Source organism: Amblyomma americanum, chromosome 1, assembly GCF_052857255.1.
Source record: "Amblyomma americanum isolate KBUSLIRL-KWMA chromosome 1, ASM5285725v1, whole genome shotgun sequence".
In the NCBI taxonomy this organism is placed as follows: Eukaryota; Metazoa; Arthropoda; class Arachnida; order Ixodida; family Ixodidae; genus Amblyomma; species Amblyomma americanum.
This window is the reverse complement of record NC_135497.1, coordinates 313,853,131-313,997,309: the sequence shown is the minus strand read 5'-3', so window position 1 is coordinate 313,997,309 and position 144,179 is coordinate 313,853,131. Positions and strand designations below refer to the sequence as shown.

General features: G+C 46.3%; 1 protein-coding gene across 1 annotated transcript; it reads left to right on the top strand.

The window, feature by feature from the left end:
- Window positions 1-64,040: 64,040 nt before the first annotated feature.
- Window positions 64,041-116,069, top strand: LOC144120251 (superkiller complex protein 2-like). The gene is made up of 7 exons (XM_077652653.1): window positions 64,041-64,288; window positions 65,647-65,864; window positions 70,267-70,556; window positions 87,726-87,927; window positions 98,310-98,639; window positions 115,678-115,812; window positions 116,019-116,069. Exons 4-7 carry the CDS (start codon window positions 87,835-87,837, stop codon window positions 116,067-116,069), a joined length of 609 nt encoding a protein of 202 aa, XP_077508779.1. The 5' UTR covers window positions 64,041-64,288; window positions 65,647-65,864; window positions 70,267-70,556; window positions 87,726-87,834.
- The last annotated feature ends 28,110 nt before the right edge of the window (window positions 116,070-144,179 follow it).

The window sequence follows — 144,179 nt, the reverse complement described above, 5'->3', positions numbered from 1 at the left end:
GATTGTAAAGCATTATGAAGTGCGTTATATTTTCGTCTGTTGTCGTAGTGATTTTGGCCTTTTATAGTAAGTTCAGTCTCCAGCATAGCTAGTGGTTTGCACTAGCTTATAGCAATTCATGCGGAATTAATTGCATCGCCTGACCACCTTCACTCTATTTCCTAACAGGTAGCTTCCTAGATGAAACATTGTTTTTATAGTGCCGTTTAGAGCTATTTTCTCCGAAATCACAGTGGCCTCCTTAGAATCATTTAGGGAATAACAGCTGGGGCTTGCTGGCCATGTGAGCTGATTTTATTCTCTCTAAGCGTTAGCATGCATAATATCGCATATCATTATTGAGATGTATGTTGACATTTTAAAGAGATCATTGAGCAATGTAAACTGATATGGAATGTACTGTTTTTGTGTAAAATGCAGACTCGGACCATACATGCCGTTCTGCGAAGGAAATCCTGCGGTGGCTGAGAACCTGTTCGTCGAGGGAGGATGACAACTCAGCAGGCTCACCACTGCGGTTAGCTCTACAACTGCCCTACTCTCAAGATTATGGATGTTCAGCATAAGCTACCTTATGCTTGCGTACAAACTATTCCTGGGAGTTAGTATCACGGTCTAAGCCTTCCTCAAGATGGTCTATAATGATGCACAGGCATGAAAGTTTGATTGTTTTCTCTGAAAAAAAAATTAGGCGGTAGATGTAACTGCATTTGAATCTCAGTTTTGCAGCACCATAACCAATAAATCAGGGATGGTGCAGTCGTTCCTTGGATGGCAGTATGGAATTCATTGCCGAAGGTTCTTGTGCTTTGTCTGTGGATATCTTTGTTCTGACAATAAAAATTTTCCACATTTCTACAGTATTGTGATCTGCGAGGCAATGAATGTTTTTTTTTTTTGCGCACAGCCTGTCTACTGCTGTAAACAGCTCCAGTATTACAGGTATATTACATTATGTAAGTATTATAATGCTAAAAGTAAAACACTTAAGAAAAGCAAATAAAGTAGAAACAAATTATGAACACATTGTATGCATTTTTCCTGAAGGGTGTAGGGGTGTAAGAAGCGCTAACATGCCAAACGCTCGGCGGTAATAGCGTGTGAGTCGCCCCAACACATTTAAGTCACTTTTTTCATATTTGAGCTGGTTCTTTTGCGAAATATCCGGCGTGAACGGTGTATGAAAACACCAAGACTCCTTTCTGGGCCGGGTACGTGCGAGTGTAAGCACCTGAAAACTCCTTTAAAGGTGTTTTATTTTTTGCAGTGTACCTTTAGCACGTGGCAGTGTTGGCGGCAACCTGAACAGCATCACTCAAAGGCTGCTTTTTGCTACCACACTGTAGATTTTTATGCATTCTTGGTGCAATTGTAAATCCTCTTAGCGAAAGAAAAGGGTTGATCTCTTGTGGCTGCCAAGTGTGTCTTATGTTTTTCCCTTCTTTCGCCGCTAGCTGTATGATGGATTGTGTAACGACTTTGTATTTGTACGTATATACACATTTGTTTAGTTTATACCTTCGTTGGTTAAGAAGGTTTAAACTTTATCTTTGAATGCAAAAGCCATCATGTGAAATGGAAACAGTTTGTTTTGATGCCTGCATTTAGTTTCACTTGATATGTTTTGCATGTATCCCAACCAGCTTTTAGATAGGAATCCAGATGCTGTTTCAAATACGCTTTGTATAAATGTTCCGAAATAAACATCAATTAAGTTCAACCATGCCCAGTGAACTCTAAAAGTTGAATGAACAATTGTGAAAATAATTCAGGAAAGAAATTGCGGGCAGCGCGAAGAAGCGCCTTTTAAGGCGATCTGAGGAAGCTGCTCCGAGAAGTGTCACAAAGTACAGACTGCTGTAGCAAGCACTACGGTGACATGGTCATCGAATGTGCTGCCCTAAATGAGGAAAACAAATCATTGAAGTCGGATTACGTCGCGTTGCCTTTTCACCTAGATGCACAGAGATCCTGGCCTCTGATTATTACCTAAGGCTGAATGGCTTCAAGCAGTAGTCTAGAAACCAATACCTAGAAATAACTGGCCTGCTAGAATTCTGGGTGGAAAATCTTAAGGGCATTATTGATAAGATTGAGGAGGCGCTTGATTTGCCTTAAGACTTCACGGCATTGAAGTGTGGCCCCTGTTCCCACTAAAAATTCCGCATGCAAAAACATAGTCTTACAGTTTCAGAAATGATCACAAAAGAATCACAACAAGGGACCTGGGTCGCTTTGTAACACATCTTGTGTATATAAATGAACACTGGTGTCCGTCACTGAAGAAGGTGATGGACATGACAATGGCTTGAAAAGAACACAAGCAGTAGATGGTTTATGTTTTATAGGGGTGTAACGTCCCAAGGCGACTCAAGCTGTCAGGGACGCCGTAGTGAAGGGCTCCAGAAATGCCGAAGACCTGGGGTCCTTTAACGTGCACAGCTATCGCACAGTACACGGACCTCTGCAATTAAGCCTCCATCGCAGTTCGACCGCCGCAGCCGCCGACCACCATAGCGATCTGAGCCACCGCGGCGACAGAAGCAGTCCAAGTTTGCCACGACCAGGAATGGCCTCATCAAGAAGGATGAAACTTCATCAAGGGATGAAACTTGAAGGATGAAACTTCATCCCTGCCATCATTGACCTTGGAAAGATTTTATGAGCACCATGGGTTTAGTGATAATCCCCTAGAGATTACTGATCAGGCAAGCCTAGCAGGGGACGGCAGTAGGTGGGAGGATGAAATTAAGAAGTTTGCGTGGATACGGTGGCTGCAGCTGGCAAAGATCAGTGTTAATTGGAGAGACATGGGAGAGACCTTTGCCCTGCAATGGGCATAGTCAGCCTGATGATGATTAATATTAGTCATGGCTTCCCTGTTGTTTGCGCCTGCTGAAGTCCATAGTTATTGTTGCTACCCTCAAACAATGGCACGTGATGTCCATAGGCTGTTTGCAAAAAAACGCCATTCTTTTATCCCTTTGCTAGGGGTGTGCGAAAAGCCCTTTTTACAAACTGAATCGAATAGGAATAGTGCAGCTTTGTTGCCCAATCGAATACGAATTGCTTAGGTAAAAAACCGAGTCACATTTGAATCCATTAGTGAGAGAACCAAATCGAATACGAGTCGATGATTCGATCAGCAATCGTGCGCAACCGCGAAGCGCTGCTGTCGAAGTTATTGCTGTGTCTTTTAATATACGCAACTGTGACCTCTATTAGTGGGTCACAACACGAAGCCAATGTAGTAACTTTATAATTATTAAGCTATGCGCATAGGAAAAGTACCTCTGGCTCTTGATAACTGAAGAGAATCAACTTGCTTTACATCTCGGTACATGAGACGGGCGAGAGCTAACGTGTGAGGCATGGGCTTCGAGATCAGCCTTGAAGACCAGGTTTGCTGAACCTGCCTGGGCTCTGCCGCGTCATCCAATGTGAGACCCATCTGTGAGGATTATGAACACCGCCGTATGAATGGACCGCACCGTGGCGCTTAATCTTCTATCCAGAAAATACTGATGGCGCATCATGGCACAGGAGGTGTATGGTGCATCTTTTTGAAATATCACAGATAGAATGTATGGGCAGGCGTATTTCAAACATCGCGCCACTTATTCTAAAAGTATACGAAATCTTGAGTACGAACTCCATTCGTTCCGAAAAGCTTTAAGCATATATTTGATTCGCTGAGTAATCGAATAGGGGAATACTAGTTCTGGTATTCGAAATTTCTGGACAATCGCACGTCCGTACACTTTGCTTCGCAATCTCTGGCAAACAAAACGAATGCTTTCCTCTTGATTTGGACACTTGATGATTATGTCCCTTATAATGCTGCGAAAATGTGTAAAGTTCAATACATGTTTTTTTTTCTCTTATAAGCATGTTGCCAGGCATATGATATAGTGGCGCGGCGCCGTTGTGCAATTTTAGGTCCTGTTCTCATTGATGCTGCGGTAGGTGGCTGGGACCGTACACCCAGGCTTTTACCAACATTTTTCACATCTTCGATGTGAACTAAACCTCATTTATATATTTATTGATTGATTCTCATCGAACTACTTAAAATTTGTCCGGAAACCGCGGAGAACTTGAAGCATAACATTATAGGGAAAAAGGCGAATATGAAGAAGATTTAATCCGCAAGATTATAAAAAAAAATTTCTTTCGTATCCTCAAAAAAAGATATGATGTGACGCGACAAGTCTCCGTTAGAAGTATAGGTTCTACTTAAATTTCGCTTTTACACTTATCTCCTCCCAGTTTGTCTTCCATTTCGATTTTGCCCTAGCCCCCCCCCCCCCACACACACACGCACGCACACGCACACGCACACACACGCACACACACACACACACAAACACACACACACACGCACACACACACACACACACGGCCCAAGGTGCTTTCTTGTGACGCCTGCTGTACACCATGCGTCACCCTTGTGTAGAGCACTCGAGCAGTGCATAATGGGCAACAAAGATGAAATTACACAGCAGCCCCTGATTTCTGGGAAAAGTGCTCATGTCTACTTTGTTCGCGTGCCTATCTGGCACTACTTCCGCGCAAGTGTTTCGCTTGGAACCCAGCGGCTGCGACAAGATGTGGATTTGTTTGCAGGGAAGTAAACCGGCCAAGCACTCCACACAAGGGTGACGCGGACTACACCTCGTTATGTACCCAAAGCGACCGTAACCTCACGAAAGAAGAATGGCTTAGCATGCTCTATCCTCCCAAGGTTTGTATAGCTAGATATGCTAGGGAACCCCGCTAAAGAGCTTAGAAGCAAACGCTTTGGGCTGCATACTTTTGACAGGGGTACCTGCCGCGCTAATAAGCACTGTTCTCGGAACAGTGACGCATCATCACGACGCGACAAAAAGCATCGTTCAACTCATTCTCGTTCCTCGCACTGGCAGCAATTCAGTGAAGCGGCACAAACGTCGCCTTGGCGCGAAGGCACTTTTAACGCGTAAGATCCACGCGTGGAGTTTAAAAATGTTTTTCAGGCTGCTTGAATATGCATCCGCTGAACTGGCTTTCAAGCACTGCTGTCAAGAAAGGCTATAGATGAGTCTGCATGTATATGGGCAGATGACACCCTCGTCATCTGCCTTCTGGACAGCCCGTACAGCTGTACTAAGCGGAATTGAATAGGGCGCAAACCGAATATATCAGCACAAAACTCTCACGAGCCTGACCAGAAAAGACAGCTGAGGGCTTAGCCGCCCATTAAGTACAGTTGCCAGGAATGCGTAACTCGTGTTTTTGAAAAATGCACACTGAAAAGCTTCGCGGGGAAAAACTACACGATAGAACGCGCGTGCGTTCAATTTTCAATATGATGGACCTTTCTGAGTGCATTCAGAATTAAATTTCATGTATGATTTTCAGTGTGATTGCTTTGGGCAGGGTTTCAATCTCATGTACGTCGCTCCATGTTAATTGCTCTTAGTTGGTCTTCCTTGTATGGGTCGCACAATGGAAGAAGTGTATGTTGCATTGTCGGTTTTAGGCCGGTTTCAGTTTGTGGTGTCTTGTCTTTTTAGATCTGTGCTTTGTAATTGGCTATTAGGTGTCACGAGACTAAACATTATATACATCGGTACCTTATAAAATAAAGGATGTTCATCGTTACCACTCGACCAGTGAGTCTCGTCTCACTTCCTCGTAGTCCGGGCCCCAGGTCTCAACTCCACCGTGAGCCGCCGCGGTGGCTCAGTGGTTATGGCGCTCGGCTGCTGACCTAAAAGACGCGGGTTCGATCCCGGCCGCGGCAGTTGAATTTCGATGAAGGCGAAATTCTAGAGGCCCGTGTACTGTGCGATGTCAGTGCAATGTAAAGAACCCCAGGTGGTCGAAATTTCCGGAGCCCTCCACTACGGCGTCCCTTATAGCCCGAGTCGCTTTGGGACGTTAAAACCCCATAAACCAATCAACTCTACCGTGGTTCTTCTTCCGCCTGCTTCCCGCTCGTTTTTTGCGTGTCCATTAAAACGTCGCCAATACTTCGAAGGCACCTGAACACGCAATTAATTTTAATACACTAATGCATTTTCCGTTTGCAATCGCAGAACCTTAGCGTCCGTAACGTCCGCGGGCTTCTGTCCGGGCACAGTCGAAGATGGAGAAGATAGACTGTCATTAATGTGGGGCTTCCAGAAAGACGAAGACGGAGACGAAGAAGAAGAAAAATCACGAATGAAACAGGGGGCTTCAGATGGAACGCCGGTAAGGAGCAGCAGAAAAGCAGCGGAAATGCGGGATGTTCAGCTCCTCGATTACCATTGCGATGAGCTGCGCGGATATTTGTCCAAGCAGAAAATTCTGGTCGTTTACGCAGACTTTGAGCGAGATCAAGAAAAGGAAGAAGCAGTAGGAAACTAAGGCGAATACGGTAAAAATGACAGAGACAAGGAAAGATCTTTATTTACAAAGGAAGGCAGGAAGGCGCTCTAAGGATTTTCTGGCCGGCTTCTCAACCCTGGGCCACAATGGTTGAGAACGGGGGAAAATCAGAATTGCGACTGTACCTGTTGGAAGACCAAGCTGCTGGAAGGGGTAGTAGGATTGGGGGCCTTTATTGGTCCTGCGTGGTGCTACTGCAGGTTGATTGCATATACCTATAACCGTGTTGTTAAAGATGTATGGACTGCGAGAGGAGACGGACCGGACAGATCTAGAGATTATCGAAACTGCTGTCCTCGTAGCCCTCCCCGCGCTGGCTTCCCAGAATATCTGAAGCGAGACGGGTGCCTAACATCATCACAGCTGCATCAGCACGAAGGAAATGAGCAGGTGACGGCACTGCGCGAAACACGATATCTTGCAGAAACTTACGCATTCCCGCGACATTTAAAGATAGTCATCCCTCAGACTGACGTCGTACCTGACTGTCAGCTGCTAGATATCTAATACATAGAATACATGCTACACAGGTGTCAATACGTTCTGCAGAAACTTAATCGTGGAGCTGGTTCCAAAAAAAGGCCTGAACACTAAACTTTACATTCCCCACCAACGCTGTTCGCAGTGGATAGCAGCTAGCCAATTCTGAGCTACTGCTCGTGCAAACAGCACGGCGCCGGGCTCAGCCTCTTTCGACACGCGTAATTAATCGAAAAAAGTAAACGATACCACCACTGTTCCCAGTAACGAGAGTTGAAGTGCTGAAACTAGTGCCGTCAGAATCCCAAAAACGAAAAGCAATGTGCGCGGAGGAGGCCGGAGCGGTGACGACAATCATGCGGAGAGCCACCCGTTGCCCAAATCCGCGTTTTTTCTATCCTGTAGATCCCATTTTACCGCAGCCTAGCGCACCCTAGCGCATCTGAATAATTTCGGCAAGCAGCCATGACACCCAGTACCAGGACGCGTGGCGTTTTGCGTTGCTGCATTTTAGCACAGGCCCAGCAATACGCGCAGCCTTTTATTAATAGGCAGTTTTGTTTTACTTCCCAAAGCACGCGTACGTAAGAAGATTAAAATACAGCATTCGAACAATAACTGAAATAGCGAACTATTTGGGGAGCATGGACAGCATCCTAAACGAAAATTGGCGTCCGCGTCGAGAGCTCACCACCTGTGGTTGGGTGGTCTACGGCTGGGTATTGTAGATGATCTGTGTCAGTAATCATTCTACTTCATAATTAACAAAACCTCCATTCACTGAATACTTTTTCGACCATGTGTGGTATGTATGCACTCAGCCTTTCTTGCAGCATCTAGAAGCCCTTTTAATGCAGTTGTACCTAGAGCTTTAACCGCTTCTTAGAAGTGAACAATCCCCCATAGAATAACGGAAAATGCTATCGGGAGTCAAGAGGAAATCAGCATAAAAATGCTGTGAGAGGCAAGAGGGGGCCGGGGAATGGCAACTTTCGGAGCCATCACTCCCTCAGGGAATGATCTTGGAAGTTCTCGTCGCTCTGGCGCACGACATCTTTGAGTTGGAAGTAGGAGAGTTTATGCCATGGGATACTCTCCGTATCAAAGACAATCTGGTACAATTTAGCCCTCCTATACACCTCAGCTGCTCTGACCAGCGGAGGCTGCCTTAAGTCGCCGCATAGAACGACATCGAATCCGCCAAAGGGTTCCGTGTACTTGAGGGAGATTGTACGAAGTCTCCGATCAATCAGCACGAGCGTGTCCGCTGACATCATACTGATTTCGTCGATTATGATAAACTTCACGTCTTTGAATATGCAGCGAAAGGAATTAGCGTCGCTCGAGCTGAGACCCCTGTCCGGATTCTTGCCAGATACGACGAGTTTGAAGGCGGCATTCAATGTAGCCCCACCGATTGCCACGGCTGCTATGCCGGTGGTCGCACAGGCAACGAAAGAGTTGATGCTCACATCCCGATTTCCACTTCTGAAATAGCGGTTGTTAACGTCCATGATGGTGCGTAGCACGAACGTCTTGCCACAACCGGCTGCTCAGGTAAATAAGACTTGCAAGGGCTCCGAGTCGGGCGTGGTCAGGCGATGAATGACTTCGCGCACGATCTCAAATTGGCCCGCATTCATCATCCTGATTCGATGCAAGTAGACGTCGGTGGGCACGATGATGTCGGTGCCCATCTGGACGGCTTGACATCTCGCGGCTTCCACTTGAGCACTCTCACGCTGAGCCTGTTGCACGGCCGTTCCTTCGCCGACCTCACCGATGATGTCGGAGTCGTCATTTACATCCACGAGTTGATTGCTCATCCTGCGCCCCACCTCTGTCTGTCTCTCGAAAGCTCCTCGCTGAGCAACTTCTTCGTTGATTATGTTTTTACAAAGCTCTTCCAATCCTGCAAGATCTATGTGAGGACTTATGAAGCGAGCTTTGACAGCCAGGATTTCCGACACGCAGTTGTAAATTTCGACGAACTTGCTCTTGTCTAGGATATCCACCTCGCACCAAAACGGGTGGAAGAGAAGCACGTGCTCGCGCTTGAAGTTGAGCACGTCGGACACTGAATAGGCGTGGTAGCGAAGAACCGCCTGGTGTGCTCTCGGTCGACCGTTGTCGTTGAACGACGTCAGGTGTTGGGCGTAAGTGAGTGCAGCTTAATCTTCCGGGCGGTCCGCATACTTCTGTGTGGTCGTCTTGCACCACTCGTCCGTGCTGCTCTCATCCAAGCCATTACGATCCATCAACTCCCGACTCTTGCGGATGCGAACTCGTTCCTGCGGCCACGAGGTGTTGGCTGTGACCACGACGCGACTTGCGTGCGACATGCCGAGGCCGAGCAGATATCAGGGCACCTCTGGCGCCGACATCTCGACTGCTTTCAGCGTCTTCACGCTGAGTTGTCGGAGGGCTTGGCTGCAGGTAACGCTCGAGTGTGGAGATTCGTCCACGACTCCATGGAGGTCTTCGATATGCAGGTTCGACATGCCTCGGTTTGCCTTGTTCACGTACTGGACCACGTATGCCGCGCACGCGTACACATCTAGGACAATCTGTAGGTCCATATTAGAGTTCAATACAGACGCTTTCCACGGGTTGAAGAAATTGAAGTTCACTTGATCACAATTCCGTTCCAACATCAGAGTCAGGCGGGAAACGCCGGCACGTACGATTGCAATGTACTCTTTGGCATCTGCGACGTTATTGTGGTGGCGCACATCCTCGATCGATTCGTAGACTGTCGTTTCAAGAGCGTCTTGGATTTTGTTGTACCCATCCTTTAAATGTTTGTGAGACTTCTTTTCTTCTTCAGTATGGGCAGGAGGCAGTGGGATGATCACTCGGGTTTCTTCCATGGGCCAGAAAGGCGCATTAAGCCGACATTTTGTTCTGCCGTTCTTGTAACACGTCTGTGTGTGTGCGCTGGTGCGTCAGACAGCGACCTCTATGGAGGCTTTCGGCATCCATAGAGATTAAATGTTCAGCCATACGGAGTGTTTCGAGCATTTCCAGGCCAAGCTCCTCGTTGGGCGCATTCTCGAGCCAGAGCAACAGATGAGCGTGAGCACTGCCCCGATGTTGGAACTCAGTGCGTTCGAAGTACTCCTTGACTACATAGGGGGCGAACGGAGAAACTGTCTTCTGTTGCAGAATCTGCATTATCACCCGTACTATGCGATCGAAGTACACTGAGCACACCACAGGGTCAACGCTCACGAGCATGGACTTCTCAGATAGGCGGAGCTGTTCGAATGTCACTTGCTGATGGTTTAGATCTATGTGAAGGCGTTGTAGGAGCCTCATAAATTCGTCCCAGCGTATTTCAGAGGCAGACAGAGTAAGGAACGGAGTTGGCTTACCGAGCTGGCGGATTATGGCGAACACGTCCTACTTGCGTCGCGGTGCCAGTACTACACTATCCCCGCAGGGGGGGGGCGCCTGCAGCTTACAGGCGTCGGTGAGTGGCGACACCGCGGGTTCCCGAGCATCCGCAGGGACATCCACACAAGGGGATGATGGTGAGCCGTGCATCACAACGGACACGAGCCCCCGCGCCTAGCCGTGCGTGGCATCGCCGTCTCCGGGGAAAGGGGGATCCTGGTGGTTGAGCCGATGCCGGGTGTTTGAACCTTTAACGCCCCTCGGCGGAGGCAACACACCACTTTGGCCCCAGCTTCTTGTAGACGGCACCTCCAGCCTGACCCGACCGGAGGAAATCGGCAGTCGCCTTTTCCTATCCTCCTCTAAATCTTTAACTTTCCTACCCCTTTCTCACAACTCTGCTGTCTCCTACTCACTTCTAGTTCCTTTTTTCCCTGGCGGCGGGGGTTAACCTTGTATGGCCAACCACCCTGAGTTGCGTCATATTGGGTTATAGTTGAGGTGTACAGCTGGCGTGGGCAGGACTTCTTGCAAGTTCCTGTCCCGTCCCCTTGTTGGACTCCATGGTGGGTGGCTGGCACCACGGCTGAACAACATACTTAATCTATGGCAAACCTTCTCTCAGCATCTGATCGGCCCGATAAAAGGAGGCGGACCGAAGCCAGAGCAGAGTTCCTGCAGAGAACCAAAAATAATTTTGCTAAATATCATGTGATCCATTCTCAAATCCAAGAAAAACCAGCTCGAATATTGTCCCCATTCCTCGTGTCAAAATGCTTGACAGAATCCTTAGGCATAAAATACAAAGTAAGCAAAATAGCCAGTGGAGACCTTCTACTCCAACTTGACAACGAAGCACAACATGCAAAGCTCCCAACCATTCAACCTGTTGCGGATGTTCCCGTGACCGTCAGTGCACATCGAACCCTGAATACCGTCCTTGGCGTAATCTCCGACCCGGACTTCCTCCACATCACCGAGAAGGAAATGCTAGATGGTCTTTCTGAACAAAACGTCGTCAATGTCCAGAGAATCACCATACATAAAGATGATAAAGAAATTCCTACAGAGCACTCGATCCTAACATTCTATGCAAGCACACTACCTGAGACAATAGAAGTGGGATACTTGAAAGTACAAGTCAGACCATACATGCCTAACCCTCGCAGATGCTTTAACTGTCAAAGATAAGGCCATGGGTCAACCAGCTGCCGCGGTTATAAAACCTGCGCGAAATGTGCCTCGAAAGAACATGCAACTTAGAACTGCGATGCAGTGGCCTGCCTCTGTGCCAACTGCGAAGGCGATCATCCTACTTACTCGAGGTCTTGTCCAAGCTAGAAAAATGAAAAAGAGATCATAACTCTGAAAACAAAAGGAAACATATCATTCAAAGAAGCTAGAAAAAGGTTGGCACTTACAAACCCGTTTCTATTCACTGCAAAGACAAACTTCGCGGATGTGGTGCGCAAGGGCGGAGCACCAAACCCGGCTCTGGCCACTGCCCAGGCAAAGCCTCTGGCATGGTCATTCCCGCCCCCGGCAGACGCAGCTAAGGCTGCCCTGTCAGCCGGAAAAAAGGGCACGCCGGCATTTCAGCCGGCCGCCCTCAAGGCTTCCCCAGTCGGGAGAGGCCTCTAAACCGCACACCCGCGGGTTCTCCGCAGCCGTCCAGGGCCTCTAGTGAGGCAATGGACAAAACTCAAAACTCGCCCACGCTACAACGGCGGAACAGGTCTCTTGAGCGTAAAAGAAAAGACAGGGCCCCCCTTACATGACCCTTCAAAACTTGAACAAGTTTTTTAACTCCCTCAAAACTTATCCAACATGACATTCCTAATTAGTTGGAACTGCTGAGGACTTTTTAAAAAATTACAGTGATGTAACAGATCTTTTAAACTCTTTTTCCCCTGTGGCGTTATGCCTACAGGAAACGAACTTAGGTTCTAAACATACAAACATTTAAAAAATATCAAGTCTTTCGGTGCGACCGAGAGCAAGAGAGTAGGCTCTCTGGAGGTGTTGCGATTATCATCCAGTCTGGTTTTGCAGCCCGTGAAATCAAGTTGAAAACCAAATTTGGAGCGGTTGCAGTCACTGTTATCTGTTTTAAAACTATCACACCTTTTCAATTGACGTTGAAAACCTGTTCTTTTCAATACCCCACGATGCCCTGTTTTGCTCCGTCAGGTCTTGTATTGAAGATAGGGGTGTAATAGCTTTTCAGAATGCCTGCGGTATAACGCTGAACAATTTTATGTCTTTACTTGAGTTTTATCTTGGTTCTACCTTTGTATCTTTTAACGATGAGGTCCTTGTTCAGCGCAAAGGAATTTGCATTGGTTCCTGTGTGGCACCTGTACTGGCTGACATCTTCTTGTCCAGCATTGACTGTGATCTGGTGCGCTATTTTGACGATGAGACAACTCTGAAAATATTTAGGTACGTTGATGACTATTTAGTGTTTCTTAAAGATCGACCTGGCGCGACGCACACTGTGATTGTGGAAGAATTTTTGTCGATTTTCAGACGACATGGGAAGGGTCTGACCTTTACTCACGAGTTACCGGAACATAACAAGCTACAGTTTTTAGATATTAACCTGACTTTAACACCAGATCACGTTTGCTGGATGTACTTACCACGTGCACGGAAAGACCTGTTGCCTTTCAGGTCAGCACATTCCAAGACTGTTAAACGGGCTATCGGAACGTATTGCTTACAGGGCGCCTTGTCTAAGTCTTGCGCTCACCTGATGCACGAGAGCCTCAATAATCAGGTAATTAGGATGACGAAGGCTGGTTTTCCTGCCTCAATCATTGTTGCAGTGGCAGAGAAGCTTCTGCGCAAACTGAAAGATAGTAAGTGCCGGGATATTGGCCGTTCTAAGGAAATGAGGCCAGTGGTTCTACCGTATATCCACAGAATATCCCACAACTTGAAGAACGTGGCGAAACGCTACGGAGTGCCGGTAGTTTTTACCGCCCCATGCAAGTTGGCCTCATTGTGCCCTCAGGTCATGTCCGGTGGGAAGAGGAAAGCGGACTGCGAGAAGCGTCATGCCACTCGTTTTGTCAGGTGCCAGACGGGTGTCGTATACCAGATTCCCCTCACCTGTGGCAGGATATATATCGGTCAGACAGGCCGATGTCTGAATGAGCGCTTAAGGGAACACCAGCGTTCCATGAAATCAGGGACAGGGTCGAATTTACCCCTGCATTGTGGCGCATGCCCGGATGCTACGCGCAATAACCCTTGCCTGCCTTTGCTGACAGATACAAAAGTTTTGAAGAGGAGCCGTGACCAGGTGGCGCGTGAGTTGGCGGAGGCGTTTTTTATCAAACAGAAGGATAAAGATTGCGTAAGTGACCCTTCTATCAAACTGTATCAGAATGAAGTCAAGTTTTTGGTTTCCACTTGTGTGTGATGTGACAGTTTGAAACTATTATCAGAATGAAACTGTATCAGAATGAAACTGTATCAGAATGAAGACAAGTTTTTGGTTTCCACATGTGTGTGATGTGACAGTTTGAAACTATTTAAGGAGTGTCGTGTTGTCAATAAAGTTAGTCGCGAGTCTGCGCCTGTTGTGTTATCTTCTTGTCCTTGTCTTTTTGTGCGCAGTACCCCCCTTCTTGTATTTACTATCACAATATGTTCCATATATCTCGAGCCACACCAAACAGTTACACTTCAAGACATGGAAACACTTCTAGAACAGCTACCAGAGCCATATCTTTTAGCCAGGGATTTTAATTCGCATTCCTCTTTCTGGGGAAGTGAAAAACCTGACACTAGAGGCCGCGTTTTGGAAGATTTTATTCCATACAATAATGTCTGTCTGCTAAATTCGGGAAAACACACATATTGTACGCCAAGCACCGGAAAAATGAGCTGTTTAGACTTATAGTTTAGTTCACCATCTGCTTTTACTTATTTTAAATTTGATGTTCTTGATGGTCCACGGGGAAGTGATAATTTACCAATTAATATTAGCCTGTCATCCTCTCCCTCAATCATTCCGAGCAAACCTCGTCGTTGGAAATTACACTTGGCTGACTGGGCACTGTTTCGGGAAAATACTAGTCTGAAGAAACTATTTTCGGATGATCTAAGTGTTGAGGAACTAAATAAGATTTTAACAACCTGTATAATTGCTGCTGCACGCATATGTATTCCTCGGTCGTAGTGAGACAATATCAGATACCGTGGTACTCACAAGAATGTAAAGAAGCGAAACGGAAACAAAATAAAGCATGGGGAATTTTTCGTAGGTACCCTACTAATCAAAAACTTGTAAATTTCAAAAAAGCAAGAGCCAAAGCGAGGTATATTCGTCGAAGCGCCGAGAAAACATCATGGCAGAAATATATACCATCTATAAACAGTTCAATAACATCGAAGAAAATGTGGGAGCAAGTTCACAAAATAAATGGCAGCTACTCTCCCTTCACAATCCCTTTTCTCACAGGCCCAGGCACACAAACAAGTATTAAACAACAGGCGGACGTTCTAGCGAAACATTTTTCTACAATTTCTAGTTCCGCACGTTATACAGAGTCATTTCTAAGGCACAAAAACATGGCTCAGAAACGAAGACTTCCAACAAGTGGCGGTTCGAACGAGCCGTATAACAGCCTAATTACACTCGAGGAAATACATAAAGTACTGTCGGCTGGCAAACAGACAGCACCCGGCCCTGATGAAATACATTATGAGATGCTGGCACACCTTTCCGAAGCATCAGTAGAAGCACTTCTAAAATTTTTTAACAAAATATGGAAACTAGGAAAAATACCAGAGATTGGAAAAAAGCAGTTATTGTGTCATTACTGAAGCCTGGAAAGCCACCCACTTCCGCTGCTAGCTACAGACCCATAGCACTCACAAGTTTCCTCGCCAAATCTTTTGAAAGTCTGTTGAATATCAGGTTAATTTTTACCCTCGAAAACCATGAACTTCTCGATATCCACCAATGCGGGTTTAAAAAATGATGCTCGACCACTGACCATCTCGTGCGCCTTGAAAACACTGTGCGAGAAGCGTTCATACACAGGCAACACTTTCTAGCAGTATTTTTTGACATGGAAAAGGCTTACGACACTACCTGGAGGTTTGGCATTCTCCGCGACCTAGCAGACCTAGGTATCCGCGGAAGGATGCTGAACTGCCTGAAAGATTTCCTGTCGGAACGTTCATTTCATGTACGCCTGGGTTCAACACTCTCCGAAGAATTCGTTCAAGAAAACGGAGTACCACAGGGGTACATTCTGAGTACCACGCTCTTTGTTATAAAAATGAATTTCATATCGAAAATAATTCCAAAGTCCATCATATATTCTGTATATGTTTATGACCTTCAGATTGCATACACATCATCCAACTTATCAACCTGTGAGAGACAGATACAACTCACACTAAACAGACTAGCGGTTTGGGCAGACAAAAACGGGTTTAAGTTCTACCCACAAAAAGCAGTTGCAGTTCTTTTCTCGCTCAAAAGAGGCTTGCACAACGACCCCACCCTACATCTAAATGAAACTATGCTACCAATAAAACAAAACATAAATTTTTAGGCATAACATTCGAGAAAAAAACTAACATTTCTACCCCACATAAACACACTGCAAAAGAAAGCCTCCCAATCTTTAAACATACTGAAAGTGCTTTCAAGGAAACATTGGGGTTCTGATAGAACATGCCTTCTGCGCATATACCGCTCTTTGGTACGTTCGTTGTTAGATTATGAGTGCATTGTGTACGGTTCAACAAGACCGTCATATCTAAAAAAGTTGGATCCAGTACACAACTGAGGCCTACGCCTCTCTTGTGGCGCGTACAGAACATCTCCCATAGTTAGCCTTTATGTAGAAACGAATGAACCTCCTCTTGAAGATACAAGAACCACTCTGACTTGTTCATATATCCTTAAAATAAGGCCGCCACCAAAACACATATGCTATCCACTTGTAACGAGTTGCCCTTCCAGAATAATATTCAACAACAAACCACAAGCACCAAGCCTCTACTCTTGCGATTTGAAGATATGTGCCACAATCTCGACGTACTGGACATATTACCCGGTGTTGCACAAAGGCGAGATCCGCTACCTCCGTGGTACAATTTTCCTACAGTCTGCGATTTTACTCTTGCACAGTTCCACAAAAAACAGACTCCACAACAACATATCATGCAAGAATTTCTTGCACTTGAAGAAAAATACGGCGAATTCACAGATTTTTATATTGATGGTTCGAAAACTAATGTTCACGTAGGAAGCGCAGTGGTACGAGGGAATTCGGAGGACACAATATGACTTCCACAGTGTGCATCCATCTTCACAGCAGAATGTTACGCAGTCTGCATAGCCACAGAAAAAATAGTAAACGAAAGCCTCATAAACAGTATAATTTACACAGACTCCTTAAGTGTACTTACAGCTCTTCACCATAGAAATGCAATCATTCCGCTACTTGGTGAAATCATACACAACATAGCAACAGCCACAGCTCGAGGACAAAACATAAAACTCTGCTGGGTCCCGAGTCATGTCGGAATAAAAGGCAATGAGAGAGCAGATTTGTGCGCTGCACAAGCTCGTGGCAAGGAAATAAAAAAAGTTAATATACATTTTAGGGATTGCATGAACTCAGTACAGCATAAATTAAGAGAACAATGGCAGTCGTCTTGAAACAGCAAAGTCAATAACAAATTACACTTGATTAAGCCGGTTTTAGGCGAAAGGAAGTCATGTCTGCACCAGAAACGTTTAAAGGAAGTGATTCTCTGCCGTCTTAGTATAGGAGGCCACACATACCTTACACACAACTTCCTGCTAACAAAACAAGACAAACCTCTTTGCGAAAAATGCGGAGATGAGCTTACGGTTAACCATATCTTATTTTCTTGCATGAAACTCGAAAAACACATGAAAAAGTACTTTAAAAATTTTATAACAAACACATTCCTTTCCATCCTACACTACTTTTAGGAGATAATGGAATCGTAGACACGTCTTGCGTTTTTAGCTTTTTAAAAGAAACGGGATTTCTCGGAAAACTCTAAATCTTTTTCCCACTGATCTATTCAAATTTTAATACACCTCAGCCACATTCTCAGCCCTGAGAAAAAGGCTGAGGTCTTTATTTGTTTTACTGGGAGCCTCAAGATCCTTGCCCAGCCAAGGATAACTGCTGGGGTTACCCAACCCTCTTGAAAGCTTTTAGTAGTAGCCATTTCTAAAAAAACTTCCCTATCTGTTCACTAGATAGCACTAACATTTGAGGCCCTCTACACCAAGGATGTTTTTCTTATTTCTATCAAATTCAGCAAAAAACTTCTCGTATACCTTGTGCTTGGCGCATGATGGCCTTAGTTGCCTATGTGCCATAAAACACAACACAACACAGTACTACACCGTGTTTGGCACACCGCGTTCATAAGAACGCCATGTCATAATCCACCGCGTTCTCGACAGTCTCGGTAGTCCAGCCGCGCCTTGGTTAAAACAGCCATGCCAGATGTGTTCCTGAATAAGACGTTTACCGACGATGCAACGCGTACGCATCACTTTGGCTGCCATATAGAGCACGTGGTAAGCTGTCGCACCACTGCGGTGACTTCTCCGACATTCGCTCGATGCCGTGGTGTAGACAGTAGGCTTGCTGTCTGGGCTGATATTTCGAGGCTCACCGAGGTAGATTTGTGGAAACGACCGCTCCTCCGCGTGGTGATCATACACAATGCTGACGGGTGTTATTCCTTCCCCTGGCGCCATAACCAGAATGTTGCTGTCGTCGATGACGAGTGTCTGTTGACCGAGTGACATGGCCAACGCTGTCTTCATTGGGTTATGGTGGTGTACAGGATCGTCTATACGTTCGGAATTCTCGTCGCTTGGCTCTGCCAGGTTGTCGCACAATTTGTCTCTCTTCTCTCGACTGATTTGGATGCCATAGTAGCGATACAACGTAGACTTCTCCAGGAACACAAGCCAGGGAAGAAACTCAGCCTTCTTGATCATGCAACGAATGTACACACTCTTGTATATCATCCGGCGCTTGATGTGACCACGCAACACTTGATCGTCTTGTACATCTGGAGGCAGCATTTCGACCGCTGTGTCGACGTTGATTGACACGTTCAAAATCGGCCCTCTGATGGCGAACTGGCCGCTGTCGCTGTACAGCAACCTCCGGATCTCCATAAAAGGGATCCGCGCTGACACAAGTCGCTCACTCACGAGACCAATGTTTGGTAAATGCGCCGGCTTTGGTGGGTACGCATTGCCATTCCTAGTGGAGAAGTTAGGAGTGCGATTTCGCCTGATGGCCTGCATGCAAGTGCGACACACCTGGAGCTCAGAAACATCGGTTCGAAATGCGTCGGCAAACACTGTGGCATGCGCTTCTGGAAGAGGCTTCAGGTCGTTCTTGCGCCAAAGTCGATCGCACACAGAGCAAGAGTAGCGAAATGTATTCTGTATGAAACGTTTGTGAAACATGTTTGTCGCCCTCACATGCTGGCTTAACCTTTCCCGCTCTCATTGTTCTGCCTCGGCTCGTCGCCTTAGTCGCTTGGCTTCGGCTTCCCTGGCTCAAATTTCTGGATAGTCTTGCCGTTGTTGTCGTCTGGCTTCGGCCTCTCTCGTCCGCAACTCCGAGTTTTCCTGCCGTTGTTGCAGTCTGGCCTCGGCTTTACGCGCTCGTATTTGGGGATTCATGTCACGGCGCTGGGGTTTGATATCAGCCTCCCTGGCTCTCAGCATGGCGTTTGATTGTCTTTACTGCCGTTTGGCTTCGGCTTCCCTTGCCGTTCGGTATGCATCTTCGTCCCATTTAAGCCGCATTGCCTCGGCCTCCCTTGCCCTGAATGCCGGGTCCACCGTCCGCCGTTGCCGTTTCACTTGAACCTCTCGTTCCCGCACTTCTGCGTTCCCGCGCCGCTTTCGTCGCATAGCCTAAGCATGGCGAGCTTTGGTCTCCGCCTTCTGTGCCTCCGTTTTGCGTGGTCCTCCTCGTGGTGGAACACCAGTTTACGGATGGTCCATCAGTACTCACCTGCGAGGAAGACACTGATGAGCAAGACACTGTAATGCGCCCGGCACTGGTAGACGGCACCGCTTCCATCACACTCGTCTCTAGATCGAGTGCGTAAACCCCTGCAATACAATGCCCGTCGATCCGCCAAGGGCTCTAAGACAATCCGCTACGGCGCAGCGATAACTTGCGAGGCGCCACGCAACGGACTTTGCACCCACCAATCTCGCGGTGAGCGGCGAGCAACGCAGCGTTCGGCGCGGCAAGGAAACGTGCGCCTGAGCAAGCGGATCGAACCAAAGAACTCGGTGCCTCGGAGGGAGAAACGATATACACGAGCCAAACGTCGTGATCGGCACGGACAGCTGGGCCACGACGCGCCATGAAGGCGGACGCGGTCACGGGACTGACGCCCCAATGGGATCGTCCTCTATCTCTCTTGTATGTGCTTACAATGGCGGCCGGGTTTTCTCGTGCGCGCCGCTTTCTTGGGGCAAAGCGATCCCCGAGCATTTGCTGGGGAAGGTGACGAGAGCGCGCGTTTGCTGCGCTCGTTTCGCTGCCTGGAACCAGAAGTCCAGCGGCAAGGCACGACGGATCTCCATGCGCCTGCCGCGGAATGTGACGAGAGCGTGCGGCTGCAACCACTCGTGACGCTGGCCGGATCCCGAAGAGACTCTCTCTGGTCCCGCAGATTTCCGCGTAACCTCCGAGGAGGCGCTCCCGAAATACTTGCACTTAATAGGACAAGCGGACACCCCGGACTGTACCACATGTGGCGTGCTAGAGACTATTGAACATGTTCTAGTGGCGTGTCCAGCATATGCCCGTGAAAGACTCATGCTCGCATCTGCTTTGAAGTCTATAGACACAAGGCCGCTCATCTGAACTGCATAAAAGCACTTGCACTAGAGCTCAATAAAGTTTTCCTATCCTATCAAGCCTCGGCGCTTGTCCAGGTAGTTTGAAAACTGTACAGGCAACGCGAGAGCTCTCATGCTTTTTAAGCGACACGGACCTTACCTCACGTTTGTGATGTTAGGAACTGTGTCTTGGTTTTTTATGTATTCTTTCATCTGCCTCCTCCCATCATCATCATCCCCCATCGTGGCCCTCTTTTTTCTCCTCTTCCCGTTCCCCAGTGCAGAGTAGCAGGCCAGATATTTATTTTTCAGGCCAACCTATCTGCCTTTCCAGTCAATAAACCCTCTCTCTTACGCGTGTTAGGCGCTGCAGTTTAATCCTACGTAGGTTTTATTTTTATGGAAGCGCTTTTTGTCCTCGTGGTCGTCTTCAGCATTCTTCGGAAATTAAGTTATAAAGAATGTCTGGTCTGGGGACTAGGACAGAAATGACAAGTGAAAGCGCCCAAAGCGGCACGGGTCCAGTTCAGTTGACGAGAATGACGTTAGGAGGAAAGGAAAGGCGTATTAGAGAAGAGAAATAAGTGCGGGCGCCTAACACGCGTAAGAGAGAGTGTTTATTGACTGGAAAGGCAGATAGGTTGGCCTGAAAAATAAATATCTGGCCTGCTACTCTGCACTGGGGAACGGGAAGAGGAGAAAAAAAAGGGTGTGATCATCCCAGCAAACACCTTGGGTCCAAGCTTCACCGATTCACCACGGACACACAAGCGCTTGCGCAGCAGTGTGACTCGCACACACCTGCAGGTAGGTGAGGCGAAGCTGGCCTCCTAAAACAGACCCCCTAGTTCACAGAAATTATGCGGGCACCTGAGCAATTCTTATGATGCGTAAATGCGAGAGTACTGCTTGTCTCTCAGTTTTTGTCGGGGACTTGGGCGGTGAGCGTGGTTTCGCTGCAGCAGCTCACTTCGCACGTTTCGCTGCGTTGGTCGCGTACTTAATCGGCAATGAACTGCTAACTCTGGGGCCTCCGGCCACGCTTTGCTGTCCCACCTGATGGTGTAGACACACGAGCGATTCAACTGAAGGCCAAATCACCGCGGCGGTGAGTACTTTCCCTTTTGTGCCATCTCTAGCCATGTTTACATGAATACGACAGGAGCGCATCGTATTTCCTAGTGTATCTCGCGGAGGCGACACGCCACTGTTTACATGTACATAAAGCCATGCGGGGCAGTGGTATTTCGTCCATGGAGCGGAGGGGGTCAGCCGCTCCCATCTTGAGCCAACACCCTCTGGCAAACTTTGCTTGGTCTGTTTTGTTATCTGAGTGAGGGAGTATTGTACCCCAGGCAGGAGGAGGGGCGCCTCCAGACCTGTTTTCGTTCATCGCGGAAGTCGTGTTGCCCTTCTTGTAAGGAGAAAGTCGGAAAAATGGAGATGACGTCACTCGCGTGCGGCGTCTCTGCCAGGAATTTCAGCCACGCGTGCCTACCACGGCTTTCTGGCTACGGCCCGGTTTTCGCACAAGCCAAGTAATGCTCCAGCTTCGAAAGGCACGTTTATTGCAGACTTCGTATAGCGAAACAGTCAAGCACCCTGTTCCGAGGACGCGTAGCAAGCAAGGCGCCACGACGCGCTCAGGGTGACATGGACAGCGACACCGCCAGCACGCTGCTGCGTTTGGAGCGCTCCAAGCGAAAATGCTGTGATCTCTCGCAAGGCGTCGTACGTGTGTTGAATATCACTGGATCCCGCAGAATGATATTCACTGTAAAGCCTTCTGGGTTTCTCGCATGTGTACTTTCAACAACTCCCCTTTTGAACAGCTAAAGAGGCACCTCCCCACTTTCTTTTCGAACAAGACTGTGAACATTTCGTCTGCGAACGTGGGTTTTCATTGGAGCGCGCTCAATGTTCTCCAACGTGTCCATGCGGCAACACAAAAACCATGCTCGCGGCTTCCCAAGTGAGCACAATCGGACAGCCGAACGCTCCGAGGACTCACACCATGGAATGAACTTTGACGAAAGTATCATCCTCAAGACCAAAGCAAATTAACAAAAAAGGCTCTTACTCGAATCCTGGCACATTGAAACGATCCCTAACCAGAAGAGAATAAAACCTGCCATCGACCGTCCGCACCTTTCACATCATCGCTTTCCTTCTTCGGGCCACTTTGTGCCCTACCATGTAAATTTAAAAAATGCCAGTCACTGAGGAACAGGAGAAGTGAGCTAATAAATGAGTCGCCAGAAATATTTTCTCCTGCTTGTCTTCATGTCGTCTTTCTCCATTTGGTTCAGCGCTTGGCCGATCTCGTGCCGCGCTGTAAATGTAAGGCTAATTTTCGCGTTTCCACTTCTACGGTATGGTGCGGAATAATTAAACAAAAAAGAAATCCGCATTTAGTTTCGACATTCCCATGTACATATTTCTTTCTTCTAGATAAGGCCTAGCCTTGTGACCGTGCCTCCGGACGGAGTATATCTTGAGACATTTTATGCATAAAAAAGAAAAAAAAAGGTTAAAAATATGGGGCTATAAGTAACAAAACTGTGTAAAGTTCAGACCTAATGACTTACATAAGGTTAAAATGCAAAAAATTTTAACACTGCGATTCGATGAGCTCTTAACTGCAGCTAGCCTGCAGGGAAGCCTGCCTGAGAGGCCTAGAGGCCTGTAGCTTCCCCTCAGGGAACGAAAAGATCTGAAGCCGCTGCATGCGTTTTGCAACTAATTAATAAACTGCAAAAGAAGAACTACAGCAATCGCGTTACAGCCAGACAGGTCCACCGAGACTAAGCGCGGCGGCCAAAAAACATTTCTCGTGTTTCAATAACCTAGAGTGCAAGAGCCACAGAAATTACACAACAGGAAACTATGAAATTGCTTTGCATCATCATCTGGATTAGAAGCTTGAGTATTACGAGTGCACAGGAAACTCGACAGGACTGACCACGACTGATAATGGTCTGAATGTGACCCCGTACTCATGACTCAGATTGCGATTTGAACATGTGTCCGGACTCACGACTCAGATCATGATCTGAGCGTCAGTCCGGGCTCACTCACGACTCAGATCATGATCAGAATGTGAGTCCGGGCCCACTTACGACTCAGATCATGATCTGAACGGGAGTGCGGACTCAACGACTCAGATCATGATCTGAATGGAAATCCGGACTCACTCACGACTCAGATCATGATCTGAAATGAGCGTGAGTGAGCCCAGGTGAGTCCACTCATGGGTGAGTTCGCCTACCTATGGTGCAAACAAAACAAAATTTAACAGCACGTTAACGAATTTAACTAATTAGGCTTCACTTATTTTCTTATGATATATGGCAACCGTTTGTGATATACTTGGAACAACTATATTTTTGGAAACAGGAACAACAAACGCATTCATGCATCTGATTTATTTACAAAATCTTTCGCCGCACATCGCTTCAGCGCTCCAAAAAATCTGCTCAAGACGTATGCTGCATACAAGAACGTTGCTTAGCGAATGAAGCGATGGCCTCACTTAAATGCTACTGTACTTCAGTTGTCTTAATTGAAACCCAAGCACATGACGGCCGTAAGCTAAACCATCGCAAACCATTTTAGTTTTCATCGTTATGCAATGAATACGCAAAACCTTCCTTACCTGTAAAAACAAAGCAGTAAACTCGACTCACACTTAACTTTAAACTCTTAAAGCCATCTGCCTAGCTGCCATTAGACATTTGTTGCGTCGGATTAGTCAGACCCATATCAGCTTTTAGAGTTTCAAAGACGCGATTACCTCAAGTTCTCCGGCTCAAACAAATCTAGACCCTCTCTAGCACCATTCGAAAAGCGCGCGTCTGTGTAGCGCGCTCAGCGATAATAATAATTGGTTTTGGGGGAAAGGAAATTGCGCAGTATCTGTCTCATATATCGTTGGACACCTGAACCGCGCCATAAATAAAGGGATAAAGGAGGGAGTGAAAGAAGAAAGGAAGAGAGAGGGGCCGTAGTGGAGGGCTCCGGAGTAATTTCGACCACTTGGGGATCTTTAACGGGCACTGACATCGCACAGCACACGGGCGCCTTAGCGTTTCGCCTCCATAAAAACGCAGCCGCCGCGGTCGGGTACGAACCCGGGAACTCCGGATCAGTAGCCGTGTGCCCTAACCACTAAGCCACCGCGGCGGGTCGCGCTAAGCGACAATCAGTTTTGCATGTCGCTGCGTGGCACACGTGCCTCGTGACGTCCTCCATCCCGCCTGTGGTGGTGGTAGTGGTTTTATTAAAAAAAATAATAGTAAAAAGGAAGGAAAAGATTTTTGCTAGCCCCGGCATCTGCCATCGATTGTAGCAGCCCCTGATTGTAGCAGCCCAACATCTAAATATTTGAACTAAGTAGAGCAGTTTACTAATTAGCATGATTAAATTTCTTCTTATCACACAAACGTCGTCTTTATGCCTCAAAACGACTACTTTCAAAAGTTAGTGGCGCTTTTGCTCACATGCCTGGTATAAAGGCGATTAACGGTGTTGTGCGCGGGAACTGAAGCTCAGCCTCTAGAATAATAAACAGCAACCGCGAAGATCTTCGGCGGTAGAAAAGGAATTGCGGCCTGATAATAAAAACATTATGTGGGTTAGCTCTGCTAATCCAAGATACACAAAGCGAAAGAAGTCGTCGTTCATTGTGTTCTTTGGCGTTGACATTGTTGTAGACGGCGCTGGCTTTGAGCAAAGGAAAGGCGCATAGCTGGATATGCTATGCCTCATTCGCCTCATTCGTGCTTTGATGCATGTCGCGGTGGTGAGAGAGGAAAGTGGCCTGAATGCATTATCGCTGACAGCGTTTTGGCTGACACGCGGCATTGCAGCAATAGCTAGGCCGCAGCGTTCATTTGGTGATCAATCTCTCGCGATCAACCTTTAACTGCATGCCGCTTCCCAGGGTGGCAGGGAGGGCACGCTGCCAATTCAGTGTGCGGAACGCAATCAAAGCAGTCTTTTGCAGCTGGACACCAACGCCACGTACATGAACGCGAGATTGAGGTCTCCACTGACCGAAGGAACCGGTTGTGCGCCTTTCCTTTCGTGAAAATGAACCGCCTTTGGAAAGTTGTCAACGGCAGTGAACTCTATGAACGCCGTTGGCTCACTTGTTTTCTTTGGTTTTTGAGGAAAGGAAATGGCACAGTAACCGTCTCACAAATCCATGTGGACACCCGAACCTCGCCGTAAAGGAAGGGATGAAGGAGGGAGGGAAAGAAGAAAGAGAAAAGTGAAAATAGAAAGTTGGATTTTGAGGAAATGCGTCGTGCTGCGCAGCGGCGCAGCACCTGACTAGGGAGCGAGAGAGAGAGAAATATCTGCGGCGAGGCGCGCGTTATGACGTCTTGTGCCTCCTCGGAGCACCGCCACGGCGAAATTGCAAGTTCGCTGCAAATACGGCTTTCGCTTTAAAAAAAGGTGTAATACCGGATTCCGAGATAACTTGCGCAAGTGCGTCTTTATATGTAGGATGAGCGCATACGGCAGCCATGCGGCCCGTTGGTCTGGGGGTATGATTCTCGCTTTGGGTGCGAGAGGTCTCGGGTTAAAATTCCCGACGGTCCCTTTAGTTTCAAAGGTCATTCTTTTCATGCCATCGTCGGCCTCATAAAACCGAACGAAGAAATATTTTCGCACCCAAAAACAGCTTTTGCGTCCATGGATTCGGACCACTAATATATTATTAGAGCGAACGCAGTCCCGTTTGTATAAGAAATTCTCCGTTCCAGGCAAATATTAATGATGTCTCGCAATATTTTCGTAATTACACTTTCATCGTTTTGACCGATTGAAACGCGGATTCAAATATATAATTCGGAAAACAAGAAAAACCTCGGCAAAAATAAATTCGTAGGAAGAGGTATTACAGTGAAACTACTGAGAAATCTCTGATAATCAAATGTGGAAAGGGTATTCACAGTCGGCAATAGAAGAGATGCTAAACTATATGAGGGAATAAGCTAAAGATAACTTTACATGCTGCATACGAGGACCATTATTTTGAAGAGTTAAAAACGTTGCAGAGACTCCAAGTAGAATCGTGCAAAAACAAAATATGCATAGTTTCTTAAATCACTAAAGGAATGCATGTTTTGCCTACTATCGGCGCCTGAAGGTCCACTCTGCTTTCCTACAGTGTGAACAGAAATGAGTATTTCTTCATAATTATGAACAATCAGAGGCCTCCTTGTCGAAAGGAGACGGTAATCAACATAAAGCTGGTGTAATGCGAAGTACGGCGGTAACGCTGAGAAAATTAAAAGTGGTTTTTGGCGAAATGAAATGGCGCAGTATCTGTCTCACATATCGGCGTACACCTGTATCGTACTGTAAAAGAAGGGATAAAGGAGGGGCTAACAGAAGAAAGGAAGAAAGTGGTGCAGTAGTGGAGGGCTCTGGAATAATTTCGACCACCTGGGGATCTTTAACGTGCACTGACATCGCACAGCACTCGGACGCCTTAGCTTTTCGCCTCCATCGAAACGCGACCGCTACGGTCGGGTTGGAAACTGGGCACTCCGGATCAGCAGCCTAGCGCTCTAACCACTGAGCCACCGCAGCGGCTAAAAATGCTGAGAAATATATTCGGTTTTAAAGCGAAAGCTTTACTGGCCGCGTACTTGCGATTTCGCCGTGGCGGTGCTCCGAGGAGGCACATGATGTCACAACGCGCACCTCGCCGCAGATATTTCTCTCTATCTTGCTGCTTAGTCACTACTGCGCATGCGCCACTGTAGCACCGAGCTACAGGTGTGCAGCGCCGCGCCTTTCCTCAAAATCCAGCTTGCGAATTGCAGTTTTATTTTTCTTCTTTCCCTTCCTCCTTTATCTCTTCCTTTACGGCACCATTCGGGTATCCATCGAGACATGCGAGACAGTTATTGTGCCATTTCCTTTCCTCAAAAACCAAGCAAAACAAGTGAGCAGACTGCCTGCACATATTTCATTGGCGTTGACAACTTTGCAAAGGTCCTTCGTTTTCACGAAAGGAAAGGCGCACAACCGGCTCCGTGGGTCATCATCATCATCATCATCATCAGCCTTATTACACCCACTCCAGGGCAAAGGCCTCTCCTATGTCTCTCCAATTAACCCTATTCTTTGCCAGCTGCATCCACCCTTTGCCTGCAAACTTCTTAATGTCATCCGCCCACCTGACCTTCTGCCGCCCCCTGCTACGCTTACTTTCTCTTGGAATCCACTCCGTTACCCTTAAGGACCAGCGGTTATCTTGCCTTCGCATTACGTGACCTGGCCAAGCCCATTTCTTTCTCTTGATATCGACTAGGATGTCATTAACCCGTGTTTGTTCCCTCACCCACTCTGCCCGCTTCCGGTCTCTTAACGTTACACCTATCATTTTTCTTTCCATGGCTCGCTGCGTTGTCCTTAACTTAAGCTGAACTCTTTTCGTTAGCCTCCACGTTTCTGCACCGTAGGTGAGTACCGGTAAGATAAAGCTGTTGTACAATTTCCTATTGAGGGAAATTGGTAAACTGCCACTCATGATCTGCGAGAATTTGCCATATGCGCTCCACCCCATTCTTATCCTTCTAGTTATCTCCCTCTCATGATCCGGATCAGCTGTCACTACCTGCCCTAAGTAGACGTATTCCGTCACAACTTCTAGGCTCTCGCTGCCAATTGTGAACTGTTGTTCCCTTGCTAGGCTGTTGAACATTACCTTGGTTTTCTGCATGCTAATTTTTAGACCCATCGATCTGCTCTGCCTGTCTAACTCATTGATCATGATTTGCAGTTCACCTCCTGAGTGACTCAGCAAGGCAATGTCATCAGCGAATCGCAGATTATTTAGGTATTCTCCATTCATTCTTATTTCCAACTGTTCCCAATCCAGGCCTCGAAATACCTCCTGTAAACATGCGGTGAACAGCATTGTCGAGATCGTGTCTCCTTGCCGGACGCCCTTCTTTATTGGAATTTTATTGCTGACTTTATATATATCTATATATATCTTCCAGTATTTTGAGATAAGGCTCTTCTACCCCATGATTACGCAAGGCCTGTATGACTTCTGAGGTTTCCACTGAGTCGAATGCTTTCTCATAATCAATGAAAGCTATATATAGAGGTTGGTTATATTCTGCGCATTTTTCTATCACCTGATTGATAGTGTGAATATGATCAATTGGGGAATATCCTTTACGAAAGCCTGCCTGATCATTTGGTTGACTAAAGTCTAACGTTGCCCTGACTCTATTAGCGATTACCTTAGTAAATACGTTGTAGGCAGCGGATAGTAAGCTGATCGGCCTGTAATTTTTGAAGTCCTTGGCGTCTCCCTTCTTATGAATTAAGATAATGTTTGCATTCTTCCAAGCTTCTGGTACAGTCGAGGTCATAAGGCATTACGTATACAGGGTGGCTAGTTTTTCTAGCACGATGTCCTCTCCATCCTTCAACAGATCTGCTGTTACCTGATCCTCCCCAGCTGCTTTTCCCCTTTTCATTGCTTCTAAGGCTTTCTTTACTTTCGTTACTGGCGGGATGACGTATTGCTGTGCACTGCTGTCTCTCATTAACGCTCTGATTACATTGGCTACTGTACAGGTCACTGTAGAACTCTTCGGCTACGTTAACTATCTTATCCATATTGCTAATGGCATTGCCCTGATTGTCTCTTAATGCATACATCTGGTTTTTACCTATGCCTAGTTTCCTCTTCACTCCTATTAGGCTATCTCCGTTCTTTAGAGCATGCTCGATTCTCTCCATATTAAACTTCCTTATGTCGGCTACCTTGCGCTTATTTATTAACTTTAATAGCTCTGTTAGTTCTATTCTGTCGGTAGGGTTAGACGCCCCCATGCTTTGGCGTTTCTTAATCAGATCTTTCGTCACCTGAGATAGCTTCACGGTATCCTGCCGAACTGTCCTAGCGCCTACTTCTACTGCGCACTCCGTAATTATTGATGTCAGATTATCGTGCATTGTATGAACATCAAATCGTCTTCCTCAGTTAAAGCCGAATATCTGTTTTGCAGCGCTATCCTAAACTCCTGTGCTTTCCCTCTTACGGCTACCTCGTTAATGGTCTTCTTCTTCATTAGCTTCTTCCGTTCCCTCTTCATGTGTAAGCTAATTCTAGACCTTACCATTCTGTGGTCGCTACAACACACCTTTCCGAGGACGGCCACATCCTGAATGATGCCAGGTTTAGCGCATAGTATGAAGTCGATTTCATTTTTAGTTTCACCATTAGGGCTCTTCCAGGTCCACTTCCTGTTTTCTCGTTTCCGGAAGAAGGTATTCATGATCCGTAAATTATTTCTATCCGCGAATTCGACTAATAACTCTCCCCTGCTATTTCTAGAATCTATCCCATAGTCACCTACCGCGTGGTCGTCAGCCTGCTTCTTGCCCACCTTCGCATTGATGTCCCCATCAGTACAGTGTACTGCGATTTTACTTTATTCATTGCCGATTCTACGTCCTCATAGAAACTTTCAACGGTTTTGTCATCATGGCTGTATGTGGGTGCGTAGGCCTGCACCACTTTCAGCTTGTATCTCTTATTCAGCCTAATTACTATAGCTGCTAACCTCTCGTTAATACTAGAGAACTCCTCTACGTTGCCAGCTATATCCTTATTAATGAGGAATCCCACACCTAGTTCTCGTCTATCCTCTAATCCGCGATAGCACAGTATGTGTCCGTCATTTAGTACTGTATACGCCTAACCTGTCCTCCTAACTTCGCTAAGCCCTATCACATCCCATTTAATTCCCGCTAGTTCCTCGAACAGCACTGCTAGGCTAGCCTCACTAGATTAAGTTCTAGCGTTAAACGTTGCCACATACGCTCTTCCTTTCCTCAAAGTCATCGACGTCTCGAACATTGTAAACGCCAACGCCAACGACAATGAACACAGTGAACGCCGACATCTTCCGCTTTGTATATCCTGGATTGGCTGAGCTAATACACATTAATTTTTTTTTTAGGTAAAGAAACTGCAGCCGTGGCTCAGTGGTTAGGGCGCTCGGCTACTGATCCGGATTTCCCGGTTTCGAAACCGACTGCGGCTGCTGCGTTTTTATTGAGGCAAAACGCTAAGGCGCCTGTGGGCTGCGCGATGTCAGTGCACGTTAACGATCCCCAGGTGGGCGAAATTATTCCGGAGCCCTCCACTACGGCACCTCTTTCTTGCTTTCTACTTTCACTCTTTCCTTTATCCCTTCCCTTACGGCGCGGACACGTGTCCGCCGATATGTGAGACGGATACTGCGCCATTTCCTTTCCCCAAAAACCAATTATTATTATTATTATTATTATTATTATTATTATTATTATTATTATTATTATTATTATTATTATTATTATTATTATTATTATTATTATTATGAGGTAAGAAGGCGGCGCAGTAACACTATCGCATGGTGGTAGACGCCATAACCGCGCAGTAAGGGAAGGGATAGAGGAGAGTGTAAATGAATAATGAGCGAAAGAGCTGGGATAATGTAATGCTCCGGAAAAATTGCGACCACTTGGGCATCGTTAACGTCCACAGAATCCCACACCACTCGGGTGCCTTTTTGCTTTTTTCGAAACACGGCCACTGCAACCGGGTTCGAATCCGGATACTCCGGCTCAATAGCTGTGTGCCCTCAGGCTGAGAGAAGTCGAATTTTACAAGGAAGAGAAGTGCTTGCGGCTAAGGGATTTTTTTTCTTTTAAATATACCATAAAATCTGTAAGCGCGACATAAACACAAACCGATTTATAACGAAACAATCCGGCGCTTGACGCTTAAGTATCCGAGGTGAAAGAAAACACCACAAATTTTTGCGAACTTGCGATGAACAGCCGTGCCCTTGACATACTTTGCTGGACATCTCGATCTCCACAAAACTACTGAGGAGTAGTGGAGCGCGCAAATAGACACTGTCATAAAGAAAACACAAGGTTGGCACAGTCACAATCTCTCCATGTTTGTCCGGGAAACGGTCTGTTTTGTGTTTATAGTGGCTAAATCGTGGTGTAATTTGGAATGCTCATTTAAAGAGCACACAAACATGCGCACCAGGGTTCGTTTAGGGTGCAAAGTGGCAACGGACTAGGCGCTCAAATTTGTTTCATGCAGTTGGCAACTGCGCATTAGGCCTCCTTCACCTTATTGTTAAACAAATAATGTCGTAAGCTCGCTGAAAAAGGTCTCTGACCGACAGGAGCGTCTGCGCTGTGGAGGCTGTAGATGCGGCCCCTAGGTCCTGAGAACAAAGGGAGTGTACCACCGGCGCTTAACTTTTGCCGTGCTGCGGAAGCCCATGAGCATGAGCGTCAGCTAGGAACCTAATCCGGCTATTAATTACAGAGAAATTATTCAGATGCATCAAATACAGCATAGCCGCTTTCATCCCCCTTCGAAAGGGCTAACCAAAATCGAGGAGCGTTGGCTCCTTCCCTTTAATACGAGCACGGCACTGTGCCCGGCACCGTTGCAATATTTTAATACGGCTTTTGACGGGGAGTGCCGGCATTGTAGGTGCGCGTTCTGGGACGTGTAGCACACGGTGTGGGCATGGCCCTCTAACCCTGCTTACCACCCTTTCCCTTTACCTACCGGTGAGAGCTGGCAGGCCGCCCTGCTCAGCTGCTCTACGTTAGAGATCCACCGGACACCGACAAGCCAGTTGTGGCTGGCGCTCGCTTTTCCCACTTGACTCTTCTTCTTCTTCTTCTCCTCAAGTAATGTGGCACACACTACGCCAGTGCCTTCTTTTTTTTTCTCCCGCGTGGAAAAAAAAAAAGAAAGAAACAGCGGTGGCGGCGGCGCGGTCCGAAGGAGATGCCGAAGGTGCGCTGAAAGTTGTCTGTCGTCTGCTTGCGTTGCTTTGCTTGACTATTATCGCAGAAAAAACAATACGATCTCGCAAGCGGTGGCAAAAGTTTGAAGTTAGTTTAATAACTTTGCGCAACTCCACAGTTTTTACAGCGAAACACCGCGCGTACAGCACCAAAACATATTTACACGAATATCCACAAAAGAAGACTGGATTTCAAAGCGGAATGAATGCGAAGATGACATTCGATTTTTTGATAACTTGAATGCTTCCAGCAAGAATTTACTCTGGCTTGCCAAAATGAAGGCTAAGGAATTGAAATACGCCTTCGTCTGGTCTAAGGAAGGGAAGATTTATGTTCGAGAGCAACCAGGGCCCGAGCATAAGAATCGATTGCGACGAAGACATTGATAAGATTGTTTAAGTGCTGCAGCTGTGATGCTGCGCAGTACACCTGCTCAACAATGGAGTATTTTACTTCCGAGACTTTCACTGACTTTCTAAAAAATGGTTCTTATAATCCTCGCAAAACACTGTCTCTTTACCACTTGAACTGTCAGAGCCTAAAAAATAAATCGGAGCAAGTAGAAGCTGAATTACTTACACTTAACTTTAATTTTGACTTTATTGCTTTCACTGAAACTTGGTTTAGCTCATGTGCAGATGTTACAGAGTTTGCTGGTTACAAACCTATTTCAGTATTCCGAGACGGAAAGCGTGGTGGTGGTGTAACCTTATATGTCAAAAATTGTTTGTCCTTTGATATATTGTCGAATTATTCACTAGTTCGTACTGACTTTGAAACTGTCTGCATTGCTTCTCCAAGAGTCACTATAATGGTTGTGTATCGCCCCCCTCAACGTAATTCAGTCAACTTTTTTCAGTTCATTGATTCGTTTCTGAAATTTGCAAACATAAACAAGCTGCGTGTCATTGTGTTAGGTGACTTCAATGTTATTTTTGGTTGACAACCCTTTGAAGATCAGTTTAAATGAAATAATGTTGTCTCATGGTTGTGACAATGTTATTGAATTGCCTACCCGTATATCATTACACACTGAGACATTAATTGATTTGTGTTTTACTAATTTCCGACCCGACAGCTGCATATCAGGTGTTTTTTCTTCTGGGATTAGTGATCACTTGCCTTTCTTCTCACTATTTTCCTGAGACGGCGCAATCGAATGCTCCTGTACGTGCGCGAAGAATTTATGATGAAAAGAACATCTCCAGATTTTGTCACTTCACGTCTACAATTAATTGGCTAGATGTATATCGTGAAGATGACTCGTCCCGTGCCTATGATATATTCATTCAGAAACTGCTTGAATGTTTCGACGCTGCGTACCCAACCCAAACTATAAAAAAACACAGAAAGGCTAGAAAAGAGTGGATGACAGGCGCGCTTTTGAAACAAATAAAACAAAAGAATAAAATGTTCTCTCATTTTTGGAAACACGATGCCCGGATGATTTGATTTAACTAAGTTTAAGAAGTTTCGTAACAATTTAAATTGAGATTTAAAGAAGGCTAAATCTTTTTTCTATATTAATAAGTTCTCGTCTATTTTGCAGAACCCTAACTTACTTTGGCAAGGTATTAACGCCATCATAGGGAACAAGAAAAGTGATCTTCCATCTGAGCTAAAAATTAATGGGGTAAATTATGCCGGTATGTCACTTGCAAATAAACTCAACGAACAATTTTTAGCTGCCCGAGCATACCAGCCTTCAGTTAGCTGCCATTTAACTCGGGCTGTAGACACTTATTTTCCCTCCTGCAGCACTGATTCTATATTTCTGTCCCCCACTTCAGCGGATGAAGTTGTTTCTATTATTAATGCCTTTATAAACACGTGCTCACCTGGAGACGACTAAGTAGCTGTTTATCCTATCATATTTGTAGTTAATATTATCGCTGGTCCCCTTACGCATATTTGTAATAGAATGCTGCTCTCTGGTGTATTCCCTAGCAAATTAAAAGCCACACGTGTTGCCGTGATATTCAAAGGTGGCAACAATACTGACCCGAACAATTATCGTCCCATTTCGTTATTGCCTCTTCTTTCAAAATTAGCTGAGCGTGTTCTCTTCAGGCGAATAAATAACTTCTTACAAACTAAGCATCTAATCTGTCCCCAACAGTAAGGTTTTCAGGACGGTAAATCAACTCAATCAGCTCTGTTAGATATTAAAAACTCTATAATTAACAATTTTGAGAATAGGATTTTTTCTGTTGGAATTTTTCTTGATTTGTGCAAAGCCTTCGATTCTGTGAAGCATTCAATACTACTTCATAAATTAGAGACTTATGGGATCCGTGGAGTTGCAAATGCATTTTTGGATAGTTATCTATCTGCACGTATCCAGTACACTCAGATTCATGATGCAAAGTCTACTTTTGCCACGATAAATGTCGGTGTCCCTCAGGGTTCAATTTTAGGACCACTTTTATTTATTTTATACATTAATGACATTGTCAACATTCCATTAACTCCTAATATTATTATATATGCCGATGATACTAATGTCTTTTTTTCTGGCTCCAATCTTCAAGTACTTGAACGGCAATCTAATGCCTGGCTTAACGAGTTAGCGGTTTGGCTCTCTGTTAATCAACTTCAGTTAAACGTCAGCAAAACAAAGTTTATGCTCTTTCATCCTAAAAACAAACCTTGAGATCATCGCGTCAAACTAGCTTTTAATGACTTGAACATCGAGCAAGATTATAGTTGCCGCTTTCTAGGTGTGTATTTTCGCAGTGTTATGGGGTGGACAGATCATGTAAACTGTATTAGACTAAAAATGGCCAGGTTTATGTGTGTTATCTATCGTATTAGGCATCTACTTCCACTACAGGTTAGAAGACAATTATACTTTGCCCTTGTTCATTCCCATCTTGTGTACTGCAACCTGGTGTGGGGAACTTGCAACAAAACCGATTCGTATAAATTGCTTTCTCTTCAGAAAAGAGCTCTACGCTCATAATGTTCAAGCCCAGTTGTCGAACATAACCTTTTCGAAACATTTCATGTTCGCAATTTCTTTCATTCCTACAATTTGAGTATAGCTGTTCACATTTTTTATAAAGTAAAACATAATTTCAGGTCTTTCCAAAATGCTTATAATTCAAGAAACGTTACGTATGGTTTACGTGCGGGCGCCTTATCCTCTGGAAGACCTAGAACAAACTATGGAAAACAAACTATAGATAACCAAATTGTAACATTGTGTAATGCTTATCAGTCTGTAATAAATATCTCCGCAGAAAGCCATAGTGTATCTGCTTTTAAGAAAAAACTGAAGATTCTTTTTCCTGTTTAAATTCAGCTATGTATATTTTGTCTTTTGCGTTGCTTCCTTTACTGCCGAGTGTGCATATCGTGTTTTCTGCCAATTGCTGTTTATTATCTTTGCATCGTTTTTCAGTGTTTGCTATTTCTATCGTATAACTTTTGTTGCTTGTTTTGAAAGTGTGTTTTTTTGCCATGCGGCCACTGTTGGATGTATTATTCGGGGTGTAGGCCTCGTCAGGAGGTTTGCCTCGTCTTCCTCCTTTTGTATCACCTCGAGGGCACATTGTATTATATGGCCAAATAAAAATACTACTACTACTACTACTACTACTACTATAAAGCGCTGCGCGCAGTGCAGTCACATTATTCTGGCCAATATGAAAGAAATCGAACGTATGTATGGGGTAATGAACTCTGTTATCAATACAGGAATGGTTTGCCAGGACTTGCTAGATTGGCCTTTATGCCAACGTTCGAGAAATTAGGCTAGCAAAACAGTTCGGAGAATATTTTACCCGTATCGGCTAATACACACGCAAATTTTCAGATTTTTCTCGATAGCAGAACTCAAGGAGTGTCTGAAAGAGATAAATCCGTGATAATCCGTGATAAATTTGTGATAAAACCGAGATAATTTTTTCCCTACATTTCTCTCTCTCTCTCTCCACGTAAATTGAATAGGTGTCCAGCTAAATGTAATCACGTTTTTAACAATTGAAGGAGTTTGCTTAGCGCGTAAAATCGGTTCGTACTGCTGGGGGTCGTGTGGCCTACTCTGCAGTATCTATTGCAAAACTTGAGTTTCAGTCCGGTGTGCGTATATTACATTGAAGTGACCATCGCACTTGGCGATCTCATAGCAACAGCTTTAAGTCAGATGCCAAGTATATTTTGACTATGGCCAATGCGATAGTGTCTCCAAATTAGACCCGGGTCGCTTCCGAAACGTTGCCCATCCCACCACCGGAATTTTATTTTCATTGATTTGGACCAAAATCTGTTTTCAGACTAATTTCAATCTGCTCGATGCAATGGCAGTCTCTAAATTTGACCTCGGCCGATTTGGACCAACCATAACTGAGCGTCCAATCATAACTGAGCGTGCCCGACACGATGACAACCTCCAAATCTGGTCCGGGCCATTAACAAAATGCTTTCGCTCGACCTTTGGTATAACCATGATTAAACATTGCCTAACTTTCTTTTTGCACTGCACAGTTGATTAATAAGTTTAGACTGACTAGCTAGCTTTTTAAATATTAACTTCTTGCTCGCCGCAAGGTGCCATCCGAGTTATTTTTGCATCAAGCATTTCTCCAGAGGGGGCAGCGCCCCCCCTCCCCCAAGTCTCCAACTTCTTGCACTCAGATCAGATTTCTGAAAAACACTTCAATTTCAGGACGTTATAAATGTAAATCAGAGTGAGGCTGAGCTCGTTCGCTTCATATCCAGCCTTAAAACGTTTAATATCAGTAACCTAAATCAATCATGTCCCAGAAGAAATGGTTAATTGAGTGAACTCTGTTCATGAGCATGATTATACTAGCATTGAAAAAGTATGAACAAACTTTTTTAATGCAGTCGATCACTCCTCATCTGTACATTTTTGTATATATGTACGTAAAGTTGCCCATTTCAATTCAGGTTTTATATGCATTACAAATATACTTTTTAACAGCGAAATATAGTAATATTAACAAAAACGAAATAAAATAATTAAACATTTAAATAAAAGATGGAATAAACAGACAAACAACTAAAAAATACGAAGACCTGCCCACCACTCTAAAAAAACAACTTCCGGAATCCCAGCAGAACAGCATGTCTCTGTGATAAAGGCAACATAACCAAAAAAACTTCCAGCTGAGGCAACTACCGAGTTGGACCTTGGGGGCCTTTTACATTCGTCAGTCTCATTTTACGATCTTGTCAACGTCCTGGAAAACAAACCTGCGTATAGCCGAACGCTCTTGCATGCCGAAGCTGCGGCAGAGATTCTACAGTCAATTGGTGATGTGACAAAAATTGGTTGTTCTGAGCATTCTGTTGCACTGACAGCATCAGGTGTACGTTTTTATTGCCTCAGAAGGATTCAGTTCTTGCTTAAGGGTATGAGGATAGTGAGAAGAAACGGAAAACCCTGTCACCTTGTGTGTTGTAGATCAAATTCTGCAAAAAGTCCCCCCCCCCCTCCCCAGGTGAAAATTTGTTAATAGGATTCTGCTTTCTAATGGTTTCATCTGGTCCCAGAAGGAAGCCGTTATAGATCGTTTGCTGCTGGTTGAAATGGTCCCTGTAGGGCACCCAATGGTGTTTTGCTTGGATCTACTGGTCTCAGAAGGAAGCCTTCTAGTTTTGAGCTGGGGTCTGCTGGTCCCAGAATGGAGCCAATTCTGGTTTGCTGCGTGTTGAAGTGGGGCCTTAAGCTGTAAATAAACGATTTCATGGCCAGATGTGTTGCTTCACTGTCTAGAATCGTCGGAGATTGCTTACAGCTTACATGAGCGTCAAGATGGCACACATGCTACAGGCTCGCAAGCGGCGACAAAAACTGGTTTGTGTGTTGGGGCGGCGCTCGGCTACTGATCCGGAGTTCCCGGGTTCGAACCCAACCGCGGCGGCTGCGTTTTTATGGAGGCAAAACGCTAAGGCGCCCGCGTGCTGTGCGATGTCAGTGCACGTTAAAGATCCCCAGGTGGTTGAAATTATTGCGGAGCCCTCCACTACGGCACCTCTTTCTTCCTTTCTTCTTTCACTCCCTCCTTTATCCCTTCCCTTAAGGCTCGGGTGTACAACGATATATGAGACATACTGCGCCATATCGTTTCCGCAAAAACCAATTATTATTATTATTATTATTATTATTATTATTATTATTATTATTATTATTATTATTATTATTATTGGGGCGCTTTCAGCCTATGCGACTGCTGTTGCGATCGGTCCTACGGCACGCGTTACAACGTGCTCTTCTCGCCGTAGTGGCTGCGTTTCGATAGCGGCGCAACGCACAGAGTCAGTGCACGTTAAAGAAACCCAGGTGGTTGAAATCATTTCGAAACTTTCCACTACGGCGTCGCTCACATCCTGGGCATCGTCTCGAAATGAGCACGCACAATACGCGCTTCAGTCCAGCTGCCCAATGCAAACTGCGCTTGTGAAGCAGCATATTTCACGGGAATAAGGATGCGAGTTGACGAAACATTATTTTATGGTAGAGATTCATTCTTTGACACTCGCAGAAAACTCGCGGTAAGCGAAACAGGCTCATTTTCGCCTCAGTGGTAAAAATTTACCCTACGCGATGCGCTCATTTCGGCTGCGCGCCTTACCGCGCCTCTGCCGTCAGCGGGCCATGCTTCCCCGGCCGGTTTACACACCTGCCCACTCTAGCCATCTTAGTTAGGGTGCAGCGATGCCCGCTCGCCTCCGCTTTCAGGGTGAGGACACTGCCCGCGACGGCAACATGTTGGGTCACACTCTCCTGTTCGGCTGCATAGAGCGCAATGCGGCGGCGGGCCGTTCGGAAGACAAAACTGCCACTACCGCGTGAAAATCCGCTAACCTGGGGTTCTGACAAAAAAGGGTGGTACCAGAGATGTTTCAAACAGTGAATCTGAGTTAGTTAAGCTAAAATGTGTCATGTTTCGCAGCTCATCTGCTGAGAAATTCGACGCCTTGCGAACATTCGTTACATTCTCACAGCGGTTGCAACATTTCCAGCGCTATCTGTACACCCGTGTACTCTACATCTCGATTGCTTTACCGACAGTCAGAATTGCTTAATTAGAGCTGGAGTTTCATAATCGCCAAACACTACCACTCGGGCAGTTCTAATGAGAATATCAAGCTTTCCTGTCAACGACAGTTTCGAGGATGTTTGGGCATTAACTTGCTCCTCTGTTGCTATTGCGACAAAGCAGTGGCAGTATATAAGAGATAAATATATGAAAGCATAACAACTTTCAGAAGATTTTGACATACACTGCTCACCTCGTGTTTGGGTGCAGTTGAAACAGACCAGTGAACTGTGTAGGAGTCTCACTGTTTTATGGTAGCACAAAATTGACTCACATTATTTTATAATTTGTCTTGCTTTCAAGAAATGTGTGAAACGGTCACCTTTATTGAATCTCCTACTGCGTGGTTTTCTTTCGTAGTCTACAATTAAGTTGTGCGTTTGTATGATTCACTTTGCTGAAGAGCGTGATAGCCATACCCACTGCTTATTCGCCGTTTAATTTTGACTTCAGTTTTGGGAAGGTTCAAGGCAATGCCAGCTCGTAATGACCAGCCTGTCCCGTTCAACAAAGCCAAATTAAAAGATATATTTTGTATGTCGCTACTCCATGCCTCCGCACTTTCCGCCATCGGAATACGGCGGACATCAAATACACTGATCATTGGAGTCGGTGTTGCTGAGTGAAACACAGCACATAAATATCAGAACAGCAAAGAACAATCCATTTATTTACAATATACATGATATTGAATGTACACATTCCGCACTGCGTTTAAAAACAAAAGGCAACTTGTATTCACTGAAGGCCTGCGCCTGCTACTGTTTTGCTTCCATAGAATCGATCAGGAAGCTAGGTGTGTTCAGCCATCGTGCGAAAATGCGAAGCCTAAGGGACACAAAACGGTCAACAAGTTTCTGGAAAATTTCTGAGTGCTGTGTGCACGAAACTTGTGGGAGGGCCACACTACTGATAATCATTTGTCTTACTGTCTTCATTGGCTTTTTGACACGACTAATATCCCTTGTTTCAGAAAAAAATTTAAATGTCCTTTCACACTGCTCAACAATTTTCAGAACTTCTTGGCTTGCGTAAGTTAAATTTTTCCCACCTTGTACAAACTCTTTCAGCTGAACGAGTTTATGCTGTTCTCCGGGCTCTTCCGCGGCCAGCATGCGCATGCAGACCAATCAGTGTTCCACAGTAGACCAAATTGGCCTAACTAAGAATCCTGCTAAATGAGAAAGTATGTCGCCCTCGATATAAGACACTGTGTGCAGATCGACCAATGACTTCCTCATTTTCGTCAGATTCGCACTGCCTCGCAAGCTGTATTTCTGGAGAGAGAAAATCAACTAGATAATCACTGTCGTCAATTTCGTAGCCAGATTTTTTTGGAACCTTTAGAAACTGGATTAGTGACACAATTTTAAAGGCATTTTTTTAGATCATATGAGCTTTGCACAGACGCCCGCATTCGGATTACAGAAAATAAATTCTCCAAGCAGTCTTGGACAAGCCTGCCAGTCAGGACAAATTTTTACCCGCAGTCTTTCAGGGGGTAAAAGTGTAGCTTCAGCACAACATCTGTCGACATGACTACGCCTGACTGGCAGGGCTCCCAGATTTTTCGCACGCCAATGCTGAGTTCCGAGACAACTTCTGACGCAAGGTTCAAAATTGAAACTGCTCGCTCATACTTTTTTTCAGTCATGCTTAAGGCGACCAACGGATGGCGAGCTGTCATTATCGTGTACCACTTGCATAAAAGTTCAAAAACCAAGCAGTGGTTTCAGCTTCCGATGGTAACGCTCCTTGATCTACAAGGTACCTAATTCTTGCAGGTGCTTCTCTGTATAGCTTCACAGCGATTCCGACCTTCATTTTTGTGAACTGACCATCTGAAAAATGAATTTCACCGAGGTTTGAAGCAACCTTGAGCTGTTCGTCGTGCTGATGCTCAAATTCTCAACATGCCCTATCAAAATTTCAGTGCTCGGCAAATTAAATCTTGACAGAATCTTTTCACTAAGATGCATGACATCCTTCCTCACAAGATGTCCTCTAATATTCCTAAGTACATGAGCAGGGTCGGGCAGAAAGTGAAGCTCTCTTGCATCACAAGGGTGGGGAACACTGCACACAGTCACCGAGTTACGTGAGCTCGACAGACTTAAAGGCCTCCACATGGTTCGGTTGGAGGCACCCATGTCACAGGTAACACAGAGTACGCGATGAGAGATCTCCGAGCAGAGTCGTATGAGGCGAAACACAAAATCTCTCAACGTGTCACCAGAAACGTAAGCACCTGTAAAATGATAAGCTACCACTTGCTTCCAATGGCTGTTCATGCCTCCAACCATGAACACAAGAGCATGATTAGCTGGTTGATCAGACTCCGACAGAGTCGTCGCTCCAAGAAAAACATCAGAACTGCGATCTAGCTCTAGCCCTATTCTGATCTCCATTTCGTCCAGGAACAATATGCAGTCTTTTTCAATATCGGCCATCATAGATACCTTGGTCTTCATTGTTTCAAATATTTAGTGAGCACGCCTGGGTGAAATGGAAGATGTTCTGCAGAGTGTTCTCCTTTACGGCAGCAGATTGCTTTGCTCCAGCAGAACATCGTATCCTGTAGAGCCACAAGCAAACTTCAGCTGCAAAGCCTTCTTTACTGTCGCTGGACTCCATGAACAGCCCTTTCTGTTGTGCTTCTGCAGGGCGAATTTTTGATCTTCGTTCAGGAAGCTGAGATTTGAGGTCAAAGTAGACATAGCTCTTTCTGAAGGAGTTTTGTAGTTATAATTTTTCTTTCCAGCTTTTTTTTAAGTCAGGCAGCATCGTTCCCTCAAAATCGAGTTCTTATTCTGAAGGTCCTGTACTTGTTTCACGAGCTCAGTTGCGGACATAACATCTGCTGCTCGTGCTCCACTCTCCCTTGCATCTTGATGCTATTCGCTCACATCACTGTCGGCGCTCTCAGAACAGCATTCTTCTGCGGCTGATGAGCTCTGGTCACTATCACTGACAATGGTAGCTGGGAACGTTCGTTGACGAGGCGGCTTTCTGTATTTAGGTCGAGCTGAAAATGTTAAAAAAAACACGCAAACTACATTGAGGACACGAAGCACTGAACTTGTCTTGAATTTCGCATATGGTTTTAAATGGTTCCCTTCATCGGATTTCGAACGACATGCATAAGCTAGCAAACACAGACCCGTTATCACGACTCGACATGCTTAATTCCGCCATCTGAACTGCAGGAAATATTGGGCAGATCAGCGAGAAAATGACACTATTATTTCTTCCGACTTTTCTATGCCATCAGCATTTCGTAATAAATCCTCTCGCAGTACATAAAGACACTGCTTGGAGAGTATTTAAATAGCATCAGCATAAGTAGGGGTCAGTGACCCGACGTTTCTGAGTCGAAATGTTTTCTTTCGAGAAAGTATATATTTCCTTACGCCTGAATTCAAAAATCGTCGGCACAGCTGTGGATTTAAGCAGGCGCCGTCCATCCTGCCGATTGGCTTCATTTTGGTCTTGGTCAAAATGAAGCTGAAATAAAGTAATGCATGGTAATACGAGGAACTGGAGCCTTTCATCAGTCAGATGTAAGGCTCGTGGCGTCATCAGCTCGACAAAAAGCAGTGATACCCAGGAGCAGTTGCGATAAATATAATCTTAGGGTATCGCGGCAAAACGCATGCAATAGTAAATTCATAAACAGTACGTTCACTATTAACACAGATATATGCACCACCTTGACATGCTCGCAAATATATTGTTACGAGCAATTCGAAGGATAACCTCCGGAGACGAGACGTAAAACTGTGGCGGTCCCTAAGTGGTCCGAGCGCGCGAGCGGGAGAGAAACAACTTCTTTCTCCACGGATGCAGGCGCTTTTTTTTTTCTTCTTCCACAGTGGCACTTATCCCTGCCCCCTCTTCTGCAGCATCGCCACGATGCGGCAAGAGGTAAATATCAGCAAAATACAGCTGCAGTGAACCGCTGTTCAGTCAGGGAGTCTGCCGTGGTAAGGCTTCATGCGAACAATGTGCACGACTTCAGTACGGTGCGACCGCCGCGATGAGCAAGCCGCTTGGGCGGGAGTAACTGCATACGTCACATCACTGATGCGGCGCACTACTTCGTAAGGGCCGAAGTATCTGCGCAGCAACTTTTCAGAAAGGCCGCGGCGACGAACAGGTGTCCACACCCACACCAAGTCGCCAGGCGTGTAACTGACGAAGCGGCGTCTGAAGTTGTACCTAGCGGCGTCAGTGTCCTGTTGGCGGTTAATTCGCAGGCGTGCCAATTGCCGCACTTCTTCAGCACGCTGAACGAAGGTGTCTGCGTCGAGGTCAGCGTCAGAGTCGCAATAGGGGTCAACGGGCTACATAGCATCCAATGGAATGGTCACTTGCCGACCGAAGACAAGCTGAAATGGGGACAGTCGGGTTGTCTCATGCAGGGCGGTGTTGTAGGCAAACGTTACGTATGGAAGAATGGTATCCCAAGTTCGATGCTCGACGTCAACATACATAGAAAGCATGTCGGCTAGAGTGCAGTTGAGTCGCTCTACCAATCCGTTTGTCTGTGGGTGATAGGCCGTAGCACGTCGATGGCTGGTGTGCGTCAGAGTCATCGCGGACTCGGTTAAGCGGGCAGTGAAAGCAGTTCCCCGGTAAGTAACAACAACGGCGGGGGCTCCATGACGCACGACAATGTTGTGTACGAAGAACTGCGCCACTTCAGCAGCAGTGCCTTTGACAAGAGACGTGGACTCAGCGTACCGTGTGAGGTAGTCGGTGGCAACGACGATCCAACGCTTTCCATATGAAGACTTCGGAAAAGGGCCAAGGAGGAACGTGCCCACTTCGTGAAAAGGGGTCTTCGGTGGTTCGACGGGGTGAAGAAATCCGGCTGGTTTCAACGGAGGAGACTTACGACGTTGGCAGTCGCGGCATGTCTTTACGTACGCCCGCACTGATGGGAGTAACCTAGGCCAATAATACTTCTGCTTAATGCGCGCGAGTGTACGACTTACTCCGAGATGGCCGGCGGAGGGTGCATCATGACAGGCACTCAAAATCTCTGGCCGAAGCTGTGATGGTACGACAAGCAGGAACGCTTCTCTGTTGCTGGAAAAGTTGCGCTTGTAGAGAACACCAGATTGTAAAGTGAAGGTGTGGAGCCCGCGACGAAAAACATGCGGGATGCGAGCGTCGACGCCTTCGAGGTAATCGATGAGCGGCGCGAACTCCGAGTCCGCCCGCTGAAGCTGTGCCATTTGGGTGGTACTAATAGCGCCCAGGAAAGGAAAATCATCGGCGGGTTCCTCGGGACCGATTGTGATAGGCGCACGCGACAAACAATCCGCATCCTGATGCTTACGGCCCGACTTGTACACGACTGTTAAGTCGTATTCGTGCAAGCGTAAGCTCCATCTAGCCAAGCGTCCTGAGGGGTCTTTGAGGCTCGCCAGCCAGCATAAGGAGTGGTGGTCGCTTACCACACGGAAGGGTCGCCCGTAGAGGTACGGCCGGAACTTGCTGATGGCCCATATCACTGCAAGGCACTCTTTCTCCGTCGTAGAATAATTGGTCTCGGCGCGCGTAAGTATTCGGCTGGCATAACTGATGACCCGTTTTGCACCGTCTTGCCACTGGATCAGTATCGCACCATGGCCGACATTGCTGGCATCAGTGTGGATGTCCGTGGCAGCGTGTTCATCGAAATGGGCGAGTATCGGAGTACGTTGTAGACGGTTGCGAAGCTCGACAAATGCAGCCTCTTGGTCGCTTCCCCACACGAAGGGCGTGTCGTCTCGAGTCAGTGAGTTTAACGGTTCGGCGATTCTCGAAAATCTTGAACAAAGCGCCGATAATACGAGCACAGACCAAAAACCGGCGAACGGCCTTCTTGTCACTTGGGCGTGGAAAACCTGAGACGGCAGCGGTCTTGTCAGGGTCCGGGCGAACACCTTGTGCGCTGACAACGTGACCAAGAAAGCGAAGTCCTTCAAAGCCAAAATTGCATTTCTCGGCTTTGATGGTGAGTTGTGCGGATTTGAGTGCTTGTAGCACAATGCGCAACCGCTCCAAGTGTTGGTCAAACGTGGTCGAAAATATAACGACATCGTCCAGGTACACCAGGCAGGACTGCCACTTCAAGCCGGAGAGAACGGTGTCCATCATGCGTTGGAACGTGGCCGGTGCTGAGCAGAGACCAAATGGGAGCACCTTAAACTCATAGAGGCCGTCGGGCGTCACGAAAGCTGTCTTATTCCGGTCTCTCGTCCACTTCGATCTGCCAGTACCCACTTTTAAGATCTAAGGACGACAAGTATCGGGCGTCCCGCCATCGTTCGAGCACGTCGCCTATCCTGGGCAGTGGGTAAACGTCCTTTTTGGTCACGTTATTAAGTTTTCGATAGTCAACAACGAAACGCAGAGTGTTGTCCTTTTTTTACAATAACCACAGGCGATGCCCATGGGCTGGTGGACGGCTGAATGACATCGTCCACAAGCATTTCAGCAACTTGATTTGGAATGGCTTCTCGCTCCATCGGCGAAACATGGTAGGGGCGCTGGCAGACGGGTCGCGTAGTCGCATCAGTGATGATACGGTGCTTAGCGAGTGGAGTGCGGCCGACCTTCGAACACGTAGCGAAACAGTCCGCAAAGTCTGCCAAGAGGTCCGAAAGAAGATCCTTCTGATCAGGTGGCTAGGACGGATTTATTTTGACTGACTGAAGATCGTGGTGTGGGCCAGCATTCTCTGGAGTGGATCCTCCCACGGTGCACAAACCTGGGACCTCAGCAACGTCGTGAAGGAAGACAATAGCCGTGCCTCTGACGAGGTGCTGATATTCGTTGGAAAAGTTGGTCAGGGGGACGTTGGTACGGCTGTCGCGTAGTTGGACGAGACCTCGGGCAACAACAAGGCCCCGCTCAAGCAGCAGTGGAGTATGGCCATCTGTCAGGCCCTCGTAGTCGTGGAATAGGTCGTTCTGTACGAGCACCAGGACACTGCACCGCGGCGGCACCGTGACGTCATTCTGGGCAATGCGCAGAGCGTTGCTGCAAGGATCTCGGGAGTCAAAGCGGGCCACGGCCTGTTTGGTCGAGAACGTGACACGTGCGTCCGTAAAGTCAATCACAGCAGCGTTAGCCTGCAGAAAGTCGATCCCCAGAATCAAGTCTCTGGAACACTCAGAGAGCACGACAAATTCACAAACGTACGTGAAACCACAAATTCCAACTCTAACCGCGCAGTTGCCAACAGGGGAAATTAAGTGGCCACCAGCGGTGCGCGTGGGGGTCCCCGTCCACGGTGTCAGAACCTTTTTAAGGTCTCCAGCAAAGGCACGGTTCATAACGGAATAATCAGCACCGGTATCGAGCAGCGCGATAACCTCAGTGCCATCGCCATCTATTGTGACCCGCAAATCGGATGCAGCGTATCGGGTACTGTCGCTGCCTCTCTCTGTCCAGGTATCGTCGGCTCGATGGTTCCGCGATGCAGAATCTTGACACATCTCGATGTCAGCGGCCTTGCCTGCAGAGGTCGCCGGTGTTAGTTTTCCCGACGAGGACTGGGCGAGCGACGGCCAGCGGAACTACTCTGGCGGCCGGGGCTGGACGCACGATAGCGGAGAGGCGAAGGCGAACGGGACTCGCGCCTTCCAGAGTAAACACGGTTCTGGCGCGCCCAGAGATGCTCCGCAATCTCAGGCGGTCGTTCACCGCTCTGAGGACAAGGTGCGTCAGGACGAAAACCGGTAGAGATGACCGGGCTCCCCACAGTGGTAGCACGGAGGCCTAGGGTCCGGTGTAGGCCACAAATCTGACTTCCGAGGACGTGGTTGAGCTGTAGCAGGGGCAGTTGCATAATATGGGGTGGTGCTACAGACAGCAGACGTCGAGGGAACAGCGGAGCCAGGTGCGGTTGCATGACATGTGCCAATGCTGCTCATGTCAGGTGTCGGAGTAGCGGGACCGTAGCCAGCCGAGCGGCGTACAACGGATGCATATGTGGGTCGGGAATCGAACTGGGGCGGCGCTTCGGGAACAGGAGGCGCCTGCGCAACCTGCCGCACTTCGTCCCTGACGACTTCTGTCAGCGCTGCCAGGGGCCCAGGCGCAACCTGGGGCCGACGGAACCGTTGGAGTTCCTCCCGGACAACTGACCGAATCAGTTCGCGCAATGTGTCTGTACTGCCGCCTAGGAACGACGAAAAGGTTTCGGGCACAATGCTGTTGATGTCCCGATTGTACTGGCGGGCCTGTTGTTGGAGCGTCGTCTCCATGGTGGTCGCCTCGGTGAGAAATTCCGCTACAGTGCGGGGTGGGCTGCGTACGAGGCCTGGTAAGAGCTCCTGCTTAACCCCTCGCATCAGATGGCGAAGCTTCTCCTCAGTCATGTTGGGATCGGCACGCTTGAATAGACGGGCCATGTCCTCGATGTACATGCGCACACTTTCATTCGTGCGCTGGTTTCGGGAGTGCAGAGCAGGTTCAGCCTTCTCCCAGCGGTCGGCGTTGGGGAATGTAGCCAGGAGATTCTGGCAAAACGTCTCCCAGGTGGGAAGGGTAGTCTCGTGGTTTTCAAACCACGTCCGGGCAGATTCTTCCAGAGCAAAATATACGTTGTGGAGCTTGCGCTCGCCGCTCCAGCCGTTGTAGCGGGTGACCCGCTCGAAGGTCTCCAGCCAATCCTCAGCGTCTTCGAAAACGTCACCGTGAAAAGATGGCGGTGTTCGCGGTGGGCGGCAAAGGATCGGCGCCAGGAGCCGGGGTCAGTGGCCATGGCAGTTGGACTCACCGGGCAAGGCTGGGTCGGCGCCGGGCACCCGGTGCCAGTGGCCATGTTAGTCTCGGTGACCGAGGCTGCGTCGTTCTTTTAGGCGGGGGAAGGGGCCCAAATTCGGGCGACTCTCCGCGGATACGGCGGCTGGGTCGCTGGTGGACAGGTGTGAGGTCCGTTGTGATGCTGTGCGGAGTGCGGTAGTCGGAATACCCCGCACCTCCATCAAATGTTACGAAGCAATTCGAAGGAGAACCTCCGGAGACGAGACGTAAAACTGTGGCGGTCCCTAAGTGGTCCGAGCGCGCGAGCGGGAGAGAAACTTCTTTCTCCACGGATGCAGGCGCTTTTTCTTGTTCTTCCACAGTGACACGTATCAATATAGATAGATAGATAGATAGATAGATAGATAGATAGATAGATAGATAGATAGATAGATAGATAGATAGATAGATAGATAGATAGATAGATAGATAGATAGACAGACAGACAGACAGACAGACAGACAGACAGACAGACAGACAGACAGACAGACAGACAGACAGACAGATAGATAGATAGATAGATAGATAGATAGATAGATAGATAGATAGATAGATAGATAGATAGATAGATAGATAGATAGATAGATAGATAGATAGATAGATAGATAGATAGATAGATAGATAGATAGATAGATAGATAGATAGATAGATAGATAGATAGACAGATAGACAGACAGACAGACAGACAGACAGATAGATAGATAGATAGATAGATAGATAGATAGATAGATAGATAGATAGATAGATAGATAGATAGATAGATAGATAGATAGATAGATAGATAGATAGATAGATAGATAGATAGATAGATAGATAGATAGATAGATAGATAGATAGATAGATAGATAGATAGATAGATAGACAGATAGACAGACAGACAGACAGACAGACAGACAGACAGACAGACAGACAGACAGATAGATAGATAGATAGATAGATAGATAGATAGATAGATAGATAGATAGATAGATAGATAGATAGATAGATAGATAGATAGATAGATAGATAGATAGATAGATAGATAGATAGATAGATAGATAGATAGATAGATAGATAGATAGATAGATAGATAGATAGATAGATAGATAGATAGATAGATAGATAGATAGATAGATAGATAGATAGATAGATAGATAGATAGATAGATAGATAGATAGATAGATAGATAGATAGATAGATAGATAGATAGATAGATAGATAGATAGATAGATAGATAGATAGATAGATAGATAGATAGATAGATAGATAGATAGATAGATAGATAGATAGATAGATAGATAGATAGATAGATAGATAGATAGATAGATAGATAGATAGATAGATAGATAGATAGATAGATAGATAGATAGATAGATAGATAGATAGATAGATAGATAGATAGATAGATAGATAGATAGATAGATAGATAGATAGATAGATAGATAGATAGATAGATAGATAGATAGATAGATAGATAGATAGATAGATAGATAGATAGATAGATAGATAGATAGATAGATAGATAGATAGATAGATAGATAGATAGATAGATAGATAGATAGATAGATAGATAGATAGATAGATAGATAGATAGATAGATAGATAGATAGATAGATAGATAGATAGATAGATAGATAGATAGATAGATAGATAGATAGATAGATAGATAGATAGATAGATAGATAGATAGATAGATAGATAGATAGATAGATAGATAGATAGATAGATAGATAGATAGATAGATAGATAGATAGATAGATAGATAGATAGATAGATAGATAGATAGATAGATAGATAGATAGATAGATAGATAGATAGATAGATAGATAGATAGATAGATAGATAGATAGATAGATAGATAGATAGATAGATAGATAGATAGATAGATAGATAGATAGATAGATAGATAGATAGATAGATAGATATGAGGACTCCATCCCCTGTTATTTTGCTTCGCTCGCCAAGAACGACAAGTCGCCTTTGACGACTGCTAATTTCGGTAATTATGAAAATGCAACTTTTCAGTTGTGCATTATGCCTCCGCCCCAGCAAATATTGTTCTGAAATGGAAGCGTTTCGCATGCCTTACCTCGCATACTTTGTAGTAGTCTGTTGGCTTCCAGCCGTCTCGTTGGACCTCCGTTTCCCACTTTTTTCTGCGCGCACTGTCTCGAGGAAAGCGAAATAGCCGCTGTCATTTTCTAGTGCTGGGGACACAACAGCCCGTCATAGCTTGATAAGCGACTGCTTCATCACACACACAACACGAGCTCACTTCAAGCAGCCGGATCGGTAGTGCCACGAACAGAGCAAGACCCAAGCGCAAACTCTTAAATAGACTTCTCCCGATTGTAAATAATGTGGCGCCAAAGGGGCGCGACATGACGCGCAAATTTTTCACTACCGCCTTGGCTTAGCATGTTTCCAGCATTTCCCGCTGCCTTTATCCTCCCGATTAGAGACGCCTCGGTACAAAATGCACCTTCTACCCCACTTTTCCGGAACTCACTTTTTCGGAACCCCCTCCCCCCTCTCGTCCCATCTACTTCTTGGCGCCAGTTCACCTCGAATATCCCGGCGCCGTACCTACCTTAAGCGCGTCAGTACACTGTCGTCAAGAAGAGGCCCCTTATTTTTGGTATCGCTTTTCAGTAAATCCCTACTGGGGAAAATATGCTGTTTTGGTTGCCGTCACGTATAGCCAGAAGATAAGCAGAATTCGTCACGCGTGCTTCTGGGCAGGCATTCCTGGAGCTTACTTTCTTTTCTCTTTCTCGATGACAGCAGCGGGGATGAGAGCTTGCCTGCCGCGCGCTTTTCTCCTCAACATGAGTCAAATCCTCTCCTCCTGTCCCTTCACCTCTTTCATTTCATTTCTCCAGTCTTTCTGCTATTCTTTATTTCCGCTGCCCAGCTCAGGTGCTTCCGTATCGATGGCAGATGCCGGGGCTAGCACAAATCTTTTCCTTTCTTTTTATTATTTTAATAAAACCACTTACTACAACTAGCCCTGACCAGTACCTAATGAGAGGTCTACAGCCTTGGCCAGCGACTATGGAGTAAGGCACAAGCCAGCGTCTTTTGGCAACTGGAGCAGACAATTCCGCTGAAGCGAGAAAGGCGGCCTGTGTTGCTCCGACTCCCCTTAGTTGAGTTGGGCTTTAATAGTGGCATTGAAATGAAGCCGTAATCTACAGTTGAAATTTTCAGGTTTCTTTGTGAATCGGTCGCTTTTATTGCTTTTCCTTCATGCTTTGAACGGAAGGAAAAACTAAGGTTTTTGTATACTTAGCAACTGAAATTTGTTGTTGCTATGTTGCCTTATTCAATTATAAATTTCACTGTACCGTTTTTTTATTTTTTCCAAGAAAAACCAATAAAAACGACTGATGTCTTGCTGAATAATCAGCAAGGTGTCGCATCGTACTATCAATCAACGTCCATTCCAAACTTTTCAGGGGGAAACTCTGACCATGTGCATAATTTTTTTGCGGAACAAGCCTTTAGCAAACGAGAAAATATGAACGTATTGTTTCAGACATGTCCTCAGTTGTCCGCCCCAGAAGAGTGTGGCGACGGATCGTTTGAAAAAAAATGTCCTATTACTGCTTGCACTGTGGAATTAAATTCATGAGTGTGAACTGGGAAAGGTTTTACATTGACTTTGTTGTTTTGAATGCGATATCATTGGTAGGAGCTGCTTTATGTCTTTATGTAGAGTGAAGGAATGCGCTCAGTCAGTCACAGGAAATGGTCTACGGAGAAGTTCTTGGAGCTGGCATCTGAAGTTTAATTCTTCGTTTGTTATGCTCATCTGTGGTGCAAAGTTTCAATTTTGTTTCCAGCTTTTTTTCGTGCGTGTGTGTATGCAGTGGGAGCGACGTCGTACTTCTGAGAGTGCTTATGTCGTTTTTCACATTGTTTCACCTAAGCTTTTGCGTATTAATTCATCATTTTATTTCCTTCAGTGCTTTAAAATTTTGTATCTTTATTTGTTGCATTTATGAGATCTCAGACCCTGTTCTGGACGAATAAAAAGAAAAATAGAGAGTGGTTCAAATTTCTCTATATATATTTCTTGGATTTCACAACATCACTAAACCCTTAATTCCGGGAATTAATCTTTTGATTTTAATTGGGTTTATCGTCCCAATGCAACGCAGACTATAAGGGGCGCCATAGTAGGAGGTTCCAGATTATTGCAACCACTGGGGGTTCTTTAACGTGCACTGACATCGCAGAGTACGCGGGCTTCTAGAATTTTGCCTTCACCGAAATGCGACCGCCGCAACCAGGATCGAACACGAGTCATTTGGGTCAGCAGCTGAGCACCATAACCACTGAGCCACCACGGCGGCCTTTTTATAGTTAAGTTTTTACCAAAATAGAAATACAGCCAAATTAATTCATGTAATTGGTGTATTCATGAAATTCCTGAAATGAAAGTCCTGTGGCAGATACTTAGGAAGAAACCCATCGTCTTCTTGTATGCTTAGAGCTATGCTTCTCTGAGAGGAATACACAAAGTAAAGCATTGTCGACCCTGCAGGATATAGAGCCCTATCATTTGATATATATGTGCTGTAACTTTGCATTTTTCGCAATTCTAGCCGACCATTCACATAGTCGATGTCACAGTGGATGTAAATTACATAGCTGAATTCATTATTTGGGTCAGAGGCTTGTTTCTCAAACTGTAAAGGTACATAATTAATCTCAATAAGCTCAACTGCGCTCCCGGATATTGCAGAGCCGTCAGGAATGCAACACAATCATGGTTGCTTGGAATGAGTGATCGGCCCAACCTGAAAGCAATTGAAACGAAATGCAGAAGTGGTGGCGTCAAGGCTTTCAATGCGTTGAAATCCGCAGAGAAGCAGGCGTTGACTTAGAATGGCATCGCAGTCAGTGCGCGTCTGCTATACGGCCAGGCTGGCGCGAACGCATCGGGCATGGAGGAAGGCTCAGGGCCGCCAGGGCCAGTCTCGAGGAGGGCGCGCGCGCTCTCCCTACGAGAGACCGGCCGTGACTGAGCGTCCGGTTAAGGCGGCGAGTGCCACGAGGCGGCGCTGGCGACGTGGTCGCTGCTGGCGCCACCATACCAGCGCACGGAGCCTTCGTGTATATGCTCCCGCGGGGAGCAGAGTTGCGCGTCTGTTTTTCCTTGCCGCTCCGAACGCCATTCGCCGAGAGGCGATTACATGATTTTCGTGACGTCAAGTGTTCAACTTTCCGCGGGGAAACTTACTTCACAGGCATAGCGTTGCTGTATATGCTCCCACAGGAATACTACACAGGGGGACAGCCCCTCCTATCTTGAGCACAGTCTGCTTTGTTATCCGACGGGGGGGTATTGTGAAGGCCTTACCTGGACGAGGATGAGGCCAGGGGCTCCCCATCTTGAGTGCTGTCTGCTTTGTTATCCGACTGAGGGGGTATTGTGAAGCCCCCACAGGGACGAGGAGGGGTGCCTCTAAACAGCCTTCTCGTGTGGCAGAGCATCTTTCCCGCAGAGCTTGGAACAAAATGGCGGACCTTCGCGCAACTCTGCTCCCTACGGGAGCTATTGAGGGTTAGGGAGCCTACATGTCGCGCCCCCTCCAGGCGGCAGGCGGCATGTATGTAGGCTCCCTATTGAGGGTCATCTTTTAGCGCCGCCTAGCGGCCAGTCTGCGCAAAGTGGGGGCGATCTCGGGGCCCATTGAAATAGAGCAGACGCTTCAGGCATGTTCTTCAGGAGGCATTGCCTGAAGCGTCAAGGGTTTTTCTGCCTGCTGTAGAGCGCGCGTCAGCCGTATGGCGGCGCTGTCAGATGACCCTTCACACATAGAAGACCTGGATGGGTACGCGGATTCGACAGGAAGCATGCTGCAGGACATGTGTGACAGGCATGATTTAGTTGTATGCAACAGCACCGAGAAGTGTGAAGGGCTCATAACATGGGAGGCGGGGAGTCTGCACTCGACGATAGATTATGCACTAATGTCACAGAGGATGTATAATAGATTAGGGGTAATGAACATAGATGAAGATGGTTCCAGAAGTCTAGGTAATGACCACAAGCGTATCAAGTTGAGCTTCAGAAGAAAAAGCAATGTAGGACTGAATCAAGATAAACAAACAGGGGGAAATTTTTACTCAGAAAAGCAATTGGAAGTAGCAGCCAAACAAATCGAGAAAGTAATTTTTGAGGATAGTGAAACAAAATGGACTTATACCAAATTAACTCGATTACTGGAGCTGGAGCTAGCTAAGGTGCGAGTAAGGCAAAAAGGGAAAAGATGCAAACCCAAGAGTTGGTGGGATGAGGAGGTCAAGAGGGCAATAAAAAAGCGCCAGGAAGCGTCCAGGGAACACAGATATTCCAAGAAGAAGGGGGAACCAAAGCCCGAAGTAGACAGAAAATGGGATACCTTCATAAAGTGTAGAAGGGGCGCATCGTATTTGATTAATGAGAAAATTAGAAGAAAGGGTGCCCAATGGATGTCAAAAGTAAATAAAAAGGATAGAAAAGCAGCCCAAAAATTCTGGAAACATCTAAATGCAATGAGTAATAAGACTAGGCTAGAACAAAGGTTTATTGTTACAGATGAGGGTATTCGACTAGAAGGGGATGAAGCAATAAAACACATAGGAACAAGGACGACGGAAAAATTTACAGCAAAGCACGTAGTACATAATTTATCGAAGGAGGATAAACCGGTTACAACAATAGCTTCACTTGAGCAAGGAGAGTGGGAAAGAGCAGAGAAGAAGGTTCCTAGTGGCACATCAACAGGACCAGATGGTATCCCGATTATGTTGATAAAGAAGTTAGGACCAAAATCCAAGCAAACATTAATACAGGTAGTGAACAAAATGATAGTGGATGAGAAAGACCGCGATGAATGGCGATGAAGTAGAATGAACATGATATATAAGGGAAAGGGGGACAAAGCAGACGTAAGTAACTATCGTCCCATAACAGTGACATCTGTGGTTTACAGGGTGGTGATGCAAATTATAAAGGATAGACAGCAGGCTTGGGTGGAGAACGAGGGGGTGTTAGGGGAACTACAGAATGGGTTCCGGAAACAAAGGAGGTTGGAGGACAATCTATTTTCATTGACACAGTGTATAGAAATTGCGGAAAAGGAACATAGGCCCTTATTGCTAGCATTTCTGGATATTAGGGGAGCCTATGACAACGTCAGGAGCATTTGTGGGACATACTGGGCACATTGGATGTGGGAAATGGAGTAATTAATCTTTTAAAAGATATATATAGAGGTAACAGAGTGCTCATAAAATGGGGAAAAAATGTATCAGGGCCTGTAGAGATACAGCGGGGGCTTAGACAAGGATGTCCTCTGTCCCCTTTGTTGTTCATGTTGTACCTGCAAGGGTTGGAGACCAAACTAGAGGGGAGCGGACTAGGCTTCAACCTATCTTTTTTCAAGCAAGGGGAATTGATTAAACAGACATTACCGGGACTAATATACGCGGACGATATAGTGATAATGGCTGACAACAAGGAAGACCTGCAGAAGTTGTTAGACATATGCAGTACAGAGGGAGATAGATTAGGCTTCAAGTATAGTAAGGAAAAATCTGCAGTCATGATATTTAATGAAGAGGGCGGCGAGCATAGAATACAGGAGTTCGTGCTAAAAGTAGTGAATGAGTACAAGTATCTTGGGGTGTGGATAAATAACAGTGTTGAGTATCTGACAGAGCATGAAAAATATGTAATGAATAAAGCTAGTAGGAATGCAGCTGTCATGAAAAATAGGGCACTGTGGAATTACAATAGGTATGAGGTGGTAAGAGGGATCTGGAAAGGGGTGATGGTCCCTAGCCTGACCTTCGGTAATGCGGTCCTGTGTATGATGCCAGATGTTCAAGCAAGGCTGGAAATTAGGCAACGGGGAGTAGGGAGGTTAGCTTTGGGAGCACATGGCAATACACCAAATCAGGGGGTACAGGGTGATATGGAATGGGCGTCTTTCGAGAGCAGAGAGGCTAGCAGTAAGATAGCATTTGAGGAACGATTGAGAAAGATGGAGGAAAAGCGATGGGCTAGGAAAGTTTTCAGATACCTGTATATACAGAACGTTGACACGAAATGGAGAAAGCGAACTAGAAAATTGACAAGCAAATATCTGGACAACAGTAAGGAGGCAAATCAGCAATTATCGGTTAAGAAAAATGTTAAAGAAACAGAGAGAGCTCTGTGGAAAACAGGGATGCTGACGAAATCGGCACTGGGAACATAACGGACCTTTAAACAGGAAAATGTCAAAGAAAATATCTATGATAATTGTAGGGGAAGTTCTTTGTTGTTTGAGGCCAGGACTTGAGTTTTGCGGACTAAGACGTATAGAGTCAGGTACCAGGAGATAGACACTTGGTGCATTGCGTGCGGAGAGGAGGAGGAAACGGCTGAACACTTCATACTTTTCTGTAAAGGGCTTCACCCTACAGTAGAAAGCAGCGGGGCTGACTTACCCAAGGCATTGGGGTTTAGGGATAGTGAAGGGAAAGTGGATTTTAAGAGGTTAGAAGTAACCAAGTGAAGGTTATCTGATTGGCGGCTAAAAACAAGACAGGAGTAAAATTTCACAAGACATGGCTAGGTGGCTTGAGCCACCGCCCGATGCAAAGGGTTCAGCCGTATCCATCCATCCATCCATTTATGAGGAACGCCTGAGGAAGTTGGACGATAACAGGTGGGCAGCTAAGGTATTTAAATACCTGTACAGAAAGAGCGTTGACACACAGTGGCTAAAAACTAACTAGAAAGCTGGCCAGTAAGTTTGCCAGAGACGAGGAAGGAGAAAGAAAGAGAATTAAACGACAGGTTAAAAACGTCGAAGGTAAAATTAAATAGAGTCAATGAAAAAGAAGCATAGTGTAGAACTATATCGATGCTGCAAAAGGCAGATCAGGAAGGAACCGTTTTATGATATTTCAAGAGGCAGTGCCCTCCTCTTTCAAGCTAGGTCAGGGTGTCTTAGAACGCCCAGCTACAAAATAAATTTAACGAAGATGACACATGTGCTGTGTGTGGTAAATCGGTAGAAACAATAGAACACCACATTCTAAAATGTGATGGTATCCATCCCGATGTCGATGCAGGCACAGTCACTCTTCCTGAGGCATTAGGGTTTAGAGATGACAATAGTCATGCAAATAAATCTCCGGTGGAAATTAGCAAAAAGCGATTGGAGGATTGGTGGATCAAAAGCAGAGAGGTGACATAAGTTTTAAAGTGTAGGAAGACGTATTTTAAAGAAAATGGCGAATTTTATTACCGACTTACATAAGAGTTAAACAAAAATAAAGGAAAAAACTGAGCATGGTGGCAACTGCCATCAGCCCGTTTCAAAGGGGACGCTCCTACCTTCCATCCATCTATCCTATCAGACGACACGCAGGCGGCACAGAATTTTCTTGTGACTGCCGTTGCAGCAAAAAGTATGCCTTCTGGTGCACTGTTTCTTATATTATTTGTGTGCTGTGTTTAGTGTTACCGTTTGACAAGTGACGCGTCGATGACAGCAGTTGCTGGAGGGAGTAGCGAGTGAACTGCATTGCTGTTGCGTTCCGTTTTGAATGTCCAGTCAGCGAAACAAGAAGCCTGGCGTTTCGTTCCATGAGATTCCTGCCAACATAGAACTCCGGGAAAGACGACTCAAGGTAATTCGAAGAAAAAACTGCCAGGAAAACGCAACATCAAATTATTCTGCAGTTCGTAGATTGCATTTCCAACCAAGGAAATGCTACTGTACGTAGACAGTTTGACTGCCCACCAAGAGAGGGGTGGACTCTTTTAACTGACCTCAGCGCTCCTAAGAGTGTTTCAGGGCCTCAAGAGGCTCGTCGATATCATGCTCAAAGACCGAACGCATCTTCAAAGGTCACTGCGCACATGCTTATTAATTCCTCTACAGTGTGAACAAAATCGCGGGTTTGCCTGTCCTGTCCTGTGAGAACAAAGATAGCGGCATATTATATGCACGAAGTTCATCAAACCGTTGCTAACAAACCATACACTTGACATAACAGACAAGAACGCAGTTGCGAAGATGTACAAGAAATCTCTTTCCCGAAAATTCATGAAACTGCAGTAAGAAACGATTTCCGCCGCCTTCATTGAACCGATGCATGACATTTTTTCTTGCAAGTGCGCACGTGCCCGTGCCTTCAAGCGCAGTTTTTTTTTTAATATTCACACGTTGCTCGCCATGTCTGATACTCCCCTTGTTCCAGTTGTCATTTCATCAACGCACGTATGTGCTTGTCATTTGCAATTGTAGAAATCCGGTCAGTCAGGCCTGCTATGTTACTCCCGACGTCACTGTGCGCGTGTACAGGAGCCTAGTGAGCTGTGCTTCTAGCGAAAAGAATAGCGATGAGGGGCTTGAGTCTATTTGAAATTTGTCAACGTTATTCAAGGCGGTACCGTTCGGCGAAAGCTCGTCGGAAAAATGACTAGAAACAACGCAGCTAGGCTGCCCTCCAAGATCTGCTTCACCCGATCGAAACATCTCTCGCAATGCTCCGCAGCAAAATTGCGAACAGACGCGCGCTTCACAAAGTTCCAAGAACATTAGATATGAGGATCGTGCCCCCTGCGGGCCAGCGACTCCCCAGGCAAGTTACCGCGACGTCTCAGCTTCCATCCATAGAGCGCCATATGCAGTCCTCCTTTGTCACGGGTCACCTAGCTACAGTTGAGAGCTCAAGCAATTCCGGACTTCCTCCTGTCCTTATTCTATCTCATTGATTATTTTCCCTTTTTGCTTGCCCGAAGTAGTCTATTTCTTGCCATTGGCAACAGTACAATGTATACGATCATGCAGCGTAAATACTAATTTTGCGGCATTTCCAGCTGCTTCAAGCACTTGCGGCAATATGGATGTTTCGAACACGTTCCTTTTGTTGTAAACCGTCCAAAAGTTACTGGTTATGCAGCAGACAAAATGTCCTAACGGCATGATAGAAAGGGGGGGGGGGGGGCACAGCAGGCTTTTAGATTTCGAAATCGAAACTGATGATCCTCTTTCAGTAATACGTGGAAGTCAGCTTAGACTTTTTAGGCATTTGCTGCACGCTGAGACATCCCAAAACATGTTTTTTTTTTGTAGTTAAAGAACTAAAAGTTGTTGCTAAAAGCCCGAAAAAAGGATGAAACAGCATTATTGGGCACCCTGAATCACAGTCTCCCAGCCATTGAAACCGAAATTGAGGGTCATCTTTCAGTGCCCCCAGCGGCCAGTCTGCGCCGTGTCGAGGCAATCTCGGGGCCCATTGAAATCGAGGAGACGCTCCAGGCATGTTCGTCAGGAGGCATTGAAGGTAACTAGGGAAGGATAACGTTCGCAGCACTGATCTCCACTAAGGGGCTGGATGCCGCATCGGGCGGCCAAAAGTGAAGCCACCGCAAGCTGGGCAGCATGTCCCGGAAGTCAGCCTTTGGCAGTGCATGAATTCGGACCTCAGCACGGTTTTTCTGTTTTAGTTTTCGTTTTCCACTTAGCACCTTGTCTTTTCGACGTTCTCGTCTTTTTTCATGACAATGCCTACCTGTTGCGCCGTCAACTGCATGAGGAGAGCAGCAAAGTCCTCGAGAAAGACGTTTCAAAAATAAGGGTCCATTGCATCGCTATGGGACGACACTAGCAGACGACTGAACGTCGCTACACACAGTACGTACGGAGCCTCGTCTGCTCAGCTCTGTGTTGTCCCGTTGCGCTAGCGTCGCTAGCTCTGCTCTTTGTTGTGATGCACGTCGTCGCGCTCAAAGGCCAAGTTATACCGTCAATGGGGGATAAATGTAAGAAAGAATGGGTACAAACCTTCATTAGGCAGCGGACTTTGCATTGACCATTTTACCGAATTATGTTTAGACCGAACCTGAGCGAGGGCGAGGCCGCAATCTGGTGAGGTACCGCCGGCGTTCTGCTGGTTCGCATTAACGCGTCCAAAAGGTGTATGGTACTACTGTTTCGACGGAGCGTATCAAGTACTGTTTTGTACTGTAGCAAATTATGCCTGAATGGGCTTTTATTCGGGATGCTTGGTGCAGTTGACTTCTAACAGCACTTGTCACATGCGCTGCTGCATTCGTCTTCCTCGTCAGTCGTTTCTCTCGCGCTGTGTAGACAAAACGTGGCTATTGAGTTAGATTAAAAGAACGTCTGGAAGGTAAATGACACCCTAAAGCAATAAACATCAGCTGCCGTCGATGAGAAGAGACATCGTCCGCCACCAAACCGAAACTGAGACAGCGGCAGTTCGAGTGTCAGGATTTCCGCGCCATTGCCTTTTCTTTGCAACACGAAAATTTGTTTTTAAGATGACCTAGACTCATCATCTACCCCTTTACTGCGGCATGGTGAGACCTGCATGCCTGTTTTCTTCGGTTTCTCTGAAATTACAGGGTTCCCCAAACAATGCACACATTTCTCGCGTTGAGCTTGCTTATTCCTTTGATATTACAGTAGACGTTACACGAAAACAACGCGAAAAACTAAGAACGGAAGGGCGAAAAAGGCGACTTTTTGCATTGAAATACACAACAGACACCGAACTTCCGGGACATCCAACCGAACTTCGGATGGCTTCACTTGCGCCTACTTCGGAAAGCGGGAATGCGGCATCCAGCCACCTAGTCGAGATCAGTGATTCGCAGCGATCCCAGCGGAAATTACCCTTCAATGGGGGAAAAACTTGCATATATGCAGTGGAAGCTTGCATGCAGTTCTCGCCTGGCCAGGGCAGCCCACAACTGCGCATTCTGACAGTGCCGTGCTTGCATATGGGGGAATTGCAATGGGGGAAAACTCACGATAATTCGAACAAGTCAGCATCCGCTACGGTTAATTCGAACCAGGAGCCACTGGCTGACACCGCTCTTCGTAGATAGAAGTTGACCCATAACAAGTAAAGCACGCTCCAAATTTAATAGAGATGTAAAACAATGGAAAAAAAAATCCGGGGGCACGAGGCTCACGGAGCCTGCGATCCGGTGCATGCCGTAGCACGTTTTTGCTGCCGGTGTACTCGCCCGCGCCGATGATGCAGTAGTAGCCAATGCCTCTTGAAGAACATGCCTGTGAAGCGTCTCCTCGATTTCAATGGGCCCCAAGATCGCCTCAACATTGCGCAGACTGGCCGCTAGGCGGCGCTAAAAGATGACCCTCAATTTCGGTTTCAATGGCTGGGAGACTGTGATGTGCGGCGCCCGATCATTCTGTTTCATTCTCTTTTCGGGTTTTGAGCAACAACTTTTATTTTTTAATGGCGAAAACATGTTTTTGAATTTCTCACAGTGCAGCAAATGCTTAAAAAGTCTGAGATAACTTCCACATATTACTGAAAAAGTAACATCAGTTTCGATTTCGAAATCTAAAAGCGTGCGGTCCACACCGTTCTATCTTGCCGTTAGAACATTTTGTCTGCTGCATAACCAGTAACCTTTGGACGGTTTGCAACATTAGTGAGAGGATCATCAGTTTCGATTTCGAAACCTAGCAGCGTGCTGTGCCCCCGTTCTATCATGCCGTTAGGACCTTTTGTCTGGTGCATAACCAGTAACGTTTGGACGGTTTACAACAAATGGAACGTGTTCGAAACATCCATATTGCAGCAAGTGCTTGAAGTGGCTATAAATGCCGCAAAATAAGTATTTACACTGCATGATGCATGGTCGTATACATTGTACTGTTGCCAATGGCAAGAAATAGACTACTTCGGACAAGCAAAAATGGAAAATAATCAATGAGATAGAATAAGGACAGGAGGAAGTCCGGAATTGCTTGAGCTCTCAATTGTAGCCAGGTGACCCGTGACATAGGAGGACTACATATGGCGCTCAATGGATGGAAGCTGAGACGTCGCGGTAACTTGCCTTGGGAGTCGCTGGCCCGCAGGGGGCACGATCCTCATATCTAATGTTCTTGGAACTTTGTGAAGCGCGCGTCTGTTCGCAATCTTGCTGCGGAGCATTGCGAGAGATGTTTCGATCGGGTGAAGCAGAACTTGGACGGCAGCCTAGCTGCGTTGTTTCTAGTCATTTTTCCGACGAGCTTTCGCCGAACGGTACCGCCTTGAATAACGTTGACAAATTTCAAATAGACTCAAGCCCCTCATCGCTATTCTTTTCGCTAGAAGCACAGCTCACTAGGCTCCTGTACACGCGCACAGTGACGTCGGGAGTAACACAGCAGGCCTGACTGACCGGATTTCTACAATTGCAAATGACAAGCACATACGTGCGTTGATGAAATGACAACTGGAACAAGGGGAGTATCAGACATGGCGAGCGACGTGTGAATATTAAAAAAACTGCGCTTGGAGGCACAGACACGTCCGCACTTACAAAGAAAAATGACATGCGTCGGTGCGATGAAGGCGGCGGAATTCGTTTCTTTCTGCTCAGTGGTTAGGGCGCAGCTAGAGTCACTAAATAAAGACTTTATTTAGTGACTCTAGGCGCAGCTATCGATCTGAAGTTCTCGGGTTGGAACCCGTCCGCGGCGGCTGAGTTTTTATCGAGGCAAAACGTAAGGCGCCCGTGTGCTGTGCGATGTCAGTGCACGTTAAAGATCCCCAGGTGGTCGAAATTATTCCGGAGCCCTCCACTATGGCACCTCTTTCTTCCTTTCTTCTTTCACTTCCTCCTTTATCCCTTCCCTTACGGCGCGGTTCAGGTGTCCAACGATAGATGAGGCAGATAATTCGCCATTTCCTTTCCCCAAAACCAATTATTATTATTATTATTATTATTATTATTATTATTATTATTATTGCAGTTTCAAGAATTTTCGGGAAAGAGGTTTCTTGTTGCACATGTACATCTTCGCAACTGCGCTCTTGTCTGTTATGTCAAGTGCATGGTTTGTTAGCAACGGTTTGATGAACTTGCATATAATATGACGCTATCCTTGTTCCCACATATCAGGACAGGGATACCCGTGATTTTATTCACACTGTAGAGCAAGCATGTGTCCAGTGGTCTTGTGAAGATGCTTTCGGTCTTTGAGCATGATATCGACGAACTTCTTGAGGCCCTGTAACACTCTTAGGAGCGCTGAAGTCGGTTAAAAGAGTCCGCCCTTGTCTTGATGGGCAGTAAAACTGCCTACAGTAGCATTTCCTTGGCTGGAAATGCAAGCTACAATCTGCAGAATAATTTGATGTTGTGTTTGGCTGCCAGTTCTTTCTTCTAATTACCTTGAGCACTCTTTCCCGGAGTTCTAAGTCGGCAGAAATTTCATGAAACGAAACGCCAGGGTTCTTGTTCCGCTGACTGGACATTCAAAACGGAACGCAACAGCAATGCAGTTTCCTTGCTACTCCCTCTAGCAACTGCAGTCATCGACGCGTCACTTGTCAAACGGTAACACTAAATACACCACACAAACAATATAAGAAACAGCGCACCAGAAGGCATACTTTTTGCTTCAACAGCAGTCACAAGAAAATTCTGTGCTTCCTGTGTGTCGTCTGCTAGAGGGCACGGAGGAAGACTATATAGGAGTGGAAACTCTGCTGTCTGTCATTATCATGCTGGCGGCGCCTGGCCGCCTGGAAAGAAACTACTGCCGTTCCGGTTGCCAAGGCAACCGGTCGAGCGTGTTGCTCCCGCTCGGCCCCGCAACACTTGTAACCGCTTTGTCAATTTCGAACAAAACACCTGCGTCTCATCTTAGTCTAGCAAATTCCGAAGGAGGCCGCACTGCACGTAGCAGCGCTGTTAGTATTACGGCCCTCGGACAGACACCGACAAGAACTGTTGCTGTTTGACTAAAGGGCGCAGAAATACAACGTCACGGATGCCCGCTGAAGCAAACCCCCGTGTCGTCTGCTTTGAGCGCACGCCGCCGAACCGCCTGCCCGGCGCTGCATTTTTTTTTTTTTTCGCTGCGGGTTCTACGAGGCGCCGCATGGCGCCGCCACTGCATACGGCCCCGTCGGCGCATACAATTGTGGCTTTATCAGGTCGCCTGCGCTCCAAGGCGGTACATCCTTGGTACATCTACCTTGCATGTTCTTCAGGAGTAGGCGCGAGCCGTTCCACGTTTTCGTTGTGCTGCGGTCGCTGGGTCGCAATCACGTGATGTAAACAACGTAGTATGGCGCTGCGGGTGAAGACAGCTTTTGTTGGTGCCGCGAACGCGAGTTACGTGGACAGCAGCATGGAGATGTTGGAGCCCTTGAGTGACGCCGATATAATTGGGGCTGCATGTTGCCAGCAGATGTCACAGGGCTCGCATGCAGTGAGAACAGCCGACAGTGATAAGCCCGACGCCGGCGACGAGACTGTGCCACCGTCAAGTGCACATAAAGTAGTGTCATGCGCTCGATGTTGCAGCACTCCACTGCTCTGTCGGTGAGTACTCTCACGTTGCACTAGAGCTTTGGGCAAGCTGCAGATGATGCTGATCGAGTCTCTGCAGAAAAAAGGCAAGTAAATGCACTTCGCCGATTACTTTCAATTTTGACGCCCCTTCCCCTCCAATAAACATGTTTTGGAGCATAAATAGCATCTTATAATCCAGCACTAAAGCTAGCTGCTCACGCGAATGCATTCCAGTACGTTTTTCTGGCGCATAACTGTCCAGTCAGTTTGTTTCAGTTGCCACTAGGACCGGATGAATTTAATTCTCAGAATATGCCCGCCACAAATGTGTAGTAGCGCCTAGCTCGCGATAACTAGTCTAGATGCGACTGCTTCGGGTTCTGCCCGCGCGGTAGAATGCTATAACCGCTCATTCTAGCGCCCATTCGATAATTCGAACAATTGTCCAGTACCCTTCGAGTTCGAATTCACGAGCTTTTACTGTATTATTTATGATGCACCAGCGTATCATGGAGGTGGGTCATATGCCTTTTTATTTACTATATAGTGCTTGCCAGCTCCGTGTTTTCTACCGCAGCGGTGGCCGAGTGGTTGAGCATCTGCCTTGCATGCGGGGTTCGATCCCCAGTGCCGCCGGGTACCCACCGTTGGTACAATGGGTACAAGCTTTCCCCTGGCCTTGTGCTCGGCTAGTAAGGGGTGAAATGCTTGGAAAATGCCATGGCGCTCTTTGGCCATAGACGCCCTTGCGCCATAAAAATCCATAATCATCAGCTCCATGTTTTCTGTGCACACTGATTTTTGAACAAGCGCACTATGTGCACTGTTGATTGCATGTTTGCATTGCAGTGCTTATTATATGTCAGCAAAGTAGCAGTTAAGATTTCAGCTCTGTGGGTAAATTTTATGGACAATTTTTACTCACTATGGTAATGATACATCATTGCTAATGAGTCCAGTGGTTGCAGCTAATGAAAGTGCACTTTTGGTAACGTCGTCTATCGGCTTCCTCCTCTGTTGATTTACACGAAGTGTGGTGTTGTAATTTAATCAGTCATGTTGATTAGGTTTCAGTTATTATGTTAGGGTGTGTGGAAAATGAAATTCAAAAGCTTTGTATTCACTGTGCTGGGCCATTGTGATGCCTACAGGGTGGAAAGTGCGACACGAATGGCATGGTTATACTGGTCAATAGAGATAGTAGCTGCCCCAAATGTTACATTAGAAGCCTGTTCTAGTGGCCATAGAAATGAAGGTAAAAACACAGTGCCTGTTTGCACTTCTGTGTGAAAACCTATCGTACCAGCAATTTTTGGTGGCAAAAAAAAAAGAAGCATTGCCTGTTTTTAAACTGGAAACCTCAGTTCATGTGCAAAGTATCTCTGCAGGGCTGGGCGTCGTGGCAAGGATGAGACGGGCACAGTGTTGCTGTTATGCAAAGGGGATGTGCCGGAGTCAACGCAGCTGCAGACCATGTGGCTGGGTCGGCCAACAGAACTAGTTGCGGTTCCATGTTACCTATTCCATGATCCTTAATCTCAAGGCCCAAGCAAACAAGCGTGTGGAGGACATGGTGAAAGACTCAATCCGTGCGAACTCCAACCAGGTTTGTTTTGGATGGCAGAGGCTTTTAAAACTGCTCATTTCATTGCTTTTTTATTCTGACCAAACCTAGGAAGTTTTGCTTTAAAGGCACTCATGATGGGTGGAACATGTATGCCGCAACTTAAACTGCAATCTGCAAGAAAATGGAATACTTCGCTGACAGGATAAGCATGCCATACTTAATAGAATTAAGGTTGTATATTGGAAAATAAGCTGACAAAAGGTCATCTGACCATTTGATCATGGTTGAGAGCTTTTAATTGTTTATTGTTTATAAAGAAAAATTTTGCCACTGCATTTGGCACTACTTGCATGCACTGGTACGTTAATAATTGATTTCATGTTGTTTTCATAGTCCTTGATTGAGTATTGTGTCTTGAGTATGCTGGATGTCCAGCAGTGCACTCCATGCCCAAGTTGAGCCAAACACCCTGTCTTAAAGTAGTAGACACACCAAATTTTTGTTGTGGATCGTGACGTGGAGTTCGCCTAAGCCCAGGAAATAAGTTAAAATAAAGTTTTCTTTCTCATGTTGTTTTGGTTTAAACATCTGAATAGTGGCTATGGCGTCGCAGGTGTGTTGAGACAATGTTCAGGTTATGTAAAGGACGCAAAAATTGCTATCTACAGCGACTCCCATTAAGACGAACTCTGTTAAGATGAATTCTTGGATAAGGTGAACAAGTGAGAGAATTTGGTTGGTTTCCCATAGGACTCAATGTAAAAAAAAATCCACTTAAGACGTACTGTTTCACGTGTACTTTGGTTACGATGACCTTTCGCAGCGACTGCGTGTAACGGCACTCACGGGGCGTCCACACAGCATTGAGCAAAGAAAAAAAATATATATAAAATGCTTCTCTATAAGAGCATCCCCACTAGATGCTTTCTGCGCTTCAAACAAAACTGTGGGGAAGCCGTCTTACAGGAACACGCTTTCTTGGGGGAACGTTCTCTTGCTGGTGTGGAATTGACATGGCACCATCATGTCTGCGCTTGCATGTCACATCTCGGCATCGCACGCTTGTCATGTGCCGCTCATTGTCTCCCATAGAATAAAATGAGCATATTCGCAAAGTGCACCTGCTCGTCGACCTGGGGCTTAATTAAACCTTTAAGGTTTAATTAATTAAACCTTTAAGGTTTAATTAAGCTCCAGAAAGGGTTAAAAACTTTGGGGCCGCATTTTCAACAGGCTCGGTGTTGCAACACGCATGATTCCAGCACCGAGATAGCCAGATATTAGTGCTGCTCACATTGCCTGCGGAGTACAGAAAGGCACGAGATGTGCCTGCTCGTGGAGTTATTAACAGCTATGTTGCAGAAGGAGAGAGATTAGAGAGAGGTGCACGGCTACACTGCTGCGCACCTTCGAAACACTTGGAGTAAGGTTTATGCAGCCAAATAACACAAACACACACAAATAGCAGCCGCATTTAGTGAGAAAAAAGAAGTGGTGAAAAAAGAAAACTATACCAATGCCATTTCAAGTATGATAGCGTAAGCTTGCTTCATGCTCTGTCTTCAGCTCACTTCATGCATATTACGATAAATGCTCCATTTGCTATTATCCTCTCTCTCAAAGGCTATTTTATTCATTGTTTTCATATAACATATATATGGCCACACCTAGCACATTCACATATTTTTATTAGGGGCTCTTCTGTTAAGACAAACTACTGACAAGGTGAATAAATTTCCTGGTCCCTTCCAGTTTTTCTTAGAGGGATTCTATTGTAATAGTTGTTTGTTCATTTGTTGTCATTATGGCTGTTGAAGAGGGCTGGAGTGATAGGCGGACTGAATTAAAACAACAAAGCAATTTTATTGCAGTTTTTCTATGTCTCATGTGACCTTAATGTTGTCTCGGCTCATGCATGACATCATGGCCACTGTTTGGCAGTAAACCGAAACAACTTCATGGAAAAAATTTATAAATTAATTAGCAGGTGCAGGTAAATTCCACAGGTAATTGGTACACAGCAATATCTCATGCACCATTTCAAATAAAAGTACTTCCGATGAGAACTTTGATGTCCCTGTTTCTTTAATCATAGTAAATACCATCCTAAGCTGCTTATCAAGGTTTCTATGGTGATGTCACCAGTTGTGCTGAGAGTGTGGAAAATGAAAATGCTGCCAAACACTGCAGTGATTTCAGAGACAACTGCCAGGTGTACTAGTCTAAGAAAACAACACGTGAAAAGAGTGCTTTGCATTTACTTCCGTGCTAATAAACAGTGTTGTTTAACTCTTTCGTTACCGCACCACTATGCATCAATCACCGGTGGTCAACACATATGAAGTACGATTCCAATGCTACCCTCGAGGACTTGTTGATAGTGCCCCGGAACCAGTGACATGGTTGGTTGTCGTAGCTTTCCAGCAGCCATCCTCTGCTCATGTCGACTGCCATGGAGCAGAGGTGGCGTAAACGGCAATAGCTTTTGTCTAGGCATTCGATTTTTTACGCGACAGCGCTGTAGTGCAAGGAAGCCACCCTAGCTGACATTTGACTTGTTGCCATTATGTGCTGCGTTGCTTTGCAGGAAAGCCAACTTAACTGCCGTCTGTCACTGTTTTTTGCGGCCTCCGCACTCGCCGCAAGCGGCTTCGAAACAGTGCCTAAGCTATGCAAAAGGTCTCTCCCAGTTGCCTTGCTTTCATTGATTAAATTCTGCACCTCGAGCTCGAGTTTTTGGTGGAGTTTTGTATTGCAAATTTTGACTGTACTGAACTATTTTACGATTCTTTACTTATTTGCTATAACGAGGTTTCACAACTACCTTATTTATTTTCATATGTGTACATCATCATAAATGGTACTACACAATCACTGCCGTTCTCGGCCTTGCTCAGTTTAAAGCTGACGAACCTTTGAGATAAGGCATGGTAATTACCTTCAGCTTTCTCGAACAACGTAGAACGAATTGCGCACAGCTACAAACATTTCCTATAAATCTCGTTGCATCCCTCACCAGAAGTAAAGTTACAAAGCTGCGTGCCGGTGGCTTTGCGCATGAACAAAGGACATTAAAAAGCTATGTGACAGTATGGTCAAGACTTTTCTAACCGGTTAAAGTGAATAAGTTAGATTATGGCTATTTAACCCTATAATTCTCAGGCAATGAAAATGGAATATAGAAATTTTGTAGCATTAATCTTTTTGTTGTGTAAATAAAAGTGGTGTAAATAAAAGCTAGCACGTTGGGCTAGTTTTTGAATGGATTTATTGACAAAACTATACACGCATGTGCAAGCCCTTGCAGTAAGTAAGCAGTGAAATTATAGCCATTCCATCTCCTCTTCTTGTAGCAGTATATCCATTGAAATTTTAGGTTGATTTGCCAGGAGAGTGCTTTTGGTGTGAGCAATCTTACAGCAGGTCTTATCTAGGGCAGCCGACAATTTGAGTTTGTTTGGAGAAATGCGTTAAGAAATATAATACTGTAGTGGTGTGATATTTTCCTAGTTGTAGAAGTCAAAAGTATTGGCATTAGTACAGTCCATATTGAATGTGGTGTGCAGGGCATCACAGTGTTAAGATAACACTTGGAACGCATGTAAGTGGCTACTAAAGGGCCTAACCATTGTGTCAGTATACTGTGTGGTAGTTTGACTTGCCATCTAATGATTTATATGCAAGTGCGGCAAACATTAATGTTTATTTTGTTTCTTCAGCTGTTAAAACAACCTGGCACTATTGCAGTAGCTTCTCATTTGTCTGTTTATAGTAAACGGATTCTATTCTGATAGGTGTGAGTATATTTGCCTGAAGATATGAAAAAAAAAAAGAACCATGACGTTTGCCAGTTTTAGATGAGTGTAGGTAGGTTTTGCAAAAATTTGAAGCAGCTGACGTTGCCAATTCGGGCTTCTGTGTGAATGTGCGAGTTGATGAGTTTTCATGAATTTGTAGCTTTTGGTGCTGGAAGTAGAATGGTTAGTGCTCAGGAGAGCTGAGTAAACTTGTTTTGCACAAAAATGTGGCACAACAGCAGCTTGTGAGAAGAGTGCCGGCTCTTACCAAGCTGTGGTTGAAACAGCGTTCTTATCTTTTGTCATAGCACTGCAGTAGCCTGTCAGTTTCCAGTAATGGCATGGCATGAACATGTTGGGCTTTCAATTCCTTTCCTTTCTGAGTTGTCATTGTGTCCCACACCACACACTGCCTTGTGACGGGATATTTGAGTTTGCGCAGTTGTCCACCATTTGGTTTGGGTACATGATGCATCGCTAGGCCAGCTGAGTCATTAGCAAGCGGTGTGCTAATGTGGTTTTTGCTAATTCCAGGCAGCTGTGATGAGTCTGTACTAGCGGCTGTGTGTAACTGCATTTGTGGAACCGGGACTGTTGTCACATGACTTCTGCAGCTGTGCTCTGTGGTGGGCTTATGTGTGCAGAGTCAAAGCGTGAGCATAGCTGAGCGATGCGCATCCCTGGAGGCAGAACTAAGCTCTTTGGCACCTGTTGAGTGCCTCTCGTGTCAGGACCTGCGCCTAGAGCTTCTAGAGGAAGAAGCTGCTGCACGTGTCGCGACCTGGGAGCATGTGCTGGCACAACCTCAGGCCATGCGCTGCCTCTCTCCAGGGCGCTTGTGCGGTTCCCAGAGGAGCACAACCTGCTTGGGGCACTGGGCTCCCTGGCACCTCGTGAGAAGAGGCTGACGTTATGGGTGCTAGCTGATCCCAAGGTATGTATCTGGAGATGGTATCTGTTCTTCTGATTTTAGTTTAACTCTTTCCTTACGATGATTAGAATAGGCTTTTTTTTTGCAGGCTGATTTTGTTGTTTTTTATTGAAAATGGCATGTTAAACTGACATGCAGCACGTAGAAATGCTGATAAATGGATGTACTGCAATGAAGAAGACGACAGTGTGCCAACACTAACGACGAAGAGGTATGGCCGGCCTCGGCGACCGGCTGCCGCGCGCATTTGACAGTTCGAGCTTGCTCTGGAAGTCCGTACTGGTGCCGCCACTGCTGGGTCAGTTCGTGCCACGGTTACGCCACCAGTCCTTTCAGCGTTACAATAAACAACTCTTCAGTACTAATATATTATGATATGCACTTCAAATAGAAATACAATAGAATTTCAGTGGTGCTATCGTGGCTAATATGAAGTTCATTATGATATGAATGCATAAAATAGTTAGACTTAATTCATGTAATGCACACAATGTGTAGAATTTCAGGTCTTTCAAACATGCTTCCACGCCAATATGGATGATACAAACACAGAAGCTGCAACCTCCAGCTGTTTCATGGTAAGGAGCTCTGACAGAGCAATGGTGTGGCTGAGAAAAGGGAATGATAGAGAGAGTGGTGTTTCATTGAGATGTCACATGCTTACACACTAACGCAACTGACGGTTGCTCATCTTAAGTAGGGCAAGCACTGTCAAGTATGTGCTGTCTGTGGTGGTATTATGTATGTGGACCTGGCCCATTTGGGTCTTGCAGTTGGTGCAGGAATGGCAGAGGGGTGGTTGTGGCACAGCTGTCCTTGTTCCGTTCCTTCCCTGCTATGAGTCATTCCTCTTTCTCTTGGTCCTGTTTCCGAACTTGCTGTAAAAAGTAAATGCAGTTGTAGACTTGTCATGGGTTGTTAGATTCCTAAAAGAAGGGCATGTCATAAACAGACTGTAACATTTTAAAAACTAGTTGTCCGTAGCATAACAGTCACATATATTTCTAAACTCGTGTTTGACGTGCAGTAGCCATACGCCACTTATACGCCATAAAACCCAACAAAACTACAAAGCATCAACATGTGGCATCTTTGGGCGTGGACGTGAAGCGGCAGATTTGCCATTGGATGCATCCTTGGGAATTGCTTGGGTGTGCAGTTTTCATCTAACTCCTTTGCACTTGACTACACAAAACAAAGCAAAGTGAACAAGTGCTCAGGGGTGGTGGTGGTGGTGGTGGAAGCATTTATTTCAAAATTGCAGAGAGCTTGCATGGGGAGCAATCCCTAGTGGGCCGCTCCCCTTACAGCACTAGGTGGAGTCCCTTATTCAGGAGCCCCATTGGTCTGGGCCGCCACTCGAGCTCGCTGAACTAGGGCTTGTTTGGCCGGTAGGTCCAGGCAGCTGAGCAGGGCCGCCTCCTAGTCCTCTCGGATAGGGGAAGGGGTTAGGGGCGGAAGAGGATTGTGTTGACATGCCCAGACCATGTGGAACTTGTCAGCCACCTCCCCACAGAAAGAGCAGAGGCCAGAGAAAGAAGTGTCAAAATATTTGAGCACTGCCGGGCACAGTAGAGCGTTAGTAAAAAGTCTAAGCAGTATTCTCTCGTTCGCTTTCCCTAGACCCTTGAGAGGAGCCGGGTACTGACGGTGCGAGTCCCGGTAATAAGTGGATATATCTTTGAAAGTTAACAGAGGATAGGAGTCCTGGTCCAGATCGCTAGGGTCTACGTCGGGGGCCCGGTTAGTGAGTGCACGGGCGACCGAGTTGGCGGCCTCATTTCCTGGTAGGCCCTGGTGGCCTTCAGTCCAAATGAGAAATCGGGTCGTGGGGTCCTGATCCCGAGCTGCTCTCCGAAGTATTCGTTGCGCTGTTGTCGTTATCCAGTTCAGTTCATAATTCTGGCAAGCCCCTCGCGAGTCGGATATGATGAATTTAGATTGAGCGTGGGAGGCGGCTAGGGCGATTGCTACCTCCTCCGCGTGGGTTGTGCTAAGTGCCTTAAAAGTGAGGCCGTTCACCTGTCTTCCCTCGTGAACGACTGCGGCCGTGTACCATCCTCCCCTGGAATGATGTGGGCCCGCAACATCTGCATAGAAAACGCTGTGTTTGGAGCCATAATGGCGGTGCAGGGCATTCGCTCGTGCCTGACGCCGTCCATTGTGATTCTCTCTGTCCATTTTGGTAGGAAGGAGTTGAACACGGAGGGCACCTCTCCATAGTTCTGGCACTCGTACCCTTTCCTCAATGTGATGGTCATGTTGTATATGTAGCCGGCCCAGGAGGTGACGACCAGACACGGTCTGGGCAAGACGCATGTATTGATTAGTGAGGTGCGCCTCGCGCAGCTCCCGATAGGTGCTCGCATTGGAGGTAGAGATCGGGAGGTCGAGCGCCCTTTTGATCATCTTGCGGAGAGTAGCCTCCAAGATGTCTTCATCATGCTTGTGCAAGTGCAGGTATGGAGTCGAATACAGAATTCGACTCGTCACAAAAGCATGTGCGAGTCGCATCGCATCCCTACTTCTGAGGCCCCCATGCTTGTTGGAGACGCGGCGGACCATGCAGCTCACTTGATCGCCAACCTTGCGAAGCTTGGCTATGGTTGTGTCAGCGCGACGGTTCTGGTGAATAAATAGTCCGAGGACTCTTAATCTCAGTGGCTTTTTGTATGGGTCTGCTAGCCAGAGAGAGAAGTATGGGGTATTGCATCTCTGCGAGGGGCGGAGATGTACGAATTTTGATTTTTGAGGAGAGCACTGGAGACCACAGTACATAGCATAGCGTTCCACTATGCCCGCCGCTGTTTGCAGGCGGTCCTCTAGTTGACCAATGTTGCCTTCTGTTGCCCAAATTGTGATGTCGTTGGCACACAGCGCATGCTGTACACCTTCACCTTCAGCCAGTTGGGCAGGGAGATGGAGCATTGCGAGGTTAAAGAGTAGTGGGGACAGCACTGCGCCTTGTGGTGTGCCCCGTGTGCCCATAGTGTAAGGACCGTGCTCCTTGTCCTGAATGCGGATAATGACTTCGCGGTCCGTTAGGAAATGTTTAATGTGATTAAAAGTGTTGGGTCCGCAGTGTGTCTCGCTGAGGTGAGAATGACGCTGTGTTCCACGTTGTCGAAGGCACACTTGAAATCCAAGGCGAGAACCACCTTGTCATTGTGAGGGTGCTCGATAGGCGTGAGTACCTCGTGGCTGATTTGAAGCAAAATGTCTTGTGCCGGCTTGTGAGGCCGGAATCCTAACATCGTGTCTGCGAAAGTGTTACGGGCCTTCAGATATTGAGAGAGGCGATCTCGAACCATGGCCTCCATCAGCTTGCCCACACAAGAGGTTAAAGAGATAGGTCGGATATGATCGGTATTGATGGGCTTGCCTGCCCTTGGGATGAAGGTGACAAGAGCCGTTTTCCATTCTAAGGGGGGTGTATCGTTTTTCCAGATTGCGTTGATGTATTCTAGCAGGGCCTCATACGCCGGCTCAGGAAGGTTGGCCAAAAGCTTGATTGTAACCTTGTCCCTGCCCGGCGCGGTACCCGGTCTGATTTTAGGAAGAGCCGCCCACAGATCGTGGAGCTGGAACGGACGATCCAGATCCGGATTATCTCTGCCTGCATAGAGATATTCCTGTCCACAGGGGTCTTGGACTTGACACAGATACTGATACCGTAAAGTCTGTGCAAGTTGGTCCGTATTACCTTTGAAATTATGAATCGCTCGTTGCAGATGTTTCTGTGTTTCTGTGCCGGTCTGAGTTGGACCTGTGAAGCTGCGGAATAGCTTCCAAGTGTTGTGACTAGACATTTGTCTAGCAACAGAGTTACAGCGATCCACCCAGTTGGAATAGGCGAGCTGGGCAGCATACTCAGCCGCCTTCTGGATGAGGTCGTGAATCCGCAAGCGGAGTTTCCTGTTATGTTTTTGACGGCGCCACCTCTTAGTGAGGCTGCGCCGCGCTTCCCAAAGATGAAGGAGATGGTTGTCCACATCCGTCACCTTATCTGTGAGTTGTATTTGCTTTTCGTGTTTGTGTAGCGTTCGGAGGAGGGTGTGGGCCCAGGAAGAATAGTCGTTTTGGAGCAGACTGTACGGGGGCAGGGATTGCCGGAAAGTCGTCCAGCCTGGCAGGTGGACCTGCGCTATGGAGCGGTGTAAGGGGCGAGTGTAAATCATAGTGTTGATAATGCAGTGGTCACTGCCAAGGGTGTCCTCAGTGTTGAACCAGTCTGCGTGTCTTATGTTGCACGGGAGGGTGAGGTCGGGACAGGTGTCTCGAGTTACAGAGTTACCCACACGTGTTGGATAGACATGGTCACCACATGTGTTGTATAGACAGGGTCAGTATGGAGAGTAATGCTCAGCGTGGAGATTAGTTCCGCAGGCTTTCTGCCACGCGACTCTTCCTTGCGATAGCCCCACAGCCGACTGGGGGCGTTGAAATCACCCACAATTAGAAGGAGGTCGCGACCTGCTATCTTTAGTGCTTTACAAAAGATGTCCGAGAACTTAATGTACTTAAGTTTAGGGGGGCAGTATATATTTAAGATGTGGACAGGTGGGTCAATATGATGCAGGGGGAGGACTGTCACCATCACGTACGAATAGGATAGATTTAGTTGGAGATCGACCTCCTGCAAGGTAAAGCCTTTGTGGACAAAAACAGGTGGACGGGTCCTGTTGGAAAGTGTTGTAACCTGACAGCTTCACCGCCGCCCAGGTTCCTGGAGTGCGACTAATGCTGATGCTGACGTATGCTCAAAAGTGTCTAGATATAATCTCAAGTGGGCTCATTTTTTATGGTTTTTGAAACCGCGGCAGTTCTATTGCACGACGGAGAAAGCCTGATGTTTTGGGGGGCGGGTGGGCCTAGTTCCCACTGCCATGTTGAATTTGGGGTTGAGCTGGGCTAGACTCCGCAGTTACGCCTCCCAGGCCCTGAACTAGGAGGGACTGCACGGAATCTTCGGCAATTTCGCTCAGGTCAATACTCCCGGTAAATTTTGGTGGACGGCTAACGTCCTTGAGTGGGCTAGGCCTGCGGCCAAGGCGCGGGCCAGTCTCATTCTTCCATGTTTTAATGTTACTGGTGACCGCAATGGTCACCTTCTGAGTGATGTCTTCCCCTAGCTTACGAAACTTAGTAAGCTGGCCTACCAACTCGGCTAGGGGGTTTTCTACAGCCGTTAAACGGCTGTTCATCACCTTTTCCTGAGGGCTCTCACATAGGCTCAGATTCCTCAGGTCGCACCGACGGCGGGTATGGTAATTCTGCCAGCGCAGAGTGTAAAATTTTGTTTTCTGCAGCTAGCTGAGCTACCTGCACGCGAAGTGCCGCCATTTCGCGGCGCATCTCAACGATTTCAGGGGGAAGGGAAGTTGGAGGATAAGAGGCGGAAGAGGACGCGACCCCAGCCCAGCTGCCTGTCTTGTTCGATGACTTCTTTGAAGCCGCAGCCGTTGACGGGCCGCTGCCTCCGAGATCTGGGAAATCCCCGGCCTGGAAAGCCGTAGCACCTTGGTCATGTGACGTTTTTGGTGTTGCCCTTGTTGATGGCTTCTTGGGGGATAAATGTGGCGTCTTCGGGTTGGCCGGCGCGCGTTCGGTGCGTGGCGGCGCGTCGTTGGTCGCCGTGCTGCCAGCCTTGCTGCCGGAAGCACCTCCTTGCACGATGCCCGGTGATTCGGAATGCTGTGTAGCTGGAGGCCCCTTGAGGCTCCGCGCGGCGGGGGTTCCCGGAGCTTGCTGGAGGCGGCGAAATTTTCCTTTGCAGGCCTGGGAGCCCGTGAGGTGGGCTTGCCCGCAGACCATGCAAGCCGGCTTGCACTCGTGAGGCACCATGCCGTCGGCAGCCGTCCCCACGTTTTGGCCGCAATGGCCGCAGCGTTCTTCTACCGGGTGAGGGCAGATGTCCACCCGGTGTTCGATCGTTCCACACCAGTAACAAGCAGGGATGGTGCGCTTGTACTCTCACACTGGCGTGACCGTTGAGTTATAGAGGACAAAGTGTGGCACCTTTCGGCCATCGAAAGTGACCAGCGCAAGAGATGACTTTCCGAGCTTGCGGGTGAAGGCGATATCACTGTCACGCCAGATGATTTTGTCGTGGAGAGTAGCCGAGGTCTCCCGCTCGTGAACGGTGATGACTCCTCGGCACACCTCCCCGTTAAGTTTCATGTGGCCAATGAGAGGAAGTTGACCCTCACTTGAGTTAAGGGTGAATTCCTGGGCCAGCTTGTTGGCCGTGGCGACGTCTTGGGTGGTGCAGAGAAATATGTTCTGATCCCAGAGGGGCCAGATAGTGAGGGCCTTCACTGCCTCAGCGCCAACATAGGAGGCAAGGGCTAGGCCTAGTTCACCGGTCTTGAAAGCTTGGCGGAAGTCGATGGTGGCTCGTGGGTTCACCACCACAATGATGTCTTCCTGCTCGAAGCGAGGCATCCTGTGCAGCCGCCACAATGGCTTCTGTGCCGGCGGATCCTGCGTGCTGACTTTTGTAGCAGGAGAAATTCGGCGGCGGCCGTCTTGGCGCGTTGGCCACGCTTGCGCAGCGCGATTAACGTAAAGAGGCTCTTGTCAGAAATAACGTCCGACAATTCCGCAGTGTCTTGAGTGGCAGCAGGCACGGTTTCGGTCCACGACAGTGTAGACGGATCGTAGCCCCTAAGAGCGGAGGCCGCCATGTTGGCCGATGGCCTGCTCAGGGGCGAGCCTCAATGTGTTTAGCCAACGCTTTGACAACAGGGCTAGTTGTCACGGGCATAGCGTTCATCATTGGCGGGGGTTAAATAGAGCCTTCACTCCGAGAAGGAAGCCCCGCTGTGGGGAAGGAGTGATGGGAAATTATGTCTGACTACTGCAGCTGTTCTTTGGGCTGCAAAACAAACCAAAAAAACTTGGCACAGACACTTAAAACTGCTTACATGTGGGAATGTGGTAATGCGAAAGCATTACTGTCCATGGGTGCATGGACACACACACACGTGCCTATAACACCACCTGGAACACGACGAACAACATTGCTTCACAATTTTGATACAGAAATTGGTTTTGAGGAAAGGAAATGGTGCAATAACTGTCTCACATCTTCGTGGAGACCTCAGCCATGCCTTAAGGGAAAAGATAAAAATTCTGGGAAGGCATACAATTAAAGGTGCGTATGTCGTGGGTTCAAGTCCCTGTCGCAAGCTAGCCTCCAACTTGAATATCACATGTAAGCTATATGCAACGAGAAATCGTATGACATAGCACGGAGTGCTGTATAGCAAACAGTTGCGTCAAAATTTTGGTGCGAATCTTGTCGGAAAGACTGGCACCCATAGAGGTCAACCAGTGGCGAGTATATGTAGCCGAACAACATGTATAGGATTGTCTGAAGTGGCGGTGCTCAGCTTGCCGTGTGTGTCATACTACCGCTTGATGTCGCTCTATTTTTCTTGCCTCTTCTGGGATTTTCTGTGCAATCTGTGAGTGCACACATTAATACACTAACACATGTTGCCGACTTTCTTGTAATGGGACTAGTTATGCTTTTGCATTAAAATTGATACTTAATCAAATGAAAATGATGATAGATGAGTGTGGGGGTGCCATCTAGCACTTTGCTTCAAACTCTCAGTGGTGAGCACTTGTTTATATGGAGATAGTTCGAGTAGAACAAAGAAAACCTGTCGGTGAGTACACAATGGAGGTAATGAAGTATGGAAGAAAAGGTGGAGCAAACGTAAAAATTTTGCAACCCTACTTCTGCCCCATTTGAGCAGCAGTTGGGGAGACACTACACCTGCCCATAAAAAGTGAAGAGGATGCATTTGTATTGTCTTTCTGGAACTTTAAACTCCATCTTCAGATAATTTGCCCAGATATTGTGGTTTCACCACAGTCATTTTTGTAAAAGTCTGCACGGTAATTGATCGCTGGTGAATGTTCGGGAATTTTCGAGTAATTCGAATATCTTGAATATCAATTCCTCAAATTAAATGTGACCTGAATATCAGATTTGTATTCGTCCTTGCAATTTCGAATATTCGCAGACCCCTAGTAATTACAGCTCTGCATGCCAGCACTTGATGCTTGTGAAATATGTAAACATTGCTCATGCATAAAGTTACTTTACATTGTTTTAAAGTAGTCGCAGTAAACCCTTTCATGGCTTAGAGCAGTAAAATGGTGGATTACAACACCTTTTTGAATCTAGCCATGAGAGCCCTGAAATATTGACACGTGTACTTATCTTTATCGGGCGACCACGTTTCGCCGCCTAACAAGTGTTATCGCACTGCGTGGGACGCGCCTGCATCTATCCGAAGTTTCTGGCAAGTCATCGATGCTTCTATTCGCTGTCTGTTGTAGCCGAACTTTATGTTATCTTATTTCATCGCCTGACGTGAATGGTGTAGAACTTTATGGAAGGCACACGGGTCCCAACGATTAGTCTGGAACATTCGACGACTGCTATATAACAGCCGACGCGCTTGACCCGCGGATCAGATTTTCGACGACCGCCGACCGTGTTCACCGCAGCCGTTGTGCTGTAAGTGTAGCCTCTTTTTGTGGGCACAGGTTCGCCCAATAAAAGTTAGTTTTGTCTTTCACAGTATTGCTACTGTGTTCTGCAACGTCACCACCACGTGACATCCGGTGGAGGTGCTTTTTTTTTTTGTTCATGTACCGGACGCCCCCGACAAGCCGTGATCCAAGCCCGGACCGCAAAGAGAACACCAACGTAGTCCCGGACAATCGAGCAAGCCGCCGTCTTCAACAGCTGCCCCCGGAGCACGGACTTCTACCTAAGAAGACCAAGAAGGCCGCTACCAGGTCACCAGGCCGCTACCTGTCGCCGCAGCGCCGTCCATACACTGGCCCAGCACGGGGCCGCGCTGCGAGCCCATATCCGGAAAACTAAAAGCAGCAACCGATGGAGGTGCGGTTGCTGTTTGTCGAACTGACGAAGATCCTCCGCCGCCGACGAAGACGACGCAGAGACCATCTCGACGACATAATAACGACACGCCGCCATCCCGACGAAGTCAGGAAGCCAAGACTACACCGACGAAAGACAACTTGACGACGCGACGTTCCAACTTCAGTTCAAAACGACGCAGCCGTGATCCGGCGCCAAGACCTAACTGCAACGCCACACAAAGAACCACCGAACTCGACGTGCTTCTCGACAGCCACGCAGTTACCGCCTTAGTGGACACAGGAGCTGATTACTCCATAATCAGTGGACACATCGCCGCCCAGTTGAAGAAAGTTATGACCGCATGGGAAGGCCCTGAAATTCGGACTCCTGGAGGACACCTCATCGCGCCGACTGGAATTTGCATGGCAAGAATAATCATTCATGACCGCACTTACCCTGCCACGTTCGTTATCCTCCAACAGTGTTCATGAGACGTCATGCTCGGTATGGACTTCCTGAACCAACACGGCGCAATCATCGACCCGAAGTCGAAGTCAATAACGTTGTCGGAAGATAAAGCGATACCGCCGGAGAGCCCTCGTAGTCACCACGCCTTGAGTGTGCTCGAAGATCAAGTGAGCATCCTGGCTCGCTCCAGCATTGTTATTTCGGTCGGCACCGAAATACCCGCTGACGTAGAAGGTGTCATCGAAGGCGACTAACGTCTACTGCTAGACCGTGAAATTTGTGTCGCAAGAGGGATCGCTCGACTGCATGGAGGGAAAACAGAAGTGTTGCTGACAAACTTCAGCCAGGAGTTCAAGCACATCAACAAGGCCACGACAATCGCGAAATTGAGGAAATTCTGGAAACCAATAATGCGTTTGTCCTCTCGGATTCCGCCGCATCTACCCCAACGACCATGGTTCCCGAACCAGACTACGACATTAATCCAAGTCTCCCCGTGATTAACCAACAGCAGCTCAGAAGTCTGCTCCGACGATACAAAGGCTGCTTTTTGACGTCATCGAGGATTCGACAAACACCAGTCGCCAAGCATCGCATAATCACTAAGGAGTGCGCTCGACCACTCCCCCAGAGCCCTTACCAAATTTCGTCGCGAGAACGTGAAGCTATAAGAGAACAAGTCGATGAAATGCTGCGCGACAACATCATCCAGCCGTCGAAAAGCCCGTGGGCATCCCCTGTTGTCCTGGTGGAACCCTGCGTTTCTGCGTCGATTATCGTCGTCTGAACAAGATCACGAAGAAGGACGTATACCCCCTCCCACGGATAGACGACGCATTGGATCGGCTCTGCAACGCAAAATACTTCTCGTCGATGGACCTCAAGTCTGGCTATTGGCAAATAGAAGTCGACGAAGAAGGTCGCGAAAAGACCGCCTTCATCACCCAAGACGGCCTCTATGAGTTCAAGGTTGTGCCATTTGGACTGTGCTCGGCGCCTGCAACGTTCCAGCGCGTGATGGACACGGTTTTAGCAGGATTGAAGTGGCAGACCTGTCTCGTTTACTTGGATGACGTCGTTGTCTTCGCCGCAAATTTCGATGATCACCTTAGGCGACTTGCCACAGTACTAGAGGCCATCAAGTCATCAGGGCTCACTCTGAAGCCAGAAAAGTGCCGCTTCGCTTACGATGAGCTTCTGTTCCTAGGCCACATCATCAGCAAGTCTGGAGTCCGCCCTGACCCGCAGAAGACAGCTGCTATCGCACAGTTCCCGCAGCCCATCGACAAGAAGGCAGTGCGTAGATTTCTTAGCATGTGTGCCTACTTCAGGCGATTTGTCAAGGACTTTTCACGCATCGCTGAGCCGCTGACACAGCTAACTAAATGTGACGCTGAGTTCAAGTGGGAAACGCCGCAGGCCGACGCATTTCAAGAACTCAAACGATGCATGCAGTCGCCGCCCGTATTTGCGCACTTCGACGAGCACGCCGATACCGAAATCCACACTGACGCCAGTAGCCTAGGCCTCGGTGCCGTCTTAGTCCAGAGAAAAGATGGGAATGAACACGTGATAGCTTACACTAGCCGGTCGTTATCAAAAGCGGAAGGCAATTATTCTACAACCGAAAAGGAATGCCTCGCCATCGTTTGGGCCACAGCGAAATTTCGCCCTTACCTATATGGCAGGCCATTCAAAGTGGTCTGCGACCATCACGCATTGTGTTGGCAAGCTAACTTAAAGGACCCTTCGGATGGCTGGCACGGTGGGGCCTCAGACTACAATACGACATCACTGTAGCCTACAAGTCCGAACGAAAACACTCAGATGCCGATTGCCCTTACCGCGCCCCCATTGACCCGCCGCCGCAAGGTGACGAGGAGGACGACGCCTACCTTGGAATAATAAGCGCAGAAGACTTTGCCGAACAGCAACGAGGAGACCCGGAGCTAAAAAAGCCCTAGTCGATTATTTGGAAGGGCACACCGACGTTGTCCCTAGGGCATTTAAGCGTGGGTTGTCTTCGTTCACGCTTCAAAACAACCTACTCGTGAAGAAAAACTTCTCACCAGTCCGCGCCAACTATCTTCTTGTTCCATCAGTGCTGCGTCCAGAAGTACTGCACGCCCTACATGACGATCCGACCGCTGGGCACCTTGGCTTCTCCCAGACGCTATCAAGGATACAAGGAAGATAATACTGGCCGCACCTAACCGCCGATGTCGCCCGTTACGTCAAGACATGCCGAGACTGTCAGCAACGCAAGACACTACCGACAAGGCCAGCGGGATTACTACAGCCGATCAAGCCTCCTTACCGACCTTTTCAGCAGATCGGGATGGACTTGTTGGGACCGTTTCCGACATCAACTTCCGGAAATAAGTGGATCGTCGTGGCGACGGACTATCTCACCCGCTTCGCTGAAACTAAACCTCTGCCGAAAGGCAGCGCAGCCGAAGTGGCGAAATTTTTCGTCGAGAACATCCTGCTGCGACATGGTGCTCCAGAAGTCCTCATCACCGACAGAGGAGCGGCTTTTACAGCAGAGCTCACGCACGCCATTCTGCAATACAGCCAGACATGTCACAGGAGGACAACTGCCTACCATCCGCTGACAAATGGTCTCATGGAGCGCCTGAACAAGACCCTCGCCGACATGCTAGCAATGTACGTCGACGTCGAGCACAAGACATGGGATGCGGTCCTGCCGTACGTAACATTCGCTTACAACACGGCGGTGCAAGAAACAACACAGATCACGCCATTTAAGCTGGTTTACGGCAGGAACCCGACGACGACGCTCGACGCCATGCTGCCGCACGTCACTGGCGAGGAAAATCTTGACATCGCTACCTATCTCCAGCGCGCCGAAGAAGCTCGACAGCTCGCCCGCCTACGGATCAAGAACCAGCAGCGTACCGACAGCCGACACTACAACCTGCGACGACGCTTCGTCGAGTACCAGCCCGGCGACCGTGTTTGGGTATGGACCCCGATACGCCGACGAGGACTGAGTGAGAAACTATTGCGACGCTATTTCAGACCTTACAAGGACATTCGACGCATTGGCTCACTGGACTGGAATGCCAGACGGCATTTCGCATTCACAGCGGCGCCGCGCACGATCTGAAGTGGTCCACGTGGTGCACCTTAAACCCTTTTACGGACGCTGACGAACTTCCTTATTTTTGTTGTTTTCTTTGCTATGAGTGCTTTTCTTTATTTCGTTTGTTTGCAGCATCGGGTCGATGCTTTTCAAGAGGGGGGTAATGACACGTGTACTTATCTTTATCGGGTGACCACGTTTCGCCACCTAACAAGTGTTATCGCACAGCGCAGGACGCGCCTGCATCTATCCGAAGTTTCTGGCAAGTCATCGATGCTTCTATTCGCTCTCTGTTGTAGCTGAACCTTATGTTATCTGATTTCACCGCCTGACGCGAATGGTGTAGAACTTTGTGGAAGGCGCGCGGGTCCCAACGATTAGTCTGGAACATTCGACGACTGCTATATAACAGCCGACGCGCTTGACTCGCGGATCAGATTTTCGACGACCGCCGACCGTGTTCGCCGCAACCGTTGTGCTGTAAGTGTAGCCTCTTTTTGTGGGCACAGGTTCGCCCAATAAAGTTAGTTTTGTCTTTCACAGTATTGCTACTGTGTTCTTCAACGTCACCACCACGTGACAATACACTTGGGCTTCAGTTGGCATCGCATGTATGCAATGGCAGTGGTTGTTAAAAGTGTCTACCCTACATGGCATGGTAAATTTTTTGCTTTCATTGTTCTCTATTGACTTTCCTTCTATGCTATTTGTGTTTCTAATGGTACACTCCACAGTCTGCTCGCCATGAATCAGCTGGGGTATTCGTGTTATTATTGAACAGACTAAAAAATTATTTTTGATATAATGCCTTTGTTTTGGTGCCTTGTTTTTTTTCCCCCGCTTAAGGTGTCGTGGCATAAGTAAAGTTCGTGTACTTGCATTACTAAATAAGAGCCTGTGAAAAGATATCTCTTGATTTACATGGGGGAACTCTCTTTGATTGGTAATGCACATAAAAAAATATTATTCACTGGCAGTGATACTGCTGGCATGGTTTTGGCTTTGTTGTGTGCTTAGAATGTATGACATCAGCTTTATTTTTAAGAAGTTTGTGTTAAAATCTTGCAAATGCAGTAATTAGTTTGTTTGACTTTATTTTTGATTGGAAGTATGAAGATGGCCACATTTTAGCATTTGACACCATTTTTTTGTTGGCGCGTTCTTTCTTGCAAACATTTCGTATTGCCCCAAGATGTGGGATACATGCGCCGCGATTCATATGTTTGCGGTAAATAATTTATTATTGCGTTATTTATACTGAGTGAGTTTGGTTTTGGTTTCCGAGTGCTGGTGTGTGCTATGATGTCACACCCAGGGAAGAGCAGCGACCCTGGTCACACGGGCCTCAAAAGTAGTGACTCGCGGACTGCTGCATCATTTGCTCTCGTACTCATTCTTTGCATACTACCATTGCCTTTTGAAATCACAGCAAACTTGGTCAGTACTGCTATATGCTGAGAAAAGCCAAGTGAGCGAGGGATGGCACAGAGTTCTGAAACCAAGGGGCTCGCTTGGGCCGATCTCAGTTGGCATACCACACATATGCCGGCGTGGTTTCTGCTTTGTATTTTGCTTTGCTTTGCCGCGCTACATTGACACCGATGCTTGTTGGACGTTTGTGTCAGTGGCCCGTAGCCAACATCGCATCAGTTGGCCAATTTTCTGGTCACATTACAACGCCATGTTACCTCACTGTCCGTACCGGCCAACATCTCTGTCTCCACTTCGCACTGCTTGCGCAGCCGCACCGCGAGACTGCTGTGGGTCCCATGGCTACTGATTTCGACATCTACTGCTCGTTGTTTTTCTGCTCCTTGTTTAGCCAGCACTCTGTGTATTCGCTAAATGAATTCAAGATAATTCTACAGGATTTGGTGTTTACCGCGTGAGTGCATAATTTCCCCACGAATGTGCCCATGATGACGACTTCACCTTAGTACTACTCTTGTTTATATAGCTGCATGTGCACAGGCAGCAACTGCGGATCCGTTCGGCATGTAATGTAAGCTACGTTCGTCCTACGGTGAGCAGTGTCTTTTCTTTTCCGCTTGTTGTCTGTTTGCTTGTTTACGCAGTGTGGTAACTCTGAATGGATCACCGATGAGTGCGAGTGTCAGCCTGGGAAATGCTTCACAGCGAGATTGTTGGCACCGCATAGGTCCTGCGTTTCTCGCTCGTTGCAACTGCTTTTTCCGATGTGTCCAATACTTCACTTTAAATTGTTTTATCTAGAAATATGTTCGGCGCCCATTTTCAATAATTAAAATGGCTCAATTTGTCTTCTACGAGCGGCGCTGATGACTGCTGTCGTGCGCCTGCAGCTTTGGTCCGCTGACTGGATCACACCGCCTAGCAGTGATGCTTCCCGATCGATGTATGTGTGTCCTAAGATGTGAGCAATCGTCCATGTCTGGTCACTGTTGTCAGTACTGTGCTCGATGACCATTTGTATTCGCTAAAACTTGTGAACTTGCTCTCCACAATCGCCGACATTGCAGATATACGAATTCTGCAGACTTGCTAGGCCTACTCGTACCACTGATTATTGTCGAACAGTGAACACGTGAAATGTAGTAAAAATAATCCAGATAAGGTATAGACAAGAGCAACTATTCAGGCCGTCGTCTTATCAACATGAAGGTTTCGCTCGGCCAACGATGCTGGTGCTCGCTGATGCATCAGTGACGGCATATATTTGCCAGTCACCCCACCAGTGCAGCACCTGGCTGATGTCGTGCATCGCCGTTCATAGTACATCACATTACTGTGCTGTGATGTTGCTAATATTCACTGCTATCATTCTTAAGGTTATATGTCACCAAATGTCGTGCTAGCAATAGGTCTCGATCGTGAGAAAGAGCACTAAGGAGTTTTTGGAGCTGAATTAAAATATATTTTAAGCGTTTTTTGCATCCAGTACTTTGCCATGGGTGACATTATGTTCAAAGGAAGCCCATAACAAGCTATTTATAGCCTCAAAATTTGGTGCCTCAACCTCTTTAGTTACGAGTGCTTGATGTCTGCTGCTATAGTGTCAATGAATGCTTGTACATACCTGGTCTTAGCGTTGCCTTTATTCTGAAAAAATAAGCATAACACATCATAGTGGTGTTATTGCAGTAACAGCATTGCTGCGTTTTAGAGAAATACAGGGGGCGCCTTGTAGCGCAGCATGATATACCGGGTGTCCCAGCTAACTAGAGCGAAGGGTTAAAAAATAAACTATTAGAGACAGGCAAGTGAAACAAGTTGCATATTGGTGACAGCCATCTTGCGCACCAGTGGCATTTTTTGTTTCGAAATTAATTAATATTTTAATTAAGTTTAATTATATAAATTAATAAATGTTGACTTTAGACAACAAATTGCATTTGAAGAATTGTCGAGCACCTTCAGAAACCCCATTCCATCATTTACCACAAGAAAATCCTCACGTGCGTCCTTGTTTCCCAGCTCCAAAGAAAGCCCGCGAAATACAAAATCAACTACGTGACTAATGCACTTGCGCACCTCGACCTTGCTGCTCTCAAGCGTGGTTTGAGCGAACGAAATCACTTGCATCCTTGACTCGACGGCCCCGCAGCAGCGGCAGGCCAATATGTTGGCGGCGGCAACTCGCACCTCTCGCAGACGAGAGACCACCGCCAACATATCAGCCTGCCGCTGGCTGCCGCTGGCGCGAGGCCTTCGAGTCAAGGATTCAGGTGATTTTGTTTGCTCAAACCACGTTTGAAAGCAGCACAATCTTGGCGTGCAAGCGGGTTAGTCACGTAGTTGATTTTGTATTTCGCGGACTTTCTTTGGAGCTGGGAAAAAGACGCGTGAGGGTTTCCTTATCGTAAATGATGGAATGGGGGTTTCTGAACGTGCTTGACAACTCTTCAAATGCAATTTGTTGTCTAAAGTCGATATTTATTAATTTAGATAATTAAACTTAAAGTATTAATTAATTCTGAAACAAAAAATGCCATTGGTGCGCAAGATGGCTGTCACCAATATGCAACTGGTTTCACTCGCCTGTCTCTAGTAGTTTATTTTTTAACCCTTGGCTCTAGTTAGCTGGGACATTCGGTATATAGGTGGAAACATAGTGACCCATGCTATTGGCAGATAAAGTTTCCTAGTTGCTCTAGGCACTACTAGATGACTCTTCGCCAAGTGGCTCATTTTCGCGCATTATTTGAACCTGTTGCATGGGTAAGAGCCGGCGCCTTGATGACAAAGCAGTAACCCTCACCTGGCATTCGCTTGTTCTTTTGTTCTTTCACTTGATGGTTGGCTTGTTTGTTCGTCCCCATCCTTTGCATCTGGTTTTGTGCACCTGGTTTAGTGCCCGCATTTCTCAAATAAGAAAAGAAAGGCTTACGACACATGTGATTGAACTGAACGGCAGTTGGCTGGCCAAGGGGTAAGGAACAAGTGTCGCGCGGTAGCATCCGATTTCTATGGCAATAAGGTAGTTCATGTATGTTCTTGTTTCTGCCAGCGAAATTTCAATGCTTTGCCGACAAGACGCTTTGATCACAGGCCTGATTTGGAGGTGCATGAGTGGGACATTATCTGGCCGCTGGCATCCAGTGTGTTTCATATGTTGTGTCCCCACCTATATATTTTACACCATGCCTTGTAGCTTTTCTTATTATTTCAAACGATTCAAGGCTTCCCATGGTCATGTGAAAATTCTATGCAGGCAACCACAGTGTCGGAATGTCCTGGGCCAGGAGCTACTCGAGCTAGTGGAAACTCACCCTGGTGGTCCGCCAGTCCTTAATGTGGTCAAAGACCTTCACCTGCCGGCCATGGAGACTGTGGACTTCGTGAACTGCAGCCAGCAGCTTGAGGAAAAGCTGCTTGAAAACAAATGCCTCACCTGCCTCCTGTTTGAGGCTCATGTAAGTGTGAGTGCAGCCTAGCAGGTAGCATGCTAACTGGACCCCACTTTGCCATTAATTTTTTCTGTGTGGCAGCCCAGACCAAGGAAATGTGTTTTTATTGGTTTTTAGCTGTGCAGAAATCTTCCAGAATGAGAAATTAAAGAGCTAGCACACACTGTAGATTGCAGCTGCTGTACTGTTTGCTGCTATAAATTAGCATTGGAGCTGGGAATGGTAAGCATTCATCTGGTGGTACTATGCCGGTGCAGACAAAATTTTCTTCACATCTGCCGAAATGATGCATTTTGATTTAGAAGCATTTTGTTGTTGCTCATCAAAATGTGTGCTGAACTTAAAGTTGCAGTATGCTGAAATTTGTTCAAAATTCATTTCCATTGGAAAGTGGTGGTTTTCGTGGGGATTCTACAAAAGTTCGCAAAACTGAAAAGTTCAACGGACATTCGTTCATTGGCATTTCAGTATGTTGCCAAATTTTGGTGGCTTGGGCATACGCTGTGAGGGTGTATACAGGCTGTTTCTACGAAGGTGATCCAGAATATTTGGAAATAAGCTTTCTGAGGTATAAAAAAATGGGTTCTCTGGCATTGCAATACCAATGTTGGCATACATAAATAAACAAGTCAGTCGTGTTAACTAGTAAGCTGGTTAACTATTTCTAAAGGCTATGTTGTTATTAACTACAGTTGAACCTCGTTATAAGTAATCACCGGGCCCCTTCAACTTCGTAGCTTTCATAGCCATAGCTTCGTTGTTGCCCGTGTTCGTTATAAACCGTTTCGTTATAATGAGGTTCGGATGTATTACAGTTAGGTTCCTCAAGGCAATTGCAGATTTGTAGCTGGCTGTTAATAATAGCCATATCACTTTTTAAAATTTCCGAAATGCGATTACTAGGGGTGTGCAAATATTTCAAATTTTGGATACGAATCGAATATGTTTCATATTCGGTTCATATTCATATTCGGTAAATTGATATTCAAGCATTTCCGAATTCTCGGGAGCGATTGTATACCGCGCCGACTTTTGTAGATTCGATTGTGGCAAAACCGCAATATCTGGGCAAATTATCTGGATATAGAGTTTTAAGTTCCAGAAAAACAATACAAAGGCCCTGTTCTCTTCTCCATCGTTTATCACGTGGACCGATCGCATTCCGATGCCGCTAGGCTTGACCTCGTGCGCAATTCCGCAAGTGGGCTTTCTCACATACCACTTGTGCTGCGAACAAGATGGGAGACGACCCGTTTCTAACAATTGCAACGCGAAAGCACGTTCATTTTTTTATCCTTCCGTAATATGTTATATAATTAATGCCCACACCCATGGCATTCGTTCTGTCACCTTAAAAACTCTCCGAGTGTGACCACCACCATCTTGTTTTGGTCGACTACGCTATGCGGGAAAGCCTACTTGGGAATTTCGCGTGAGGCTCCCGAACAGGCAAGTCGAGGTATCACAACAGGGCAAGCGATCCTGTAAAAATCCCGCCTGTTGCATGGTGCACTGTAACCCATGCACCTCTTAAATGGGCGTAACGGCAGGCGTGACAACGTTCGGAGGGCCTCTGTCACTGGGTCAAAAAATTAACCTGGCTGCGTAGTTTTGGTTTCTGAGCTTCGCCACTCGCCTCATGGGCGAGTGGAGAGGTTTTACTTGCCATCATGCCATAATGAGGTTTTAATAGCCATCATGTTATTTCTGTTCCCAGTCTTCTAATGTTATGAATTTCATTTTGCAAGACCACATTACAGGTTGGATACTGCTACGCTGTTCAGTTAAGTAGTATACATTTCTGCGCACATAATATTTTTTTTATTCGGTGCTCAGGCAGTCTAGTTTTCTTTATTTCAGTTGCAAAGGCCATAAACTGTTTTGAAAAAATATGAGCAACAATGTTTGCTTGTTTATCTTTTCTGAATTTATTTTTTGTGCTGATCAGATATTCGAAGCCATTTTTTCCTTCGTATTCGTATTCGATTCGTATTCGAAAATTTCAATATTCGCACACCCCTAGCGATTACCTTGTCCCTGTGGCTCACCAAAGTTTGGTCTTCGTGTCTTGCATTTCAAGCATCGCGCATATTTGGTGCTACGACGCCCACCAGTTTAAGTCGCTCCGTGGCGCACATGTCACATTAGCTTCACTTTCCCGTCTGTTCTAGAGCAGTGGTGAGCATTTCAGCATGGGCAAGAAATGGAAGGTCACATGTTGAAGGGCATACAGACTTTGGCGGGCGTCGATGAGTCCAAATGCGGTAATAAACACACTAAGCACCTTTGAATGTGCGGAAATAAACAAATTGGCGGCGTTTTGTTTCTTACATTTCAACTAAATTAAGAAGTTCACCTTTACACAAAAATTATGTTGAAGTGGAACCCTGCTCTGAAAATAGTTCATTGTGAAGGCAATTACTTGCTTTATTTTATGTTTTTTGACGGAGAATTGAAAATACAGTTAAAGATTGATATAATGAAGTCAGTAAAATCCCCAGTTTTTTTCGTTACTTTGCAATTTCACTACTTTAGAATTCATTTCCTAGTGTGCAAAGAATACTCGAAAATGTGTTGGGCCCCACTCAGAGGAAAGCCATTGATTTGCAGTGAAATTGTTCTGTTTCTGTGGCATCTTCGCTATGAACAGCGGTGTTACGCATTGTTCGTAGAGATTTCACTGAGACTTGCTCGTGTTGCTCGCGAAGCACCTCATCATGTCTATCACATCGAGCATAGACGCGTGTGACGGGCACAGCCCACCCGCCTTGAGGTTTAGTTTCACTGTCATATCGTTGACATGACGGTGATGAATGCCGCTGCCTAATGGGAAGGAGGCAAAGAAACGAAGAAGCGACATCAGCGGTGCGGTATAAAAAAACCTCCCTCCTTCCCTCATCCTATGTGTCAATGGCACCCGATGAAATGAGATCAGGCCCACTTTGTGCCTCATCGCTTTCCACTGCCAGCGTGCACATTCGTATGCGTGTGCACGCATTGTGTGAGTTCAAAGTGAGGTGTCAGACGTGAAGCATAAGTCTGGCTTCACAGCTGGGTGTGCTGTTATTTGTGACTCTCGGTCCTTTTACTGTGGTTCGGAGATCGATAAACACGGTAAACATGGGACGCTGCTTCTGAGCAAAGGTAGCGTGCTGCATGCAGCACCGAATTTGGGCAAGATTAAAGGCAATGAGAGCTTCAGGCTGGCCTGGCAGGCCACGTCTGCGCTTGTCTTCTAGTGGATTTGCTCGATACCACAATCAGCAGCCTTGGTTGTACTACCCCAGATGGCGCAGCAGTTGGTGCACTCACCCCTATCGTCATTGCTTTTCCATAACCTTTGCAATAAGCGCTTTCTGGGCTCTGCCATATTGCTCACTGGACTGTCCTGCGCACCTGTTGCTAGCACGATGGGAGCAGCAGTAGAACCAGTTTGCAACAGTCAAGAGAGGGAGCATTTAAACATTTTCATCTACACTATGGCAAAAGTCTTTGTCTGCAAGCCAGATAGGGCCGCTTTGATGTAGGGGCCCTGGTGCGTGCTCTGGTGCGCACTCCGCTCAGCCTCTTGAGCCCTTGGTACAATTTTTTCCTTGGGTTTGTTTCGAGCCAGTAGTGTAAGTGAAACTTCGTTATGTTGAAAGTGGCAGAATTAACTTGGTTATATTCAAGTTAGAAATGCATGTTGTTCTATGGACGCAAAATTGTTAAAACTATAATATTTCCTTACATCGAGGATGTTGTTACACTAACGTTTCCTACATTGAGGTTTAACCCTACCTTGGTGTAGCAAAAATTTTTTGTAGCAGGGTTTGGCTTTATTAGACTCGACGGGGATCACGAAATGGTTCAGTACATTTATCGGAAATTTCATATACCGGTAAGCCCGGCACTAATTTTTAAAAATAGTGGTTTTGAAGTACAGAAAAGGTTTTTCAGAAAAGGTTTTTGCGGCACCAGTGTTAGCGGATGTCAAAAAACCAGCAAACCATGTTAACTTGTAAAATGATTAACCAAATTTTAGTAGTTAACTTTTTAACTATTGCAGATAGGCACTTGATTGTAATTGGAGATTTTTGCCAGCCATTAGTATAAGCCATATCAGTTCTTAGAATTTTGAAAACGCGATTACTTTCACTGCTGTGGCTCAACTAATTTGGGCCTATTTCTTCTGGTTTTCAAAAACCACGCAACTATGGGAGGATGCAAAGCGATGGTAATCAAATCGTGTCACTTCGTGACGCACATACCACACGACGATCTCTGAACCGACTATGCTGCGGTGCTCCCCGCTCCTTGCCACTTCGCTGCTTCAGTGTGGGTGGGGCAGAGATTGTCATGTGGTATGTGTGCCACGGAGTGTCGTGATTTGATTTACGTCACATTGCGCCCTCCTGCAGGTGCAGAGCTTTTACATACCACGAGAAATGGTCCAAGTTAGTTGAGCCACAGCGGCGAGGGTAATCGTGTTTTCGAAATTCTGTTAACTGATATGGCTAATACTAATGGCAGGCTACAAATATCTAATTACAATCAGGTGCATATCTGTAACAGTTAAAAAGTTCACTACTAAAATTTCGTTAATCACTTCACTAGTTCACATTGCTTGCCAGTTTTTTTACGTCTGCCAACACTAGCAATACTATGCCACAGAAATCTTACCTTTACCTGCAAAAGCCTATTTTTAAAAATTAGTGGCGGGCTTCACTAATACACCTAGTACATACAGTAAAAGCTCGTTAATTCGAACTCGTGGGGGACTGAAAAATTGTTCGAATTAAGCGGAGTTTGAATTAACGAGCGGGCGGAAAAAAAAAAAAAGATGGCCATTGCATTTGGCTGCTAGGGCCGAAGCCAAAATAGCCATATCTGGGATCGTTATCGAGGAATACGCACTACTACTCTTTGAGGTCGGCGATTGCGGGTATTAAAATCATGCGAGTCCAAACACCAAAGGAAATAAAGATATCCAATCAATTATTGCGCCTGGAACTAATGATAAATGTACCCACGTGAGCGTCAGGCTTAATGATGAAATATGACACTATTTATGCTTCAAAAACATGTTTATTAACAAAAGAATAATGATCGAAGCATATCAACATGAAAAATAATCGGTGATTTGCATTTGTTTGCGCTTTCTTCGCCGCGACTCGAGAAGCATTGTCTGCAGCTTGCCCAACATCTCCAGCGCAGCATCCGAATTCTCATCGGTGGAGAAATAGCGCGCAGCCAGATCGAGTCCCGATGCTGCTTCACATGTGCTCGGAGGAGGCAACGGATCGTCCTCTTTGTCGGACTCGTCGTCGCTGTCAGGCGTGCTCGCCGCGCGTGAGTCGTGCTGCTGACTGGACGCAGCCTCGATAATCTCGGCGTCAGTTAAAGGCCCCGTTGTCTCCACGCCGTTGTCTACGTCGACAAAGCTCTCGAAGTCCACACCCTCCGATAAAACAGCGTAGGCAGGGTCCAGCACGATGGAGCCATCATCTTGATCCACTTGAACATCAAAGTCGGCTGTGCAGCAGGCTTCTGTGGTTTCACTGAAGCCACACTTGCGGAAACAGTTAGCGATAGTGTCTGCCTTGACGGCGTTCCACGATGTTGCCAGCATGTGGCAAGCTCCGAGCAGGTTGACATCATACGGCTTCCCGCTTTCCATGCATACAAGAATCCGTTCTAGGAGGTGGCGCCTGTACAGAGTCTTTAGATTTTTAATAATCCCGAGGTCCATAGGCTGCAGCACAGCAGTAGTGTTTTTTGGCAAAAATGCCAGACGTATCGCCTTCAGTCCATTGATGTCACAATGCGCCGAACAGTTGTCGACGAACAGAAGAATATTTCTATTCTGTGCCGCGAACTTTCTGTCTAGTGTGCGCAACCAGTCCGTGAAGATTAGTCGCGTCATCCACGACTTCTTGTTCGAAGTGTACTCAACAGGGAGAGTCTTCACGCCTTTAAAACAACGAGGCTTCGCTGCTTTGCCTATCACGAGCAAGCGGCACCGTTCCGTGCCCGTCACATTCGCGCACACTAGCACGGTAACTCTTTCCTTGCTGCGCTTTCCGCCCGAGCACGTATCACCTTTATAGCTCACAGTCTTGTTTGGGAGCAACTTAAAATAAAGTGCGGTTTCATCAGCATTGAAAACATCGCTGAGTGGGTAATCGGCAAGATATTCCTTCAATTCACCTAAGACCCAATTTTCGCAGGTATCTTTGTCGACTGCGGCTGCCTCTCCGCAGACGTTCTTAAACGTCAGCCCGTGGCGGGCCTTAAAACGTGATAACCAGCCTTCCGATGCATTGAAGTCGCTGATGCCCATTTGGTTGGCGAAGTCCGCTGCCTTAGCAGCAATTATGGGTCCACTTAATGGAATATTCCTGCTGCGAACATCCTTTATCCACGTAATGACAGCAGTCTCCATCTCGGGGTGAGCCGACGTCCGTAGTCTTTTCCGCGAGGGCTCAATCTCCTTTTGGTAAGCATCGATGATAGAGTCCTTGTTCTTGATGTAGGTAGACAACGTGCTTTTTTTGATGCCATACTTCTCTGCAATCGCTGTCTTCGTTAAGAGACCACGTTCAACCGCCTGCAATATTTCAACTTTAGTCTTTAAATCCTTTGCCGAGTACTTTCCACGGCTCGCCATGATCGGGACAGTCGATGAGACGTCAGCGGCGAGATACCACACAAACGAGCAAGCTCACGCAAAATGCGACAAGAAAAGACTTCTCGTGCATTCCACCGATCGCAGCCGCCGCAGCGCAACGAAAACCTGAAACGGCTTGCTCCGGAGCATCGGCGGCGGCGGCGCCCGCGCGTCAGAGAAAACCTGCTACGGCATGCGCCGGAGAGTGGTGTGCAGCGAGCGATGAGCGAGCGCGGCTTCGGCCGCTTAATCTGTTTTTTCAGCCAGCGTCCGCTGCGGCGTACGCGGTTGTTGCGACACGCGTCTTTTCTTTTCTTTCTTTCCTCTTATCTTTGAACTCTCCTCTATCTGCACGCGGCAGCGGTGATGGCTCGGCCTGAGCCAATCGGCAGGCCCGTGCACTTTCCTTTTCATCCTTCCCTCAGTCGCAACAACAACAACGCCGGAGGCTCCAGCAAGGAAATTGGCGGCTCGCCTCGTGCGTGCAAAAATGCGCGCTGGCTTATTTATTCTCGTCGCTGTGCATATTTAAAAAAAAAAATTTCAATGCATTGTACTCGTTACGAGGCGACTTCTATTTACGAGAAGCAATGTCGGCTGCCGGCTCCTAGTTCGAATTAACCGACGTGAGTACCGGTACGTTCGAATTATCGGGCGTTCCGGCCCATTGATATACATAGGGCTTTGCAGGGACCCGGGCATCAGTTCGAATTAACCGGCGGTTCGAATTAAGCGATTTCGAATTAACGAGCTTTTACTGTACCGCTATGTAAGCTGATCTACAAGCTATGTGCGAGCCACTTTATGCCAACAGCCATGATTTATGTCAGCCCCTGTTGTTTAATCTTAAGTTCTTTTTTGTGTCTGTGCTTCTGGTAATCGCTAAACATAGTGCCGAGAATAGAGTAGGGAAGACTCACAGCACCTATTTAGCCACAAGCCTGAACTTGCCACGTCAACTGCAGCAGCACAAAAAAAATTACAGGATGGGTACCACTGTGTAATGCGAGACAGAGCGACAGCTGTTGCGGTATTTGTGTGTTACAATACCGTATTTGCTTACATAATTTGTGCACCCCCACCTTTTTACCCTGATTTTTAGAAAAAAGTTTTACTCGCAAATTTTGCGCTCTCTGCTGGGCAAGCACTCGAGCATGCACACGGGTGCTTGCAAGTCAGGCTTGGAAAGATCGGTGCAGCTGCGTCGCCACATGCGGCTGCGAAAGGTGTGTGAGTGCTGTCAAAAAAAGTTTAATTTGTTTGTAATTTGCTTCCGGTGAGAAAAAGTCAATTGACGCCGCTTACCCAACTCACTTGCTCTGGCGGTCACTTTCCCATTTGAATGGCTGTGAGAGCAAACATCCAGTAACCTCTGGAGCACCGTGCCCTGGAGCGTACATCACTCCAGAATCCGAAACTACCGAACCGTTGGTTCTTCTGTTTGTTGCTGCTCAGCCGGCTCGCATAAGAGGAGAGTGCCATATTATCGCCTTACATCTCCATTCGTCTCTAACTGCTGGCTTTGCGTTTGCATAGTTCGACGTTTACTGCTTCGAGCTGCGCACGTGCTATATATATATATATATATTCCATCACGCGGGGAACTGCGCTACATGGGTCTGTAGCAGGCCCGGAGAATGGGTGGGTATGTGTCTACTTTTTTTTTGGCCAGTGAGGAGTGCAAGTTGCAGGGTCTACTTATACATGGCCTTTGTAGAGTTTTTAAGACGTGTTCGTAAAATCTCGGCGTAATTTGCGTACCTCTTTTGTTAAGCCTTAATTTCAGGAAAAAAAAAAGTGCGCCAATTACGTGAGTTAATACAGTATGTTGAGGTAGCGAATGTGAAAGCAGCTTCATATCTGTGTAGGTCTAGAGCGCTCTTTTTAGTTTCCCTCTCATACTCACATTTAAATGATCTCTCCTGTCCAATCTGCTGCTGTAGGCACACAGTGCCACCACTGACCCTCTCCTCACTCGTCGTGTTTCACAGCAGCTGCTCACATAGACTTCGCTATATTCTTCCGTTCTCGCCATACTCTCCCTCCGCTTCCATGGTAACCACCCTTCATATGGTTTCGTTGGTAACCACCTCCGGTTATTCCTTCCTGCGCTCTCGTCAAACCCTCCTCTTTCTAGGGAAACTACCCTCACGGTAAAACTCTTGCTTGGGCAAGTTGATTCATGCAGTACCCTCAGGGTAGTTCCCGCAGCAACCACCCTCCGCTTCTACCTTACGCTCTCGCGATAGGTTCCTCCTTCCACGGTAACCACCCTCCTATTAAGCTTTCCTATGCTCTCGCCACACCCTCCTCCTTCCACGGTGACCACCTTCCAGTTATGCCTTCCTACGACCTCGCCATACCCTCCCTCCTTCCAAGGTGACTTTCCTCTGGTTGGTTCCAGTGGCAATCACCCACCGCTTGCGCCTTTCTACGCTCTCTCCATACCCTCCCCCTTCCATGGTAAACACCCTTCGGATGGTTCTGGTAGTGACACCCATTGGTTACGGAGGCATAGTAACCACCCTCCAAGTGGTTCCTACAGCAACACACCCACTGGTTACACCGTCGACTGCTACATACTACTACTACTGCGATGATGCAGAACAGGTGCTTAACAGCTGTTGCTATAAAACTAGATTCCTCTTGCATGGTTTTCCCTTCCTCCTTTGTTGCCTTGCGCACCCGGTCACACTCCACATTCTCCTCGTCACGCAGCTTCACAGTGCATTTATGAAGCTACTGCTGCCAGCAGGTCGCCTAAGCCACGCAGCCAACGTGGCTGGGCTTCCTTCTCTCCAAGGCCACACAGTGATGTAGCTCTGCATGCTAAAGATGATCGCAAGAGCTCCATTAAAGAATCATAACTTGCAGGGACGTGGCATGCTGCTCAATACAGCAAATGTTCCACTCAGCGGGATTTTAGGTAAACACATGCAGTAGGACTCTAGAACTTTTACATGGGATTTTCAATGAGTTGTTTTGACTCCTATCCAACAAGCACATATCCAGTGGGGGGGGGGGGTTGGGGACCCCCAAAATCAAGTTCAACCCCCCCCCCCCCCCCCCCCCCCCCCGGAAGCTGGAAAATTACCTTGGGCCCCTCCCCCAAAAAATTCCTGGCTACGTGCCTGCTACCCAATAAAACATTAACTCGATATATCTTGTTTTTATATTATACGGTATCAACTGTATTAGGTAGCAAGCCTCCTACTTCCCATTAGAAGCCATTTAAAAAGGACTTGGAGCAGCACTGCTTGCCCTGTGTTATTCAGACTGTGTCTGTGTGGTAGTCATCACATTATTAGGCAAGTGTAAGCACATGCTTGGCTGCATAATTTCCATCGTAACTTTTGATCTAGTAACTTGTTGCACCTTTCGAATTGGTAAGTGAACCCTCAATGCAATTTAGTCACATAACTATCTTAGTCAGGACTTCTTGGCTGGACGATCATCTCCTGCTTCCTTGGTTCTTGGCTATGCTATATCAATTCTGAATTCAGCCAAACGTGCGTGCAAATAGCAGAAGCGCTTCCTTGGGATTTCCTTGCTGAGTAGGCTCTTGCTGCAAGCCAGTATTGTGGCACTTGTTACTGTCACTTGTCGACAGTTGACAATTCCGTATTAAGTAATCCTTTAAGGTTGCACTTTTTGCTGATTTTGTATTTGTGCAACAAGTCAGTCTGTGAACAAGCACTTGCTTAGAGTTGCACTGAACGTGAAATGCTTGGGTGGTCAGTTCGAGCAGGAACATCGGCGTCGGAGGCTGTCGGAGGAGGTGCGGCACCTGCAGCGCCAGCTGTCACAGGATAGCCTTGCTTTCATGCCTGACTACCGGAACCATGTGCTGGCACTGGAGCGACTTGGCTACGTTGAGCCAAGTGGTACGCTGACACTCAAGCGTCATGTGGCACGTTCCCTCTCCAGCCATGAAGTGATGCTCACTGAGTTGCTGCTTCAGGAGTCGCTGCTCACCCTGGTTGCCCCCGAAGTGGCGGGCCTCTTCTTCTGCTTCGTCTATGAGCAGCGCTCGAACAGCGAGCCAGTCGTCCCACGCTCAATGAAAGCTGTAAGCATTTGTTCTCTTCTCATTCAAGTCTGGCCGTGAGGGGTGTGCGATTGTTTAAAGTTTTAAAATGTTCGCATATAGTATGTGCTATTCAATTTGCAATGAAATTTTAATATTTGAAGTGTTCAAACCTCCCAAGCATTCATAAATTACAAAATTTCCAATTCACCTGAACTCGTGGCCAAACATCGCAGCATTTCCAAACAGCGCTAAACAGTTATGGCATCTCACACATGGGTCATTCGACGCCAAACGTCCCAGCTGTTGCACTCAACCATCTCCAATTTGTTCAGAAAAATTCATGGAAACTTATCGTAATGTGCATAATAAAAGCATGAAATATTTTTGCCGGAAAAAATTTATTTGTGAGGTGAGGGCAGTTTGAATATTTAGAAAAGGTGAGAAACTAAGCACTGCTCAATAAGTATTAAGTTCACATTTTTAGAAGACACTTCAAAAAATTTTTTCATTGAATTTGCAGATTCTGTCTTTCGATATAATTCGGAGCATGCAGCTTTACACGGCACAAATATTTTTTAAAAATCGAAAAAAGTATGAAAATGTATCATTTTTGTTGTTTTTTGTTTTAAATATCAACTTTCTCTTGGAAGTAAAAAAAATATAGTTGCAAAAAGTGCCTTTTGAGCCAAAAACACTCGTTAATTTCACCCTGAGGTGTTCCAAGTAAAAATACAAACAATAGCGGGTTACAAAGAACAATTTTTTGCCTTTTATTTCTGAACTTGTTATCGAGGTGATTTTTTTTTAAACGAGAAAAGAATTTTAATGTTGAGCTCTCGGGCAGCAAGTTGCGTCGGCTCTCAACGCCTCTTCACTGCAGAGCACGACACTGCCGACACTGTAGCCATGCGAAATCTATAATTCTTATTCTTAAGTGAGGTTTGCACTGCAGGCAAGCATGGGAATGTGAAGTAGTCGAACAGGTATTCGTGGGGAAAGATTTTCTTAACGTTTGATAGTGCGGCTCATGCCCAAGTGAGCTAGTTGTTCGGTGTGGTTCTGTCGCATTCAGTCATTCTCGTCAAGGCCATGACAGACGGAATCACCAGCATAAGCGCTTGTGAGATGCGGATCTGTAAATGACCTGAACGATCCGGTGTTGAAACAATCCGTGACGCAGTGGCACCACGTGGCACCTAACCCTTGTGGCCGTCAGAGGCTCATGCCCGGTTGTTTCCAATATCATGTGTTTGTTGTATTTGATTAATCAGTGCAATTTCTGCATTAATACTCCAGCGACAGCTGTAGACGAGCCACTATGCTGGCGAAGCACCTTCATGCGAGTGGACCGCGTTCCCCGCCAGAGCGTCGCGTCACCGCAGCAGCGGTGTGCACTTCGCATCTTTACGTGCATGCGCTCCGAGGCGCGCGCTCTCCACGATCTTTTCGAATACAAATAAACCACATGTGATACGCCTGCCATGACAGCTGGTCATCCCTCCTCGTGGTCCATGTGAGAAAGCACGTTGAATACCCTTGTTTTTCTTCTCTTGGCCGCCCCTCACCGAAGCGGATTTGCTCGAACTTTGAAAGCGAAAATGATCTCGTTTATTGCACTATCCGCCAAATGTCGCGCAATATCGTCTTTAACTCCAGCCCTAAAAATGCACGACAGTGAAAGACAGCAAACGAAGTTATCTGGTGATAAGTGTCGTGCCATGCCAGGTGCCATGTTCTGCGGTGAAGAGGAGTTAAATGATGACGCAACTTGCTGCCCAAGAGCTCAACTTAAAAAATTCTTTTCTCGCTCTAAACGAAAATTACCTCGATAAAAATTTCAGAAATGAAAGGCAATAAACCGTTCTACATAACCCGTTATTGTTTGTATTTTTACTTGGGCCAGCTCAGGGTGAAATTAACAAGTGTTTTTCGCTCAAAACGCACTTTTTGCTACTTTAGTAGTTTTTTACTTCGGTGTATGCAGTTTCATCACCTCTAACATTTATTATAGGTACTAGACATCTAGGGGAACAAAACAGCTATTTCCAAATTTCCGAGAGCAAGCTGATATTTAAAACAAAGACGACAAAAATGGTACATTTTCATACATTTTCGATTTTTAAAAATATTTTTGCCGTGTAAAGCTGCATGCTCTAAATTATATCGAAAGACAATCTGTGCAAATGTGAATGAAAAAATTTTTGAAGTATTTTTTAAAAATTTGAAGTTGTTATTAATTATTCAGCAGTGCCTGATTTCTAGCCTTTTCTAAATATTGCAACTGCCCTCACCTCACGAATAAATTTTTTTCGGCAAAAATATTTCAGGTTTTCATTACGCACAATACGATAAGTTTCTATGAATTTTTTTGAGCAAATTGGAGATGGTCGAACGAAACGTCTGGGGCGTTTGTCATGGAATGACCCACATGCGACGTCAGCTAACTTGTGCTTTCCTCGTGAAATCGACTGCCAGCATGCGGCAAAAGCATTCACATGGCAATGATACGCCGTGTATAAGAGAAATGGGCTGATGCTAAGCGAGAGAAGGTGCTGTGCATTCATGGATCGCAATATGACATGCAGCACCATGCAGCATGTTACTGCATTGTGCCACAATGCACTTGACAGGCAGTTATGAACACACCGGTGATGAAAGTGAATGGGCGTCAGTGCTCCTGCTTTCGATTTCTACAATAAAAGCTGCGGGGATGGAATGGCCTCTGTGGAAGGTGGTGAAATACATGAAGCTGTGGTCTTTGTACACTGTTTTTCCACGACCACGTTCATCCTACACACACTCCATCTGTGAGAACCTAGAAACTGTATATTTTATGCCACAGGTGTCACGAAAAAAGCAGACAACAGAAACGAAAGCCTTGGAACAGGCCAAGCAGCTGCATCTCGTAGCATGTCCAGTGTGCTGCCTCTTGTAGCGTAGGTTCAATTTCGTGGCTTAGGTTTGCAATAGTGTTCGGGCTCATCACGGGGCTTGCAGTGCTCTTTTAAAGTGATGCACGAGGGCTAAGCAGGCTATTTCTCATCAAGAGCGTGCTGCGTTTACTGCAGCATTCCTCAACGCTTCGTCTTTGGGGGTTGGAAGGAGCATGGAAGATGGTAGATTGGTTTATGGGGTTTAACTTCCCAAAGCAACAGGCTATGAGAGACGCCGTAGTAGAGGGCTCTGGATAGTTTTGACTACCTGGTGTTCTTTAACGTGCACTGACATCGCACAGCACACGGGCCTCTAGCATTTTGCCTCCGTCGAAATGTAACCGCTGCAGCCAGGATCAAACCCGCATCTTTTGGGTCAGCAGCCAAGCACAATAACCACTGAGCCACTGCAGCAGCAGAGCATGGAAGAGTTGCTCCGCTCAGGTTTTAGGCCAAGCTACCACTCATGCATCTCATGAGCCGTCTTGTTGCACTCTGATGTGCCCCTCTGATAGCAACCTCTGGTGTCACTCTGCTAGTAAGGTGATACTTTGCCACTTTACAATGCTTCATGACGACGTAAAGGGGTCATGCAGCTTTGAAATTTAAAAAAAACTGGCCAAAGATTGATATTTTCTTTAAATTGTTGTATCTGCTTGTATGTTTTGTTTTTTATGCTGTCCTGAAGTTTCGTTGCTCAAATAAGCTCAGGATAGTTCTAGGGCAGAGGGGGGGGGGGGTGCCTTGTGGTATTTCTTTGGGCTTTTTCTTATTTGTTTTTCCTGGCCCAAATTGTTGTTTTTTGGCTTGTAGATATCGCTGAAGGCATAATCTTTTGGAAATTTGTACCAAATCATGGTTTGACTCCAGTCGCAGTGTGCACAACCAACGACTAAACATTAATGAGGCATTTTCTTTACACACTGAACGATCGAGAGACCGATCAGCTCGACTACCTCAACATGTTAGTGAGAGCATCCTTTCATATATATGTTTTCTTCAGTGTCACCCCTAGTTAGTGAGTGTCCTTTTTGTGCCTGTATGTTCGTTTACGTGAGGCCTTTTCACAATTTTACGACCAGAGGGGCAGGAGTTCCTTTTCTTCAAAACGCACGGCAAAGCGCGGACCCAGGAACCGTCTGGCATTTTCTTGGAAAGCAAGTCTGTGCGCGTGGGCACTTCTCTGTGTTTATGTGTTACTTCTGTGTGTTTGTGTCTTTTCTCTGTTCCTAAGTTCGGGCCAAGGAAAACCAGGACAGCAGTGGTGTAAACTAGAATGACAAGCGAGGAGCAGTGTTTGTGAGGAGCGGCCAAGTGTGCAAACGAGGGGAAGGCTGTACGACATGGCACAATGCACAGAACATGCTGAATCATACATGAACTGGGACAAGAAACTAAACACCTTGTTTTTGTGGGTCCTGAATGAATATGCGAATACGAAAGGCGCGACTGAAAGTGTGCGTGCAAGAAGCATATGGTACAGCGCATTGGCTACACCCGCCCTTCACCTGTGAGTCAGAATGAAGGACGGATGGAATGCCTTTTGCGAAGGTTTGGCAGCTGACGTCATTCGCAAGGCTCGGGATGCCAGCGTAGGGGACGAGGAGGTTGGCTTCACGAAAGGAAGAACGAACAGGTTGGCCCTTGGGTCGCACATGGGTCGTTCCACACCAAACACACCAGAGTTTGCACTCAACCTTTTCTGATTTCTTCTAGAAAATTCATGGCTCTTTGTTGCTCTATCGAAAGTAATTTCCTTCCGTATTTCTGGAAAAAATATGTTCTGCTCATGTGACAGCTTTTTGAATTTTCCAGATGGGTGTAAAACCAGCTCTCAGTAAAAATTTTGCAAAAATTTGTTCTATGCTCAGCATTTTTCCTGAAGAATGTAGGAGCATTACACTTTGGTATCAGTGAAGAATAAACTGCGGGCGGAAAACTTTTATGTACTTTTCAGTTCTTCAGTTTAGGCCAGAAAGTATCATGCTTACAATTTTTTCAAAAATTGTATGTGACATTCGTGAGCAATCTAAAATGTTACATTGGCTGTGTGGGACATGTATACTTGGCAAAAACGTTGAAAAAGAAAAAATTCCAGTGGCAAAAAGAGCGATTTGCCACGTATTCAGCCTTAAATTCTATAGTAAGATGGTGCAAGTAAAAATACAAAATGTGGCACCTTGCAGAGCTAATAAAACTCTAATTGCACTTAGTGATTTTTATTGGAGCCTTTTTTGTTTCAGACGAGAAAAAATTTTTGAAGTTGAATGGCGTCACCACCAGTGATTGTTGTCCTGTAATGCCACTGCACTGCGTGGCATGCTCTCGCTAGTTACTAATAGGCAAGCATTGGCCATTTTGTACTCTGCTTTCCAAGTGCCCCCTCCCCGGAGGGCTGAAGAATCAAGTTGCTTCCTTCCTGATGAAGTAAACATTCGAGCTCAGTCGTAGTATATGTGCTTGGTCTTGTCCCATAGGGTTGTGTACCACTATTGAATGCAGGTGCCATGTTCACACATTCATATAGCAAATCTGGTCTTGTTTTTTGGCCTGTATAGCTTGCAGTTTGCCCTCGCGGTGCAGAGTTTAGCTAATCACAATCCCTTCAGCTTCCTTGTGGAGCACAAGGCTCGCACAGGACATGCACTCACTACTGGCATGATTGCCGTACCCTAAGAAAGCCACATGCCAAGAGCTTCTCACGCACGAGAATGGCAACCTGGAGAAAGACTGCGATGATTAAGCAACAACAGTCGCGTGTACAAAGTGTAACACGGGTGCCCGCCTTTTAGTAGAACACATGCTGGGGGACTGCCCTGGCTACCACAAAGTCAGGAAATAGCACCTCAAGACACATCACCGCATACCATGAACGGACTACACCAAGTAACCATGCTTGGGCCTGACCCACACTGCAAGGTAGGCATTGACCTGTCAAATGTAATCTCTTGGCCATCCTTTCCCATAAATAGGCCTTCGTGCCAGCTCCTTTTATCAGAATTACTCACTCGCTCAGCTTACAGCTAAGAATTTATTTTCCGAGGTGCCAGTTCTCGTGGTAAGTGCTCTGCAGCAGTTAACAGATAAGTACGCTCCGCAGGCTCTGTTTTGGCAATAAAACGTGTATGGGCCATCACTTCAGTTGCCATCACTAGCAGTGTGTCAGCTTAATTGCATCACTTGAGTAAACTTGGTGCAGTAAAGAGAAGTGTTGGCACCAAAGCTGTCTAGGCACACTGTGAGGTAGCTCTTTGACTGTCATGCGCTGCTTAGTTTGACTGTGAAGAAAAGTTGTTTTGCATGCCTTGGGAGTCGTCGCAATAACCAGCCTTCTTGCTACTTCCATGCATATCTGTAGATGTCGACTAATAGTATGTTGTTTCAGAAAGTGGACTTTAAATTTATTATTTCATAGCAAAAAAAAAAGCTTGCAATAAACTTTCTGGAATACGATCTATTAACTCATGATGGTCATCGTATTATCTCTCACTTTTACTCGGGCGACTTTAAGATGTTAACAATGGCTGAACCTGTGGCATGAGCAAATTTATTATTAACACCTTAACTATAGTCTCATACAAGTCAAGAAGGCAATTGCGAATGCCCCACAGAGCAGTCCCTCCAGCCGATTGGCACCGGCCTGTTCTCATGACTTCACGCTTGCAAAGCAGTAGAGGCTAGGCAGGAAAGAAAAGGAAACGTTCCTGTGCTGTGGGTAGTGGGTTGTTCGTTGTTTGGACTCGGGGGTGCAGAGGGGTGAAGGAGGAAGTTGGATAGAGGGTGCTGGGTCACTAGTGCTGAGAAGCCCACTCGCCATGGCTCAAGGACAAAGGACCATCTCCTTCTCTTTTCGGCCTAGCCTCTGCTACATTGCCATAAATAGTTGACCACGAGCATTGCATGAAATCACAGGGGACTGGCAAGTGCCTTCATGAGATGGGATTAACTGCGATGTCATGACAATCTGTCGACACAATTGGCTGGAGGGCCTCCTTTGAGGGGTGTTTGCCGCTGCCATCTTGACTTGTATCCTTTAATATTATGTAGAAGAACACACCCCAGTGCCTGACTGCGCTGGATGCTGCACTGATACGGCAAATTGCCTTATTTTGTATTGGGGATAAGGGCTGTATTGCATCTGCTGTCTCAGGCGAATAACTGCTGTTACATATTTCTGGAGCTCAGTGAAATGTGTTGGCTCCAGGCTAGGGTAGCGAGGGCATTAGAGAAGGCAAAGCGGAACCTCGGGTGGCAATACATGGTCCTACATGTGCTGCGCCGGATGCCCGGATAACTTGACACCGTGCACCACTATTCCTGTGAACAGCACGTGAGAAGCGCTGATGCTGGCTACGATCAGGGTATGGGGGCTTGAACGGAACGTGTGAGTACATCGCAGATTAGGATTTTCAGCAGCGCTGCTGCCTTGTGTAGCACAGAGATATTACAGGACAACAATCACTGGCAGGGATGACATTCAACTTCAAAAATTTTTTCTCGCCTAAAAAAAACCAGTGAAAATCGCTGAGTGTGATTAGTTATATTATCTATGCAATAAGCTGCATTTTGTATTTTTACTTGGACCACCCCACTGTGGAATTCTAAGTCTGAATAGACCTTTGCAATGAGGGCTCCCTGGGTGCTGCCATATTGTTCACCGGACTGTCCTGAGCACCTCGCACTAGCAAGGTGGAAATGGCGGTGGAACCGGTTTCGGACCGTTCTGCTGGCAGTTTATTCTTAGCTGAAACCAAAGTTTAAAGCTTCTACATTGTTCAGAAAAAGTTTTTGTAAATGTTTTGCAGTTGTCTGGAAAATTCAATGTGCTGTCATATAAGCGGACAATTTTTGTTGCCAAAAATATTGAGAGAAATTTCTCTCAACAGTACGACAAAGAGCCATAAATTTTTTTGAAAAAAAGGAGGAAAGTTGAACATAAACTCTGGTGTGTTTGGCATGGAATGACTCATATGACAACAGCAGCTTAGAATGTGTCATGACAACATTCAGTAACCACCTTGGGCATCGTAATCATCGTCATCACTATCAGCCTGACTACACCCACTGCAGGGCAAAGGCCTCTCCCATGTCTTTCCAATTACTCCTGTCCTTTGCCAGCTGCGCCCACCCTATGCTGCAAACTTCCTAATGTCATCCGCCCAACTAACCTTTTGCCGCCCCCTGCTATGCTTGCATTCTTTTGGAATCCACTCCGATACCCTTAAGGACCAGTGGTTATCTTGCCTTCGCATTACATGCCCTGCCGAAGCCCATCTGTTCCTCTTGATTGAGGATGTCATTATCATGTGTTTGTTCTTCTCACCCACTCTGCCCGCTTCCGGTATCTTAACGTTACGCCTATCATTGTTCTTTCCATGGCTCGCTGTGTTGTCCTTAACTTAAGCTGAACCCTTTTCATTAGCCTCCACGTTTCTGCCCCGTAGGTGAGTACCGGTAAGATACAGCTGTTGTACACTTTTTTCTCGAGGAATATTGGCAAACTTCCATTCATGATCTGAGAGAACCTGCCATATGCACTCCACCCCATTCTTAGCCTTGTAGTTATTTCCCTCTCATGATCCGGATCAGCTGTCAATACCTGCCCCAAGTAAACGTATTCCTTCACCTCTTCCAGCTCCTCGCTGCCAATTGTGAACTACTGTTCCCTTGCTAGACTGTTGAACATTGCTTTGGTTTTCTGCATGTTAATTAATTCTGCATGTTAAAAAAGCGAGCTTGGGCTTGCTTTTTCCCCGGGCCCTTGTAAATGTTTGCAGGAAGCTGCTTCGGAACAGGTCCCACGTCGTCAAGGTGGCTTCTCGATTCTCGAACCACGTCCTGGCGGCGTCCTCCAATGCGAAATAGACATGTCGCAGCTTGTCGTCGCTTGCCCAGCTGTTAAACGTAGCGACCCGTCATATGTTTCCAGCCAGCTTTCCGGGTGCTCAAATGTGGAACAGCAGAACATCGGTGGTTCCCTGGGCTGCTGCAGCACGATGGGGGACGCTGGGGCTGCCATTGGGGTTGCCTTGGCCACAATCTTCTTGGTCTTCTTAGGTAGAAGTCCGTGCTCCGGGGGCAGCTGTTGAAGGCGGCGGCTTGCTCGATTGTCCGGGACTACGTTGGTGTTCTCTTTGCGGTCCGGGCTTGGATCACGGCTTGTCGGGGGCGTCCGGTACATGAACAAAAAAAAAAAAGCACCTCCACCAGATGTCACGTGGTGGTGACGTTGCAGAACACAGTAGCAATACTGTGAAAGACAAAACTAACTTTTATTGGGCGAACCTGTGCCCACAAAAGGGGCTACACTTACAGCCACAACGGTAGCGGCGAACACGGTCGGCGATCGTCGAAAAACTGATCCGTGGGTTAAGCGCGTCGGCTGTTATATAGCAGTCGTCGAATGTTCCAGACTAATCGTTGGGACCCGTGTGCCTTCCATAAAGTTCTACACCATTCGCGTCAGGCGATGAAATCAGATAACATAAAGTTCGGCTCCAACAGACAGCGAATAGAAGCATCGATGACTTGCCAGAAACTTCGGATACATGCACGTCCCGCGCTGTGCGATAACACTTGTTAGGCGGCGAAACGTGGTCGCCCGATAAAGGTAAGTACACGTGTCAATGTATCTGCAAATAGGTGATGATAATACACATGCTTTGCCCGTTTGATCTCGGCGTTTATTTCGCGTCTTTTTGAATTCCTGAAAAGACTCTGGGTAACGCATGCACAGGAAGCAATGGTACAAGCGGTTTTTATGCGTTATCATTCTCATGTGTCATCGCGTGATCCAGGGCATTTTATTTTCTTTGACCAAGTGCCTGTTTTAAAAAGGAAATGTCCGTATCAGCCCACAAATGTTTCAATAAAACCAAAATATGCCTCAACAACGCATGTTTTTTCAAATAAAAGACCAGTCACAAGTACTTATTTCATTTTTAAACGATTCCATTGCATCAGGTGTAATGCACTGAAAGGAGAAAGAATCGCGAACTTTCACGTTACTGCCGTTTGCGTACTTGGAATAGAACATAAATACAGAGCAGTGGTCGCTTACATCACATGGAATTGTGCCGGCACAGTGGATGGTTGTTTGTTTCCATGTTGGTGATAATTAGATCGAGTGCCGATGTACTTGACAATGTGACGCGAGTGGCTGTAGGAATAATGTTGGTAAAACCAGTTGAGGATTTGTGGTGAAATCGAAAAATGTGTTGCTGTCTTCTAAAATATCAACGTTAAAATCTCCAGAACACCTTAGTTGCATTTTGGTTTCAGAGACATATTCCAAAAATTCTTCCAAAAACTCCAGAAAGCACGACAAGTTGCCACTGGGAGGGCGGTATACAACAGATAGGATTTCATCCTTGCTTTGTAACACCAACATTTCATAGTCAACAGTCGTCACTTTGGCATATTCAGGCAAAATATCATAATTTTCAGACGCATCAGTATAGATTGCAGTACCACCACCTCTTCTATCTGTACGGTTAACAAAGAAACCTCTGTACCCATACAGGTTAAGGGTATTGCAGCCCTTGTCATAGCATGTTTCAGTCAACATAATTGTATTAAATTTAAAGCTAAACTTGTTTAAAAGGCTATTGATAGCGTCATCTTTGTTCATTGCCGAGCGGGTGTTCAAATGTAGGACAGATGTGCTCGTCAAAAAGGGGAGGGAAAACGGATTCAGATAGAGCAAACGCTTGATAGTCCATACTGAGCGGCGAATGCGCTTTTTAAAAGTAAGTTTATCTTTGGAAGGTTGTGTTCTCCCGCAATCTGTATTATCTTAGAGGTTTCTGTCTGCTTCGCAAATACTTTGCCATTGAACGACCACACTGGTTTCCATTTATGTTCTGTTTTCCTCTTGCTGGCCCGACCAAGCAGCCGTTTAAGCGCGGGACAAAGATGTTCATTGACTTATACAGGTGCTGAGCCATTGTCGTGGTCATTGCCATTGAAACCTATGTCTTCGTTGGTGAGCCTAGCCTTCTTTGCTTTCTTGAGTGCCACATCACATTTTGCGCGTGATTTAAATACCTGGTAGGCCTTATGGTATGATAAATCTGCTGATGGAAACTGAAATAAATTTATGTTAAATACATTTTTTTGCATAGCTATGTCTTGTGAAAAAATTTGTTTTTAGTTTAAACTACCTGTATTTGTATTTAAAGATATTTTGCTTAAATTGCAACCAATTTTTATTATTTCCAATAAAATATTTCATTCATACACCCCTGCTGGCAGTTCTTTCTGCATGCACAGTCATATGCTTCACTTTCGTATTGCTTGAAGCCGAATCAGTAGAGCAGAGTGGATTGCTGCTGCTGTTTTCAGTAGGCTAAGACAGTTCTCTGAGAAAAGGTACTATCAGCTAGTGTGAACACTTGAGTGTGTTCAAAGGCAAAATTCTGCCCCTCAGTTGGGAAAGCACAGAGGGGACAGGAATGCAGTGGCTTGATTCAGGCCCTCTGTGCTGGCTTGGTGGGGCTCTCTTAGTATGTATTGTTGGTTGCACCTGCATTTGTCATGCACTTCTCACTGTTAGCACCAACTTACTGAGAAACCGAAACAGGTAGCCATTCCTGTACCTATTTCACAACGGTGGACTGGAATTTACAGTGGGAGAGTAGATTGTGTGTGTCACTGTTGTGTGGTGGTAATGGCAGATAGTCATGCAAAGTCAAAGCGAACAAATTTGATGGTGAACTTGAGCTCACAAGTTGAGAGAAACTCAGTTATTGTACTTGTGACAAATGCTGCTGAGGATCTGTGGACCGATGTGCCACGCTTCTCAGACGTGCTTTATAGTACATCCATGACAGAACTTTTTGGAAAACTTGCATTGTTGTAAGCAACTTTGAACACAATAGAATTCTGCATGTGTTTGCATTCATTCGCTAAAAAAATTGGTGGCATGGTGCATTACAAAACTAAAGAACTTTGCCTATTAAAACAAAATTATATAAATTCATTCTCTGTCAGTGATAAAAAGTTATCAAAGCAAGAAATAGTTACAGTTTTAATTGTAGTGCACAACAACGAATATGAGAGCATCCGAGGTGCCAAGTTAACAGTCTGTTTTGACATTTTAGTGCATTGTCATATGGATGCTAAAGGTTGCTTCTTGTGGCAGGTTTGTTTTCAGTACGTTTAATGATGTGTGACATTCTTGCCTTTCCTTTTTGTGAATCTTCATGTGGTATCAAGCAATTTCATCAAGCCCTGAATTGCTAGAGCTTTTACAACCAGACCGAGGTTGTTCTGTCCTTTGCCAATTAACTTTATGCAGAAAATTGTCTTGTGTGACACACTATAATGATATTGTAGTAGTAGCCTTGATGCATTATTGGACAAATTCTTTGTTACTTGCATGACCTACTTGCATTTTGTTTTTGCAAAAGTATTGCTTTTTTTGTAAATTCAGTCTCTCGTTTTCTTTTCCGGCAATAGAAAAATTTGTAGAGGTTGCCCTGAAGATTGGGCATGTGCAGCGTGAAAGTGGCTTTGATGAACCTTCGGAACAGTTTTTAGAGCAATTCAGCTTTGGTCTGTACAATGTGGTCTACCACTGGGCTAAGGGCATGGTGGGTACTTTCTGTAAGATCTGTTTCTTTGAATTGCAAAGTGACCACTTGCCATTATATGGTATACAGCAAAGGCTCATTAATTTGAATTCAAGGGAGAGGAAAAAATCTTTGAATTATATGAAAGCTTGAATTGTTGAATGACCCTGAAAAAATGTCAGGAACTGCTTGCATCGTAGTAAATTTATTTCATGAAATGCTATGCAATGGGTACCTGATTTTGAAATAAAAACAGTGCAGCAATGACTGTTTTTCATATTTCCATCAATGCTTTATTGTGTCATGCTGTCGAAGGATTGAAGCAGAACTGCTCCAAACTCATAAAGACCTCCTGCATCCTTCACGGTGTGATGTGGTGGAACTCCACTACTACTGCATCACACCCATCATAAGTAGCAATGTTGCGTGTGAGGAGGCTTTGCCGCACAAACTGCGAATGGCATGTGATGACTGCGCAGTTTCGGTGGAGTGAAAGAACGGAACCGCGCGTACGGAAGCGAAGGAAATGGCACAGTGGTGCCGAAGCAGCGAGTAAAAATAAGAAGGAAAGAAAACGCCATCAGCGTGCTAATCAGCATTTGAAATGGTGCTCAGCTGGGTTAGGTGGGCTGGCTGATGCTGGATGGTCGAGCCGCTGTTGCTGTGGGCTGGCGTGAAGCTCAGAAAAGCGGAACTGAAACTAAGCGGTCGTATTGTACATGGAGATGGGCTGTTCGTTTGTTGTCACGCCTGCCGTCATGCACATGCGAGGGGTGCGCAAGTGACTCTGCAGCATGGAACTCAAGGTTTGAGTAGGACTATTTCGAAGATCTATAGCCGCGCTGGTCGTACCTGAACACAGCCACCCAGGAAGCCCATTCAAATTAACCGGTGCGAGACCTGTGGCATCTGAATCAGTGAGCATCTGAAGCCACTGTATTACAGAGGCATTGGCTGAGACTGAGCCGGCAGTTTCAACTGTCTGGTTTTCCAGATTAATGAGTGTCGAATTAACGAGCTTTCACTGTATTGAACACCAGCATTGTTTAATTCAGGCCTAGCTTTGGAAAGTCTGTAAAATCGCTTTTATTTAGCAGTTTATCTACAGTACCATACAGTACCAAAACCACATACACTAATTTTCAAAAATTGCTGTAGTTTGTGAGCTTTCCTATTGGAGGATGTGTTAGTGTATAAAAAGAAAGTAAAGCATGATTCTGTTATTTTTTTTTCATGTGAGAAATTTAAGTGCCAGGAGAATGCAGCAGTGTGAAATGCCAAGAAAACTTCATGCATTGCAATACACTCACAATTTCTGCAGGCAGCAAAGCACCCATCAGTTGGAGCTTTGCTGTAGTGTGCAGTGTGGTAATCATGTGGTGCGTAAACTGAACACTGCAGAGTGAGCTAACAACACCTGTTGGTAGGCGCTGGGTTCAAGATTTCGCCACCACCTCTGAGGAAGTGCTTACAAATGGGCAGGTTGGCTTTGCATTGTTACTGCATGCAGTTTGCATGTGCTATACTGCAAGCTCTGTCATTCAAATTGGGCTGTGTAAATAGTCGAAATGTTGAATAGTTTGAGAATGGCATTTTCTATCTGATTCGACCGCACTTTTGTTGTTCCAAGTAAGTTCTCAAATTAGCATTTAAAAATCGTTTTTCTGCTCATTTGAACTTGTCAAACCTCGCAGTGTTTTTGAATGGCATTTAATACAGTTAAACCTGGATGTAATTAACCTCCATGTAGCGAATTCCTCGATGTTACAAAGGTTCCTAATTACCTAATGCCGTTCCCATTGAAGCGTTTGTATTTGTGTACTCTATATAACGAAGATGCTGCTGTGGTTCACCATGATGTAACCAATTTGCTACGTTGACTAGTGCTGCAGTACTTGACACGAGATGAAAACAGAGTCAATTTCCTAGGGCAGTGACACCTGGCAAGACAAGACCAAGAGACGGGCCATGCGGGAAGGTGGCAGCATCATCTCAAAGTTGCGGCACTTTGTTATTGAAGATATCTTTGTGTGAGGTGTGATTGTATTGGGTGTAGTGTCATTGTAGGGGATGCAGTGTCATCATACGTCGTCAGTGGAGGATCTTTTCGTTTCTATAAAGTAACCCTGCCAGCAATGGTGCACTTACTGCTACCGCTGCCACTGAGCTAATTTCTGCTTGAGGGCATAAGTGTGCCCGAACAAAGAAACTTTTGAATTTGATGCACGTTTGCTTGTTTTCATTCTGGCCTGCCTGCCAACACTATTAATGCTTGTGCAATCCCTTAGTAAGGCAGTCTTGGTCATGGCTACTACAATTCATTTATTGAAAGTATGTGGAATTTATGATCTCTGCATTGGATTTTGAGATGGCTAATTGCAGCATTTCTGGCCTACTTCTTCGTTTTCCTCGTTTTGCTCACATAGTTGGTCATTGATGTATCGCTTTGTTTCTTTATTTAAACTTGTCTCGAGACAGTGAAATAACAGTGGAACACAGTAAACACCCTCCCCCATCACTGGTAGAAGGGACAAAAACATTCGGTTTTGTCATCTCGTGAAGCAAGTTCACATCGGGTTGTTTTCTCTGTCCTCACGATTTCTGCCCAATCTTTCATTTATGTCAAGCAACTAGGAGATTTGTGCCCATAATTTTGAAGACTGTTTTGCGCACGATTTTTGTTCGTTTGGCTACAGTTTTCTTCTGCTGCTAAATTCATTGCTTCATCAAAAATGCAGCATAAGATGCAGGGATACCTAGGAACAGTGATGTATCAAGTGGGAATATAGTGCATGAGAGCGTGTGGGCTGTGCGCCAGAGCCATGTATGTTTGCCGTAGTTCGGTAGAATTTTAAAAATAACATACCAGGATAAAGTAACAGCTAGGAATTGATCATCTAAGTTCTACTGTATTTTCATGTCTGTCTTTCAGGGGATAGACTTACAAGTCGGTTAGTCGTGCATATTTGCCAGTTTTTTTGCACACAAATGTGGTGAAGCACTCATTCCGTTTGCACTCTTCTTTCTAACATGTTGTTTATTGTGTACCTTTAATAATCAATGTTAATTCAGATAATAGCAACCTTGGAAAAGTTTCACTCTTCTTTCCCTTTGCACCAAAAGCGGTGGCCTAGTGGTTTGAGCATCTGCACCGCATGCAGGAGGTGCGGGGTTGGATCCCCAGTGCCACCGGGCACCCACTGATGATACAATGGATAAAAGTTTCCCCTGCCTGGTGCTCGGCATATTTAGTTTGAAATGCTTGGGAAATGGGTCTTTGACCCCACATTGTGCAATGAAAATTACCTTGTGTCATGGCGCTCTTTGTCCAAAGCTGCCTGCCCTTGCGCCATAAAAATTCATCAATTTCAATTTCTTTTTGCCCTTGGTTGAGATTTTATGTGGAAAGCATGCGGAAGTTTTTGTTTTTTTCAGTGACAGCTGTTAAGCACCCGTTCCTGGATTTCGTGTCATAGTAGCTGTAGTAGTCGGTATAACCGACGGGTGTGTTGCCATGCAAACCACTCAGAGGATGTTACCTTGGAAGGAGGGTGGTATAACTTGAGTGGAGAAATGCATAACCAGTGGGCGGTTACCACTGTAACCAAAGGTATTGCGAGGTTAGAGGAATCACCAACTGTAAGATGGTTACCGTGGAACGAGGAGGGTATGGCGAAAGCGTAAGAAGGTGCAAGCGGTTGGTGGTTACCGCAGGAACCTACCGGAGGGTAGTTACTGTGGAAGGAGGACTGTATGATGAGAGTGAAGGAAGGCATAACCGTACGGTGATTATTACAGGAACCGCCAGGTAGGTAGTTGGTGTGGGAGAAGGAGGATGTGGCAAGAGCGGAGGAACCGCCTACCAGAAGATGGTTTTTGTGGAAGTAGGAGGATAAGGCGAGAGCATAGGAAAGCTTTACTGGAAGGGGTTACTATAGGAACCACTTGAAGGGTGGTTACCATGGAAGGAGGAAGGTATGGGGAAAGTGTAAAGTGAAACCAGAGGGTGGCTGCTACGGGAACCACCTGGATGGTAGTTGCACTAGTATTAAAAGGAGAAGGGTTACCATAGAAGGAGGGTATGGTGAGAGCATAGAAATGCATAATCGGAGTATGGTTACCATGGGAACCATCGGAAGGGTGATTACCATGGAAGGAGGAGGGAGAGTATGGCCAGAGTGGAGGAACCTAGCATGGTCCATCTGCGGCAGCAGCTGTAAAATGTGCCACATGAGGAGAGTGGATGGTAGAGTCGCGCGCCTATAGCGACGGACCAGAGAGGGGAGCTAGATGAGTAGCGAGTATGTGTGGAAAACTATAAAAGAGCGTTCTTGAACTGTACAGATATGAAGTTGCTCTCGCATCCTCTACCTCAACATGTTGTAAAATATCAATACCTTAACAGCTGTCACTCAATGTCTTGCGGTAACCGTCCTGTCACTTTTTTTATGTGTTTAATGTGCTGCTCTTGAAGACTTAAGTTCAAAGGTTCTAAGCAAACAAGATGCAACTGGGGATATTCGTTGCTACAAACTTTTGATTGTAGCACCCTTTTTTATGCTTACAATGCAGCACTTCGCACACATCATGCAGCTGACGGTTGTGCAGGAAGGTATTATCGTTCGGTGCATCCAACGCCTGGACGAGCTCCTCAAGGATTTTAAGACAGCTGTGGGCATTGTCGGCAATCCTGAACTTCGTGCCATGGTGAGAGAGGCATCGTGATTGATTCGTTGAGATATCGTTTCTGCAGCCAGCTTTACTTGCAATGAGGTATGACACCACTGTTTTAGTTTAAAGGGGCTACAATCAGGTGTTTTTATCTTGTCTATATAGCAAGTTCTTGCATTTTCTTGCAGAGAGCACACTTCAAAATGGTGCAAACCCCTTTTTTGTCTGTTTGCCTTGTTCAGCCAATGTCAGCAGTGGTATTTCCAAAGAGTGTAGTTCGGAAGTTCTCCTAAACACTAGGAATTGCAAAGGATGCAAGTTACAGCCGGAATTATAATTTTCAAGTGGAGTCTGATCCCAAGTGTTATGAGCCACATGATGACATTGTAGATTTTCTGCAGCAGCTTTGTTCTTTTGTGATACTATTCATGGCTTTTGACGCTGTTGAGAACAGATGTAAGCAGGACCTGTGCCAGGCGTCTTTTAGAACTCAAAACCAGGTTTATTCTAATCAGCATGGCAATCGCAGAGCCTGAACTCCATGTCATGTGGCTCGTGTCAAATTGTGTTCCTTCACTGTTCGGTTGACAGCCATGCCATTACCGGACCAGAGGCAGAAAGGTACTGCTGCTACTGGGTGACCAGTAAGAGGAAGGGACTGGCACCAGTGAACATGGCGAGATGCTTTTTTCGCAGTCGAGAGACGTGGAGGGAGATGAAACAAAACAGCGTGGTTGGCAAAAGAGGCCAGCTTGAGTCTCTCAAGAGCAATCCAGTAGGGTACCTATTAAAGTCCACTTTGTATGATGCCGAACAGTGCTCAGGGATCCAAATTGGTCCGAGTTAATGCGGCTGAACCAGCTCCAGTGTGATCCGTGATGCACAAAAACTTTGGTAGCTGTGTGCAGGCTGCATGACACACAAATGTTCGAGGTTTTCCAGGATGTCATGATTAAAGGGGGACACTGGTCTTGCACCTTGCTTAGTTTTTTATACTGATTTTAACTCTTAAATTACCTTTTCACAAATTAGTTCATAAGATAATTAATTTTAATTAGTCATTCATTAGTACCTTGGTGCAAAAAGAAACTGGTCTATAAAAATAATTTTTAATCCATGGCTGTGAGTATGGCGAGTAAAAAGTGCAATAATCAAAACTGTTTAAGCATTTTACCTTCATTAGTAATTTTACTGCACATGGAATATCAACATTCAAGGTGTCAATATAATGCATCGATAAACTTTGCAAAATAATAAATTTTTGAAGCGTGATTAAACAGTTGTGCTTCGATTATTGCACACACTGTGCCTTCAGCTTCCCTTATCTCTATCTGTCCTAGATGTTGAGATATCGACATGCAGTAATCCCCTCGTTATAACGTAGTCAGCGGGACGGCGAAAAAATTTTGTTATAAGCAGTAAATCGATATAAGCGACCACTCGAGAAAATCTAAAGCAGTCGAGCTTTACTTGTGCCGCAACGGCGAGGAAGTCAAAATACAATGTATTCAGTGAAGCAAAACATTATTCAGGTGCAAAAAAAGGCAGTGAGCTTTGGCTGTTTCAAGTTCTTACCAGGCGCGTGCAACCCCTGCTCTAATCTGGCCAAGCACTGCACGAGGCCGCGGTGGCTGCCCATGCAATCAACCTTGGCCGCTTTCATGCGGGGGAAGGGTCACGGAAATGCTGTGGCTCGAGTCTGAGATTGTGTTTGTTGTGCTCAAAAAACGATTAGCCGCTCGTTGTAGGTACACAGCGCGATAGTGAAAACTGAACGTTTTTGCGGTAGGGGCTTCGCATGATTATGGCCAGTTTTTTCTCCCGAGGTGTACAGCTGTGAAGTTTGCAAGTGAGTTTTTCGGTGCACCGTTGTCGACGACACTGTGCTAATTCTACGGTTCGAGTGTCAGTGTTCACGCAGCGTCGCGTCCACGTCGTTGACAGATGTCTAGGAACACAATTCAATGACCCTAACATGCATTTAGACCGTTTGTCTAGTCGGGTGGTGCGAATCAAGCATGACCGGCTCAAGAAAATCGCCGGGGAAACACTGTGGTTGCGTTGACCCGTCATGTTGACAGCCTACTCGCCGCTGCCGACGCTCGGAATTTTCGTGTTTTCGGCGAGTTAAGCATGGGCTCCATGTACGTGAAAAAGAGAGCGACGCGACGAGGCGGCGCGGCGACGTCGCTCCGTCGCTTAGTGGCCAACCTCCATGCAAGCGAAGGAAGCAGGCGACGCGCACAGCGGACTACGTGCTTGCGCGCACAAGCTTAATAAACACGCCCGTAACCTGTTCTCTCTCTTAAAATTTTGTGAGTGTGTCTTATAGTCTATAGTCAGGGCAAAATGAATATTTCCTCTTTGGCAGTGGAGATAACCGAGCCGGCGTGCTTGCGGAAACGAAGTCACATCACGGATTCACAGGGGAGGTGTGCCTTCGTTCGGTGCCTGCGCACTCCGGCTTAGTAAAAACACTCCCATAAACTGTCACCGCAATCTGATTGTAAGTGAGCAAACTATAATATACCAATGAGAATGCGCGCCGCGAGTGTTTTTGTGCACGTATGTACAGTTGGAGCGCAGCGGCACGGTGGATCGAGCACCGGTACCCACGGCTCGACACGCATCTCTCCCTGCAGTACGCCCGCTCGTGTGGCCCGCTCCAAATGCTGTTAGCCCTCCATAACCAACAAGTAGATTCTTTTCGTTATTTAAATCATGCGGGTCTGCCTCACAGCTACAAAACGAAATATTTTCTCAACGGTGGCGATGACCAAGACGACGCGCTGGTAGGGCTTCGTGAGATGTGCCTGTGACAAACCATGGACAAATCGGAAACGGCTGTGTGGGGCTCTGATTGGCCAATCGCGTGGGGGACTTCTGGGTGACGAGCGAAATTTTCTGTTGGTGCAGATCCGAGCGACGAGACTAGCGATTCGGCACAAATGCTTCACGCGACGGCGTCGCTCGTCCCTTCACGCCGTCGCGTTCGCGTGAGTTGTCGCGTACATGGAGTTAAGGCTTTATCGGTCAACTTGCGCCGTCAAAGGTGCAACGAAGCTAGGGTCAGTGTTTATTGCGAGGAAGGCCGATTATGACGAGCGTGAAGCAAATTTCTAGACCGGCTTCCCCAAAGTCATCTTCCCGATTTGTTAACGTAGCTCCTCGCGTCGAACACGGCAAAGGGCGTGCGACCAGCAGTTGCTTGTGACCAGGCAACAGCTCAACAAAAGCGTTGTTCATGCTTGCAAGCGCGACCTTTGGGTCGCCTTCTCGTTTGAAGCGAAAACTCTCGGAAATGATGTTGTTCGCGCGATTCCGAGAGTTTCATCTGCTTTGGCCGATGTGAAACGGTTAGGCTTAGCAACGACTACAGCAGCCAGGGAGCAGCTCTGTTCGTTGCCGAAAGCTCGTTTCACTTGCGACTCGGAAGCGTGAATGGGCTCATAATGAGAGGGACACTTCTTTTGTGCTTTTTGGCACGTTTCAGTGCTAGAAATGTTCTTTGGAGCGGTAAAATTTTGCTCACCGAGCGCACCTCTTGGAATGCTACGGCGCAAGTCTGCCCGCAGTCTTTTGGCCACTTTTCGGCATCCAAGACACCACGGTTTTCTGGCATCGCAAAGCATCATGAAAATTTTATTTTCGTTTGGATTCTATCATGGGGGACACCAGCGATGAGACTGCAACCGATTCGGGCACGCTTCCGTTCGCATCCACTGTAAACAGCTGGGGGCACTCGGCACTCGCTTTGTACCCATTACTAGGCAGGTCATCGGTCATAGGTTTGGTACTTTTGTGACCTGTTCTGTGCCTGCCTGAGACTAATTTGTCGGCGGTATTAATTTGTCACTGCATGCGCAAAAGGGTCGCCGCCGCGCCGCTGCGGCAGCGATACCTCCGCTCGCCACTTCGCTCTAACCGGGTCAAGATCTTCGTGCACTTCGAGCAAAGCGACTTAAAATGCATGCGTTTGGGTCAGGACCGTAAGAAATTTCGAATAAAGCGATATTTCGAGTAAAGTGATTTCATTATAACGAGGGATTACTGTACTAAGACAGCCAGATGTCTAAAATTTTCATGCCATTAAATTATCTGTGCTTGCATAAATTTAGGTAACACAGTGATCTGGATTTAATATTATAATATCACTGATTTCCCTAAGGAAAACTTTGGTACAGTTGGAAAATAATAGCTGTATTTTCCACAAATGTCATTTTTATAAAATCGATTTTTTTAGTTTGGTATCAAAGACCAGCGTGCCCCGCCGATAATGCCAAAACATGTTGCAGAGCAGCTTGATGTATTCACTGTGTCTGAAGAGGTGGTCAGAATGTATAGTTGTGGTGCAGTTTTTCTACAGTACACTAGAATGAGATTTATGTACAGCAACATGGTTGCTATCTACATTTTCAGTGCCCTTATTTTTTATTTATTTATTTACAAAATACTGCGGACACTGAGTCCAAGCAGGGTGGGCGAATAAGTCAATATAACTGCAAAAAATGCAAGACAGTATAGTAATAATTGGTTAAAACTCATCATGACAATTAGTTGATTCCAGTCTGTTATTGTGCGTGGAAAGAACGAAAACTTGTGTCTGTTCTAGCGAATATAGGGGTTAGAAAGCTGGGATGGTGTTGACGAATGTGTGGTTGGTGCCGGCATTAAGTATGATGAGGGATCCAAACCCAATTTGTTATGTAATAAGGGATAAATAAGTTCTAACCTAAGCTTTCTTCTCCGATGTTCAAGTGGTTCAATTTTATTAATCGCCATTATAGTGGTTGGGGAGTCAGTCCTTGCATATTTATTAAAAATAAACCTGACAGCTCTTCTTTTTATTCTTTCCAGATTTTTTACGTTGTATATAGTATACGGGTCCCACACTATGCAAGCATATTTTAGTTTAGGTCTAATTATTGAAGAATAACAAAGTAGCTTAATGTTAGAAGGTGCATTTTTTAGTTTTTGTCTTAAGCAGCAGAATTTTCGAAATGCAGCAGAGCAGATATTGTTTATGTGCAAGTTTCATGATAGATTGCTACTTATGGTTACTCCCAGGTATTTGTAGTTGGATACTTGTTGGAGAGGGAGAGAGCCTAATTTATATGTGTAGCTATGATGTATAGTTTTTCCGGTTATCGGCATATAAACACTTTTATCAGCATTCAGAATCATGCCCCATCGGTCGCACCATTCGAAAATGTTGTTGAAAGCATTGTCCAGGTCACTTCGATCTTCCTCATTGGCAACTTCTCTGTATAGAACGCAACCGTCAGCGAACAATCGAATATGCACTGGTGGGTTAACAACTTGAACAATATCATTGACATACAAAAGGAAAAGCAGCGGGCCGAAAATGCTTCCTTTGGGAACACCGGATGAAACTGGAAAAGAGCCCGAACGATGTCCACCCACTTCAAGAATCTGTTTGCGTTCTTTTAAGTATGCAGTAATCCATGTTACTAAAATATCAGGAATGCCAATTTCTTTCATTTTAAAAATTAGTTTATCATGAGGCACTTTGTCAAAACGCCTTGCTAAAATCCAAAAATATTGCATCGATTTGGCCTTTATTATCTATGCAGGAAGCAAATGAATGTGTTACTGTAATTAGCTTTGTTACCATCGAGAATCCTTTTCTGAACCCGTGCTGGAAACTAATTAGCGCTAGATTTTTTTCTAAAAATTATTTCATACAGTGTGCAACTATATGTTCTAATAGCTTACAGCATGGAGACGTCAATGATATGGGACGCATGTTCTGCGAAAGAAGACAGTCTCCTTTTTTATGAACGGTAACAATTCGGGCTGTCCTCCAATCATCAGGTATTTTGGCTATTGACATCGAAGCGCAAAAAATTATCACAAGGAATTTAGCCAGAGTTTCGGCATAGCGTCGCAGAAATGCGTTTGGAATGTTGTCAATGCATATGACGTTTCTGTTTCCAGGTTCAGTAACATTGAAAAGACACCAGGGTAAGAAATAAAATTCACTTTGGCGGGATAATACACTCTGCTGTTTTCAGTACATGTGCTCGGTGCAGAAAATACACTTTGAAAATGACTATTAAAATGCTGAGCAATAGCCTTTGGATCACATACCGTAGTGTTGTTCGCCAAAATTTGTGTGACTGCTTGCTTTTTTTCACTTATAATTCCAAAACTTACTTGGCTCAGTTTTTATAAAGTTTTGAAGGGATGTGTTGAAGAAATAATCTTTTGAATCACTTAGGGCACGTGCTAGATTCTCCAGCAATTCCTTGAGCAGTTCAGGATCTGCGCGTTTCTTCTTGTGCCGTTTTACCCTTCGCCTCATTTGAATTATATTGCGTGTCATCTATAGGGTTTCCTTTCTTTCTTTTTTGTGCCTGCTTGCTGCAAAGCTTTGATACAATACAAACAGAATTTTTTAAAACTGTCCGAGAGTGCGCAGACATCGATATCATTGAAATCAACAAGGCAGGTTTCCAGATGTTCAATGACAGATGCGTCATTGGCATGCGAATAATCTTTAAAGTAACGTGGCGATGAGTATTTCTTTTTTGTTTGCCGTACTGGAGAAAATGAAGCACTAACCAAGTGGGGGTCCTACAGGCCTTGTTCCACAGAAACAGTAAAATTTACAGTGTCGCGAGGGATGAACAGCAAATCTAACAACGAATTCGTGGAGCCGACTTTGCGGGTTGGTTCCTTAACTCTTTGCGTCAGGTTGTAGGTAAGCATTATTTTAAACAATACGTTGGCTTGCTTTGTGCAAGCACCGAGACTGTCGAGAAGTCCCCAGTCCACACCTGGCAAGTTGAAGTCGCCCATCAATAAAATTTTACTGTTTTGGTACTGTGACATGATTTTCTAGTTTAGTTAAGTAGTCGGTTCCAGAACTAGGAGGCCTATAAAAAGCATATAAAACAAAGTTTTGTCCCCAGCAGGAGAGTTTCACACATAGGCATTTAATATCATGTACATCATCTTGCAAAATGGCTTCAATTTGTTTCTTAATTAGGACAGCCACTCCACCACCCCTAGATTCCCTGTCTTTTCGAAATACAGTGTAAGAAGGAGGAAAAACGTCCTCATCATTCACATCACTGTGTAGCCATGTCTTTGTAATCACTGTAACGTGTGGATCTTGGTGTAATAGTGTTATTTCGAGCAAGTATTTCTTATTAACTAAACTATGCGCGTTAATGTTTATGTGCAAATGTTTGCTCTGATTTTGCAAACCCTGTCATGCCTTGTCCTGCTGATCTACTCTCTTATCCGAGTAGACTATCTTTACGCTTTTATTTTGTGATTTATCCTAGAAAAATATATCTATCCACTTTTAGCTTGCCATGAATAAGGGTGACCTTTTTTTTGATCCCTCTCTTCGCTCTATCCCAAAGCAGTTTTCCTGTCTGCAGCGTAGATTGGAAATAATCATTCTGAATTGATATTCCTGAGCCTTTTAGCATTGTAACATTTTCCATTATTGTCTCTTTTTCTGCAAAATTCTGCAAATAGAGAATAACGGGGCATTTATCGTTCCAACGCCCCAACCTATGAATGCGCCCGATAGATTGGCAACTGACTTGAAGCTTGTCCTCAAAAACTTCTTTGATTATTTTATCTTTCAGCATAGCTTCTGTTTCTTCAGGTTCCTCAGTAATACCATGAATGATTAGCTTGGACCGTCTGCTTCGATCTTCGAGATCAGTCAGGTTTTGGCTTGAAAAGCCATTGCATTCTCTATTGATTTCAAGGTTTTGTGTATTTTCTGGGGCTGTTTGGTGAAGGTTGTGTTTCGTTCAGCTTTTTCTCCATTTTTTGTATTAGGCTCTGCAGATCACTTTCCATATTTACAGTCTTAACTGGCTCTCCTTTCATTTCACTGATTTTGGCTTGAAGAGACAGCTGGCCGTCTGTTATTTGTTCAATAACTTCCTTTTGAGTCGGGCCAGGATTCATCTCGATATCGCCACAAAGAAGGAACTTGCAAGCAGTACAACATTCATATGCCATGACAAGACAACGGCGGGGGCACGGCAGGACCAGGATACCTCGGCAATCACTACGAATGGTGCTCGAATAGCTACCAACCTGCAGAACGTAGAACAGCGTCCTCGTAAGTGACATGTTGGGCCCAGGTCCGCCGTGCCCACTGAAGGTGAATTCCTGCGTCGCTTCTTTTATACCCGTAAGCTCCGACATCGTCATGATGACACGGTGTCCAGTTCGTAACGTGGCGGAACCCAGGATAACCTGCAGAACGTAGAACAGCGTCCTCGTAAGTGACATGTTGGGACTAGGTCCGCCGTGCCCACTCAACGGTGCCTTTAGGATAACATAATTGATGGTACCTTTAGAATGATGCCGTTTCATTACGGTTATAATACTGCTGTGTCAGTCTTAAAATGGAGCCTTTAGTCTGCTTAAATTGTGGCTTGACTGTGTATTGTTTTACTGACCCAGTGGATAGTGCCTATAATCTATGGATGTTACCACATTTTGTTCCAACTACTAGTATCTTGAAAACCACCCAGTTGGTAAAATTTATTGCCCATCTCATGACCAAGTGTGTATTTCAGCATCACTATGTCTAGCTGTTGTGTCTCTGAACTTCACATGAGCTTCACAGTATTTTACTTTTTTTGTTTTTTCATTATACCCATATGGATGTATTTTTTTCAGCCTAAGCTTTATAATGTAGCACATACTAATTACACTAAACTTTCCAGCTTCATCCTTTTAATTTTACACTGGCCTTTTTTGCAGCAGGTAGCTCATTGTTCAGAAAAGTATGGAAGGGAACAGGTCACATGTCTACTCAAAGATGAATAGTACATTCTTGGGGATAAGCCCAGCAGCTCTTATTAGATGCCTGCATAATTTACCACAAGCCCTGTTCTGAATTGAGTGGCAATGTTATGCTGCTATTAACCCATAAATCTTGCCTTCACAAAGAAATAAAAGCAGCAAACAATTGAGAAAATTCATTTTATTTGCATGATGCAAGCTGTCTGAAAATAGGTCGTTCATTGCCAATCAATCGAGGTCATATGTTTTCACCTGGCATTCACTGCCACTTGAAGCAGCGAATTCATTGCAATCAACCCAAACCAAATGGTATGTGGAGCTCATCCTTGTTGCCAGTTCTCTGGATTTGTCCATGTGCTGCTATTGGCTGATGGCCTACACAGTACATTGGGCAAAAGTTCATAGTTATTATTAGCTCATGCACTTCAGTTGACACAGATCCTCTAGCTTTTCATAAACTGTTATAAAGTCATTGGACTTTTGCATGTCATTGCATTGTCAGATGTGTAATTCGAAAATGGTAGTGATGGTCGGTGTAGATTAGTTGCTTTCCAGCCGTCGCGGTGGCTGAGTGGTTACGGCACTCGGCTGCTGGCCCGAAAGACGTGGGTTCGATCCCGGCCGCAGTGGTCGAATTTCGATGGAGGCGAAATTCTAGAGGCCCGTGTACTGTGCGATGTCAGTGCACGTTAAAGAACCCCAGGTGGTCGAAATTTCCGGAGCCCTTCACTACGGCGTCCCTCATAGCCTGAGTCGCTTTGGGACATTAAATCTCTATAAACCAAACCAAACCAAACCAGTTGCTTTCCAGGGGAACCCAAGTTTCTCGCTTAAACAAAGACTTGATGGTCTATTTTGCTGAAGCGAGCAAAATAAAGTGCACTTATGAAGAGTGTCAGTTTCTAAAAGTGGACTCTAGCGCAGCTAATTGGCGTAACGTAAGTGCACTCGCCGAAGTGCGCTGTCCGACTTGAGTGCGTTCAGAGAACACACTTTAAGGGACAAGTGCCTCACCAGCAGCGACTTCAAAGGCACAATATGTGTAGTGCATAAAAAATACTTGTTTATTTTACTTGCTATAATGCCTTTTTAAATATTTTTTTGTTATAGGTGCAAGCGAAGTAGCACAACAAAGGAATGCGATTAGATGCAACTCTGCTGCATGCCGCCATTTTGTTTGTTGTCAAAATTCTGGATAGTCTTGCCTATGTTCTTGGCTTTTCTTCTATTTCTATTTTTTGGTTTTTTATTTGCACTATCGCTTCCTACAATCAATTTTTAAGAGCTTTTTTTTTTCATCAACCTCATCCGAAATTGCACTCATTTTCTGTCTTCATTTTTTTTTTTACTACGAGTGCATTTTCCGCCATGAACATACCCGACCATACGTGTTTCCGTCGAACCCTGAATTTCATCGCTTTCCTGTTTAGCACCACATAGCCTCAAGTGCCACTCGGGATGCCGAAGTGCACTCCTTGTGAGTGCACGTAACTTGCACGCTTGACAAGGGTATTAAACAGCATTTTGTTTACTTACTAGCTAATATTGAGGGCTTCAGTTATTAGCAGCCTTTATTAAGCTTGCTGCTTAATAAAAACTGATAGCATAACAAATGCTACAGCATAGAGAAGTAGCTTTGAATGACAAACCTGTTATTGAAAACCATGCAGAAAATGGTTGATGTACTTATAATCCACTTTTAAGAAATTTTGTTCTAACCCGAGTCAAAGTGATAGAAAGATGCCTAAATGTGAACATGCAGACATATTAAATATGTGAAATGCAAAACAAAAATATTCCCTTCCACTTGTTTCATTCAAATCAGTGCCAATTTAATTTTCTAGGTGTCGTTGTAAAGGTCATTGTTATTGCTTTTCAATGCGTTATGCTGTCAAGTTTTAAGTCCACTCTTTTTTGACAAGTTGTGTATTTCTCTGATACAGTGGAACCGATCGGTGATACAGTCAGGAGTGATGTGAAGTATATAATATGAATTCATAAAATTCCCTGGCCAGTGTGCATTGTGTACAGTGTGCAAAATTGTCGGCTGTTATGAACACTGTCACGTGCCTCTACGGATGATACAAATGCAGGAGCCACGGCCACACTTGCAAATACCAAGTGTTGCCCTCACGTTGCCCTGCGCTGCGATCATCAGTCACGCAGTGCACACTGGGTGCACTGAGGGGTGGCACCCAAGCATAAATCCAGTCAGCCATAAATAAATTTGTGTAACAGCATTTCTTGTGCCTCACATGTGAATTTTGTTCATTTTACAGTGACAGCTCTTGAAGGCACGTTTTTTAGTTCTGCACCGTCGACGCAACACCGTGTCACGCTGGTTCGTCGGCATGCAGTGACGCCACGCTGAGTGGTCCAAGCACAATGACGAATCAAGGGACAGTTAGTTGGGTCACACACACTATCTGAGAGAACAGATACAGTAAATAGCTAGTTAATTTGTGCATGAAGAGACCGGAAAAGTGTTTGAATTATCGAATGGCCCTGAAAAAACCAACAGGAACTGCTTCCATCACGATAAATTTATTTGGTTGCTTGTTTTTGAGCTAGATGAGAATGGCGTGAAAATGACTTATTTTTAGCGATGGAGCTTTGCCGCTACTGTGTCAAACACTTCACAAACTGTAGCTTCGTGTGTAAGGTGTTTTGATTGTACATACTGTGCATGGCATGTGACAAGCGTGCAGTTCGGCACACTGGAAGAATGGAAGAACCACGCACATGGAAACGCTCAGTGGCACTGAAACAGTAAGAAAAAAATGGGGATAGAAAAGACTAACAGGACCCTACATTCAGTGCCAAAACGGTGCATAGCTGAGCTCAGTTGGCTGGCTAATGCGGGCTGCCACGGAGCTCAGGAAGGCAAAACTGAAACTGTGTGTTGTGGCTGTTGCTGGATGGGGCTTTCCGTTGCCATGCCTGCCATTGCATGTACTGTCGGGGACAAAAGTGGTATACTCCATGCAGCGGAAGCCAGAGCAACGGAAAACTGCATCGTAATGCCATCTACAGGCGGCATCTGGGATTGAGACAGCCAATGGGAGCCCTTTATTATCTGCAGGCATGTCGCTTGACTCGTTGCAATGTTTCGTGCTTTAGATGGCGTTACGATGCAGTTTCCCGTTGCTCCGGCTCCCGCTGTGTGGAGTATACCACTTTTGTCCCCGATAGTACGTCGGAGGTGTGCGAGCGAGTGTGCTGCATGGAATTCAGGTTTGAGTAGGGCTATTTGGATGATTGCTTGCCACGCCTTCATACCTACACAAAGCCTCCCTTGGGGAGCCTGTTCGAGCTAACCGGTGCAGGACCCATAGCGTCTGAATTTGCGAGCATGTGACGCCATAGACTTACATGGGCATTGGCTGGGACTGCGCTGGCAGTTCGAATCATCCACATTTTCAAATTAACGACTTTTTACTGCAATAATAAATAAAAAATATTCACCACCCCAAACAGCTGTCGCTGAATCTCGCATTAACACAGTGCGAACTGTGCTGTAGTTTTTTTTTTATATACTATTTGGGGTGATGCAAATATCTTTCACTATGCCATGACATTCGTATCATTGAGGTTCTGCTGTATACATGATGTGTTGGATAAGATCAATTAGATGTGCGAAAAAAAAATTATTAAGGAGTGCATGCTAGGGTCACGTTCTTGGTAGACGAAGGCAGTTGTGACTAGTTACTAGAAACCACATTGTAATGTGGCACGTGACAGCAGTAGCCTAACCAAAGGTTTTAGCTCTACCAGCTAATGCTTATCTCTACCAGCAGTGTACGAGCTATACAGTGCTGGTGTGTGAGGGTTGTATGAGAGGGTAAATATCTGACCAGCAACACCTAGCATCATTTCTGCTTTTTCAGCGGTTACTCAGTGGCTTTGGCATTTAGCTGCTGACCACAAGGTTGTGGGATCAAATCCTCGCTGTGGCGGTCACATTTCAGTGCAGGCGAAATGAAAAAGTGCCATTGTGCTATTTGGTGTCAGCATACGTTCAAGAACCCCAGGTGATAAAAATTGTTCCGGAGCCCTCCGCTACAGCATCCCTTATAAGCCCATGTGCAGGTTTGTCTCCAATTCCTCAAAACCACGAGATTCTACTAGTCAAATGGTGTTCTCTAATTTTACATACCATCCAATTATTTCTAAGAGCAACATGGTGCCCATATGGCTGAAAGGAACCTTGCATGTGCCCATTTCTGTGTGCAAAAGTTCTAGCTCATTTTATTTGGTATAACTTGAGCAAAATGGCACTGAATCATTTTTGTTGTGTGAAACTCTTGGAGTAGCAGTATTTTACGGTGGGTAGTCAGTAGGTCTGTCTTGGTCAGCTGTGATGCTTAATATTGTCGCTGTCAAATCTTTTTGTAGGTTCCTTGTGGTGGCGTGTGCTGCGCCGTGACAACATGCCTGTTGCGGCTGTGAGCATTATAGCGAAATTCAGTTGACTGGTGTTGGCCGTATGTTAAGACCTTATGATGTTCTTGTCTAGATGTCCTCATCAGTGTGCGGGGGAGGATTTTCACTGGTGTATGTGGTGCAACAGCCATGAGCCTTGAAGGCTGCCACTGTGGTGATGGGATCTGCCTTGTGAAGGTTTTTGATGTTGATTTTTATGTGCATGCTTGTGGTATTTTACACACCATGGCATTTTTCTGCTTGGCAGGTAGCAGCTATGCACATTTTTAGCTTGTTTCATGATGTCTTTTTTTGCGGGACATCCAGCTCCTTCCAGTTATTGCTCTTTGCCGCCTCGTCTCTGCGCCGCCCCCGCTCTCTCGTTCGAACGAAATAGTTCGGCTTCCATGGCCATAATCAAATAGCATTCGGCGAACGCACTTATCGCAACTGCGGTAAGCGCGGGAAGGAACTTTCACTTATTGCAGTGGCCCACCATGGTACGTAATGTCTTTCGCCTGCGTCGTTTTGGGACAACGGAGATGTGTGTCCCTGGGTTCCTTCCAGGCTGCACTTGGCGAAATATACTGGTATACTTACATCTGGTTCATCCTAGCCTTGTACGTGTTAATAGCAGGGCTAGAAGCTTAATCTCGCCAGATAAGACAAAGGACAAAAAATTTAGTTCAGTGAAAATGTGTATAAATACACAGCTGCTGCAAAAATATAGCAGACGAAAACAAAACCAAATCTTGCGCGCATATATATATATATATATATATATATATATATATATATATATATATATATATATATATATATATATATATATATATATATATATATATATTTATTGAAGAGCATGCTTGTTTGTGTTCTCTTTTTTATATAAACTGTTACACATGGTGCCACTGAAATAGAACTTGTTACTCTGTGCCGTGTATCATCTTTCATTCTTTTTTTATGCTGTATGCCTTGGATCGCACTGTGTATTTCACGATACTTCTGAAAGAACCATCCCACTTTAATGCAATGTAAAGTACTGCCTTTAAATTTAAGCTGCCTGAAAAGTTTTAGTACATGGCTACCCTAGAAGCTTTCCGTGTCCAGCTTGCTGGCACGAGGCTTATATTTAAATGGCCCTCTGCAACACTTTGTACATGAGAGCATCATGATTTTCGATTGGACGGCTGTCAGAGGTGCTCATGAGGTTGTAAAAAAATCTTTGCTGGAATGAATTTAGAGCTTCATACCTGAGATCCCTGAGCTAGGTTTTTTATGTCGGGTTGTCTGCATGCTGTGCTCGCATAAAAGTGGTCCATATACTGGCCACACTTCAATCACGCTCTCTGGTGGATAGCACAACCCTCTCAGATTTACGCTGAATAAGTGTGCACGTGCCTGCTTTTGGCTGTCGTGAACGCTTCCATGCATGGTCACACCGCAGCTTAGTGTTCAACCTGCCTTTTAATGCTGCTCTTGTTGATGAATATTGCAATCTCTATATTGCATACGTTAGGGCAGCTGGCTGTGTCAGCAATGTCTTCTGCTGCAGCAGTGAGGACAAAAAGAATCCTGCACTATTTTGTTTTTGCTCTTGAATACTGTATCTTCATAACAAGTTTTTGTGTGGCTGGCCATGCCAGGAATGCTTTCTCATACAGCAACGAGGATGGGCAAATATACTAAGAAGTCTGAGTTCTTGACCCTGAATGCAAAAGTTAGCATCATAACATATTCATAATGATGACCGTGAGCATCATAACATTCATAATGATAGAGGTGACAGAAACAGAGAGGGCCGACAGTGCCTATAGTAGCACGGCAGGGAAGGATTTATGGGAAGGGGGGATGTCATCCCCATCCCAAAGCCTGAAAGTTTTTATAAGAAAACCGTGCCAAACTCCTGTTTCTCAACAAAAACATTCCAAGCAATACATGTTTCAAATGAGACAGCCCCCTCCTACCCCCTTTAAGAATGATCCATAAATCCACTCTTCTAGCATTGCCACGTGGCAGATTTTACATCCACATATCTAGTTTAGCTCATGATAATTAATATACATGAACTTACCTTTTCAGGCTGCTTCTGGAAGTTTAGGAGTACCCAGTGGCTTCAGTATAAGTTTCGCAGTGTTGTGCATTATTTCAATGCTGTGTTTCATGTTTAACGTGCAAAGGTGTAGCTGTACACATAAATTTTCTCTAGTTGAAATACTAGCTTGTAATATCACTGCAGAGTAGCACACTTTACTTGTGACCCACCATACAGAAAATGAAAGTCAATGTATTGAAAACATCAAATTCTTTTTCTTCAGCATAACCACAGGCATCATTGAAATTGAATGCACATCTGCATTCTCATTTCACTGAGTACTTTATACCACAAATGACACTATCATAGGATATGGTCAAAATAAACACATGTGAGAAAAGTCCAAATTCAGTTCGAGCTTCATTACACAGTGAAAGCTCAGAGCAATAACGTTCATACTATTAATATGCGAAGGGTGGCAAACGAAACCATATGGGGAATTGAAACATTTTCGCTGTCATGAAGTGCGAAAGTGCTTCGCCTTTTTTGCATTTCTTTCCCATGACCTCAACAAAGCAATTGCTGAACCTGCTACAGGAAACGGTTCTAACAACAGCACGCGACCAGAAATACAGACTTGATCTCGATATGAACGAATACACGTGAGCCCGGCACGTCCCAAAAGCAAATAGCTTGCACGACACTTTAAACGGGCATGCAACAAAGTTTTCTATATACTAAGAACAAAGCGTGCGCAGCTGCTTCCTTTACATTATCGCTCTCCACCCATGTCATGAACCCTGCCACTCACACAAGTGTAATCGTAGAAAAACAAAAATACCAGTTGTATTATAACCAACACCAGTTGCAATCGCTGGAGCATTGCAAGAACACGCATAACCTGCAACGAGGTTTCACTGCTGGTCGAAACGGGAATGCGAATAGCACACGGCACGCACAATACACGAAACGTTTGCACAATACGCCGACGACCACTCTGCAGTGCACGCTGTTTCGAATCACTGCTGAACGAACAGCGCGAATGCTCCTTTTAGTGAACAGCGGTGGTCTCCCGACGGCTCTGAGCAGCGCTGCAGTAGACGTTGTCGTTGAATGGTTGTCGCCAAAAGCATTCATATTTGGGCGTGCAGTAAGAATTTTGCACTAAAATATGGTTTAACGCCGTCAACGTCAGCCTGTGAGCACCACCAAGAACATTGACTCGAGCAGTTTAAGAAAGTACGCCTACGCCACACCTCAAATGGTACGCCGCAGCCAGCTGCTGCCGCCCGGTTTGTAAACAGCAACTACGACGCCGTTGCTAGGCTGCCCGGACACGATGGCCTTCCGAGTGAGAAAAAAAACCACGTGACTTTCTCCACGCTTTTCTCCTATGTTGTGGTATGGAAAGCGCCTCTCCTGAGTTTTCCTTCCTGCATGACAGAGTTTCTTACTATTAACTACAGGGAAAGCTGGTGGCACTGGACCTGAACCTCCATGGGCGCGCAAAGCATCATGGGGCGATGAGCGACTTGGTGCGGGACAGTAGGTTTTTTTTTCATGAACACAGAGTGGCGTTTCAGGGAGGTCCCATTCCGTACCCATGGCGCGCTCCGCGCGCAGACTTCGGCCTAAAAGTAGTGAGCAAAAGCCATAGTAGCAAAAACGCAACAGCACACGATGCCAATAAAAGGCTTTTGTTTTCCTAAATGCAGTGGAAAAACTTGTTAAAGTGTTGAAGCGACTTTTTTTTTTTCAAAAACATATCTCTTAACAAAGTGCGCCTGTTAAGCACGAAATATTGGCTTTTGTGGTCTGCAATGCTTGTCCAATAGGAGAGCAAGCCATCACTTATTTTGAGCAAACTTTGCATTGACTTGCTTTTCTGCTCGTTTTTTGTAATTTGTAGACAGGATATTGAATGATGGGACATTTTTGATTATCGAACATTGTTCGCTCTTTCATTATTTTTGGCCATAAGTTGTAGTTCTGCAGTCGGTAGCTCTCCGCCCCATGATGCTTATAGTGCCCGTGGTGGCACAGGTGGTCTCGAGGAAGCTCCAGGCAAACTCCCATAGGCGGGGCGCCAGCTTTCCCTCTAATTAATAGTAAGAAACTCTATGCCTCTCACTGCCTCCTTGTGCATTTGTCCTGTCTTATTTATTATTTTGAACCCTAGTAATGAACGATGCAAATATGACATTCTTCAAATCCTAGCGGTGAATATTTTGTTTGCGCACATGCAGGCATGAGACTTTCTGGCATCTTTGATGGGCAATGGATGAATGATGAATACTCACAACGCAGACAAATAACAAAACTATTACATCCTTGAAGTAAAATAACCGATGCCATCTTGCTCAACATGTTGATTGTAGTGCCAAGCCGCCCGTAGCTGCCGTTCCCTAGCGGCAAAAGGCATGAACTAGAACATGCGCGCTGGAGCAGTGCCAAATGTGCAGGGGTCTAGTCCAGTAGGTCTTGAGTTGGACACCACCTATATTAAAGACATTTGCCCATTGATCCTTTTCTGAACAGTTTTTATACTTAACAGATATGCAATATTAGATGCGATATTCAAATGCATTTTTTCTTCATGTTTGTATTCTAGTCATATTCGAAAAGTTCGATAATTGTGCACTCCAAATCCATGTCTTTATAGACAGATGACCACTGCATCATTTCTTTTGTATTTGATGGTCTGATGACAGTGCATAAGCGAGCCAAAAATAAAAGTTTATTCTGTTCAGTTATGCAAACCTATATAGATGACAGCACTAAAGTATATTGCAAACAGAAGTATTGTTTTTCCAGAATCCTTCCCCCCACCACTCTCTAATTCTTTGTGCCCACTCCTGGAATACCTACTTGCAGTGCATCAGTAACCAAAGCAGTCATTGCGAGACGGCAACAAAAGGAACCTTTTGTCCTTAGTAGTGGTTTATTTTTCTTGCTTTTCATTTTTTTAAATAACTCACCACTGAGGAAAACAGGCTCGTTTCGTTGGCATCATGCAGCAACATCAGGGAAATTCGTCATGCATGTTTCTCGGCACATATGTCCTAAAGATTACTTCTTTTTTTGCCTCGTGATGACAGCAGCGGCGATGACAGTTGCCTGTCATGTTCACTCGTCCGTGTCTTTCGGCTTTTGCAACCAGCCGATACCCATACCTTAATGAGATATCTATATTGAATTTAAAGCGGAAAGTTGGGCTAGATGGTGATCTTTAGATTCAAGGCACATGGTAACTAGCACTAAAGACAAGGAAGGTGTTTTCTGTCTTTTCTGATATTTGCAGTTATTCTGAGTAGGATCCAGTCGTCTGGCAAAACGTATTCCGCAGACAATTCGTATTGAGTAGATACCACGTGACCTCCTTAGCTCCTAAGTCCGTGCAGACTGCGACATGCCAAGCGACGCCAACCAAGTCATTGCCTCGGCTACATGTGCTCTCATCCTTTCATGTGTGGTAACCCTCCCCCGCGGTCTTACCAGTGCAGAGGAAGTGTGCTTCGAAGCATCCGGGTCGCGTCGTACCCGCTGCCAAAGTTGCCGAAAGAAGTTCGATATTTAGTTCATATTAACTTGATCGATCCACTCTCTGTGACAACCGTGTATCGCACGAGCCAGTGGCTGCATTCGATTTTCAGTCCCGGATTACTTGTCGACTCCAGCTCGCCATACGAATTTCTAACCCATCCTACAGTGAACATGCATGCGCAAAACAGCACGGATGAAGCTCTGGCCACTCTCGAGACCCTGATTATAAACTACAGTTCACTGCACTACACTAGTACTATACCCATGTGCACTGTACCCACCCTGTTGGGTCCAATTAGTCGGGTAACTAAAAAAAACACCTAGAACCAATTGAAAAATTCAATTCCAACCAACTGAAATGACAATTTAGTCCAATTGAAATTTCCCTCTTTTTTCACTCGGAGAGAGATTTCCTTACCCCTGGCAGCTCCTTGAAGCTAATAGTAAACTGCAGTTCACTTCTGGGACAGCTGAACGTTTCTTCGGTTTTCTGCATATTCATTTTTAGACCCACCATTCTGCTCTGCCTGTTAAGTAAGTCATTGATCATGCTTTGCAGTACATATCCCCTTAGTGACTTAGCAAGCCAATGTCATCAGCGAGCACCGAATAATGAGATGTTCTCTCTTGACTCATCCCAAATTCCCAACCGAGGTCTCAATATCTGTTAGAGTGCACTCCTGTAAACGGGTAGTGAACAGCATTTGAGAGATCGTGTCTCCCAGCTGCCTGACATTCTTCCTTATTGGAATTTTAATGCTTGCAGAGAAGGAAGCATGCAATTAAATCATAAGGTATGTATTGCATACAAGAAATTTGCAGATGTCTATGAATACTGTTATCCTTCATACATATATAATTGACCCCGATGAAGCGCGCTGTCTTAACTGCGTGATTGACGAAGGATCCACAACGAGACTCGTGAATGAATGAACTTTATTCCCATCATCATGGGGCCTCAGCCAGGGTGCAGCAGTTAGGAGGGCGTGCCTCCCGGCCGGCTCTCAGCACCGGAGACCGCGGAGAGAGTCTTGTAGTAAGCTGTCTCCGCCTGACAGATGAGGAGTCTGTTGATCCAGGTCGTCGCTCCGGATCAGCTCTTCCCACGTGGCAAGGTCTGGGATGCTTTGTGATTTAGCCCCAGGAGAATCCTGACACTCCCAAATTAAGTGATTTTGTGAAGTCATTCTGATGGAGCACGTCATTCTCATCATTATGTTGAAGATAATGGTCTACCTCGCACCATGATTGGCTTCCACTCCACTCAAATCTCTCTACACAAGACATTATGCTCCAGCTCTCTCTCGATATACTGTGCCCCTCTACCAGAGCGGGCACTAAGGCTATTCTAGGGCTTGATTTAACAAAAAGCATTTGACAATGTCTCGCACGGAGCTATTCTCGCTAACCTCTCCCTACTAAATCCTGGTCACCGTACCTATGAGTATATACGCACCTTCCTCTCTGGTTGTACAGCTGAAATTAGCTTTGGCTCTCTCATCTGTGACCCTGTAACCTTGGGTAGCAATGGCACCCCCCAAGGATCCGTTCTCTCCCCCTTTTCAGTGTCGCCTTGCTCACGCTACCTTCAAAATTAGATGCCATCCCCCGGCTATTCCATACCTTATACGCAGACGACATCACCCTCTGGGTTTCAACAGGCAACGATGCTGAGGTTGAATCCGCACTTCAAGCGGCGGATGTCATTGAGCGCCACGTAGCCAGACCCGAGCTCTCGTGCTCACCTCAGAAGTCCGAGCTCCTTCTCATTCGAGGTCAACCCAGCCTCCACGGCCATCCTCCCAACTGCATTACTGCTAGCGGCCAACCCATGCGCGAAGTATCCACAATTAGGGTATTGGGGCTTCTCATCCGGGGCAATCAGAGAAACACCGACACTCTGGCTAAACTCAGTCTCTGTCTCGCAGACCATTCGTCTAATTCGTCGCATTGCTAATAAACATAAAGGCATGCAAGAGGCTGACCTCCGCCGTCGTTTTCAGGCGTTTGTTATCAGTCGCCTCACATATACCCTCCCTTATCTCTACCTTAGCTGCCAGGAACGGGACCACGTTGACTGCCTTATTAGACAGGCATACAAGACGGCTCTCCATCTCCCCCACGTATAAACTACTGGCATTAGGGGCGTACAACACTGTGACGGAGCTGTCGGAAGCTCATCCCACCGCTCAGTACGAGCATCTCACCCACACCTCCACGGGACGTCACATATCTGACAAGCTTGGAATAAGCTTCGAAACGACCGTTGCCGACAAGGCCCAGCTTCTGTCCCATATCCACAGCAACCTTAATGCTACCCCTCTCCTGAAAAACATGTACCCAGAGTATCATGTCGCTCGCCGCAAGGGCAGGGCTAAGTCTCTGCATAAAAAGTATTCAACAGATCAGACAGCGGTCTACGTCGACGCCTCCGAATACTATGATCACGATGCTTTTTCGTTCGCGGTTGTAAACTGTGAACGGCCGTTGGTTGCGTGCTCCATTCCCGTCAGATCGTCTGAAGAGGCCGAGGAGGCGGCCATAGCCTTGGCGATGGTCTTAACTAGTCTCCACCTCTGCAGAAACCATTTTCAGCGACTCTAAGTCTGCAATTCGTAATTTCGCAAAGGCCGGGTCTCCCCCGTCACCCTTTCTCTCCTCCGCTCCAGCAAGGACCAAATCCGCCCGATCCAATTGATCAGGGTCCCTGCGCACTCATCCCATCCGGCGAACGAGGCGGCGCACAATCATGCCCGAGGATTCGTCGACCGGGATGTGTTGTCGCCCGTCCTGCGGACGGCGACAGATCGTATGATTACATTTCATGACATAACCATGCACTACCGTTTAGGTAGACTTCTATATCCCCCGCACATATTTCACCAAACCCCAAGAGGTTGCGTGGAGGCAACTCCAAACGAACACCTTCCTCAACCCCGCGATATATGCCCGCATATACCCTGGGGTCTATACTTTCACTCCTGTCAACTATGTGACCAACATGCCACTCCATCCCACATACTTTGGGCTTGCCCTCGGGACTCCCCTCCGCGAGATTTGCAGCTCTCGAATCCAGACCAGTGGGAGGCCGCATTGCTCAGTTCTGACTCGGACACACAGATCCAGGTTGTGACACGAGCCCCAGAAGTCACCGAACGCCACAAACTTATGGCCACTTGGTGGGGCTATAACCCCACACCAACTGCTACCTTGGTCGACGAAAATAAAGGCTATCCTCCTCCTCGAGCTCTATGGCTTCTCCTTTCTTTATCATGCTCCGGGTGCAAGTTAAGTATGTTGGCAATTTTTAGATGCTTCCGTATGTCTATGGGGATTAGTTCTGCAGTATAGCTCTGCAGTAAGAGAAGCGCAAATTTGGAGGCTTCGCTCCTCAACAGCAGGCAGGCAGATCCTCAATGACAAAGGAGAGAGCGAGGAAACGGCTCACGCACACTTTGATGTCGGCCAGTTTGTATAGTGCGCCGTTGCAGAAGCTTGTTTGAATGACAGCGCGAAACTGCCGTAACTCAAGTAGTAGTGGTTTATTTAAAATAACATAAAAGGAAGGTAAAAGATTTTTGCTAGCCCCGGCATCTGCCATCACGTGCGGCGGCACCTGAGCTGGGGCAGCGGAAAGAAAGGATAGCAGGCAGGTGGGAGAAATGAAATAAAAGAGGTGAGGGGACAGAAGAAAGACATGGGGGGAGGTAAATAGTACACTACATAAAATAGATATACACTGCATAAAAACATTAAAAGTGAACACTATAAATGCAAAATAAATATACTATATACATTATTTACACAAACAGTCAAAAAGTCAGTTGTCTTCGCGGCGCGCGTGTGCTGATGACGGGAAACTCGGCAGTCAATGGTCACACGCGCGCCGCACTTAGCACACAACAGCTGGTGTGGGGCGCCCAGCTGTTAGAGCGTCCGAGGTAGCACACACGAAGCGTTCAGTCACAGCACTGTACTACCTGGCGCAGAACAGGCGGGACGTCAAGCCCGCCTGTTCGAGAAATACACAGGCTCACCAAGGTTCGCTCGCGGGTGCGCGCACTGCCTTGCGGCCACAGGAGCGTCTCGAGCGAGTCCGGGAAGATGCCCAGCGCTCTGTAGGCCGCAAGCATATCGCGACGAGCGTCAGCGAACGCGGTGCAGCGTAGGAGTAGGTGCTCCATTGTCTCCACTGCACCGCATCCATCACACACATCACTCGTCGCGATTCCGTGTCGCACCCGTCGTACCCCGGGCCACACGCAACCAACGCGCGCGCGGAGGATCATTGCGCGTTGCTGCCGCAAAAGGGCACGGCAGCCGTTGAGGCTGGGTATGCGCTCACCTCCGGCGATGCGCGGGTCCGGGTGCTGCTGTCGGAGATGTTCCTGGATCACCGCACGCACATCCTCCAGCGAGAGGGGGTGGTCACTGGCTGGCAGCTGGTGTGCGGCGGTCGCGAGACTGTCGGCCTCTTCGTTGCCCGCAATGCCGCAGTGGCCTGGCACCCACTGGGCCCGCACAACGCATCCTTGTTGCGCGAGCCGCGCGATGCCGGAGCGGATGGCTCGCACGAGTGGTGTGCCACGGCCGTTGCACTGCAGGCAGGTGAGGGCGGAGCGGGAGTCACACAGCAGAGCACTCCTGGGTGGCGGGGGGGGGGGGGGGGAGATTGTGAGCAACAGGTCCACCCCGAGCTGCAGTCCGAGCAGTTCTGCGGTGGTGGACGAGCCCAGGAATGCTGCGTGCGTCTGGCTGTGCAGCCGCAGGGCGGGGATGGTGGCCGCCGCTGCGAGGGAGCAGCTGTCTCTGACCACTGAGCCGTCTGTATACACGAGGAGGTAGTCCCGGAGTTCCTCGTGTATGACGGCTCTGGTCAGCTGCTGCACAGCGCAGAGGGGTGTGCTCCGCTTTACCGCGATGCCGACGATGTCTCGCTGTATCTACAAATGGTTTTTGAGTTACAAATGGTGCCGCTAGCTGCAGCGCCGCATTCCCTCTGGCGGCATCGGTGCGCAGAGGGGTCACGCGCGGCCGAGGGAAAGCGCCGCGATTTTCACACCATTCTAGCCACCCTACCACTGCCCTCTTCTAGTACACTTTAGCACGACACTGCCGAAACTCAACAAATGGTCATTTTTATTTTCAAAAAAGGGAGACAATAAAAAAAGAATTTTATGCTCGTAGTTTATGCCGTTATTTTTTTAAATTAAAAGGTATAGTTTTGTTTGTATCAAAATTTTAGTGTTGGCGCTGCGTACGCGTTGTTTGTTCTTATTGCACTAACGCAAGCCCGGCAGGGGCATAGCAAAGCTGAGGAGCGCTGAATGAAATGTGTTGTAAACGATGTTTGGCGCGTTATTGTTCCTGATTACTGTCCTCGTGCTCCCCTGCGCCTGTCGTATGTTTTTTTTTATTGCGAAGCAATACTACTTTAGGTCGCACTTCACCCCGTTCCGTGGCGAGGCGGTGGTAGGCACCATTGACCTTTAGCGTGACGTCACACCAGCTGTGTAAAAACGGGGCCCCATCTCACGCCGTCGCGAGGCGAGGCGGTAGCCACCAACGGCGGCCTAACCGCGCTCCTCTCACCAGGGGCGCTACGGTCAGAGTGACGTCACACCAGCTGTATAAAACAGCTCCGCTCCTCTCGCCAAGGCAGTCATACAGCCAGATGTTACGATGGTGATAGATGATTCTAAGCCGTAACACTAGCATAACCCACCAGCTGATCCGAGAATAACACACGATTGCTTCGCAATCACCAGGCTTAACCAAGCTAAGCCACGGCCGTTTTTTTAGTTGCTTTCGATGCTAGTGAACCATAATATGGCTGTGTTCAAGCCGACATCGCTGCAGTGCCGACGAACCTTGCACGCAATGAGCATCCTTTTGGTAAGTCTAGCAAGACGACTGGTAGTTTCGCGGAAGAAAAAGCTTGAGGGTGTTTAAAATTATTGATTTCTCGAATTTCAGCATACTTGGATGTCACGGTTGGAAGTTCGGTACCTGCCCTAGAAGGTACCGTACGGCAGCACGCTTAAACACGAACGCTCGAGCGCGTCATCGATTGAGATTCCTCTTCTGTTCGTGCGTTGGCGTTCCGTTCCTGCTGTTGCTTCAAGGAAGCCTCGGTGCTGAAGTGCTTCGTGGGGCTGCTGACGGCCTCGGCGTCTTCTGGCCTATCGTCAACTACTGGTGAGGCCGTTCCGCGAGCGGGGGATTTGGCCCGGTCTTCCCCCCTTTTGAGCGCGTCATGCCTAATTAGGCTTAGCACAATGGCTAGGGCATCCCCGGGCATAGGTCCGGCAACCTGGTTCGCCAGTTTGCCGGCTGAAAATATGCCGTTAAAGCCTTTTTCCCAAAACAGTGTGAAGGACATCCCTGTGGCGCTGGTGCCCGTAGTTTTATTAAAGACGCGGTTTGTGCGCACGACGTCGTGATCTTGAACCGGAAAACGTATGCGCACGACGCGGCCTTAGCGCCCTCAGCGGCCGTGGCGGCGCGTGTTCGACGAAGACTGTTCGGGTTCAGGTGTCGAGCCCGTGCCCCCCGCTCTGGCGCCAAACATGACATGGCTCACAGACGGACGCGGAGGCTGCTTTCTCGTTGTCACGTTACTCAAATCGGCGGCCGGACGGCGCCGCGTTGTGTGCCACTACCGCTGCCCATGCTGGCGATATATACTGATCGATCGCGGGTGCGGTCAGCGCTGTGATGCTCGCCCGCTTCCTTGTGCTACGTTACCTAGCTTGTGCACATCAAATTTTCCTTTGCAAACATATTCGGCCGCCGCAGCAGCGGACTTACGAAAGCCGGATACATGCAAATTGAGTTTGGACCCGTCGGTCACAGGAGTTTTGGTTAGGACTTATGCCACACACTGCACTTTTACTTAATGGAAAGAAATAATTATTCCTTCTGATAAATTGGCGGAAAATTGTAGTTCTACTTTACCACTGTTTCCTCGCATGCCTGGCTATGCTTTTTCATTCTGAACTACTAGAACTTATGTGACAGTCTTCAAAACTTAAAGTAGCACTTCACACGGCTCCACGGTTCCAGGCAGGCAGCCACTTCGCAGAACAGAGAATGTAGCACTGCTAGAAAAACAGTTATTAGTTGCTGTCGTACAGTCTATGACTGCTGTTAAACGTGATAAGGAGCACCAACCTAAGGTCGAGTCCTGCGCGCGAGTCAGCCCGACGACGATTAGGGTCGGGGTATATTACTGTTGTAAGGGGTGTCAGGTCTGATTCTGAGCAATACGGCACGAGCACGGCGTTGCGGCGGCCGAGCCGAACATTCATCAACCGTAAAGAGATGTCAGTTAATTCTGATTTGGGGAATACGGCACGAGCACGGCATTGTGCTCTTCAGCGCAACTGCCACGAATCTCGCTGCCAGCAATTCGGGTACCGCCGTAAAAGCGGAAAAGAATTGGCACCGCACATCGCTTTATTTGCAGATTGCAACGCCAGCAGCAGCACACGACGCCGCGCCGATCAGTACAGTACGTCCGGCCGCCGATTTGAGTAGTCGCCGAACCGCCGCTGATCAGGTCGCGTCGTGCGCATACCTTTTCCGGTTTAAGGGCACGACGTCGTGCGCACAGACCGAGTCTTTATTAAAATAAAAAATTCACGCCTGATCCAGGAGCAGTTGAAGGCTGCGACCAGCCGCTATCCTGAAATTGCTGAAGTTTGACCTTTCGGCAAAAGAGGAATTCTGTGCAGACCACCTGATTTGGATTGCATTGCACACTTGCTGCAGTGCACTTCTTTCGCCTCACTTCCGGTAAAAGCGTTCATTCCTGAGCGACTTGCCTGCGTAAAAGGAATGCGCGGTGTGGATCCCTCCGCTACACCAGAGGAAATTCTTGCAGATTTCCATGAGGCCGGTGTTGGCATCCTCTCAGTTTACCGCTGCAACAGGGAGGCTGGAGGCTCTAGTATTCCAACTGAGTCAGTTATAGTGACTTTTGCGGGGTCCTCTTGCCCATGTGAAATTAAAGTATGGCCCATTGTCTACCGTGTTGACCCACTGCAGCCCCATCCATTAAAATGTAAGAACTGTTGGCGTTTTGGTCACAGTGGGAAATCTTGCAAGTCCGCAACGCGCTGTCGCGTTTGCGGCGGTGATCATGCTTCCGAAGTCTGCTCTTGTGAGTCATTTAGCTGTTGCCTTTGCCACTCTAATCACACAGCTGACGATCCCACCTGCCTGAAGCATGCTGATGAGCAGTCTGTCTTGGACATTATTCAACGCAAACGGTGCTCACGCGCAGATGCTTATGCCTTTCTTGACAGACGGCAGAACTCATAAGCAAATGTTGTCCGCACGTCTGCTGCCGATGTGGAGCCAATCGTAACAAAGTCTGTCGTCGCTGCGATAGAGAAGGCCGTTGCTGGAGTAATTGGCCGCATGATTAATACGTTCAATGATGCATTATCGCAGGTAATCTCCGCGCAGGCTGTTTCATCGGCAGTAGGTAACCTAGCCTGGTCAACCGGTTCTCCATCCAATGTATCTGCTGATAATATTCAACCTATTGCCCCTTCTGCCGCCACGCCTGTGAGTGTAAATGTCTCTGACCCAGTCTCCCTCTCTAATGCTTGTGAATCAGATGTTGAAATGACAACTCAATCTCAGAAGCGTCGTGCTTCCTCTTCTCCTTCTAAATCAGATCATCTGCATGTCATTACCAAGAAAAGTTCGTCAGGAACTGCGAAGAAATAGATGTGTTGAAAGAGGCTGTTGCTGCCTCATTTTTAATGCAGTAATCATGGCAGGTATTTCGGTTCTGCAGTGGAATTGTCGATCTATCGCATCTTTCCAAGATTTACACCAGCTTATTCATTTTTTTCCAGACATTATTTTACTACAAGAATCGTGGCTCTGTCCAAATCGTCCTTTTGCAATTCAGTTACTCTGTTTTTCGAGCTGATCGCCCAAACGGCATGGGTGGAGGCTTGGTAACATTGATTTCATCAAAACTACCATCGTGCTCAAGTATCTCATACATTAATGCAACCTGATTGTGAGATTCTTGCAGTTGACATCGTTGTGCCGCAGTGTGCCCCTGTTACAGTTGCGAATATCTACTTCTCCGCCGGTGTCCACAGCACTGACGGACTAGATGCCTTACTGTGCAATAGCAAAAATGTAGTTCTGGCTGCGGACTTCAATTCGCACCATGTTATATGGGGTGTCAGGACAGACTACAGCGGGCAGTTACTTTGGTCTTGGATGTTAGCAAATGGTGTGTGCTGTTATAACAGTCACGCCATAACTTACATGAGGGAAAATTCTTGGTCAACTATTGATTTAACCTTAGCTGTCAATGGTATTGGCGTATCTTCGTGGTCTACAATTGACCAAGGCACGTCAAGTGACCACTATCCAATCACTTTCACTATTGCATGTAGCCCGCTTAAGGCGACTGGTAACACACAGAAATTTGTCAATACTACACTATTCAAGAGACTTCTAGGTGACGCCTTCTCGTCGGTAGTTTCCCCGGATAATTCGGACCGCAGTCCTCAAGTTTTAACTTCTGTGTTAGACGCCACTCGGCGATCAGTCTTTACGGTTAAGT

Bases quoted from the DNA above. Each gene is read 5' to 3' on its own strand.
- LOC144120251 (XM_077652653.1), top strand. From the start codon at position 87,835: ATGGAGACTGTGGACTTCGTGAACTGCAGCCAGCAGCTTGAGGAAAAG. The intron at 87,928-98,309 runs GTAAGTGTGAGT...TTGGGTGGTCAG, and splicing joins GCCTCCTGTTTGAGGCTCAT to TTCGAGCAGGAACATCGGCG. The intron at 98,640-115,677 runs GTAAGCATTTGT...CTTACAATGCAG, and splicing joins TCCCACGCTCAATGAAAGCT to CACTTCGCACACATCATGCA.